The following is a 143172-nucleotide window of genomic DNA, read 5'->3' as shown; positions in this document are numbered from 1 at the left end:
AAGAATGAGAGGGCGGGCCACAGTCGATACAGATGTTGTGATTGTGTTTGTGTCAGTGGGAAATATGATTACTGTTCTCTCTCATTAGGGAGCTGATCACCCTGCCACACACACACACACACACACACACACACACTCACTCACTCACTCACTCACTCACTCACTCACTCACTCACTCACTCACTCACACACATAAATAAACAGTGGGAAAGCAAAGGCGCTAAATGGGTGAGCATGAGCGTGTCGAGACGCCTCGATTGTGAGCTGCGTGTGTGTTTCCAAGTCTGCATTTTGCACGTTTTTGACTTGTGAACGGGTTTGTCTGCATTTGTGCCGAAGTGTGTGTGCGTGTGTGTATGTGTGTGTGTGTACACGTCGACATGTGTGCGTCCTCTCCCCCGTTGTGGTAGCTGGTAAGTGATTCCACAGGCTGTTGGCGGAGCTCCAGCCCAGCTCAGAGAGGAGGAAAGACAGAGAGAGAGAGAGAGAGAGAGAATTGAAGGGAGAGGAGTAACAAGCAAACAGAAGGAGAGAGAGAGAGAGACAAGCAAAGAGAATGAGAGAGAGAGAGAGAAGTGAAGGGAGAGGAGTAACAAGCAAACAGAAGGAGAGGGAGAGAGAGAGACAAGCAAAGAGAAGGAGAGAGAGAGACAAGCAAAGAGAATGAGAGAGAGAGAGAGAGAGAGAAGCAAACAGAAAGAGAAGGAGAGAGAGAGAGAGAGAGAGGCAGTGGCTGTGTAATTAGAAGCAGGTTTTCTCAGCCCTCTACTTCTGTTTAATTAAAAACTGAAAGAGGGAAGGAAGAAACAAGGAAGGAGAGAGAGCCCACAAGAGCGAAAGAGAGTTTTTGCATAGTTATTTTCTTTTTGCCAGAGGCAGGTGTGAGACTGGCGCTGGGAAAGAGGCCCAACAGCCCAAGGCGTCTCCCACTAGGGGGTTTGGGAAGAATAAGTTAAAGAGATGAACCGCACCAACAGTTTGATTCATTCAGAAAGTGAATTAAAAGTGAATTTGTTGGCTTTCTCCCAACATCCAATGATACACAGGGTGAATTTGGTCATAACAACGAGGCCGATGACTGATAACGGAGGTGATGATGTTCGCGGGCTTCTTCTTTTTTTCCCATCCTGCAGCTGTGTATCTGAGCAATGATGACACAGCGATATCGGCAGCACTCGAGGTGCTGATGAAGAGTTCTCTCTGTCTTTACTAACCCGGGGCTATGGATCCATATTGCTGAGCGCGCTCTTTCACTTTCCACCACCAGCTCCTTTGTGTCTTTACTCCACCTCAATCTTATCGCCAACTTTGTTGCTGTTATTAGTCTTTTGCTTGTTGTGAATCATTTTACCTTTTCTTAATTTCTATTTGCCCTTTGCGTTCGTGCTCTGTGCCTTTCCTTTATCTTTCTCCCTCGTGTCGGCCACATATAGAAGCTTTCACTATCGGGGTTGTTTTTTGCCACGTAGTTTTCTCACTTTCACTCAATCTTCACCTCATGATGAAGATTGTTCATTATGGTGTTGATTTCCCGGCCACATGTTGACAAGGAAAATCCCCATTGCAGATGTTTCAAACCCACGCTTTTTTGAATTCATGTAAATCTGTAATTGTTAACTGGTTTTTCCGTCACTTGGGGGCAGCGCGACAAGCTGTAAACACAGCGTTGACATATTATTATTATGTTAGTAAATGGTAGCCGATACACATTCAGTAGATACTTAGCAACGTTAGCATTCATTTAGAGTCATGTGTCTGGCCTCCTGACAAATGTAAGTCTGTTTTTGTCTCCACCAACTCCCGAGGGGAATATTTTACCTTTTAGTTGTTAAATGCTTTGTTTTGTTCACCAGCTTGCCGACAACTTTGTCTGTCTGCTGAATGCTGCTGGACAGGAAGTGTTTTGCGGTGAGGAGGAAATAAAAAAAACATGAGATGAAAAGATGCAAACACACTCTGTAACACAAGTGCAGCTCAGCTTTGGGTGATCATTCTTACAGATAAACACAGATTTAAAGCATATTTTTTAAGATATATGCCTCTGAATTATAATATGCCTTTACCCCCAATACATTGAAGCAAATGGAATTAAATGTGTGGTGCTCACACTGGATTAATCAAAGATGGCACAGTCAACAGTTGTCACGAGAACTACTTTCCACCAAAGAAAGAAGTCCCGATGAAAACTGTTCACACACTGTTTCTAGAAAGCAGAAATCTCAGAAGCAGATATGTTAAAACAAAACGATCTTCTCTTCTCAAGAACCCCAAAACAACATCACAAAGGAGGAGTCAGGTGATAGATCAACAACACTTGTTCTTAACCTCCTTGACACCACGACAAAGACGTAATAATGTAGTTATTTAAACGCTTTCCCTAAAGCTAACCAAAACCTTGCCCATATTGTCACATAAAACGTATTCGTTTTGCAACAGAGATCTGAAGCTGCGTTGCGAGGCCCACGTTCTGCCGATAGCGGCGTGGGATCAGATAACGGCTTCGACGTGTCGTTCTAGAGGGCACACGCACACGAGGTGTTTCGTTATTTAATTTGGAGGACTTGTTGCCTAAACGCTGGGCAGATACAATCAAAATCATCTGCATGGCTAGCGATACCACTACGAGTGAGAAAATACTTCTTTTTTTGTTGTAATTAGCGTGCATCAAACCCTTATTTATTTGTTACTTTATGGTAAGGGTGTATATCGATGTGTGGGCTTTCTGTAGATAATGCAAACACTGCGAGCTGCACAGCATGTCTTGAGCTGCTGGAGATGGAGAACTATATCTTAAGAAATATCATAAAAATACAGGTTACCTCTGCTCATCTTCTCTGTCTTCGCTTCTTCTGTTTCTCTCACTTTATATCAAAAATATTTCATTGTCAAAGAATGTTTTTCTTTGTTCCATACAGTGAGTTTTCTTTGTAAAATGTCTCCATGACATGCTCTGCCTCCTCTTTCTTTCTCTTTGCAGTGTCTCTTTCATCTTTTGAGTCTTGGTCTATCCTGAGAAGTGAATGAATGAGAAAGATGGACTATAGCTTTCGGATCCGGTCGGAAAAAAAATAAAGACAGGAGGAAAATATTGATGGGGGAGAGAAAGAGAGGGCAATAGAGGAAGAGAGAAGGGGAGGGGAGTTGGGGAGTGAAGAGCTGCTGCCAAAGCCAGTCAGGTGGAGGAGAGTGAGGAGTAGTGAGATAAGGAGACAGCCAGAGAGCGGGAGCTAGCAGGCACCCGAAAGAAAGACACTGATACCCTCTCTCTCTCTCTCTCTCTCGCTCTCTCCCTCCACCCCACCACCACCTCCTCCCTTCCTCCCTCTACTCCCAGCCTCCTCTCCTCCTTTGTGCAGTGTCTCAGCGGAGCTGCTTTTGAGTGGCAGGACGTCACAGATCAGCTAGCAGCTAAAGCAGAGGGCTCTCTCTGTGTGTGTGTGTGTGTGTGTGTGTGTGTGTGTGTGTGTGTGTGTGTAGTGTGTGCGTGTGTCAGCCAAGACAGGGGGCTGCCAGCCCAGAGCGAACAGATCAGGGGAGAGTCTAAGTGGGTTTATCAGTGCCGCCGAGAGCCAACACACACACACACACACACACACGTGCATGCACGCGCAGAATAAACATGAACGCACAACTGTCGCACACAACAGAAAGTAAAGAAACAAAGAAGTCGTGAGTAAGACACACATACAGTCAGATTTCGGCATATGCTCATGTGCGCGCGCACGCACACACACAAATATACATACACGTACAAAGAGAGAAAGGGGTATTAGACCCAACCAAAGCAAACCTGTGAGCGTGAAAGCGCCTTACTGCCTGCCTGCTAGCAAGAGATGTGACTGGATTCTTAAGCAGCCAGCTAGAGAGTGAGGGCTGCTGAGTACACACACTCACACACACACACACACACACACACACCGCTCATATCTCAAGGTTCAGACGAAAGCTCGTGCCTCATTCCTCTTGTAGCTCAGTGCCTCGGATGCCCCAGCATGCTCGCTGCGGTAACGATTAGATGCGTTTGCTTGCTTCTGTCTGTGATTTCCCCGGCTAGCATATCTTTGTTTTGATCACATTCATTGACTTTTACGATTATTTTAAGGAGGTAACATTTTTATTGGAGCGGTTTAGACAGAGGCGACAGAGGATGAAGACGGGGGGGGGGAGGGGGGACGGGACGGGACGGGACGCTACAGTACATGCAAGGACATTCTGACTGATGCAGTTTGTTCATATTTACGACGTCCAGGAGAACTAAACAGCACTTCATAGCTGCCATAATCAATATTTAAAATGGATAAAATGACTATTTGTACATAAAAAAGGGTCCCTATAGAGTTGAACCCCCAGAGAATTATCAACCGACTCTACGGAGCATTTTAGCATCTTCCAACTCATTATTTTTGGTTTTAGGCCCCTACGACCTACCCATTCACTCTCACCACCATCACCAGTGTCATTTACAGATGCGTGACACGTGTGAAATTACTTACCACACACACACGTTTCTGAGGGACACTCTGCACATGATGACGAACACACATTATCTCTCAATATCCGATGAGTGAGCGACACAGAAAATCTTGCTTTTGGGTCCTAATTTGCTTTGCGTTTTATTTATTTGCATAGTATTTTTCTCACGTGACATATATGTTGTTAAACCAGCGACGACGTTGTTCTTTGCGTTTTAATCCTTTGCATATTTTTTCTTAAGCTGCGGTGCATTGAGTCCTCCATTGTGAAAACTCAACCCGTAGCACGTAAAGCCAATAACGACCCATTATATTTGTTTCCAAGTTGGTTTCCATACATGTTAAGTGTGCACGATTAATATGTTAATTATAACACGCGTGTGTGTGTGTGCATGTTTTCTCGCTTGTGCGTGAACCTTCTCCCTCCTGGTGCACTGTGTGATATCTCTTTGTGTAGCAATGGAACAGGCAGGCCTAATTACGTCTTAAGTGTGTAATTAGGAGCGAATGTAATTGCTGGTTTGCACACACAACACACTCCTGGTTGGAAAACACAAATCATGTCTGACACAATGCCTAACATGCCTATTCGCTGCAGCAGTGACAGGTGGTATATGCACTCGCATACAGGTTCCGCGTGCACACACTCACACACGCAAATATATATGCAGTCTGTATTTGCTGTTAGATACGACCGCAAGATCATTTTGTTGCTATTTTGTGGAGGACATCTTTTCATTTATTTGAAAGCTGACAGAAAATGACACGCGACCAAAAAAAAACGTGTGTGTCTTAACCTCGAGTCCACCGGGATTAAATATGTATTTCAATTATTTTGTACTATTGTCAGGACATGGCGATACATCCTCATCACATCTTAAGGTTACTTCTTTTGGTGCAAACTAAAAAATATTAAATTCAGAATTTTTACCTGTGAGATGATCAAATCAAACTATGCACAGCAGTTTGTAATATGCATTTTACAACACTGGAAAGTTATGAGAAACATGCTATCATGCATCCATCACTTTGTAACTTTCTTTATGTTACAAAGTAATCGACCGGAAATGTGGCTTGCGTGTTTGTTGTTTGTTACTGGCTTTCTATATGACACCTGAGTGTTTTTAGTCAATAATGTGAAAAACCCATAATGCAACTCTGTAGTATGTTCCATTCCTCCTACAATAGTTAGTCACATAGGTTATCTTGTTTACAGAGCTCCCTACAGTCCCACAACATAACATTATACAACTATATTAACGGGCTGAGTGGTTCTCCTCATGCTGAGTGAACTGATCTTCAAACATTCCAGAAGATTATTGTTCCTTTCTGGAATGTCAGAGTTCCATTCCGGAATTTCAAAGTTCTGTCCAGGAAAATCAAAGTTCCTTTCCGGAATTTCAGGGTTCTTCTCCGGAATGTCCGGGTTCCATTCTGTTGTTGTTGTTGAGGGATTTCTGTACATCAACCAATCAATTACTGACTTGTGCATTAATTTTAGAGCAAATATACCATGTTTGTGGGCCTATCATTGACATGCCCGTACTGATACTGTACTTTCGTTGCCACACACACCGACTCACACACACACACACACACATGGAGGAGAGAGAGATTGACAGGGCTGGTCTCCAGCCTCTCTCAGAAGTGCTGTTTGTTTAGCGGAAATGACACGTGCGGCACAGGAGGAAATGATCTGCTTGGCCCCATGTAAAATCCTCCCTGGCACCAAGACCACTGCACTCAGCTCTTCTTTTTTTTCTTCTTCTCCTTACAACACGCCCTCACACACACACACACACACGTACACACACACACGCACACACACGCACACACCCCCTTCCGACCCTTTCTTCCCTTCATCTCCTCAGCCCTCCATCCATCGCTCGTCTGTCACGGCGGGAGTGCAGCCAATCCATCACGGGTCGGAGCTAGGCGAGCCGTAAGGGCATGTATGTGGTGTGTTTGTGTGTGTGTGTGTGTGTGTGTGTGTGTTTGTGAATAAGTGAGTTTTGTTTTTGTATCAAAATCCCACTGTAGCCCACACCGAACACCCTCTGTGCGTGATTCCACATTTATGTTTGTATGCAAGCTTTCACAGTGTTTTCAGACACACGTACACACACCTTTCCATCGCTCCTTCACCTTTAATAAACAGTGTGACCGGTGTGTCTCTGTGTGTGTTTGTGCTTGACACCAAGGAAGTGGATTGGCTCTGCTTTCCCTTTGCTCTGCTGATAGATCGTTGGACCATGGCAGGCTGCAAAGAGCTACACCATGCTGGGATGGAGACTTATGATGGAATATCAAATTATGTAGCAGAGGAGTGTCTGCGTGGGGGATCGCACACACACACACACACACACACACACACACACACACACACACACACGCACGACAATACACCTAATCGAACTGTTGCTGTATTCCTCTATAAGTCTCCCACTGAGTCATTATGATCTGCTGGCGGCAACAAGCCAGCATTACTGATGGCCTGTTGTTTTATTTACATAATACATCTTCTTTAGGCCGCTGATGTGGTCTCTGTAAAACCACTTTGGATTTATGAGGCCATTTTCACGCTTGTTACCACAGGAAATATGAGTGTCGATCAGCATGTGTTAGAGAGGCAAAGAGTGAGAGTCCCAGCTACGCACAGCACTGACAGCTTCACACACACACAAACACACGTGTGAAGATAGCCGCTCACACACACACAAGTGGCCGCGCTTTGTTTTCTTGTGACAGTGAATTGTAGCTGTGACTTGTAGCCTCATAAAACATACCAGAGCTGAAGCTTTGCACGGCCCTGTGGTGTGTGTGTCTGAATGTGTGTGTGTGGATATATGTTGCAGGTTAACCACAGAGTAGGTCTCCGAAGCCATCCAGGGGCGCAAGGGGATCAAGCTAAGCCCAGCAGGGAGCTCTTGGCTGGGCATCAATATGCACCACCACAGCCTCTCTGCACTGGATTTCATCAGTCGAGTGTGTGTGTGTGTGTGTGTGTGTGTGTGTGGGATGGTAAGTACCTCAGCTGTGTGTCTATAATGATCTTGTGTAAAAGCATTGATGTGTGTGTGTGTGTGTGTGTTGTGCTTATGAATCTGCACGTGTGTTTGTACAGAGGCGGCACATTTCCTTGGAGCACTTTGTGGTCGTAACCACAATCAAGGTTGAAATTATCAGAGGTTCTTCGTCAAGAGTCGCGATAGTAAGCAGTTAAGTCAGCGGTTCCCAACATAAGGGTTGGGACCCTGCCAAGGGGTCGCAAGATAAATCTGAAGGGTCACAGGATCGTTCATGGGACCGCAAAGAAGGACATGATGTCATCGCAGAAGCTTAGCACCCACCCAGATAAACACCCGTAGCTCTGTTAGCACTGTTAGCTTAATTGCACAATTAGCACTGTTGCCATTGTTAGCTGCGAGCTGCGGGGCTCAGCCGTCGCCATGTTGAGAGCCATGTGGAGGCAATCAGAATGCTCTGAATTCCGTGTTGAGCACCTTTAAACTTCCCCCGTCTGAGAAGTTTTTAAAAAAAGAAGAAAATCCCACTTTGGAACAGTTCCCAGCTCAAAGACACACGCAATGTTGAACAAGGAGTCAATGCTGAGTCACAGTATCTATCGACGGATCCTAACAATCATGTCGAACATTCACACGTTACACACTTCAAATATAAATGACGCAATCAGTGTTTGACCATAGGTGAGCAAATTTAACATCAAGGAAACAAGCAAAATAAATGAATATTGATCACAAATTACATCTTTGGGTGTGCTGTTGAATTGATGGATGATAAAGGACCAAATTCACAAACAGCGTAATCTTAGAGACTTCAATCCACGTTGCGTCAGAACATAAAACAATATCACCCCGTGGTCTTGAGCATTGGAGAACATCATGTTCTTCATCAGCAGGTGGTGTTATTGAATTGTTTTTTTAAATTGTCATTGGCATTTAAACACAGTTAGTGCTGAGAATGAATAGATATCAACAGATGGTGCAAATCCCATCTGTTGATGAAGATGTGTGATGATTGAAAGCTCCGGGATAGCTATTGTTTAGGCAACTGATGTTTCAAAACTTTTTAATTTGCGTTTATATTTAATGTGAAATTAGGTATACGCGGTTCATAAATGTTAATGATAATAATCACTATTAAATGTTTTAATTAAATTCAGACAACATGTGTTTTTCATTTAGCATTATCGCAGGAACCCGAGCCAATTTCATTTCGTAAAATATCTGATTTTTTATGAATCGAAATGTTTTTTTCCGGCTATTTATTAGGCGTGGGATTTATTTGCAAAACTCAAATTTTGACGTGAAGATGACTGAAAAGACAATCAAATCCCGGGCATACCGTTCACTAGGGAAACAAACACACGTAATCAAAAGCAATTTCATTATCGATGGCTCGTGTTTCAATAAAAATCAATGGTGCTTGCCTCGTGTCAGGGTGGGTCAAGTCTCCAATTCAATTTCCTCCTGAGGTAGAGCTGCTCAGACAGGGGGTAGAGGGAGGAGGGCGTGTGTGTGTGTGTGTGTGTGTGTGTGTGTGTGAGTGAGTGAGAGAGTGAGAGAGAGAGTGTGTGTCTGAGATCACATACAAACACGTGGAAGACGAACATGGACTGGTCGTAACAGCCTCAATAAAACTCCTCCAGTCGGCAGAGAGCGACAGTGATGGCCGTGTTTAACATAAAAATGATGCACGGATACATTTTCTTATAGTCCAGAAAAAGAGCATTTTTTTAAAGCAATTCTTCTGAGATGTGTTGTAGCTTATAGGTTATTTGGGGTTTTACCAACTAACATCATTGCAGAGTCATGTTCCAGCATATTACATTCATGTTTTTGATAAGCCTTATTAGTATTTAGCCTTAAGTATTTGCTTATTTGATAAGTTTAATTGAAAATCTGACTCCAATCTGAAGCCAGAAATAGTCACGATTTTGCCAACTTTGTCAGCAGATTAAATTTTTCAGCCGATGAGAATGTAAACCTTTTACAGGTTGGAATATAAACAGATACAAACAAGTATGAGTTATCTCATATACATGTTCCATGGTTTGGATTTTAAAAAGTTAAAAAAGATTTTTCCCTGTTTTCTTCCCTTTTTTCCCACTACGGGCTACTGTTTGTGTTGTCTGTCATTTACACGGTGAACATATTTATTTTTTAAAGTAAAGCCAATGCAGAAGTGCATTAAACTTGTATTCCTTCTAACGGCCATCAGGATGTGACTCCTCTGGTTTGCAAAGATAAGTCTGATTTTATAGAGAAAATTATCCTACTTCTCACTTGATTGATCAATAAACATGGTAAACATGAGTTAATGATTTCCATTGCTAGTTTCTAGTCTTTTTCCTATACAGCAGGATTTTCATTTAGTAAATTATGGTCCCAATTACGGCCCTACCCCGTATGCTTTTAGGGTGTGGATACCTTTTGGAGTTGTGTTAATAGTTCATGGAAGTTATATCTATCATTTTGATCGCTTAAAAATGTCTTATTCAGCGTTCGGTTGTACTTATAGCTCCACCCTCTCGTTTCACTTCTGGTTGCAAAAAGCCAAGATGGCAGCGGCCAAAATGCCGAACTCAAGGCTTCAAACCCGTAGTACACAACTCTGTGTACGTATATGTAATATAATATGTGACGTCACGGTGACTACGTCCACTTCAGTCAAGGGTTTGACCAATCAATGTGCACTTACCCGGCTCCTCTTGTGCTGGGAGAGGACCTTCTCTGAATAAGGAGCTAAAAAAAATCCCTCAAAGAACGTTCTAAGAACTATGGACGTTCCAGTTCTGGTGTGCACACAATACAAAGGAGGGTTTTTAGAACGGTGTTCTTAGAACTACGAAAAGGTTCCTGAGGTCTGAAATGACCTCATCATATGAGCGACCACAAATAACTATTTCTTCTTCTTCTTCTTCTTCTTCTTCTTCTTCTTCTTAGCCTGAATTCAATAATCACACATTTCTTTTCAACATGAAACCCTTGATTCAAGTTAGGAAAAAAATGTAACAACCTTTAAACCGTCAAAAGAGAGTCACCTCAAGGAATGCACTACCATGCATATTGCGTGCGAGTATGAAACAGAAAGCATTACATTAAACATTACTCATCCTACAAAGTACCACATTAGGATCAAACAACCACCATTTTTCAACCTTGCATCCCCATCCTCTTTGATATTTTTCCTCCAAGCTTGATATATATATATATATATATATATATATATATATATATATATATATATATATGTATATACAGAAGTCCCTGTAAGAATAAAAGAACAGCTTTGCCTTTCTTCAGGAATTCAATAACTTCTCCAGCGTCCTTCTCTGCTGTACAATTGGCACCGCCATGTATTCCTCTGCTCGTCAATGCCGGAGCGGATTTATGAAGGACGGCGCATTTGGAAGTCAAAGTTCAATTTATTTAGAAAAAGTGCTGGCGCTGTGCCACTCGTCATTGGAAAATAAAGGTCTTACCTCCGCGCGCAATGTCAGACTGGAATATTTGGTGTGAATGGAGGCGCACGCTCTCTGTTCCCTTTCACACTATTCATTAAACACAACATCTGGGAATTGGCAACGTTTTTTTTACATTTTATTATTGTTGTCCCCCGGGCCCACGCACACAAACGCACACACCCTTAACATTCTTATACATTTGGGATGTGGTGTACTATTCTCATGTATACACACACACACACATACAAAATACATCACGGGATGAAATAAAGCCCTTCAAAATGACAGCAGAACACCTCCCACACCGATCTCTCTCTCTCTCTCACACGCACACACACACACACACACACACACACACACACACACACACACACACACACACACACACACACACACACACACACAGATGCACTTTACACCCGCTACGTGCCGATTGGACTTTCAAACAGAACCGCGAGTGACGGGATGTATGAGCCCGAGAGATGAGAGGAGCCCCCCGCAGTGCTGAGGATTGGGTCCGCAGTCCTTCGTGCTCTTCGCGATGAAAACATTACAACAACAAAAAAAGAGACAAACGGGGGGGGGGGAGCAAACGTCATAAAGAAGTACAGTCGGTGGCCTCAGCGGTGGCGAGAGCTTCCTGACGTTGTAAATCAGAATCTCTCTGGTCATGGGAGTTTTGGGGTTTATGACCGTGCAGGTGCTTTAAAGAATATAGGAAAGCGAGGGGGGGGGGGGGGAGAAAGGAGTATGGATCGCTGACCCCCAACCACCCCCATTCCATTCAGAGTGTGTTGCTATTTCCCCGACTGATCTATATGCCATCTGTCTGCGGATCTTAATGTTGGCACCCCGTCCACGTGGAACGCCCCGACGCACGGCTCGGCTCGCGGTGTGAAATGAAGGGAAAATGAAAATGAAATGAGCGGAGCTTCTCCCCTGATCCTGGTCTCAGCTCTGTCCTCTGCTCAATCTTGTCGCCCCCCCCCCCCCTTCCTTCCCTCCTTCCCCTCTGTATCATCCTCCTCCTCCTCCTCCTCCATCCTCTCATCCCTCCCACCTCCCTCGCCCTCCCCATCCTCCTCCTCCTCCTCTTCCTCCCCTCCCTCCCTCCCGCCACCCCTGGGTAATCAGTGTGCTCTCTCATTCCGTGGCACACGGAGACACATTGATCTGGCAGTGCGCGCTGACACACACGCACACACACACACACACACACACACACACACACACACACACACACACACATTGATCTGGCCCGCAGGTCAAGTTCAATAGGAACAGCCAAGCGGACCTTTTTTTTTTTTTTACAGACTGGCTCTGCGGTATACTGCAAGGAGCTCTCTCTCTCTCTTTCTCTTTCTCTCTCAATCTCACACACATACACACGGTGCAACACACTCTCTCTCTCTCGTTCTTTTCTTTTTACATGCACAGACCGTGGAACCTGAATTTGACAATAAACAAAATACCCAAAACAAATGAGCTTCCATGTAGCAGCGTGCTTAAATGACATTCTCAAACATCCATCACCTCTAATTATTACATCTTCAGTACCGAACAAGAATTTACATTTCCACATGGTCATACGTCCAATTCAAGGTTAAAGGTTAGAATTGGTTTTGATTAATATCATTGCGAATAAGTCTGGATAAGATTTTGGTCATGGCTTAATTTAACATCAAAGTAATAACAAAACAAAAAAAGGGAAACAGGTCCGTCTGCTTCTCTTTTTGTACATATCAGACACCAGACATGTCATACAGGTTTTGTTTTTTGACTTTTCCTGTGAAATCATGGCTGATAAGAACACACAAACGCTGTAAATATATTATAAAACCAAAGAGATGTACAGGAAAAATATCAGAGAAAGACTCACAACACGCTGGAGACACATAAGCCAACATCTCAGTAAGCAAGAGCATGCTGGGATTGTTTGGGGAGGGGGAATCCCACTTCACTAAAAATCTCTCTTTTCCTCTCTCTCTCTCTCTCTCTGTCCATTTTTTTTTACTCTTTTATGATTCTGGAGTAATTTATCCCTCAGAGAGAGAGAGAGGAAGACAGACCGGCGGACACACATAGAGGGAGCGACAGCAGGGGGGAGAGAGAGAGAGAGAGAGAGAGAGAGAGAGACACACATTTATAGCACTACACTTTGATTTAACGAAAGTCAATTTAATTTTGTTTGCTTTATGCAGAAGAAAAAAAAAAAGCGTAGTCGGCCTCGACTTCTGTTGATTTCCACTGGAGGCAGAAACATCGCTAATGGGAGCGAGAGCCGCACTCACCACAGCTACGGGGCGACGACACTAACCGAATTAGCCTCATGCATATATTTAATACAGTCCTGCTACACAAATTAGCCGAATAGTATGTAGCCTAGCACCTCTCCAGTGAGGCTCGGAGATCTGAGCTGCAAATTAATTGGCCGTGTTGCTTCCAAGAGTTGCTCCTCTTGTTTTTCCTCCACCCTGAATTATGCCTTCCAATTGACGAAACAAATTTGATATGCAATGTTTGCTTTCATTCCATATAACGTGATTCCCTGAAAACTGTCTCTGCAAAGTAAAGGCGGAGAGGGGTTAAAAGCTTCTTGATAATAGAGACGGGTACGTCGTTTGCGCTTTGTGTTTTAGAGATTGAAAACAAGTAAGAGAAGAAGACAGGGATTAGTTTGATTACCACTCTGAGAACAAGCATTATTGCTCCCGGAGGCCCTCCCCCCCCCCCCACACCCATCTTGGTTCGATTCCTTGACATACATCTTGGCTGGGTTTCAGGAAGAGATCTTTAAATGTAGTTGTGGTTAAAGTAAAGCCTCACGCTATTACAATTGTGTAGGACTCGCTGTGCCTTGCATTTTGACCTTGAGTACGACCTTGGACGATGTTAAAGGCAAATTGGTAGCGCCGTCATTAATTTCAGAGGGCCGATATTAGGTTCACAAATAAGGTCACCAGGGTCGATTGTAGATTACTGAGAGTGATGACAAAGAATAAAAGTAAATATATATTTATCTTTTTAATATTTAAGGTTGAAAGCTGCCATTTTATTTCTATGAATCCAGGAGAACATGTCTTACTTTCTCCAAACTACAGCTTTTACATTTGGGCCTGCTGGGGGTGCTGAAGGGGGTACGAGGACAATATAATAGCCCCCCCCCCCCCCCCACACACACACACACACACACACACACACACACACACACACACACCAGCTTGTAGACAGTGTAATGGAGGGTCAGCTGGAGTCTATACATATATATAACTTAATATATCGTAATATCACTACTATATCTGAATTTAGAGGAATAAAATACATTCCACCTTTTAGCGATTGCAGTTTTTGTTACTTATAATTGATGTATAAACACAACAAGTGTGTAGTGAAATTAACACACATTCCTATTGACAAAAATATAAATACACAGCTTTCCAGATACCAGTGGAGGGAAGAAGTAATCAGATATTTTACCTAAATACAATTAGGGAAATACCCGTTACATTTCCTGTTGCCAAAGACGTTATGCAATGAAGTAAAAGTGCAAGTCACTTACATATTCTCACTTTGACGCAACAACAAATGGACCCAGCGTCACATGATTGAGTCCATTCAAGGTGCACCTCCCTCTTCCTCTTTTTTTCTATCCTCCTCCTCTCCTTCATCTTACCCTCTCCCGCATGTTGCTCATCTCCAAAACAGGAGCGCTCACCTGAGCCTCCCTCCCCCCCCCCCCCCCCCCCCCCCCCCCCCCCCCCCCCCCCCTCCCCTCCCCCTCCTCTGATTTGTAATTGACCAATTTAGTAACTAGTGTTTGCACCTGTGAGTCAGAGTGGCCAATTGATTGTTCCTACTTCGGCATTTTTTGAAGGATAATGCCGTTCAAAAGAGACATTTATGAAGTTATGAAGATTGTGTCAAATGCTGCAAATTGTGTGCGGGCATTTAAAAAAAATGTGTGATTTTTGAATTGACATCTGAGTGAAAAGCGGAAAAAATGCGCCTGTATTTTTGGAGAACTGGTATTTGTCACTGTGTTTCTGGTTCAGGTGTTAGGATGTAAACAGTACAAACAGAACATGTACGGTAATTAAACACTCGTAAAACCACCAATACTCACCTTTTATAAATTCTGAAAATCGCTTTTGACACCGATAATAGACACGTTAGCCTTCTTGTTAGATAAGACAAGTGATGCTACTCTCGTCTGTGCAGTTAGCTTAGCATAAAGACGGCTAGCCTGGCGCCGTCCAAAGGCCCAGTTGCACCTCTGAAGTTCAAGTTAAATCTTTATTGAACCATCACAATGACACGTTGTGGTTCCATACAGGGGCTATAGTGTCCCCCTGTTCCTCGTCTTTGTGCTAAGCTAGGCTAACCGACTGCTGGCTGTAGCTTCATATTCAGCGTACAGTGGGTTATTGATATTGTCATTCTAACTCTAGGCAAGAAAGGGAATGAGCGTAATATCCAAAATGTTGTCGTTACCACAGTTTTACCGTTTTGTGGTCAGAAATCTATTTCTAATGATTAGTGGATTCAGATAATTTGAGAAAGAGACCTGAGCCCCCGCATCAGTAGAATTAGTTGATCTGAATATAGGTTAGACATGCAACAGTTTCTCCTCTCCTCCCGTCTGTCCACAGCGACATTGACGGGTATCGGTAATTCATAAGTAGACCTGGGCTCGCGGATCAATCGGAGCAGCGATGTCCGTCCTCCATTAGGGTGCGAGACAGTCACGTCAGCTCCCTGTCTATAAGTCATTTTCTCCTCCTGTTATTGCTGTGTGTGCGTGTGTGCGTGCGTGTGTGTATAACCGGGCGATGTTTGTTTTCTCTCTTTCACACACAAGCTGCGGCTCCTCGAGAGAAAAAAAACACATTCACGAGAGCTTCGCTCACTCTGCTCGTCCCAAATCGACGAGTTCAAAACGTACTGCCTCAACCTCCCGACTGGACAGAGTGTATATCCACATGAGATACAACTGGATACGCCGCTGCTGAAAGCCCACGCAGCACTCGTTCATATCGACTACGCTCGCACGGCAACCCATTGTGTGTCCATTTGCATGGATAGCTTGAGATTTATCTGTACTGTAGGCCATAGTGCCGACTTGTGTATGGACATGTATGGAGATTTACTCCTGTTTTAACCCCGGGGTTAGCCATCAGTATTGATCGGAACAGACTTAGCCTGATTTTAATCCCTGCTTGGTCCAAGACTATCGATCAGGGCGCTGAGCTTTCAAGTGGGTTTAACGACCTATGCCTCCCCTCCTCCCGTCCCTCGCTCCCCATGTTTCTGATGCCCTTTTTTTTTTTTCCCCTCTCCTTGCGTATAGAAAAGGGAGAGGTTTGTTATTGCAACCCACAAAAAAAAAAGAAGCGACGCGAAGTGTTAAGCCTGTACCCAGGGCCACGAGCACACTCATTCCTCCTCCAACACACCCCTCCCACACCGAGCCATTACAGTAGGCACATCAAGCTGCCTGTAAAATATGACTGCACTCATGCTTTCCCTATCTGGAGTTTGTGCTGGACATTATAAAGCAGGAGGCGAGATGAATCTGTGCACCGCGACAGCAATGTCACGGTAAAAATACCTGCTGGTGAATTATGACCACTCACCTAGAGGTAGGAGCCTCCCTTTATGTCTTTATGGGTTCTCTGAAGACAGTTATATGGGACAACATGGGAAGTCTTATAGGAGTCCTGGTACCTTGGGACTTGGGGAGTGTTGTGAATTTATAGTTCTCCTTAATGGTCCCCACTCCGATTGGTCCAGGACAGTAACACTAGAAATGGAGAACCTATAAGCTTTAAAAGTGTGTGTGTGTGTGTGTGTGTGTGTGTGTGTGTGTGTGCGTGTGTGTGTGTGTGTGCGTGTGTGTGTGTGTGTGTATGTGTGTGTATATGTGTGTGTGTGTGTGTGTGTGTGTGTGTGTGTGCGTGCGTGCGTGCGTGCGTGCGTGCGTGCGTGCAGTGCATTTCTGCTTGTGGAAACATTTGTCATTGTGTTTGTGGTGTGGGTTTTTGTGTGTGAGTGTGTGTGTGAGAGAGAGTGTGTGTGTGAGTGTGTGTGAGAGAGAGAGAATGTGAGGGATGGTTACCGTGCTTGGCGTTTCTCCTCCATTTGTCCTCCCAGAGGCAGATCAGGCGAAGGGGAAATAAATTGGAGAAAGAGAATAAATCAATGCTAAACTGAGCACCAGTGAGACCTCCTAACCCTGAAACTGTCACACGCACACACACACACACACACACACACACACACAGACACACAATTTGAAACGTGTCCAGGAAAAATGGGCGTGTAAGTCACATAACCATACAAACGTTAACACCCACAAGCTAAGAGGAGGAGATTCTGCACTGGTGTGTGTGTTGCACTTACACTGTTTACAGTGCGCTCACTTCAACTACCACGACCACTTCAACAGCTCCAGCAGGGATTCTAAATGCGACCAGCCTCTACACACAAAGTGACACTAATTTGTATCATTTAATTGACATTTCGGCTGCTTTCACTCCATCCGACGACTGACTTCTGCTTGTAGGTAAAATGTAACTTTCTGCCTCCACACATCAACTCACACTTCGTCTAATTTGTACTCTTCAAAATAACATTTCCACAGATTTTACACTTTACAAACTGACACGGCTATTATATTTCACTTTCTATTCAATGTTGCCATATTAGCATCACAGGGACAATATTGCAATATTCACAGAGCACTTTAGTCTGTGGAGATTCAACTTTAAATGACAATTTAAAAATAACTGCCTTGCACACTGGAGAGCTTAAGATTGGGAGCTACTTTCTGCCTCTAAGCATCCACTGACACTTCAAGTAATTTGTACTTTTCAACTAACAACTCAGACACTCAAAGTGACATTTTACCTTTCATTACTTGCATACCAACTCACACTTCACGTCCCACTTGAACTCTATCTCCGGCACTCCAACTTCTGTGTCAACTGCATTTGTTACTTTTTTTAAAATTACATTTCAAACGCTTTTCATTGTTCACACTTAAACTGAGAGTTAAACCGCTTTCTCCGCTAAATTAAAAAATCCCGCTATTTCACTTTCGAATGCCACTTCAAAACCCCTTTCAGTGCTTCAACGTCAGCTGACACTCGGACCACTTCGAGTGCTGCGACTCGAATTGCAACTCTCCCATTCGACGTCCAAGATGCAAGCGATTTACATTTTAAGTCATTTTAACCTGTTTGACCTGCGTCAGCGAGCACACAATACAATATGAGCTTTTTAGGATGGCCTCACACAACTCTCTCTCTCTCTCTCTCTCTCTCTCTCTCTATCTATCTCTCACACAGCAACAAACACGCCGCAGTGCGCATAACATCAGAAGAAATCAATGTGAGGAAACAAGTTGGATTATATTTTCTGACGGCAAAACCTAAAGACGGAGCACCCGAAACAGGACATCCTGACGCCGCTCTGCACCGAGCTGAGGCTCCAGTTCAGGCTACAGATGGGGCCCGAGCACCGGCGGTTGTGGGGCAGAGGGAGTGTATAGATTGGGATTATGGAGGGGGGGGGGGGGGGGGGGGGGGGGGGGGGGGGGGGAAGGCCTCTTCAGTGAGTTTTTCTATTCAACCTAAGTCCTCTAAGACCTCCTCGTCTCTTCTGAGAGTATGCAAGATGAGATCTGATCTAATGCCGAGTGCCACATGTGAGTGTGTTTGTGAGAGAGACACAACACTTTGATGAGAGCCTGCTGGGGATGTGAGTGTGTAAAAGTAATGAACGCGTCCTGTGCGTGTGCGTGTGCGTGCGCGCGTGTGTGTGTGTGTGTTATGGGGTTATGAAGGAGTTCAGAGTTTATATATTTCGGTGTGTGTGTGCCTTGTCACCATGCACTCTCCCTCATCCCTAAAGGGCTGTTTGGGGTATTCTGTGCAGGTTTTGCTCAGGGGGGAGGTGAGTTATTGGGGTCCTGCATTCAGATGTAATTATCCCAGACAATGGTCTAGTTAAAGCTGGAATCCTTCAAGCCCCCTCTCCCTTTGATTGTTTGGGCCAGCTGTGGAGGAATGGCCATTATCTCCCTGTGTCCAGCAGCATAAAGAAGCCCCCCTGCCCCAGTTACTCCTGTGTTAGTGTTCCCACAGGGGGAGGGACGTGGGCCAGTATGGCACACTGGTCTGGAGAATGTGAAAGCAACAAGAATACTGGTTTGCTTGCAAATATTTATTCACGTAAACGGCTTCAGCTCACGCTTGAACCGCTCTTTTAAAAAAAACTAATGCTCGACAGCGAGTCGCTCTATTTGAATAAGAGCTAAAAAAAGTAACTTTTCACATTTGGATTTGACTTGAATCCAGTTTCAGTGCTGCGAAAATCAAGATGTACAAAGCCACAGATGCTGTAGGTGTATACAATGCGTGTGTGTGTGTGTGTTTGTTTGTTTTTGTTCCGTCTGCGTGTGTGTTTCAATCATAAATATCTCATAGAGAGTTCTGCATGCGCACGGGGGCACTTAGGCCCATTAGACTTGCAAAGAAATTGAATCTTTACAGCACTGGGGCCATATAATTACTGTTAATTTAACGCTCAGATTCTTCATCATTAACTCTCACTCTTGAATACAGAACGAGGGACACGGAAACGCAGACGGTGTGTGTGTGTGTGTGTGTGTGTGTGTGGAACCTCTGCGTGTGTTGACAGGTTACCCGGCCCTTTGACTGAATTAACAGGGACCTCTTCGTCTTGTAAGAACAGGATTCGCATCGTTTATGCGTTATTAAGCCCTGTAATTGGGCAGCCAGTAGTTTGCATATTAGTCTATTAGGGTAATATGTTTTGCCTCTCCCAACACACGACTTGCCAGAGCCCCTGGCGACACATTTGGTAATTCTCAGAATTACACCCGGATCATAATCCAGTGTTCTTTCGATCCCCATAATTCAATGTGCGTCAGTTTATGTCTGTGCATCCTCAGCTTGATTACATTCAGAGTATTTATCAATTAACCTTTCTCTTCCAATTAGCAATCTTACCGTCGTATGGTCGTTAATTAACGGTATGAAGTGAATGATGGGCTTTGTGTGGATTGGATCTAGCTAGGATTTAAAATCCCCCCCACCCCCCACTTAAATACGCATATTATGATTGGTGTCTCAGATGATGCATGGCACCTCCGCTTGAATTTGAAACTTGCATTTTTTTTGTTATCCTTTGAGGTTCCTTTAACCTCTTAAAAGCTGTTATGTTTAACAGCCGTTGTCCCACTTTGAGCCAATGAAATCACATCTCCTAAATACCAGTAGTTGCCAAAGTAGGTCCAGGGACCCCCAAGGGGTCTAAAAGGTTTTTTTTTTGGGGGGAGGGGGGGGGGGGGGGGGGGCTCAGCAGAAGGAGGATTAGTTTGATTTCAGTATCGTTCATTTAAAGAAAGGACCAGCAGATTGTGCAAAAAATAATGCTTTGATGAATTTTCACTAACCAGCTCTATACTGTTATTTTCTTAGCAACAGTGCCAAGAGACATACATGTATCATCAGAATCAACACCTTTATGTAATGATACTGAGTAAGTACTAAGTGAAACTTGCATTACCGTGTGTTTGAAATAAGGTTGATTACACAGCGTGAACTGTTTGAGAGAGGAAAATTAATATATATGCTAATAGTGAAGCTAATAGTTGCTACTTTATATGTTGGGGAGTTTAATCAAAGTACTAATGCATCACATGGTATAAGGCCACCATTTGTTTTGTATGTATCCACTTAGTCTGCAAAGTAATTAGAAAATACACGTAGCGGAATTAAAAGTGCAATATGTTAAATGTAATGGAGCAGTAGAAGTAGAAATAAAGTAAATAAAGGTATGGTGTTTGGTTCAAGTGCTTACTTTCCACCACTGAGGCAGACATTTTGAAGTTCTTATCAAATTGGGAGCCCTACTCTATAGTTTTCTATGAGAGGGAGGATATATGTTCTCACTCGAAATATTGGAAATCAAAGCCTGTAAATGTTTTGGTAAATGTTTTGGGGCTAAACCGAGCCTCGCGTGCCACTGTGTGTGCATCCGTCTCAAAGTTTACCCAACAAGCAGGTGGAAGGGGGCACGATGGGCGCAGCGCAGGCTAAGGGATCCATTCTTTCAGCCTCCCCTCTTTAGCCCCGAGCTGCCCTCTCCGCTCGCCCCCATTATTTGTCCCGGCGGCCGAGCGCGCGGCCCCAATGAGCCCTTTGGAACGGAACGAAAAGAAGGAGCGAATTGCAGCTGTGACGTGGGCGTTGTTGTTCCATTCAACGCGTTCGCCATGGCAACGGGGCAGAGGCCCTGGAAGCACGCAGCCCCTCTCTCTGGACAGCGTCCTAAGGGTAGAGAGGCAGCTGTAAGTTTCTCCTCGTGATCCGCATGCTTACAAAAATATCCCAAATGCGCTGCTTCATAAGCATGAACATTGATTTAAATCAATATTTGGTTGTTTTGAATATGTGCAGGCTGAAAGGTCTTTTTTTCTTGAGCGCATAAATGTCTTATATACAGCAATTAATGTGCAAATGATGTATAGCGTATCCAACTTTTACGCACATCGTTTGACGCACGAAACTACTAAACGTGACCCACTGACCCAGATCAATGTTGATTAAGAACTTTTTTTTCCCTCTCTTTTTCATGTGAGCTTTTTCAGTCTTTTCAGCCCGATGTCTCCCTCCACTTTGTGCTCATGCATGCTGCAGGACTGCTAGTATTGTTGGGCCGAGTGATTGGGGTTTTTGTACAATCTCCCGTGACCAATGAGCGGGGTGCTGTCAGGGGTAACCACATCTGTCAACCGTTCTTGGCCAATAAAGAGCGGAGCGAGGCGGACCACAGGTGCGCGCCTCTGCGTCCCCTTGGCACAGCGCCCGGGAGATGCTGGAGAGAGACGCCTATCTGCCCCGTGGCGCAAAAGAGTTACTGTCAAAGGCAGCCTCCTTTTAACTCCAGCTATCACTCTGGCTCCGATAGTTATGGCGACCGCAACATCCAACCACTACAGCGTCCTCACCACCCCCAGCAGCGCGCCGCCGCCGCACTCGGAGTCCGGGAGCATGCAGCAGGCGGCAGCGTACAGGGACGCGCACACCTTGCTCCAGAACGACTACGGCACGTTACCGGGCGGTGGGCATCCGCTCAGCCACGCGCATCAGTGGATAACGGCGCTGTCTCACGGTGACAGCGGGGCGCCCTGGCCATCGAGTCCCCTCGGAGAGCAGGACGTGAAGCCCGTGCTGCACGACAGTGACCGAGAGGAGCTGCAGAACTCCAGCAGTCTACAGCAGCAGCAACAGCGACACCCTCATCTAGCGCACCAGCAGGCACATCACGACGCCAGAGCATGGCGAACCAGCACAGCCACCACGCACATCCCCGGCATGGCGACATCTGAGGGCCAGAGCCTGGTGTATTCCCAGTCCGGCTTCGGACTGATGCCAGGGGGAGAGCAAGGGGGGATGCACCTCCACCCCCTGCGGGACGAGGACCACCACAGCCACAGCCCGCACCTCAGTGAACAGGGAGGCGGCCCTGGGGCCCACCAGCAGTCTCTCTCACACCATCACCAGCACGGGGGCCATCAGGACCACTCGGATGAGGACACACCGACATCCGACGAGTTGGAGCAGTTCGCCAAACAGTTCAAGCAGCGACGTATCAAGCTGGGCTTCACGCAGGCGGACGTGGGACTGGCTCTTGGGACGCTATATGGAAACGTCTTTTCTCAGACCACCATTTGCAGGTTCGAGGCGCTTCAACTCAGCTTCAAAAACATGTGTAAACTCAAGCCCTTGTTGAACAAGTGGCTGGAGGAGGCGGACTCCACCTCGGGGAGCCCGACTAGCCTGGATAAAATCGCCGCGCAGGGAAGGAAAAGAAAAAAGAGGACCTCCATCGAGGTGGGTGTCAAAGGGGCTCTGGAGAGCCATTTTCTCAAATGTCCAAAACCGGGAGCAGCGGAGATCACCTCCATAGCGGAAAGCCTGCAGCTGGAGAAGGAGGTGGTGAGGGTTTGGTTTTGTAACAGGCGGCAGAAGGAGAAGAGAATGACACCCGCTGGGGGACAGATACCAGGAGAGGACATGTACGGGGACACCCCTCCTCACCACGGAGGACAGACTCCTGTGCAGTGACACCCCCCCCCCCAGCCCGCTATGAGCAAACAGACCCCTGAAGGAGGAATACATGCCTCCTTATTTGTTTGATTCTCTGTGCTGGCCCGCACGGATCTGAACCTCAGCCAGTTTAAATGTTGGACCCACGGACACACACACACACACAGTGGGGGATATACAGTGGCACTCACGCGCTGAAAATAAATACGCATAGCAGAGAGAGCTGTACGGAGAGGTTTCATGCCGCGGAACTGCCAAGCATTTTTTTTTTTTTTTTTTTGGGATACGGCTGGTGTGTGCTAACCAAAAAAAAAAGAAAGAAAAAATACACAACAAAATAATAACAGCGACATTGATACGAAATGCTTTTTTTCTTCTCCATGCCTCATACCGAGGTGCCAATGTGTCGTTACGTAATGTGTCATTAAAGAAAGGCAGAGTGAGACGTGGACACGAGGTGTCCGGAAGTGGGGGTGTGGGGAGGATGGGGGGGGGGGGGGTGCTATAGAAACAAGCTTCGAGCTCGATAATAAGTCGCAGTCGGGTGTGGGGTAAATAAACGCCATTTTTTCCATCATAACAAAAGCAACAGGGGTTCTTCGCGGCGTGTGTGCAAGAGAGGGCTGTACAATGTTCACAATGTAAGCTAATACCAGCCAGCTGCTTTCATTATTACTATTATTGTTATTATTTTTGTTATTATTAATCTAATTTGAATGTGCTGTATTGATTGAAGTGGCAGCTACACCAATAATAATAATAATACAAGTGGTAATAATGATAATAACAATAATAATAACAATGTTACCAGACTGAGTATTGGTTCACTTTAATGCTTTTCTTTTTCCGTGCAGACATTTCTGTGCGCCTGTTTACACTGTGTTTGAGCTGTTTGTTATTTCTGTACTTTTTTCCAAAATGCTGTGAAGAGAAAAGACCGAGACTGTCCGGCTGGAACACTCAAAGCAATCCAGCCCACGTTGCCTTCCTTTTACTAAGAAGAAAGAAACCAGAATATATCCTGGTGCCAGCTCTGGCCGCAGTGGCTATACTACTACTACTACTACTGAATGACTCATCCACCGTGAAGACTATTTGTGGGATGTATCTTTTTTTTTTTTTTTTTTTGTATGGCTTTATTTGTTTTGTTTTTTTGTATGTGTGTTTGTTTGTTTGTTTGCTTTGTTTTTTTCTTATTCTCTGTCATTCTGTGCCAAAGCACAAACAAAGACACGTGTTCTTGTGCCACTTAAATCCATGTGATTAATAACCTGATCTGATATGTGGGAGGTTATTGAGGAAAATCCACGAGTTTTTTGGGGGGAGAGGGGGATGAATTCTCTGACTGAAATCGAACAAAAGAAATATATATATACAACATTGAGAAACAAAAAAATCCAACTGAAGGATGTAACAGGGAGAAAATGTCATATTTTGATAATATGACGTGTGGACAATTTCCACGAGACGTTTTGCATTTCAAAAAACTGTCTGAATGTATTAGACCCAGTTTACAATGTCAGAGACGCTTTTTTGAATAACTCATCGCCAATCATTAAAAATGAAGCATAGCAATATTTTACGCATTGTTTTGTAGTGCATTTTCCTCCTTAAAGGGTGTAATTTATATAATGTCCAATAAATGTATGGAATCCAAAAACCCTATGATAATTATGTCTACATCACAAGTAGGCTATAATCCTTCAGCTGAATTTGAGTTTCTGAGGTGAAGAAGAAGAAAAAAAAACAATCCTTAACCAAAACAAAATAGCATCGACCTGAAATCTGTGATCAAACGAAGAGGAAAAGGAAATCAACGATTGCACAATTTCTATATGCTTTTTTTGTCATTAAATCGTATTTGTTTTCTACAACTCTGCAGTCTCTGCACGTTATTATGCCTCAGGGAAATTCGCAACTCTGGCGACAAGCCCTTTTATTTGAATTTTCTTCTCTTTTTTTTTTTTATAATTATGGATTTTTATCAATCCGTCTCGGTTGCTTAACATCGTCCTTCAGCTGTTTCGCGTGTGTTTACATGCTGATCTGTTGTGAGGAGAGGTGTCCGTGAAGATGCCCAGACACACGGTCAATGAAACTGAAACACACCGTATAGCGTCGATTCATATTTTCATCAGGATGTGGAAACTAATTGAGGATTAATAGAGACGTAATGTATAATGTTAAAACATTTGAAGCTTTCTCTATTTGTACACATGCCTGCCTTGTAAAAAAAAAAAAAAAAAAAAAAAAGCCTACACAACAAGATAGTGTATGGGCCTAACATATGTGATGCATTCATTATACAATAATGTTGATGTGAAATAATTTGATAAATCGCATAACACATAACACACGGGATATATTGAGTGGAAATTAAAATAGTTTAAAAAAGGAGAGAGAGCTGGGAAACCTGTGACTGCATGTGTCCATTTAAAAGAGGAACGACGAACCCTAGTTTTCAGACATGTTTCTGTATTTTGCTGCAGTATGATTTCTGGTTCATTTTCCCCTCTTAGCAACGAGGTGTCCTCCTCCTCAGCAGGTCTCCTTCCTCATGTTTGCTTTCTCCCCCCACGGTTCATGTGTTCTGCATGTTTTGGGCTGATTGGTGGCCAACTCAGAAACGGTCTGCTGCTGCCCCCTAGCGGCCGGTCGTGGGTCAAGGCATGCTGGGGTTGGATGGAAGGTGGTTGCTTCATAATCAATGCACGTTGGTATATTTTTGATGTGACAATGCTCAAAAGGTATAGTTGTCTGTGGCTACACACTGAGTCTACCTTTTGCATTGTATTCTGAGATTCTGAGACAGGATTCATGCTCTACATTTAAACGTACACACTCATAAGGTTGATTCCAATATTCTTCCATCACAATGCTTTATTACTAATATAATTCTTGGCAGTGCGTGGAGGAAGTTTCCTGGATATCGTTACGTAATCTGGTTCTAATTAAAGGGAAAATAGAAACAAAGTTCAGAGAAACTATTTGTTGTGTTGAATTTACAAGCAATTGATGGAATTTTAGAGGATTTAAAAACTAGAAGAGTAAAGAATAAACAAATTATTAGATTAGATTATTTCTTTTATGGGGTTTGGGGGACTCAATAAATCCCAGCTATATGTAGCTGCTTGTGATTTATGACTCCTATAATATATAAGTAAAGACAATCTTATTCTTACAGCCCAACATCACAAATAACACATTTGGTTCAGGGGCTCTACGATCTGTACAAAATAATAATAATAATAATAATAATAATAATAATAATAATAATAATAATAATAGTGATAATATTAAACTAATCTAAGAATAATGTGATTGACATCTAACAACACCAGAGTTGAGAGTTCATGTTTTTTTAATTTGATTTCCAGGGGGTATATATATATATATATATATATATATATATATATATATATATATATATATATATATATATATATCATATATATATATATTATATATGATATATTTATATATTTAGAAACATTAATATGTGTGTGTTGTGTGAGTGTATTTGTGTGTGTTTATCCCTGTGCATGTGTTAGACCAGGTCTAAACCCAGCTCTCTGGAGGACCCTGTTGCCTGGATTCTGTCCTATCAGCAAGCGACCATCTGCCCTCCTCCCGGCCCTCACGCTCCTCGTAGAGGCATCCTTTGCATTATTCATATTTTGTACACACACACACCCTCAGACACAGACACACACACTCTTCCTGCACACACTGTCCCACCTCACACATCAAGCACACAACCACGTGTTAGACAGCCAGCCAGCCACACGCACACACACACAGACACACGCACACACGCACACACGCACACACACACACACACACACACACACACACACACACAGCTGCTACCTCTGACACTAGTGTACGCCATCTCTGACTCACCAGAGAGGTTTACACTCTGGTGTCATTGTCGGTTCTGAATCGTCTCCTCTGTCTTGTGATGGAGGACGTCTCCCTGGGACTCGGCACAATGGCCACATGTGAGCCAGAATCATGAGATATCATTCGACCGTTGGAGCCCTTTCCTCACCCGAACCACGTTCAGTCTCTGCAGTGGCGCTCCCACGACTTTCTCTCTCTCTCTCTCTGTTTCTCCAGAGCACAAGCACAAAGAAAAGGGCAGAAAGCTAATTCTTTAGCATTGTTGGGTGAGCTTTATATTGTAATATGGAAGCAGGTACAGAGGGATTATGAGCCAGATATATGTATGCCAGAGCATACCCACCTCTAAGTGTTGATGTAGAGCAGAGCTCTTTTCTGGGGAGCCATTTTCCATTTCAAAATTACAAACTTCTCTGTAAACAATATTTGACTTTGTGATTTTGGTGGCTTTTTGTTCCCTCAGTCCTATTCTCTCCCCCCCCCCCCCCCCCCCCCCAGCCACCCCCCACCCCCGAGTCCTTTGTTCCCTAAAAATCAGTGCACAGTTCCAGATGCCATACTGTGTAGAAACGTCATTCTTTTTCCCCGTAAGGAAGAAAATGACTTTTCATGCACATTTCATCAATAAACACAAGAACTGAAGCAAAACAAGAGGAAAATACCACAACTATATTTAATGAAATATTAAGGGTACTCCATTGTCGTACAGCTTTCTTTTTTTTATCTCTAGGTAGGACACATTTATAAGTATCTTTTTCTTTTAATGAGTACAGAGCGGTTTCTTTTAGATCATGTTCGCATTTTAATTTGACTTTTCTTCCCCCCCCCCCCCCCCCCCCCCCCCCCCCGGCTCTCTTATTTACAGTTCGATGAGAATCCACGCGTGTTTCAGCACAGACAATATGGCTTCTAGTCTACAAGCAGACATCTCGGTAGAGAGACACACGTACACGGCCGGCTGAACCCCTGACCCCTGACCCCTGACCTGTAACTGAGGAACATTGAGACAATGAAGTCGCCGACAGACACTGATCTGGGAGGACCGTTTCCCCTGTGATGGGTGAGCTTACACGAGGACCGCTGACCTCACCACACCGATACGAGCTGTTTGGTATTTCACCTCAATTTATATATATATATTTTATTTTGTTATGGTTTCAACAGGACATGAACTTTAGACAGTAGAATTGGCGGCAGATGACGGACTGTAATATTTTTAACACAATGACATCGATATTATGATATGAATATAACATTTACCACATGACATCTCGAAACATGGACAATTACATGCAAGTACGGCGATGACATGGCAGCGGGGAAATATGCAGTTCGTTCAGTGGAAGTCAGAGAACCTATACAGTATTGCACTAATACACAGATCAATACACGTGATTGACTCGCGGAAGAAAATAAATGTGTAAACAGTGCAAAAAATAAATAACAATATTATTGATTCTTAAATTCAAGCACATCCACCATCGAGATCAATAAATATAAACAATATGAAATAAATAAATATATAAATTAGAATGAATGTGACGTATAAAAACACAAGTCATGTGCTGGCACCGATATAAAGTAAACAGCTTAAGGAGTCAGTTTCCATAATCTGACGAATGCGGAGAGAAGGCCAGAACATGCATACGAGGAGTTTTAAGACACAGAATGACATTTTTTTATTAAATTATTGTAATTAAATTCATCTGCAGCACACACACATAAAGGCTTTACCGTCTCCCTACAAGAGGCTTTGAATGTACACCTAATGTATTGATGTTTTTTACATTAATTGGTTAAACAGAGAATCCAGAATGAAGTGGGAGAGGAAAATGGTGATTTTTGCCGTCATCAAAACATCTTTATATTCCTCGTCTTACTTAAACAAATGACAAAAGTCATAATACGTATTTCACCATACGCTGCTACATTATAACGCTACCGTTTCTTTCATTATTAATTTAATTGTGTGTAGCATCTTCACAAGGAGAGTCTGACTGATGCTGGAGTAAAAAAAGTAATAAAAAAAGATCAATGTATATATTTTTTAAAAACACGAAGATTAACATTTTCGAAAAATAATTCCTTAATTAAGTTATAAAATAATTGTAAGATGTCTATTGAGCGTGGGGCATTTTTCAGTTGGATTAAATGTATCAGTGCCCTCTAGTGGACAAATGATGTAAAGAAGACTGTGTTTCTAAAACTACCTCAGACATATTTTTGACATTTCCCTGCTGCGCTCTCTTGTAACAGATTATGCCAAAACAAATTATGTAAATCCTCATTAAGACCCGAGTCTTTAGAGCGGCAACATTTTTGCAGTGACTGCAATTGATTCGCTTGCAAAGAGCAACCACCTAACTGAACAATATTGAGAATATGTGTGTGTGTGTGTGTGTGTGTGTGTGTGCAGGTTCGTGCCATCATTCACACACAGAGGGTGACTCATCCATGCGATATGCATAGTGCACACACCCTTTGCTTGCATCCATATTATAGCCTCAACACACAATATGTTGGTATGTGCATTTGCTGAGTGACAAACACACAGAACACCTGCATCGAACCGCGACACACACACACACACACACACACTCCAAACACCGCGACACACGCACACACACACACACACACACACACACCCCAAACACCACGCAGCCTCGCGTAGCATCAACCTGCTCCTGCTCCGTCCTGGAGGCACGTAATCCATTTTTTAGAGGAATCCATTTTTTTTGGGAATCTTTACAAAACAAAAACAAAAAATGCTGCAAGGGACCTGAACTGGCTCCATCTTTTTACGGCTGATTTGTTTGCACCGACGTTGTAAAACTTGTCATTTCTAAGCCAACAAAAAAATGTAGATGACATCATCCATGTGAAGTGTAAAGGGCGATTTTTTTCATTGGCACTTTCATTCAGACTGTATTTTCTATTTCGTCTATTTCTACATGATTGCTTGACTCGCTCTCAATGCTTGAATGCATGCGACATGTCTGTTCGACCTGAAGCTGCTGTCCACTAACGACGACGTCGTCACTTTATGCTTCAAACAGAGGAAAAGAAAAGAAAACGGACATAAAAAAAGATAGTTTCAAAGTGCTATCCACTATTTCCCATGAACTTTTACTGCACTATTTAAATTTGGGCAGCAGGCATTACTGTAATATCCCAGTTGTGTGGACAGATACATACAGTACAGGAGGTCATAGGGCTCCTCATACTGATCCTAGACCAGCAGAGTGGGTATTCATTAATTAAGACTACTACAAGACGATTGGAGTCAGTGTGTCAAACACAAATGAGAACCACCGACAGTATTTACAATATATGACAGAGGGGAGGATTCTATATGTGCAGGCTATCTATACTATTTATACTTATACATATATATATATATATATATATATATATATATATATATATATATATATATATATATATATATATATATATTTATTTATTAAATCTAATCCATTTATATATTTACACTTCATTCACATGAATCCCTGTACAGGACCCTACGTGTCGATGTCATGTCAATACAAGGCGTTGAGGGTTCAGTTGGCCGGGTGGTGCGAGTGGACGAAAAAAGGGGGGCTCACGCACACATTTAGTTGCCATGGTTCCGGCAACGCGTCAACGGGTCGAAGTTGTGACCGCGGATGACGTCGAACCACGTGGAGGAGTTCCTCGGCGGCGGCGGCGGCGGCGGCGTCATTCACTCCTGGTCTTAGAGTCTCGCTCTCCGTTCTCTTTTCCCTCCCCTGCAACCTTTCTGCTCCCTCGTTCTTTGATCTCGTCACCTTTGGTTCCCCTTTGACCCGATCTCTCCTCCGCTCCAGGTCGGACCTCGACTTCTCCACCGACGCAGGAGACACCAACGAGCCAGTTTAGTTCTGTTCACAGAGGTAGGGGGGCGTGTGGAGAGGTGGGATGCCGCTCCCCTCCTGGCGGCGTGTGCGTATGTGCGGTGAGTGGCCTGCTACACCCGGATGTGTGGTCAACACTTGAGCGGGTCCATCTCAGAGCACTCCGTGTCCATGTCGGAGTCGTACAGCGAGTGACCGGTCGGGTCGCTGACGGGCGACAGAGGGTCCTTTGGCGTATGAGTGTGGGAAGTGTGTGTGTGCGTGTCCTCCTGGAAAGTGTCTGAGCAGGAGTAGAGGCCCAAATCGGGGAGCTTAGAGTCGCCGCCCTCTGTGGAGTCGCTGTAGCAGAAGTCCTCCAGGTCCACGAACCACTCGGGCCAGAACCGCCGGCGGATGCGCTCGCAGTACATGGCGAGGTTGATGAGCTCACCTGGAGGAGGACAGACATCGGAGTGAGCTGCTCTGAGATGAGTGAAACTCTACAAACATTAGAGCTAAAATGTTATTAGAGTGTGGTGAATAAATATAATCTTGCTTACTTGGTGCTAAGGATATGTTTTCATTGTGGGGTTTTTTCTGTGTATGTTCTTTAAAGGGTCAATTTGTGTAGATTATCATTTATCATTATTTCTTGGACTCTGTATTTTGGCCACTTCATTTTGGTAATATAAAATATATACATAATGTCTGTTCCTTTAATAATTTGAGTAGTGTATTTACTTTTCTGTTCTCAAATATAGATTTCAAATAAAAGATTTATCACTTGCAGTTAACATTACTTTGTCCAGCAATATTTATTATTCAAGCTGTGAAACATTTATTCGCAGAACACTGTTGTTGCGATGTATCTTTTTTTTTTTGTAAATCCACAATGAAGAAAGCCTAACGTTGCCTCATACGACTTAAAAAGCAGTGGATTTTTTTTTTTTTTTAAATAAACTTCTATTCACATATTTTTTTGGATTCCTATTCTGGTGAACTGACCTTTGATGAGCTGCTCCGGCCGTGTTCCCGGCAGCGTCCACATGGCAGGAGCCAGGTGACTGAACACGGCGGCGTCTACTGTTGAGAGCTTCGAGCCCAGAAGGTACTTCTTATCACCTTTTCAGGAAAGTCAAATAACAACACACATACAATCAATATGAAGAGACGTTTGAAGAAATAGTTCGGCCTCTTGGGAAAATGTGCATATACAGCTGGTGTTTTTTATAAAACCAGCAGCTGGTTAGCTTAGCCTAGCATAAATACTGTAAACAGGGAAACAGCTGGCCTGGCTCTGTCCATCAGTGGTGTAAAGTACATTTACTAAGTACTGTACTTAAGTAAAAATGTTGAAGTATAGGCGTACTTGTACTTTACTTGAGCGTTTTCATGTGATGCTACTTTCTACTTCACTACCTCCCAAAGGAAATTGTGAACTTTTTACTTTCCTACATTTATTTGATGGCTTTAGTTTCTAGTTTCTTAAAAAACAAAACACACAGCTCTACTTCCATGCTCCAAGATCTGTTTCTCTTATATCTCAAACCATAAACTGCTAGAGGTTGTGTTGATTCTAGTCAGCAATGCTAACGTCTTACCACAGGGGGTCAGTATTGTGCTGCTATTTGTATAAACATGACTTCCTGGTTATAGTTATTTTCCAATAAAGCTGTTTGTAAACAATGTGAACACACAACCTGTGACATAGCCTCATACTTCTAAAGCTAACGTCTCTAAATCTCTTTGCATTCAGACTCATAAATGCTTTTATTAAAAATACTAATTGTGCTGCATATACTTAAGACTTTCACAAGGTCAAATTTCAAATGACTGGGATGTTTTGGTTGACTGCAAATCTTTAATAAATCCCACAAATACATTGCAATAGATTCTAATGGTCCAAATGACGAGCATCAGTATTTAGAAGAAATAAAACACATATTCTCACCTAGCAGAGTGGCCAGGGTGCGCATGTCCTTCTCCATCAGGCCGTAAACCTCCTCTGGAGAGAAACGTCCGATCCCGTGTCCGTACATCTCCCTCTTGACGATTCCACCGGTCAGGTGACTCAGGATCCACTTGAGCAGGTCGCTCAGCGGCCCGCTCACAGACAGCATCTTCTGGGTCTCCTCCAGGTTGTCCACCCACTGACAGTAAGCTATGGTCCTGCAACAAAGACACACACACACATATACACACATCTCACGATGAGTATTCGAGAATTAGTAGAATCAAACTTAAAATAAATGAAAGTATCATGTGATCCCTGGGGGGGAAAATAGGCTGCAAGTTAGTTTAATTTTAAATAATTAGTGAAAAGCTCCCTTACAATGAAACTGCACTGTTCTAAGACAACAATAACAATGCTGTTTGAACTTTCCGGGGGTTCCTCACCAGTACAAATGCTCCTCCACCATTGTGGTGATGGCACGCGACATGGCCTTCTCCTGTGGCGTCAGGCTCATGTTGAGGCTCGCGCCCAGCCTCTCCTCCAGGAAGTCGATGATGAACTCTGTACCGCACACCTGCTCCTGGTTGTATTCGATCCACGGCATCTTTCCCTGTGGCGAGAGCTTCCCATCAAAGTAGTTCTGCGAGAAAAAAAAAGAAGATATTCAGGAAAAGAAGATACAGAATTGAGAAAGTAGTTGGTGAGATTAAGTGAATTAAATTTGAATCAGATCGAGACAAATAGGATTAAAAAAAAACCTCACACTCGATAGTAAACATGCATCCATAGGAGAATAAAAGAAAACAGATGCAGATGCAGACTCATATAACCACAGCTGTACCTGGTAGGGCAGGTCAACCATACGGAGGTAGGTCTCCATCTTAAGGCAGAAAGGGGACAAGGAGGGGACGCCAGTTTTGGGCCTGGAGAACTGGTGGAGTATGATGGCATCTTTGGAGTCCAGCTCTTCCTCTTTTCTGTGTGGAGGAGAGAATGGCAAAGCTGCAGATAACAGACGGCTTGAAGGTGTGTGTGTGTGTGTGTGTGTGTGTGTGTGTGTGTGTGTGTGTGTGTGTGTGTGTGTGTGTGCACTAGAGTTGGGCTATCATATTTTTAATTAATCAAATGATCTTCAGCCAAGGTCCTTTAACCTGCCTGAGTGATTGTCATTTATACCAGCCGAGGAAAAACTGCAATGTCAAAATAATGAATCACACCCTTATGAAGCATTCATGGATACAGTTGGAGGCTATTTCACGGACAAGGGCAGGACCTGCTCACGTGCACAGTGCAGAGTTAAAGGGAGCTGTCCACCGCGTGAGGTGCTGAAACGTGAAAACAAGCCTTTTTGAGTAAAAGAGCTGTCTATTTCCGCGTGGTGCTGAAATGCCCGACCACTCTCTGATATGATGAACCCGATGAGGGTTCCGTACAATGATGCCTCGAGAGCCAGAGCTGCAATATTGAACTTCAGACGGGATATTTTTTTTAAAAACCACGAACAGCTGATCTCTATCCAAATTAATATTTAACTACACCACGAACAGCCTGCACTTCCGTATAAAAATCGCCCCCCCCATTAAGTGCTGAAGGCCTACAGACACCAGATTGTCACACGCTGTCAGTTGAGCTCAAATCACTTCACTTAGACCTTATTTAAATATTATAGGCTTCATTTTTTTATACTGACTGGTGGTCATATTGCTGCAGGCTCTGTAACCCGAGGTATGCTCAAAACTAATTCCTGACCGTGAATAATAAATAATAATAATAATAATAATAATAATGAACACAGATACATCCATATCTGTCCTTATACAATTTCCGTTTGTAAATATGTTTGGGCTTTAAACTGTTTACATTTAAGGTTGTTTTTCTTCTTCACATAACTGCAGAGCTTTTGACTGAAACCAAACACCATGGACGTGTGTGTGTGTGTGTGTGTGGGGAGGGGGGGGGGGGGGGGGGGGGGGGGGGGGTGTCGATCACAATAAAGCAAACACACGATGTGAACTTGAGGCTTCGTGTCACCTCGTCCTTGAGATGCCGACAGATGAAAGTGACCCGATGTCAAAGTCTATAATGTCAATTAATATGAGAATAGAGCGGTTTAGAAAAAAAGGACCAAAAGACGAAGACGAACCTCATTTTTGAGCCATTATCATTTTATTTATTTTAATTTGCTTTGAGTGGCCGAGCCCCGTTTAACAGGCTAAGCTATGTGTGACCCCTTGCTGCATGGTCACCTCTGTCATTAATCCACATAAAATAAAGCCAATAAATATATAAATGTCCTAATGTGTGTTAGTGAGGAGGGAGCCGGAGGGGGGGGGGGGGGGGGTTCTGTTACATCACAATCCACCCACTCACGATTCATTATATTCTCCACTGACTCTCTCCCCCGCCCAGCCTGATGAGATTAAGTAACATCACCCACCGAAGAAATATATATAAATAAAAGGAGAGAGCTGTGGAGTGAAAACATGAACGGAACGAGACGAGCAGTGGGTTTCGGGTGGATCGCGGCCCGAGAGGCCCGAGTGTTGCGCGGTGACGAGCTCCGCAGCGTCTACAGTGACACCTCCGACGGCCTCTCAGTGTTGTTGGTACCTGATGGCCAGCAGCTCGTGCAGCAGATAAGCAGCGGCGGCGAGCAGAGCCCCTCCGGTCAAATACAGCGTCTTCCGCCACCACGAGTCCGAGCCCAACGCCGACATTATCCCGCCGTGGTCCTGCAGCGGGCAGGCGACGATGTACCCGGAAAACGAGAGCTGCTCATCGGAGCCCAGCAGGCCGGAGGAGAAGCTCTGGTTCTGGCTAAGATCGACCACACACGACCGCGTCCAGGCAAAGCCGACGCGCCAGTACATGCTCTCTGTCTCGGGCCACTTTCCGCCTCACTCTGGCAGCTCGGGGCTTCATCGGCGGGGGCTTCATGGGTGCGGGGTGCTGCGCGTGCGGGTCGACAGGGCGAGCAACGGCCGACTGGACACGAGCGTCCCGCCCGGAGCTTGTCCCCGCTGCGGGGTCGACATCCTCCGCAGCCCGCTCGGAGCTCCACTGGCTGCAGCCTCTCAACCTATCGAGTCCGACGAATGCACAGCGACGCTTCCGGTTATCTTTCAGAATAAAGGTCGACAAGCCTAATGTAAAGTGACAGTCAGAATGTACATCAACATGTAAATACAGCTTCTTTCCTGCATGTCCGTAACAGTTTGTATTAAAAAATATATATACACATACATACATACATACATATATACATATATATTATATATGCCCTTTTCTGAGACTCGGACTCGGGGCTCAGACACCACAGGAGCCACACAAGTTATTGGTTTACTTTTTTTTGATAAACACCAAAACCTACAGTTAGATTGGTACTGAAAAGTAACCGTGATCTTAATACAAACTAATACATAGTTTAGGCCTATAGAGCCGCTACTAGTAATATGACCACAGTAGCTATGTAACAACAAAACAAGCAATAGAATACATAAGAGTTAAAAGTAGCGTATCAAACTAAAATATGTACACTATTTGAACAATGAACTCCCAAAATACACAATCATGTCCTCATAACCCCGATGTCTGAAAAAGTGAATGTTATCCTTTATCCCTTGGTTGTGACAACTGCGGCAAATATCGTTTTGCATGAAATTGATCCACCCATTCTGCATTAATCTTACTGCACCATGCCCCATTCACAAAAGCTGTACTGTATCTGTAACATGTCACCCTGCTTTCAATAAATAAGGCTATATAATAGTATACACATATAGTATAATAATACTGCTGGTTTTCCTCAGCTGAAGTAAATAAATAAAATCCTATGGTTTTATTTTGAAGGGGAAATGCTGCAGTTTGCCGTATCGTTTCTCTCTGCTGGCTTCACGCACCAAAAGTGACGTCACGGGTACTGGCTGTACCCAATGGTACCATCTCTGGAGGCAACTACAGGTAAATACATCCTCTGATACCATTTAGTGAAGTAACACACACTTGGAGCACAAACAGGGGAAATTATTAATGCATTGCATTTACTATGCCTATACTTTAACTCCAACCTCTCCGGAACATATAATTTTCTAAAATATCATAACTGATATGTACTATGTTAGGTAGTCTTTGGTGTTGCCACTAGGGGGTCCTACCACAGACATCGAGGTTAGGCAATGGGACTGAATACAACTTTCGAAACCTGCTGGAATATTCCCCTAAAACCTGCTTGAATAAAACAGCCGTGAAACACGTCGTTATGCACATCATACATTTTTATTACCATAAATCATCCTCCAAAAATGATGAACAGAGATTTTCAAGTAAAAAAAAAAAAAAAAACACATTTTGGAAAATGTGGTTGTTTTTTTTAACCAGAACTAGTAGGATTATTCAGGCGTGGTGAATCCCTTTAAATATTTCACGCCCATTAAAGTTGTGTGACAGATGGAGGCGGCTGAAGGGGAGGAACACGTCAACAAGGCTGCACACAACTCGTCTCCGTGGCTTCTCCGTCTTACTCGTCTCCGTGAGTGAAAGTGAAGGGCATTTAACACCATGTTTTTGTACATTTGTGGTTTGTTGTTGTTGTTGTTTCTCCAATTGGGACAAGAAGACATTGAGGAAGCCATCGAGGTGAAAAAAGATGCACCCGATGCGACGACATTCAACCCCTAAAAGGCATTTTCCAGCTGGCCTGAATGGGACGTTGTGCTTTTACGAAGGGTGTTCTCTGTAACCAGCAGCTTTTCATTTTGGGAGGCTTTCAAGCACCTTGTTTGGAGTACAGCCACACACGCTCCCACTGTATCACATCACACACACATAAGAGACATCTACAGGTATACGCACAGACATATCGCCACAATAAAAGCAATTGAATAGATGGCAAGACGGTAGATTTTAAATGAGAACGCACAACAAAAAGTTTGCAACAAATCTAGAACGATTGTAATTTACGTTTTGGCACCAAAAAAAGAAATGTACTTTCTTGACAGATGAAAAAACAAAAATATTATAATATAGCTTTAGACAATTCATTCTACCACTAAAGCATAACAGATGAAAAAAAAAACTAAAATTGCAATAAAATTAAGAATTTGCTTTGCCGTGGACAAACAGAATCATGATGGTCCTTGTATTTGACGCACAAAGCTAAACCAGCTCATGATTTCCATTTACGGTTTCATTAATTAAGCCAAAACATGAAAAGATAAAATTAATAGAGTTATAAGGCTATTTACAAAAAGGGAAGAGGGGGGAGGGGATGGACGAGGCGTAGTTGTCATGATTCAAAACAGTAAATCATTGTATTCAAAGAATTCATTTCTACCATAACGAGGAGCCTTCTCCCGGCGTTATTGATCAACCAGCCTGACAGAGCCGGGCTGTCCAATCACATCACAGTTGCACAGGGTGATATCCAATCAGATCGGCACAGGATGCAATCATTTTACGGAGAAGACTACTATGTACCTGAGGAATGAAAACTGGCCACTCTCTCTCTCTCTCTCTCTCTCTCTCTCTCTCTCTCTCTCTCTCTCTCTCTCTCTCTCTCTCTCTCACACACACACACAGTACTTGTGATCAAGTTAACTCGAAACCCCACGGAGCGTCACATGAAAAAAATTCGCTCCTCTGGGCTGTTCAAGATTGTCAGGATCATCACAATGACATTAAAGCAGGTTTCTTCTGTACCATCACATCTGGTCTATAATTTTCCGCCACATTCACAGCCGCCCCCCCCAAATGTTCCTCAGTTTTTAAGTTAATTTCAAGTCCAGAGCGAAGTACGGAGCCTCGTCGAGATATTTCAGTGGCTACTCGCTCGATCCAATGAACCCATAATGATCGGAGATTGGAAGAGTGAAGACGTGGCTCTCAGAGTTTTGAGGGGCATCTCGGTTGGTTGAAATGGGATTTTTTTTCTCCTTCTTTTTCAGCTAACATCACAAAAGTCGGGCTGAGTGACATTTGAAAAAAAAAAAAAAACACCCTTCTCTACGTCAGCATTGTGGATTCCGAAGGAAATCTCGACGCCACGCTAGGACTGGCTGTAGGAGTTGCTTTGGTTCCCATTGGAGCTCTGGTCACTCTCACTGTCGACAGACGGAAGGAACAGTTACACACAGCTCATTGAGATGTAGTCGGCCTTCAAGGAAATGCAATGTGGTTGTATGATACTATGACATGAGGAAATGCAGCTCTGCGCTCACTCATCTCAGCAGAGGTTCTGCCAAATGGTCAGATGTTTGTAAAAATTTAATGACTTGCTAAATGTTGTTTTTGTCGTGTAATTTTTTTATGATTCTTGGATCGGGCCTTAACTTACAAAATAGTTGAGCCTCTGCTGTGCGTGATGTCAGGGTTGCACACTGAGCAGAGTCACGTTTACCTGTTCGGAGGAGGTTTGGGTTTGGGCATCTTGTTTAACACGGCAGCGATCTCCTTCCTGTCATCAAAGTTTTTCCACTGGTCGTAGAGCTTCAGAATGACACGGATGATCTCCAGGATCTTGACAGAAAAACGAAAAACTTAAGTGAACTCATGTGGATCCACAGCGGCTCAGTACAAAATAGTCCCAAAGTAAAATTGGTTTGCTCACAGTATTTATTGGACAATTATGTTAATAAAACAGTCACTGTTGTGCCTACTAAGTCCTTTCAAATTAACAATTAATGCCAATTAAAATGGATTTAATTTCATTCAACATTGACTAAATCTGTCAGTCAGATGTTCTTCAATTTCAATCATTATACAACTTTTATGATGTTAAAATACTTATACATGTGGATGGAGTACATCACACAGTATATTGTCAGTCTGCCTAAATCCCCATTGAATATAGAATTGATCTATATTTGTTTGCTTTAGGCATCTGCAATCACGTGCGTTTGTAATCCTTACGACATACACATCGACCACGAAGCACACACAGCAGGAAACCAGACCGTTGTCACACAAACAGTGAAGCGAAATGTGAGAAGCCCGTTACAAAAAAACAGAGATGATCACTTCCTACTTTTCTAAAACACATGGCCGAAAAAGATGAGGTTGCACAATGTAACTTTTTCTCTTAAACAGACTGATGTTTTTGATTCTGGGCGTTAATGTATCTTTACCAGAAGTATGTGACACTGTGAGAAAAGTTGATTTATGTGTGAAAAGATGCATGTGGATGTGTCTCAACCTTAAGAAATTCAGATTATAGAACACCAAAACATGTGAAAAGGGATTTTTTTGAGACTGGGATATTCTTACTTTGTCCATGTCGACAGAAAGCTCTGCAAACCACTGCCTGGCATCTTTCTGTTGTACCACACAGGCAACATGTAGGCAGGCTGCGAGAGGAAAGACTTTGATCACGTTACATGTAATAATCTTATTTTAAGTCGGTAACTACATTACATAGCTGTAATGAGAATTGCACGGGGACACATCTTACCCAAGGCAATCATGAAGGGAGGGTAGAGCAGACATAGATCCGTCCTGTACGTGTCGTTCACTATTCGCCTGGTTTAGATAGATAACAGCACAGACACTGGGTAAGCCTACTAACGGCTAAATCTGGTATTAAAAGGACGTCCAAAGAGACGGATAACACTACAAGGACGGTATCGTACCAGGCCAGGGGCAGCAGCATGTCTTCCTGTCCCATATCCTGCACATACTGCAACAGAGGTCTGTAGGGGTGGTACACTATCAGGCAGCAGTCCTGGAAAAAGAAAAAGATAACAATCAGTAATCCAAACAACCATTTAAAAATCAAGCAGAATGCAGCATGCGGTACAGTAGAGATGACACAAAGCTCTCTCCACTCACCATCAACTCCAAAAGGTAGAACTCACATTCTAATATCTGCAAAAGACACAAGTTGAAAATTGTATTTAACATATCAGACCGGTTAAAGTGAACATGCATTTACAATAGAAAAATTTAAAAAAACACATCTGTGTTTACATCTTGAAAAAGGGTCTAAGAAAACCTACAAACAAACCAGGGGTGTTTCAGGACATCTGCCACAGGTAAAGATCAGTTTCTTTAAATTAACTTCATTCAGTATCAGTGTTCAGATGTCGGAGATCCAAATGTGAACCTTATTTATTGCAATAAAGCGGTGAAAGGCGGATGCTATCTGTGAATTCATTCTATTCTATTCATGTGTATAAATACATCCTTGACAGGCTGAAAATAATGCTTCAAGTACAATATATCTTGAGGTAGTATATTAGGTTGTGTTCATAGGAAGCGGCGGACACCGACGTGCCAACACTGTGTTACAGTGCAAGGAACTCTCGGTGTGCTGTAATGTCGATGCATGAATCACGATGAAGTTGAAAGTTGCCCTCAACCTCAAGCCCTCCTTTCAAGTCTGATCCTTGCTCAAACTTTGTGAGTGTCATGCACATCCCTTAAACACACATACACACATTTGGACACCAATTAGTCGCATGTCTTCGTCGCTGTGTTATTAGACTGCCTGGTTAAGACTTTACTTGACCTTCTTACATTGCTGCATTCACTGTTTGACAACTGTCATATCTAATGTTGTCTTTGTTGCATCTAAATGCCAAAACCGGATTCTTACACAAACACGTTACTTACATGATTCATTCTGTAAGGGAACTCCTTTGGAAAGGCGTAGGAAAATCTTGTTTTCACTGTTTGAGAAAATAAACATGATTATACCACAGTCGCCACTGCAGAAGAAACACGAATGTGAGCGATTTGTACAATTTTCAAATTTCAAGCAACATTTGACAAATAATGGCGACTTACACACAGATGTTGCCGCAGAGATTAGCCTGGTATTGGACACAACTCCAAATTCCTGAGTGGGCATAAAAGTTTGAGTACAACACCGATACACAGAGGACACAGACAACAGGAGCTACTACTTTAATAGTGCAACATTCTTGTCGACAGAATTGTACATACCTCAACTTTAGAAGCCAAAAAAACACAGGTAGGAGCCATGAGCACTGGATCTATACTTTTCAGGGAATACCTGCAAACAAAAAGGAGATCAAGAATTATCCGCTTTGGGAAAGTAGGATTTAGGCACAAACAATGCCGTGGAGGTTAGGTGACAATGACAATCATACGACAGCTCAGAGCTAAAATAAACATTATACATTTCAAGGCTAAGGGAAAGGTGAGCAAAGTCAAAACCTAACTAGGGAGGTGGGTGATATGGTTTCAAAGGACACAATAGACCTAATAATGATGCAATAATGATGCCGATAAGAATGTCACTTAAATTTGCCAAATGCCGTGCAGCTGTAACGGCAGAACGACATTTACGCTGAACAACCAAAAATCACTAAACACAGTCCTAAATGAAATTATAATATCATATGATATGATACCTGGCGTAGAAGCGTTTGAAGTAAACGGTTGCCGTAGCAATGACCTGCTGCCGCAGCTTCAGGTGTTCCCCTAAAGCCTGGATCACTGAAAGAGACAGAATTACACATTTAAAAAAAAGAAGAAAAAAAAAAGGTAAATACAATAGTCATAAATAGAAAGTAGACTAATTAAATGCAATACATTTCTGTTGGACTGTTAGTAACATACATAAGATGCGGTGTTATTTCATGTAATCTAAAAAAGGAGCCAACAGGTGTTGTAAATTGTAAAAACAAAAAAGTAAGAAATACCATTGGCAAAGAAAATCTGCAGCTTCCAGTACTCCTCTTCCGAGAGGAACTTGAGATCCTTCTGTCGCTCTTTCATGAGGTCCTGCTTGTCCAGAACCCACTGCAGACTTTACCACAGTGAATAAAAAGCGTTACCTCCACATTATGACGATTATGTCGGTTATTCAACTCGTCATCGACCCCCCCCAGCTAGCGGGTAGCGAAGCAGATTCAACTGAAACCACCACTGTCAGACGCGAAGCATAGACATTACAACAAGTTAATATAAATAAAGAACAGCGTTTGTCTTTTAATATGTTCGCCTTCAGTCTTTATTAAAATAGTTCTATATATATATATATATATATATATCTTATATCGTCGCAACGGTTGGCCTACGATAACCCCGCAGAGCTAGCGCGAGGCCTCACAACACAGACGGCGGTTTGCGAAACAGAGACGCAACACGTCACTTTCTAAATAGAAACTTACTAATGAGAACTTTGCCAGAAGTTTCCTGCCATTTCGTAGCTGTTGAGGTAGAGAAGGACACTTTTTTTTTAACGATGCGACTTTCCTACAAAGAAGAGGACCGCACAGGCAATGTTGTTGTGCTCCGCAGACACGGGAGTGACGTCGAGAAATGTGCCGGAGACGCACAGAGAACTCTACGGAATGGTTCCGAGATTTTAAGTTCCGCCTTTAAAACATTTTTTTTCTTTTTCTACAAGTATATATATATTTATATATATATATATATAAATGATCTATCATTGAATCTGCATCATTTTAATTAGAAAAAGATTTTAACGTTACGCATGTCCAGGAAATGTGGGCACACACATTTCTATGTATGTTAGTTAACAGATCATGTATATTAAAATAAAGTTAATTGACGCAGCCTTAATAAATGTTTTTAGGGACATTTATTCATGGGCTGGGAAAGTTCAACATTCCTCTGTAGTGTTTAGGGAAGGGCAAGGTAACGTTGGACCATAAAGCCTCCCACCACCACCAGACTAAAAGGTGTGAGTGACCCGTTTCCAGTCCCCAGAGAGGATGTCTTCATACCGCCGGCATTTCGAGGGAATCAAATTGATCAACTGCCACTCTGGTCCCGCCTACAGTGCGAGTGTGGGAGCGCTGTGCTTTGGCATGACCATGGGGCTCGGGCCAAAACTGGACCTGGATGCGGCTGAAGCAGAGAACCGGGCCTTCATGTCGACCCGCACCACTGAGAGGCAGGAGATGGTGAGAGGACCAACTGCAAACAGACACACATTTGCTCATTTGCTCATGTAATACTAGTTAAATGTTGCAGAAATCCTCATTTGAATTTCTTGACATCTGAACTTTGTAATGTGACTTCTTGCCATGTGAGACCGTCGGGCCTCAGGCAGCTGCACGAGTCTCAGCTGAAGGAGCTCAAAAAGGACGCAGAGAAAATGAGAATCCAGAAGGTGAGGGAGGTCATATCTCCTGACTGCACCATATTTAGATTGTGGTTTGATGTGATTATTGTAGAAGCCAGTTCGGGTAACATTGGAGCTCCTTTTCTTTATTGAACTAAACCTTTCAAACCGGATGTGTTTCAATGTCCCGGGATGTGGATAAATCAACTTCAACCCAGATTGCGCTGGAGAAACAGCTGGAAAACCTGGAGATTGAGCTGGCCGTCCTTCAGAGAGTTCACTAGGAGGTAAAGTATGCTCGTATCTCTATCCACGGCATACTAAGTGCGCATGAGTCAATGGCTGGTGGCTGGCATGCCTTTCATATTAGCATTAATGGTTTAATGGTCTGGTAATTATTGCAATGACATGCAGGTTAAATTTAGAAGAGACCTCATTGATGGATAGTGTAAGTAAAGCCGCAAACGTGACACTTACCTGCATGGTGTGAAGGACTCGTAGGAAGCTAGAGGGGGAAGCTGTGACTGATGTGTGGTGCAGAGTGGTGGAGTGAACCTTTCTTAATCATGTAAAGAAATGGGTGTATATTACTTACGCAGATCAAATACTGTTCAAATGTCTTTCTAAAATCTTATCAAAGGCCAGTTTTAGTGCTGCATCTATCACTATTCCTCTAACTCTGGTTGTTTGTGTTCCACTGAAAGGAAATTAAGCTGCTGGTGCAAAATATCTATTCAGCAACCACCAAGTTGGACGTGACCTTTGACCTCCCGGACCTTTTCTCTGCTCTCAAACACATTCAGTCTCAGTATGACAGCATTGCTGCAAAAAAAACCTGCAGGTAGGGTGCAAAAATAAATCATGTTCACATAAACAACTCGGTTCAACAGTCAATATATAACTCATATATACGTATATATATATATATATACGTATATATATATATATATATATATATATATATATATAACAGTGTGTGTGTCTGTGTGTGTGAAGCTTCTCACCAAGGAACGGGAATTGGAATTCAATGTGTATTTATATATATTTTATACTTGTGTACAACCCTTTGCACAAAAAATAAATCACAATTATTACATTTAATTTGGAATTGGAGGTCTAAAATAATGATAATAATAACATTTGTATTTTGTTCGTAATCAGGATACCATACCGATATGGTAAAATGTCTTATTCTAACTTATTTCTCCATCCCCTTTTCTTTTTCCCCAGAACAGTTAAAGATTAGGACACTTATGAGAGCGACACCATCACCATTTCTGGAGCAGCGGACAACACATATGAAGAATAGATTGCTCATCTGCCCCGGTTCATACACACCGAACTATATGCTGTGCAACACCGTTCTGTGTCCTAGAAAATCCCAAAATTCAACATGGAATTGGAGAGAAGACACAACTTGCACTCAAGCAGTAAAATGCCTTTTTCAAGGATTGATTTGATCCTCCGTGGATACTTTACATTCAGAAAGCTTTAAATCAAACGAGACACTTACACAGACACATTCTTTTTAAAATGTTTTTATTATTATTTATTTAAACCAAAGTAGCAAAGGCTACTATCCTCATGTAAACGTGTGGTCAAAAAAAAGATTCAATTTAGTAGGAAGTTACATAATAACCAAAAGTGAACCATTAAGACTTTCTTAATTTGTTCGTGAAGACAATTTGTTTTAATTGCATATATATAAAGTAAAGTAGCTTATTTACAGTACATAGAAACCCATGATTTACAGCCTGTTTGAAACACAACAGCATGTATTGAGACGGATTACTTGTAGTAGCATAAAATCCGTTCATTGTCTCCCACAGTGTGTCTCAAATCTTCACATTTACAGATAAATACAAAGAAATACAGTGAAGTGCAATTAATGGTACTAAATTATTTGACACCCCACCAAAAAGAAGCAATTTTTATTACAACTTAAGAAAACAATGTTGTTTACTGGGATTGCATTAAGAAAAATGCACAGATTGATTAGTCAGTGTTGCATGATTGTGTTTAGTGTGCGTTAGTGTTTCTAGTGCAATGGTTTGGGTTCCCCCCCCACTCCGCCGGCGAGACGATAAACCGCGAGGCTGACTTCATGTGCAAGGGCGTCAGCGCTCTCCTAAAAACAAAAGACACAACACCTGTATGGATCACAGAGCAAAAAGTACAGGAAATATGTCCAAAAGAAAACAAAAAACAAAACAAAGTCTCACCTGTGTGTCGGCCTCGGCGTAAACTCGCACCACGTCCTCGGTGCCGGAGGGCCTCACAAAGGAGCGAGCCTGACTGTACTTCTTCACTAAAGTGTCGATGGCCTCCTGAAGTCCCGTTGGGCTCACTGCCCGTCTCTCCGCGTCAGTGGTGTCTATCGCCCTGCGGTCTGACACCTGCATAAAATAAAATAAATCTACGACTCCCTCATGCACAGCATATCCATGCTTAAGTGGCACCGAGAACAGATTATGTACAAAACATCAAAAGAGGTTAACTTAAAGTAACAACTCTGCTCCCCTGCAGTCTTTGAAAGTGTTCTTGAGCGAGACACTGACACCCAACCAGGTCTAGGGTTACTGCAGTCACGGGTATATCACATTAAAGTACTTTTTTATTGATAGTAAAAGGCTGTGAGGGTAAAAAATACCCACCAGAAGCAGCTCTTCGAGATGAGAGGATGGAGAGAGAGATAACGGAGGTCTACTTTTTAATCTAGATACAATATTTTAAAACGACACATTTTCCCCTCAAATTGAAGGACTTTCAGGGCATGTTTTGTAGCAGTGCCCGCAGTTCAAAGCGGACAAAGAAATTCCCCCACAGGATTTTCTTTCAGAAATTGCGTACACTACAACACATGAATGAACGAGTACCTTGACTTTGAGCTGCCTGTTTGGCAGGTCCTTGTAGATGGCGTCCCACTGCTGGATTGTCATTCCCCGGATGGCGAGTATGGCTTCGATCAGCAGCATGTCAGAAATGGCATCACCGACAGTCTTTTAGAAGATAAAAACACAGGAGTAGCACATCAGAACTGCGAGTGGCTTTAATAATACTGCTTTAACAAGGTTCAGTGAAATGTGTTTGTGTGCGTGTCCACCTGGTTGATGACGTTGATGGTGTCCTGCAGCAGGAGAGCTGCTCTCTTCCTCTCGTCGTCGGCGATGGAGTCCTCGGCCAGCTGCCGGATCTTCTCTTCCGCAGCCTTACTGAACAACACCTGACAAACGCATCACACCATGTTGAGATTTATATGACCAAATCTTTAAAGTCCCCAGAGATACTGCAATATTGGACACATGGATAATGTATTTTATCATATGATGTATGCGTTTCTGATCTACTCACAGTTCCGTGACCGTTGGCCTCGAAGTACACACCGATGTCGAACTCCTGGGCTGCGTGATGAAGGTGCTTCACTCCAGTTTTAGCACACCTCACGATCACCTACAGTAAGTCACAAGAAAATGTCTGAACTTAATTTGATATATAAAGAAAAACATTTTTTAAAAGATCTCACTTGTGTTTTTTTTTTTCACCTTCATCGTGTCTTCCAAATAGTTTGTTGAGCTTCCATTAGCATACGCAGTTTGCACCACTGCTATCTCCAAGTCTATCCCAGCCTGTATGGAAAGAATAAAACTATTTACTAAAAGTTTTGTGTACATGTTTGATCTATTTTTTTTGACGGGTTTGTATTTGTGGGTATACCTGGGTGAGCAGCTCTTTAAGAAAAGTGCTGATGAGAGTAGCGACTTTATCTCCGTCCAGCAGGTGAAACTGTCCTTCAGAGTCCGTGTAGTAGTAAACTATTCGATCAGCGTCGCCGTCGAAGGAACAGCAACGCTCCCCAGAGTTAATCTTCATGCCTTTACAGAGAGAGAGAGAGAGAGAGAAGAAGAAGAAGAAGAAGAAGAAGAAAGAGAGAGAGAGAGAGAGAGAGAGAGAGGGGGGAAGAAAAAGAAGAAGAAGAAGGAGAGAGAGAGAGATTATCACATACGATTATTTGGTACTTCTAACAAAAGTTGCATTTACAGGGACACAAAATATGACACAGATGTCATATTAAAGAATATAAATACGAGTGTAAGACCAGAATTTATAGATATTATTTTGTGATAAACAGTCTCCATCTTGTGGTCAAATATTGCGTCTTTAATTTTACATGAAATATCTACTATTTTGTTGTCGCTCTGGTTATGATACTGTAAGTGGATTAAAAGTATTTTCCTCTTGAGACAAATCATTTTAATCTATTTTTTGGGAGATTTTCCTGATCCGATGTGAGGTCCTGGGACAGGGGTGTCGTATGTGTACAGATTGTAAAGCCTTCTGAGGCAAATTTGTAATTTGTGATATTGGGCTATACAAAATAAACTGAATTGAATCACAATCCATATTTGCTTCTTCTGACAACTCTAGAAAGCACCGTCGCACCTGTTGGAGGGTTTTGCTGCACTTTGACAAAGTCAGCCCCACACTGGTGGTTGAGCTTTCCTGCACTGCCGTCGTTGAACAGCGATATGTGGAGCTCCTTCTTCAGGTAACTCTCCATCTCACGCACCTTTAGGGCGCCGATACCATTAGCGCCGTCCACAGAGAGGTGCTTCTGGTCGTCCGTACAATTGGACGCCTATCAAAAGAGAAAAAGATGGAGGAGGTAAGCAGAAACGGCGGATTCCTGCATGGATGGATGTATTGCAGACACCACACAACACACATCCACATGTTCAGGGTTTGAATGATGTCACCAGAACAGACGACTAGCCCTGTTTTCTTACATTCTTTGTGAGCTGAATGAAAGCTTGGCAGAGTTTCTTATAGTATCCTTCCACTGTGGCTTCTCCATATTTACCCTGAGTGTTCTGACAGCATACCATGTAGTGGAGCTGCGGGGTGGTCACCAAACCATAGTCTGATGGAATCGGATGAGAGAGTCAGAGGGCAGATAAAAAGCCAGATGAAAAAACATATATAGAAATGAATGAGTTTAATATGAGTATAAACAAGTTTAATTAACCCCACCTTTGTTGCGACCACCGAGTGCAGATACCCCATCCAGTACTGCCTTTGAAAGGCTCGCACTGCTGCTTCTATAGTTAGATGACACAAGTTTTAGTCTTTGGAAGAGTTAAATAATTAGCCGTCTGTCAACACTAAGAGGCATAAAAAGTCATAAAAGCGTGTGTTAGTTTAGCTCTCTGCACTGTTACCTGGGTTGGCCTCAGTTTATCTATAAAATCCAAACAAGAGATTAATGAAGATCATATACCTGGTGTCTTTGCCAACAAACACGTCAGCCTCCTGACTCATGTTTATGGCCTCCTCCTCTATAATGTCCTTCAGAGCAGCGAGCAAGTCTTCCTGCTCAGCGTTGGCCAACTGGGTGGCGTAGCCCTCCCATGTCGGTGTCACCATCTCCCCCATGGGGTCAACCAGCTTCACCCCGTTGTCCTCCTACACAAGTACAGATATATTGTTTATGCTGGTGAGATCACATTAAATTATCCAAGGGAAAGAGAGAGGCTGAACCTGACAATTTTGAATACAGATTACAACATTAGGGGGTCAAATAAAAGAGTAATGCTCGGAGTATATAACCAATAATCTAAAAATATCCACACGGAATACAAATCATAGATCTATGGCAAGACCCAAAGGGGCGTTGATATTTCTGCATTGGCTTTCTCACCTCAGGGTTGTGTGATGCGGTGACCATGACTCCGATGGTGGCTTTGGTCTTCTTGGAGCGTAAGGTGGCCAACAGTCCCATCCTGAACATGATGTGGTCCAGCAGCTTCGCATTGGTCCTAAAACCAGCAGTACCGTACTGCAAAACCAACCCTGGAGGTTTCGGGTGCAGACCGGACTGCTTTGATACGTCCTGAAACTGGGCCATCTGTAAAACACATCATGAAGACGTGATAGGGTCCAACACAACAATGCAACAATATAATTAAAGCAATCAAATGCATGCTCAATTTACAGGACAGAGGTATGTACTTGAAGTATCAAAAGTACAAGTACTTGTTATGGAGCATAATTATAATGTAATGATAATGCACACAGAAGCATTTTGACTGTATAACTGGTTGGGCCGGATGAACTTTTTTCCATATAGATAATGTACTGAGAAATCATTTCATTGTATTTTATTAACAGAAACATAACGAAGAAGACTTTAAAACGCCGACTGAAATCAACGCCGAGACTAAGCTTTTACACTTTTTACGTCAAAGGACAAGAGGAGGGCAAAGTGTGCAGTCCATTACAGAAGTAGTCTGTCGATAAATAGACAAACTCACTTAACTGAACCATATCAATTGAACGAGAGAGCAACTTTACATTAAAACCTAAAACCGGAAGTGCTGCTTCCAGCGCTGAACGTGAGCGACACACACGACGTTATGAATGAAAGCCCTTTAAGTTGTTTTTTTATTCACTTACCGTGTAGTTGTTTGGGTGTTCAAGGCAGTTTCAGTGTAGTCAATAAAAAACGCTTCCTGTTTGTCCCGGCTGACGACGTGGCTGCAGTTCCGCCGTACGTCACGTCACGTGACGCGTGACGTACGGCGTGCCTTTTCTCCACGCACGAATTTCTCTCGGTTACTCTCGATGCCAGGAGACGCCACCAATCCAAGCCAAATCTCTACATCACAATTCATTTAGATTGTTTGTGTATTTTTTTTTTTAAAAAGCCGTTTTGCTTTTTAGTGCATTTCCGGTTCGACACATTTTAACCAAAAAGGATTTCCAATGCAATTATTAATACTCTTATTTTAGGCTCATATAGCGCAATTACGGATGATTTCTATTAGCTCTTATTTTAACAGTATCGTGGGCCAAATTAAACCCCGGATGCATATGCTGCCATAGAATATGTGTGCAATTGAATGGTCAGAAACTGTTTTAACCCTCAGGCATCTGTCACTTTGCACGCTGTGAGGTCAAACCATGGTGAACACCCTACATGCAACATAAGTCATGCTCGCGTATTAACCATTTGACGCATGAGATTTTCTGATATTCGTGACTCCCCTTTAAGAGACGTGGTATGCGACGTGTGTCATCCAACCCTGGCCAAGAACCCGCTGGTGGAGGAGAGTAGATGGACGTCTAGCTAGGCCAAATAAATCAACAAACAAAAGGGGGGGGGGGGGGAGAAGGAAATTCCCCCTTCTTGTCTTTTCCTCTTGTTGGCGACACCACCGGGGAGCGGTGCGCATTTCTGTCGATTGAGTGGACCAACAGCTGCATTTTCTGGGCCGAAAACGGAAAGATTAATTTTGAACGGAGAGAAAAACGCTGCAATCCGTAAAAAAAAAACAAGGAGGAAATAACACTTCTTCTCTTATTTTGAAAGCCTTTTTTTTTTTCTCCTAACGCACTGACGCGGGGAGGTGAAGACAGCCAAACCTGAAGCCCCCCTCCAAACGGGATATTTGACCGACCTATGGAGTGTTGATTTACATCCCGTCATTTCCCCGAGAATATTTTTTTTTGTGGGACACTCGCTTTGCACCCATTGGCCTAAATATCCATTTCTTAAATAATTGCTGCGGGCCGAGCACCACATCTTTCATTGTCGGTATAGTTACATAACCGAGTGGCATTAGCTGTCCAAGGTGCTGAACTGAACGGTCGGAACGGGACGAGCGGAGGGTGAATTCACCAACCTTGCGTAAGTCTCCTCACGCCACCGCGCACATCGTCAACGTGACCGCGCGATTTGATGCGAAAAAAATAAATAAAATAATGTTTCCGTAGTGGGTTGAGCTACATTTCGTGTGCTTTTCTTCGCCCACACAGAAAGGTCACAGGCCTGTCTATTCATCGGGGGAAGAGGAACGCCCGGGATTCGCTCACGGAACCACCGGGAAGGAAGGAAAGCAGCCGGGTTGCATTCATACATTTCTCTCTTTTTTTTTTATTTTTTATTTTTTTTTTATTCTTCATCGTCCCGCGTGGTGACATACATTCCTGAGGTGGGTCGATTCGACGGGAGAGAGAGAGAAAATGTCGGGGCAAACGCTCACGGATCGCATCGCCGCTGCGCAATACCAGCTAACGGGATCAGATATGGCCCGGGCTGTCTGCAAAGCCACCACTCACGAAGTGATGGCGCCCAAGAAAAAGCACCTGGAGTGTAAGTGGAGTCCTTCTTCTTCTTCCTTTTTTTCCCTCCTTTCTGCACTGGGCTGGCCTTATGGGGCCTAAAGCCATAACACACCACAACCACCAAGACCACATGCCACCACATGGCGTATAATTATGGCCAGTCGTTTCTTAATGGTCTTAGCTTAAATGGGTGTGGTGCCACGAGGAATTGATGCGGCCATGGGGACCTATCGTGTCAGCCTTAAGTAAAGGTGATGGAAACCCACTGAGAGGGAAGGGTAGAGTAGGAGAGGGAGGGAGAAAAGGTCATATTTTAAGGCAGAATGACAAGTCATCCCCAGAAAACCCCAAACCCCTTCCCTTAACTTCACATTTCAGCTTTACTGTACCGGCACCTGCAGGTTCTGGATAGTGAAGGACGTGTAAGTGTTACACACATACTACATTCAAATGTAAATGTCTGAAAATGCAAAGAAGACCTTTGGGTTTCATGTAGTCTATCTAGTAAGTTTAAGCCATGAAGTCACATCTGAATAACATTATCAAACCTTACAGCTTTATTGACACATCCCCAGATGACAGCAGGGGCCACCTTATGACAATTTGTGATTAACCACATGTTAAATTGTGAGTCAGACCGAAGCAGTGGCGTTGCCCTGCATTGGGATGCCGGGTGGTCCGAACGGTTCTCCGTGTCTTTTCTTTCTGTGCCTGTCTGTGTGTCTGTGTGGTCGCCGGGCAGGTTTGGTCCTGTGTCTTGGGGCAGGACCTTCTATCTTGTGATCCGCTCCCCTGCTGAATAATTTAATAATCAGCCAATGACTGCCTTGCATTATTTACACAGTCAAAGGTGACAATGCTAATGCTAGCAATGCACCAGAGACCATTGCTCTCTCTCTCTCTCTCTCTCTAACTTTTAACGGTTCAGACTTGGACTGTTGAGCAAACGGCCACAAGCCGTGACCTCTTTGTCCAAACCGCAAGAGGTCGCCTCTACTTACCACAAACACGCCACGTTGAAATATTCGTATGCACGTTATTTTATGAGACGACACAAACAAATAGAATACACAGTAGACACATACACAGGTTTTTAGTTTATGAGATTATACGCTGTATCTAATTCTACAATTCAACAAGCTTCTTGTATGTAGGCCACTCAAACTCAACGTTGAGGATACACACAAACACACACAAACACACACACATACACACAAAAAGCCATTAGGTCGAGCTTATAGGTGGATTTATTCATTTGTTGCGGCGTGATACGAACACAGTTAGTGACCCTTGGGGTGAGCGTGTGTATGTTGTCAGAGGCGGTGGTGGTGGTGGTGCAGTGGAGTTGCCATGGCAACAGATTGAGAGTGTCATGGGATGGCACTGTTGGCGGGCCTGTCATCAAATGGCGGGCCTGTCATCTAGAGTGGAGAGAGACAATCATAATGACTGTACATTTCTTTAACTAGAACCATTTGTTCTTGTATTTGTAACGGTGTCTCAGTGCGGGTAAACATTTATAAAAGATTGCAGCAGGACAAACAGACATTACTGTCTTCTGATCGTCCATGGCTCAATGTGAACAGCCTGACGTGGTTGATGTGAACGAGAGTGTGTCACAGGTGCCTTTTGACACATGATTCAACCACAAAATAAAAGTGGCAAAAGTAATATGTAGGACTTTCTTTTGGATGGAAAGCAGACATTTGTTTTGGCTTTGATGCCTGCATTTGATTTCTTGCCATACCGGGCCCACAGTGCGGAGAATGAAACTGCGGCGTGAAAGGTGTTATTTGTTGCTTTTGAATTTCATATTCACGTTTACATACTCGTGTACTGTGTGTAGACGCAGACTCCGGCTATCTACTGTGTCAAACAGTGCACCGTTAAAAGAACACTAGAGGGTGTGTGTTACACATTTCTAGAGAACATGTGGTCCACGCAAGGTCAACACTAAAGGCAATATGTTTAAATTAATCTGAGGTCAGTGATAGGTTATGTGTGCTGTGTATATAATGTGTGTACGCATGATACACTTTTATTGGAGACGCAGCTGGAATCTCTCTGGAGTCAAATTAAATTAATTCCAGGCTTGAAAAGGAAGAGTTCATCTTTTTGGAAATGTACTCTCATTTGCTTTCTTGCTAAGAGATGAGGAGACCCCACCCCTCTGCTATCCGTCTGGTAAATATGAATTTACAGCCAGCAGCTGGTTAGCTTAGCATAAAAACTAGGAAATAGCTAGCTCGGCTCCGTCTGAAGGTAACGAAATCCCCAGAACCAACATCTCTAAAGCTCACCAATCTTTCATTTAGTCCACAATAACGACAAGCTGCTGTTTCTACAAGGCGGTTATGACCCAGACGATTTAAGAAGCTTCCTGATGTCTTCATGTCATCAATGTGGGTCTTATTACTAATGTTCACCGTTGTGGTCACCGTTGAGTGAGTTCTGTAAAATGTATTCTGGAATATTCCACTGCCGTGGTTTGATGTGCAACTATAAAAAAACACAGACTAGATGAAGACACACACACACACACACACACTCGCACAGCGTGAGGCCTCGGTTCATTCTCAGAGCTCTCCTTTGGGCCGTGGATTATCACCTAGAGTCTTTATTTAGCTCAGTCAATCCTCATTAGACACACGCACACACACTTGTCAATATGTGTTTGTTTCATGTTATGATACTATATATATATAAGATGCGCCCGTTAAAAACAGTAAACGGATAACATACAAGCATAGTTATTATTGGGTATTATGAGCAGACAGTGTTAGAAGGGTAGTGGATAGCGCTGTGTCCATCATGCTAGTATGAATATTAACTTGTAGCTGTGCCAGGGACATGATAATGTTACATAATCATATTTCAGGCATTGTGGGCCATGTCTCTATGTGTGTGTGTGTGTGTGTGTGTCATTTGAAAAGGCTGCAGGGAGATGTAATCTTCAGCTATTTCACAGAGAAGTTAAACCAAATGAGGGGGGAAAAAAGGAGGAAAAACTAGAGGATGAGGGAGTAGAGGATGAAATAAAAGCACTAATGTGAGGATCTTCAAGCTGATATCGTCGCCTACATTTTGTGCAAGGAAGATAATTGAATAAACCTGCATCATCACACTGACTGACGGCACTGGTGACAATAAGCTGAGACGTGTTAGATGGTGAGCACTGTGTGAAACAGGTGGTGTCAATACAGGTGTGTGTGTGTGTGCAGTACGGGGGATGGGCAGTGAGACAGCAACCGTAGAAAGACCAGGACCTGTCATTAGTAATAATCTGTTTACGACCCCCTCAGCCACCACAACCCCCAACCCCTCTGTCCAACCCGCCAGCCCGTTATGACCTTGAACGGCCTCACTGCTCCAACTCTTCATTTATTACACATTCTTGTGTACAGTAGTGCTCCTCAACAGACTCCCTGCTGTTCTCTACTCTTGCTCTTTCTCTTCTTTTCCATGACACTCCCCTTTGGCTGTATTTTTGGTCTACAGTTTGGTATCTACCCACTCAAGCCAAGGCCAATATCTAAATCAATATCACGGCCTTCACCACCTTCCATTATCAGAGGGGCCTGCCAATACTTTCTGCATTCCTCTCGGGCACTCGGCATGGACACACTCAGACCTGCCCTTGTTGCTCCGCTGTCAGTGTCAAAAACAAATGCATAGCGTTATTTTAATCCTTTTTTTCGATCACGACTGTGCCCTCAACAAACGCAATATGTGCCCCCGTATTTATTTGTGTCAGGCGTGTCATACATGTTTCAGGGCCTCTAGTCGTGCTGCAATACACCCCATGAGTAAAATATCATCTATCCTTTGTTTCCAAAGTGTTACCTCCTCTGCCTGACAAATCCTCTCTCACTTTCTTTATATTTGCATGGCCATCTGTCTGCCTGTCTCTCTCTGTCTATCTATCTATCTATCTATCTAAGAAGAAACTCTCACACCAGACACATAATTAATACAATGTTAGATCTTATGATTATCTATAAAAGTCAGTTGTCTGCTCAAATGCAGATTATTTTGTGTGTGTGTGTGTGTGTTTTATGTGTCAAAATGAAAATAATCAAAAAGATGTTGTTGCTTCTCTGGTTCCAGCTTCTCAAATTGTGAGGATTTGCTGCTCCTCTTTGTCTTATATGATATTAATTTAATATCTTTTGGTTTAGGACTGGATTTTTCTTACATTTTAGACCAATTAGTGAATAACAATAACCGGCAGATTAACCTAAAATAATATAGGTTGAATAAAGATGACACAAAATATTTGTTAAAGCAACGATAAGGAACTGTCGTTTAGTGTTGATTTAGCAGCTAACGTCAGCTACATTCAACTAACATTAGCAAGAGCGTTAGCTAGCTCGGTTTAAGGCACCAACATAAATTATTTATCGATGTACAACAACGTCTCACAGTAGATTTCTAAATAAAATAGACATACAATTTTAGGAGATGGAGGGCCAGTCCAGGTTCATTTTGAATCCCATAATTCTTTGAATCTGTTGAATGAGGGTTGACTCTTGTTTTATTACTGTACCTTTAAGCTTTTTTTTGGTTCTCCAGTCAGTTCTTTTCTTTTTGTCTTTTCTGATCCTGTCCCAGTATCAACCATAACCACAAAATATAGGGTAAAAACACAAGTTCCCTAAAGAAAAATCTACATAAATCCTCACTATGAAACTATGCATGTGAAAATATAATAATGGGTCCTTCTGGTCTGCTTCCTCTCAATTACTTTGTCTAATTTCGCAGAGAATCTGACTCGGCAACAGGCATTACGATTTATATTTAGATATAACCAATCATCTCGCTTACGTCATAAAGAGGCATCTGTGTTAGATTAAGACTGTTTCATAACCACTTCAAAAACTCCTTGTAGTAACTTTTTAGACCTCATATGAAGTATGTTATACATTTAAAAAATATTTGTCTAGAATACACTTGTTCTTGAACTAATGTTCTCAACAGGAAAGAAATGAGAGCGGTTATTCACTGTCTGAAGTACGTTTCTTCATCCTCGAGGAAGAATACTTATATACCTTGTACTGACGCAAAGGACTGGACTCTGTTGGGCCGCTCTCTGTTTGTCTGAGTGTCTGAACTGGCAACCAGAGGAGCTGACAAAGCATTATTCTGTCTTTTTGCGTTGTCAGGATGCATGTGCTTGCGTATGCGTGTGGGCTGGTGCACTAACATCCATTTGTATGTACGTCAGGTCTTTCTCCTGGCTAAATATTCTCATGTGAACACTGAGCCTGCCCACTTAATCAAAGTTGAATCAGAGCTGTTCAATTTGTCTAAGACTAAACTCACCTTGTTTGAAATGTCCAAATTCTAGAAAAACTATACTTCACGTCACCAGACTTTCCAATGTTCACACAATGTCATTGATGATAATGTTTCTTTGCGGGTTGTGTTGCAGACCTGGTGTCAGCCACCAACACCACCAACGTGAACATCCCTCAGATGGCTGACACGCTGTTTGAGCGAGCCACCAATGCCAGCTGGGTGGTCGTCTTCAAGGCCCTCGTCGCCAGTCATCACATGTGTGTCCACGGCAACGAGGTGAGACCCAGGAAGTCCGATGACATCCGGTGCAATTCAGTTCTTGAATCCAGAGATAAATACAAATGACTGTATTATTGGAGTTTTTCGTTTTTTTTGGAATACATGATGCAAATGACTGAATGGATTTGCCAATTAATCTCCCAGTTCAAATGCATAATAAATGTCCTGATAATTAACTTGTGATGTTGCTCCGGAGAGCTGGAATTGCTGTTGTGAGTGCTTTGAGGGTTGTGTGCGGTGCTGAGACGAGCTACAATTCCTCAAAGTATTGAAAAGAGTCCTGTGAATAGAATGAAATGCCATAAAAAATGTGAAGAAACCTTCCAAATACAAGTTGATGTCGTGTTTAGCTTTAACTGAATTTCTTTCCACTATTGTCATTGATAATGTTTAATCTGTATTGTGTGTTCTTTCTGTTCCTCAGAGGTTCATTCAGTACTTGGCTTCCAGGACCTCCCTGTTCAACCTCAGCAACTTTATCGACAAAACCGGCTCTCACGGTAAGAACGATCTTGCAGTATCTGGCAATTAAAAAAAACAGGAAGAGATAAACACAATAAAAGCTGTCTGCAGAATGTATAGGGAGGCACTAGACAAGATCATAAACTCAAACTCATTCACACATGCATACAAACAGATGCTGGGATTTCTGTATTGAATGTCTAATGTTTCATGTTTGTTTAGGCTCTCGTATTCATACATTTTATGATCATATTTCATTTAGTGAGCACATGTACTGGATTTTTGTGCGTTTCTTTTCTTAAAAAAAAATATACTGGATGATACATTTGATTGACATGTGCTAAATAACATAATAAAGGGCTTGTTTTATCTCAAACAATTACGATTGTATTTGAAATGTTGTCATGTGGGATAAAAGAAGAACTTTGTATCAAGACATCTGTGTGCGGGTATTTTCTCAGCTTTTTGTGCAGGTGACCGTTACTTGCAAAGTATTTATCGATGCAACTGTGTCACAGATTTGCACTTTGTAATGGTTTTGGGTGAATTTCATGAAATTTCATCAAATGTGTAGTATTAGTTTTCAGCTTTTAAGGCTTGTTGTTGTTTATGGTTTTCTCTTGAAACAAAGGAACAGATTAGCTCAAATGGATTTAAGATTTTATCTTAAGGAAAGCTTAAGAGAAAGTGAGCAATTCAATTTTTTAATTATTTCTAGCAGACAAGCAAAATGAATGACCCATGTCTGTTTTCTGGCATACATTCCCTGTTTAGGCTATGATATGTCGACATTCATCAGACGGTATGGACGATACCTGAACGAGAAAGCCTTTGCCTACCGCCAGATGGCTTTTGATTTCACCAGAGTCAAGAAAGGGTAAATCAAACATGGTGTTCGGAGATGTTGTGCTTATAGACCTCTGCTTACTCACTCGTCTACTTATGATCTGTCTTATTATTTCAGTGCCGAGGGTGTGATGAGGACCATGACCACTGAGAAGCTGTTGAAAGGCATGCCTGTTCTGCAAACTCAGATTGACACACTCCTGGAGTTTGATGTGAGTCAGACCGGATATCTGAATTTATTCTACAGTATCACCGTGCAGCAACACCAGACAGACGTTTTTCCCGGCTCTTCCAATTCTCACACGCCCTCTCCCATTTCTTCAGATTCATCCCAAGGAGCTTAACAATGGGATCATCAATGCTGCATTCCTGCTTCTCTTCAAGGACCTGGTCAAACTGTTTGCGTCCTACAATGACGGAGTCATCAACCTATTAGGTCGGTAGTCCAGGAGTATCTTTCACTTGGCATCTCCAAGTTCAAAACGTGCCACGCAGGGAAATCTGAACCTGCAAAAACTCTTCTTTCGCAGAGAAATACTTCAAGATGAAGAAGAGTGACTGCAAGGAGGCCTTGGAGATCTACAAGAGGTTCCTGACCAGGGTGACGAAGATCGGGGAATTCATGAAGCTGGCCGAGGTAAGATGCCACCAAACGGCCCTTTAAACCGCCTTCGTAATGATGCACACGTGTGGTAATGCACATTTTAAACTCTACTTCCTTCCACAGACAATCGGAGTCGAGAAAAACGACATTCCCGACATCAACTACGTAAGTTAAAACAGATTAAAACATTTTTTTTTCTTCCTGGAAACATTGCGACCAAGAATGTAATGCACATGAATACCACTCACCCCACCCCACACACACAAAAACACCCACGACTCACCCGCCATAAATCTCCCCACCCCAGTGTCTCCACCCGGGGGTAGTAGTGGATCTAACAGACTCAGATGACGAAGACTGTCCTTTTACGCCTCTCGAGGACCCGGTAACCACAGAAACCCTGGGTGTCCTGGCAGTGTGCCTGTTTACAGGATGAAGTGTCGGCATGTTGATGTTAATTGAATCTCAGACACAAATCACGAGTGTGTGTGTGTGTGTGTGTGTCTGTGTGTGTGTTTACACATGCATATTTGGGTATTGCTGTGAGATTTGTCATTTTTGTACCACTTTCTTTTTCTTTTCTTTTTTTTTACTTGGACTTGCACAGCCTGTCACCACATTGTGGGAGACAAGTGGAAAAGGTCACGTATTGATTACTCCACTCACGATTATTGAATTTTTTTGTTAGGCTCCCAGCAGTATCCTGGAGAGTCTGGAAACACACATGAACAGTTTGGAAGATGTGAAGGGTGGAAAGAAGGGGTAAGTCATTTTCAGTTTGAGTTCTTTGTATCACACTGTGTTGAGATCACAAAACTCTTTGTAATTCCATTAAAACAAATGTAGATATCCAAGATAAATGTTGGTAGAAAGAGGCCAAAACAAGTGCTACAATTCTACATTTTCCTTTAACTCTTCCTCTCTTTTATTCCCCTTTATGTTCATTTGGAATCAACAGTGAAGGGTGAGCATGTAATGTCTGTTTTGTTTTGAGTTCACTAACTTCTTAGAAAACTGTACAGATTGTTCTTGAGATTCTCATACCCTTAAATAATATTCACCCTCACGAACTAACGACTCCTTCTCCTCTCTCACCTTTTTCAGGTCTCCAACAAAGGTGAGGTGGCACATTCAAAACCGTCCATATCTTTATTGAGTTATTCCAGTCTGATGCACCACTGAAAATGGGGCTTCTCTGTCCATCTTCCAGGGGTCTCCGACGAACAATGTGTCTCCGACATCGACTCCGGCCAAATCTTCAAACGCTGTGCCAGCGCTGCAGCCTCCTCCTGGGGAGAGTGCTGCTGCCGCCGCCGCTGCTGCTGAGCCAGTTGAAGAGTGAGTGCCTGTAAACTATGTGACCGCCTTTTTATGATTCTGAACGTTTGGCAAGTATCACAAATTATTGGGACTGGGAGTAGTTGACAAACTTGACAAAGTCTTATTTTTAGTCCTACTAGCATTGTGGCTGGAGGGATGTTAATGTCAGTTGGTTGGTGCACCACTTTGCTCCAGACAGAGGTCGACACATTTCATTTAGAGGGAAATATCTTTACAACTGTTGGATTGATTGCCATGAAATGAGCTTCGGTAATTAATGGAAATTCCCATTGGCCTCGGCTGAAGCTTCTGTTTAGCTTCTCGTCAGGAATTGGTAACAATCGTCGAGTGCGGCCTCACTGAATGGCTTCGGACAAAAAGCAAATGTAAAACAATTACCTTCTGCAAAGGGCGATAAACTACATGTTCTCATTCTCATTCTCCAGTTCCTTGTTGGACCTGGATCCGCTGTCCTCCTCGGGTCCCTCAGGACCATCAGCTGCCCCCACATCTTGGGGAGGTATGAATGCAAATCCACATTATAGCATTATATAACAGTAAATCAAGCCAATAAGTAATCTATTGTCTTTAAGTAAACTGTCAACATCTGTTTTTGCTCGGGTATGAACTAACATGTATTTTCCCTGTTCTCTTTTTTCCTTTGCTTCCATAGATCTTCTTGGATCAGGTGAGTGTCACTCGACTGTCCACTTCCCCTCCAGTCTCTAGTCTAGACTGGTGTAGTCTTAAATCCTCCTCCAGGACACCTCAACGTCATTGACTTTCGTTCTGAACAAACTGACATTGAAGTGGCCTGGAAAACAATGTTAATGTTTTAATCCAAATTAAACCTGTAGATAGACTATTATGTACAAATGTCACATGGTTACCTCCCTGTTTGTCTCCTCAAGCTGTTCTCTTTAGTCTGAGTAGTCTCTTTGTTTCTCTCTGCCTTCTCTCTCCCATCCCTCCACATACTTCATTGTCTGTTTTTGGTTTACAACGGGGGCTATTTTGGTTGGTTGTTTTTTTTAATTTGTTGGTTATGACCGGATGGTGTTGAATAATTTAACTTTAATTTGGTTAAAACTTGGATATTGCTTTGCTTGGTCAACTCCAACATTTCTTAATTGGCTATAATTTTAATTGGACCTTTGTTTTGGATTGACTCAACTGGTTATTTTGGTTGCTCTTTTTGGGGTTTATTTTGGTACCTTTCTTTGGGGATTTCGAACACCCCGTTGGTACTCGCAGAAATGGGCGATTCCTTGCTATCTGAACCCACCCTCACGGCAGAGCCAGCCCCCTCCTCTGCAGCAGCAACGCCCACTCCTGCAGCGGCAGAACCTGGAGTCTCTCTAGCTCCTCCCACTAGCACGGCAGCCGCCACCTCCCCTGGCGCCGCCAATATGGATCTGTTGGGAGGTCAGTGGGCTTCCAGAAAATTCTCTACGAAAGAATCACTCTGGGAAGCTCAACCCTAAAAACTATCACACCAAGACTGCATGCTCAAACACACACAGTATGTAGACAGAACCTCGCTGATTTATCACTGATATTGTCTGTTTTCTGCTAACGAAGTTGCATCATTAAAAACACTCCCAATGATGCGTTGATGCACACCTACATCATGTTCAGCTATTAACTGCCTAGTTTGCCTACAAAAGTATTTAATGTCAAATAAATGCATTATTCTGAAATAAATAAGCATATGAATACATTGTGTAAAATGTATAAATTAACAGAATTAGTTTTATTTGATCATCGAACTTTTTATTTAAAAATTCCCCATTTTTTAAAGTCTGTTTTTTACTTCATAAAATCATTTCCCCAAAAATAAGTTTACTCCACGTCACAATTAATTTAATAATGTGACTTTTTTTGTGTGACAGTCAACCCGCCCACTCACCTCTAGGCCAATCACATGCCTCCAGCATCTACAACTGCTACCAGATTTAGCCGGTTAGCTCCCGTTAGCTAGAGCAACAGCAATGTCATTCGGAATCAACAAATTGCAGTCTGCTGCTGTAAATAAAATTACTTCAGGCTGGTCTCATCCAACATTCGTAGCAATGTCTACGACAATGATCTTTTACCAAACCTAACTAAGTATTTGTGTTATTTGATTTATTTTGAAGCAGAAATTGACATGTCCTTAGAAGCAAAACACAGTCTGGTTAACCAGTGCAGGGCTCCTCCCATTACCAATTAAGCTAACTGGCTAACTTAGCCAAAATTGGTAGTAGTAGTTCAAAATTCAAGATTCCAGAAGCTCTTCAGAGAGTAAGTACAATTGTAATTGGCTAAAAAGGTGAGAGGGCTGTGATAACGCCGCTGTCATGATAGCTGAGATTATGAAATAGAATTCAGTGATAAATCAAAGTGCCAAAGGTACAAATTACTTTTTGAAAACAATTTATTTCCTTAAAAATAAGTTGTGTTTCAATAATTCATTTAATATCATAAATTCCTGGTCCATTTATTAGTTTGACACAATGTATTCTTCTGATTATTTTAATTTTATAATGATTTATTTTTCTAATAATGACCATTTTGGGGCTGCATACGAATAGATCATGCAGGATGACAATATACATAAACACACACTCTCATTTTCTATTTTGCACAGACACACACACACACACATGCACAAATACATTTCTGCATTATGGCTTCGGCTTGCACGTAAACATACTGCCACTTTCATTCTCCACATGCGTCTCGTTTGATAGGCTGACATGCTTTTCTTTGTTCTCAGCGAAAAGCAATTCTATCAAACCCTGTCACGTGGCTACAGCTACAGATGGTAGCTGTAACACTTGTAGATTTCAGGCTTAGTAGATTAACCCTTGCTGTAGTGCCTCCTGTCTGTATTCCCATTTGTCCATTCACCTGTCAGTCATTAATGTCCTATATCAATGTGGCAAGCTACCATGTTTTACAGCTGAAAACGTGCACAACAAGTGGTGATAATGCTCAAAGCGTACCTTTGATTTCCTCTTGCTCTCTTTTCCTCCTCGCGTTTCTTGACTCCTGCTTTTCTCTTTTCATCTTCACTTCTTCACCTGTCTCCGTGTCTCTCGGGGGCGTCTGTGTCCTCTGCTGGTGGTTTGTTGTGAACCCCAGACGCCTTCACAACACCTGTTCCTGCCACCGAGGCCTCCGCAGCAGCAGCCGCTGAAGGCGGGGCCGCCGCCACGTCCTCCCTCGCTGCCAACGCCGGAGCTGGTGGGTGACAGAAAGTGTGTCTGTGTGTCCGTCCGTCTGTCTGTGTGTGTGAGTGAGTCAGTGGTGGAAAGTAACTCTGAAAAAAAAAGAACATGTTAAAGAATCGTAAACCACATACGTACGTGTACCCAACATAGTCCATTAATATTACTTCACTCTTTCACAATATGCTATTACAGATCAAAATCAGAGGATACTTACCAGAATGTATTCAAAATGGCCACCATGAATTTGCATCCTGTAATGGATAGTCACGTGGTTTCGGGACAAACCATTTTTTTTGTGGCAGGGGGATATTCTGTTCATAACGCAGTTGACAAAATTGTTGTGGACATACACAGATATATTTATTGGATTTTAATGTGAAATTAAATTTAGTATTAACAATTTAAGATTTAGATAATGCTAACTTTAATGTTTTTTTAATCATTATTTTGAGGCCAAGACCCACTCATTTGAAAAGTGTACATTTCTTTACCATAATCGCTTAAATAAGTTATTTTTGAGGGAAATAGTTGAGAGAAAATATGATTCTCCTCCCCTCGTGCTCGAATGTTATGCTGAAGTTTTACACAGACTTATAACCCATTATACAGGATTTCATGGATGCTAGCCAACGCAATTGCATCCAACTTAACTACTTAAAATAGGTATCATAATATAATATTTATATATTGTTGTATTGCTACTTAAAGGAGCAGTCAATTGAATACCCATCTACTCACATCCTCTCTTTCCAAGTGTGTCGGATAACCTACGGTGGCCTCCAGGTAAAGAAAACACGCATCAGGCCTCCTCTAAAGATAGTGTTGGGTTTGTTCATTCTGAGCTACTGTAACATGGTGGTGAAAAATGGCAGATTCAAAAACAAGAAAAAAGATTATTAGCTTCAGGTGACGCACTAATGCAAAAAATAATTATGAATGGCTTATAATATTCAGTTTAAGGCAATAAATCACAATCATACACACTTGTCTTTTTAATAAATGGTCAGATTGCTCTTCCCACCACTGGTTTCTGTGACTGAACGTACAGATGTTTTTCGTAACTAACAGACCCGTTTGCGTCGGCGTGTACGTGTGAACTTCTGGTCGGGGTTTCCATCTCAAGGCTTTGTGTCGGGACAGTAGGGCGTCCATTACTGCTGGGGTCTGGACAGCACTGTTGTTGTTACCATGGCGATCGAGGACAATGCTCTTTCTTGTCTCTTTATCTTTTTTTGGCATCTGATTTGTGAATTTCCTGTTCTGGAGAAGGTTGCCCGTGGCAGTCCTTTTGGTTTTAGTTCTAGTTGAGTTGCGGTTCGTTCCTCTGGTTAAATACACTGTGAAGGTGTTTTACATTCATTTGTTTCTCATTCTTTCCATCACAGATGCTATTTGTTCCTACTGTGTTGGAGCTCTGCACATTCTCTCCTTTAATCCCTCTCAGATTATTTTTCTCCTTAGCTTTCATGTTTAGAGCAGTATTCATCATCATCATCCTCATCATCACATTAAAACGTGTCTTTTCTGTGCTGTCTTAAAGTCCCTGACTAACATCCTCCCTTCCTATTCACGTGTTACATTTCTTCCTCACCCCCTCCACCCCACCCCCACCTCCGCTTCTTCCCCCAAAAGACCCCTTTGCTCCCCCGGACGGCAGCACCAACGCAGCGTCTCCAGGTCTAGACCTTTTCGGCATGATGACAGTGGAGAATAACAATCTGGGTAGTTCGCTGGATGCCTGTTTTAGCTCTGTGGTGCCCCGGCCTCCCCCCTCCCCTTCCCCATCGCCGCTCTTCATCCCCTCCGCATCCAGCGCCATCAGCACCACCGCAACCATTTCAGCTCCCAGCGCCGCCAACCCTGCGACCGACCTTTTCAGCGGTAAATGTTAGAGATGTGTGTGTGGTGCAGTATTAAATCTTAAGAGCCGTGTGCTCTTATTCATATTGATTAGCATCCTCTTGATTTCCCCCCTATCTTCTTCTCACTTTTTTTCTTCTTCATTGAGTGTCATCTGACTAATGTGCACATATTGAAAGCCTATATATTTTTTTATCCAGTTGGCTGCTGTGTGTGAGTCAGAGCACCCTCACCCATTTTAAAGTGTTTGAGCGTTTAAATATTCCTGTCTCCGGGTGCGCATGTGTTCCTAGATCTCTTTGATTCCATGCCAGACACGACCTCCACCAAAGCAGACCCCCCCGCTCCCAGTGTTGACTTGTTTACAGCAGGTACCCTATTGCACCTACTCTGCCGTGTCTCATGCGCTCTCCCTTCTCATATCCTGTCCTGCCGTGTCTGTTTCTCAGCTTTGTCCTTGGCTTTGATTGGGAAAGGAAATGAGATGGCTCTCTTAACGGGTGGAAGCTGTGGGAAATGTTTCACTCTTACCTACTTTCCCCATTCCAGCATGTACTGCGTGCACTCTCTGCAATTGATAATTGTGCATTATGATCAATCACAGCCAATAGTTTTGTGTGTGTTTTGTGTAAGAGTGTGTTTGGGACGCTAAACACCGTCTCCACCTCCCCAGCGGATGTGTTCAGCTCCCCTGCCCCCATCCTCTCCTCCGCACCCACACCCAAAATTGACACGGGAGCCATCATGAACCTGTTTGGTGGTGGGTAACTCACATGACTGCCTGCCCCCCCCCCCCCCACCCCCCCCCCCCTTCATGAATGCATCGTCAGAGAAGAGGAGTAGTATCTGGGAAAAAGATGAAACAACTAATGTGCATATATTAGGCTTCATAAATGGTCAGAAAGACTGGGTATTTATGCTGTTGCATATTATACATTTGTGTTGAAACTCATGTAAATGTAGTAAGAGTGGGAATTCTTCTTTATGGCTCAATCGTGAAAGCAATACAAGAGACGAAGCTTGATCGTGTTGAAATAGTCAAATTATTTATACTTTATTTTACTTTCCTCTTTTTTCCCGGCCTGTTTGAAAATGCACATGTCAAATGTGAGACATGTTCACATGAGTGTGTGTCTCCTGGTTTATTTATATATACATGTAATTGTTGGATTCTAACTCTGAGCACTTTGTTTGGCATTACCAGCACGAAGCCGAAGGCTGACTATTACCCCTTCTTTGCCCTTATGCTGCGACGGGAATGGCTCATCAACCTACTTTGACCTGGCATGGTATGGTATGGTACATTTTGATTTGACTTGCCAGAGTCCACAGGAGGAGATGCCACAGCCGCCGCTGCTCCGGCTGCGCCCGGTGCTGAGCTCATGTCAGGTAAAAAAAAAAAAATGAATATGATATGTCATTCTGCATGAACGGTGAAGGGAATACAATCATGTTACATACATTTAACAGAAATGGCATTTTTTTGTGTGAAATGTCTGCAACATATTTTCACATGTTGGTATTCCCTCACACACTGTACTGTAGCCATGGATGGATTACTTACCAGGCTTACAGAGCACAGGCCAAAGGGCGACGGGCCCCTGATCCAGAGCCCCTGTGTGACGTGGCTGTTGTTTATTGTCAGATTGTGTTGTTTTGCTTCTCATCCTGATCATAGTCTGTTAACCAAATGCAGTATACAACACATTATACTGAAGCTTCAGTCATATTTAATTAAAATTCAGTCACATCAGTAAATGTATTTAAATCAATGATCCTGTATCTCCGCCTTTTTTTTGATATTTACTTACATTTTGTGCTGAGGTTCTTCATTTCCAATGGGAACTGAAATTCTGAAGCTCAGCTGAAACTTTTCAATAAACAGCAGAACGAGAGGGGGGTGCTCAGGATCCCATTGCCTGATAATCCATCCATGATTGTAGCTATTGTAAATTCACTTGTAATTGCACGATGCCTTGGTGTTGCCCTTACATTATCGCGTACTTTACAGCAACTTTATTGACATCTTCCTTTCACTTGTTTGCCTGGAAACATGGCTGTTTTGTGGAAGTCAGTCAGCCACTGTTTCTATTAACTCTGGTAATGGTTAATGAAATGGTTTGCTGTTAGCTAATCTACATTTTTGTTGTTATTATTATTCGCTGATTATTACACTGAATACCTAATCGTTATTCAGATAAAAGCTTGGGCGTGATTATTATTTAGTTGACTGCTTGTCATTGGTTCACTATCAATGCAAAGTCACTCTTGAGTTCTCGAGATTCAAACTATGTCCATTCATGGTTGTGTTTAACGTCATCATTGCGTCATCTCATTTGCATATAGTGCTACCCCGGTCATTAGTCTGGTGGGAATTCCTCCAATCTTTCGCCACTTCTCACGGCTGTACAAACGGGGTAACCGTGGTAACTGTTACCGTGGCAACATGAACCCTCACCTGGTTTCATTTCCTGTCCAGCGCAATCGATCTTCATAATGTATAATAACTGACGGTCTGCAATACTACTGCTTTCAAGCTTAACTCCTTTTTCCCCTCTCTTTCTATCATTCACGCAATAAACTGGTTTCACTGTCACCCGCTCCTTTAAAACATCATTCCTCTCTCTTTCTCTCTCTCTCTCTCTCTGGCATCTGTGCATTTTACTTTCCCCTCTCTCTCTCTCTCTCTTTCTTTTTTCCTCACTCTCCCTCTCCATCTGGCTCTTGGGCTGGCTCATTGCTTGCTTCCTGCCATTTGATTGGGTGAGTTGCCTTGCTCTTTAACACGCTAATTTCCCACAGTGCACTGCTGCATTGCAGTAGTGGGGTGCCAGGCAAGCTCAGCTGCACTGTCCCTTCCACCACGAGATGCTTGACGGTTACAGAGAGTGTGTGAACTATTATTTAGTGCTTCTTTAGCAATCAAGCCAGCTTCATTGTAGCTGCAGTGCTTTTGCCCTCATCCTAATTTCATTCCTGCAATCACATACAGTAAAAGCCTCAAAGTACTTCAAATTTACCAACAAGCACTGAGAATGAATTCTCGACATTGTGCATGTTGTTTTGATGGTCAATGTGCTACTATTTGTCGCATATATGGTCACAATTTGCTTTAAATACGTACACATTTTTGTATTTCCTGTGCCCACATTACAAATTGCATTCGCAGCCAGCACCCGACCTGACAGATGTCTCCTTTAGCCGATTACACGCAGGCTGCAAGAGATGACAAATTATTAATCATCATCTTAATACACTGACATTGTCTGGTTGTACTATTTGCTGTTGATGTAATTACATTTCTGACTTGATGGCATTAACCTGCTCTCCGGCTCACATTCCAATGGCCCCTCTCTCCTTACTGTTGTCATGGAGACATCTATCGGTTGTCATGGTAACCCCCGGGCTGCTGGTGTGAGGATCCCTCGCGTTGAAAAGATGCTAATATCTCCCTACCTCTCCCTCCTTGCCCCCTCCCTTCCTTCTTCCCTTTCCTCCCCTCTGTAGTATTTGATGGACTAGGGGATGTAATGAAGCCCACTTTGACCCCTCAGGCGGGGGATGTTGACACCTCCATGGCCAACATGGCAAGTAGTAAGTAGTCATTTAGATGCTAATTTAAATACTGCGCTTATTATTAGTGAGCATTAGATGAGAAGATTTATGCCACCCTCATGTATCCGCTGGATACGAATGCTTTATGCTGGGCATAAAGACTGGAAACAGTGGGGAAACAGTTGGCCGGGTTCTTGTCAGCCATAACAAAATCTTCCAAGCAGCACATATTAAAACACAATAGGCTATATTGTTTGTTTAATACAATAACAAAAGTGTAAAAATGACAGTTCACGACCGTTTTTATGTCATGGCATCGATCTTCTCATCAAAAAAGTATCTCTTAACTATTGCATATTTTGTAACCCCAATATTCATCTTATGTGGTCATTGTAATGTCCTTAAATGAAAACAGTGAGTTTGCAGTACCGCTCTCTCTCTCTCTCTCTCTCTCTCAGATCTCTCAATGGGAAACCCAGCGGCACCTCAGGTAGCTCCCCCCTGTTGGGGCGCTCCCATGGTAAATGTTGTCTGTGTCTTACAGCATGGAGTGGAGCCGCATGGCAGCGACAGACAGGGCATAGCAGCAATCACAAACACTGCCTTCATCTGGCTCTCCAGGTTCCAGGTCCTTTCACAGACCGAGGAAACGGAGAAGGTTACGGGGCAGTCAAGAAAAAAGGAAACACGACTTACAGCAAACCTATAGCAAACTATAAGTTACTGGTGGATTTCACCTCGAGTAGAACACATGCACTGGTTGTAAATGTTTAGAAAACGGTCCAAACCAAAAGACCAAATTAGCAGATTTCAGTCTGGCTCAAGATCATTTTTATTGTTCTGGAATAACTACTGGAGAGTGATGAAGTGGCTAATTGTACTGCCCGAATTAGGAAACGGCTTCTTCTTCTTCTCTTAAGTTTGCTTCTTCTGGACATTTCAGTTGTTTGAAATGTCATCAATTCATCTGAAGGCCGCCAGCAACACGCTTCATGCTCTCTGAATCATTGTGCATGTGTAAATCAAGGACTATTATTAACGATTAGGTTAAGTTAAGGGGCTCCTGATGTTGTTTTTGTTGTGTCACTTTTTCTTTTTAAAGTTGGCATTTTTGTCCGTCTCTATCATCCGTCTCAACTATCATTGTCCTGTATTGTTAGAATTATTTTCCGTATAGTGTAATTATTTTTTTATGTATATATTGTTTTGCAGTGTGTGTGTGTGTGTGTGTCTTATATGTAGTGTAGTAACACCCCAACACCTCCTCTCCCTCCCCTCCACACCTTTAGACCGTACCCATGGGTGTTCCTCCTTTTATGGGGACTCACCCCAGCTTCAGCATGGTAAGACCACCAGTCCAGTAATGGTCTAGTAATGCCCCCGAACCAGTCTGGACATTATTGGACATTTATAGACAATTCCCATTTTCGGTGGCCCTCACACCCAACGGATTGCCACCATTGTGTGTCTTACCGTCTCTTTCTCCTTCCATCTGTCTCTCTGTGTAAGGCCGGGGCACCAGGAGCTCCCATGATGCCGATGGTGAGGCCAAGCTTCCCTTCCACCGGAGCGACCCCTGGAGCACCGGTAACACACTCACTCTGAAATGGGGTTATACTCACCGGTGACAATTTCCATAAATATAGATGACAGCTGCTCCGACGAAAGGAGTTTAAAGTGCTAAATTGTGTCTGCAGATGTCTCCCGGGGCGGCCCAGAGCCCCAGAAAGCCACCGCCACCGAGAAACGCCCTGGACGACCTCAACATTAAGGACTTCATGTAGACAGATCGACCTGGAAAGCCCCAAGGTATGTAGAAAAAGATATTAGAAAGCTGCAACTTAAAAGACTTGAGATGTATTTGTTTTGCTTGTCATAAAAAAATGTTATGGAGCAGAATTCTCCATTGCACATCAACCACACGTCAGACATGTTTAGTCCTGCAGTCTTGGCTAATAATGTGACCACAAGACGATTATCGGGAGGTTTCTCCTTGATTTCTTGTGAAATATTGGATACGTTCACCTCTTTAGGTCTTACAAATGAAACAATCTCAGAAGGTAAGGACAAAAGCTTTAACAAGAAAACCCAAGTAGACGTCATTTTGTTTTTAAGGAGAAATTATGACGGTCAGTTTACTCGTCGAGTACTTAATTCCTGTGGCTCTACCGAGAGCTTTGTCAGGTCTGAGAGGATAACGTCCGGTGACATCATAGTGCTGTCGTCGGGTTAATCTCAATTCGGCTTTGCAGACTAGAAACGTATATAAAAGGAAGCCGGTTGGAACAAACTGGAGGTGTGGATACACATGAACGTACCGGGCTGGGAGGTTCCAATGAAAAGACACTATTGGTTGAATTACAGGAAATATAGGATGCTAGAATATCGCTGCCTCTGCTGCTTCAGCTCCTCCATCTCTTTGCAAGTCCCCCAACTTAATGGACAACAATGTTCTCGCTCCCAACTCATGAAACAACAGACGCTTGGTCAGTGGCGCTAAGCTTCAAACTACGACACTCTAGGTACCCCTCTAGTGTCCACTTGTTACAAAATGAACTTCCTTCTTCACAGGAAGTTAGCTTTAGGCGACTAAAACCACACGTTTAGGAAAAGTGACTACGCGTCGACTCTTAACTTTATGTCTCTGCGTGTCTGAATCTCCTTCTCTTTCTTCTCAGGGCAGACGTCATTGGACTTCACCTCTTTCTGTGGAGAGCACTTGTTTTAACCGGGTCTCCTTTTCTCTGCCTCCTCTGTAGGTTTGTCATTGTGTCTCGAGCTCTGTGGATGTGGATGGCTGCACTTCCCCCACTGCCTTCCCCTCAGTCATGCCCCAGCCTCTTCAGCCAACCAGCCATTGCATCTATACGATCTTTGCCCTCTGACCTCGTACCAGCCGCGACCCCCCCCACCCCTCCCCCTCCCTCCTTGCCCCCCTTATCTAATGTTGTAGCACAACTGTGAATGTGAACCCTAGATACCGAAAAACAAAACTCTGTTTATGTGTGCGTGGGTGTGTGTGTGTAATTCAGTGTTAACCTTTACTTAATATACTATGAAAAAAATTAACAAAAAAAATAAATAAATGTGTATTTAGATTCATTCTGGTTTTTCGCATATCAGCTGACTTGGAATGGTGGATAAATGTTGGTTTCTTTGCGCATCTCCCAGACGAGGACTGTGTTGTTAAATGTGGACTGTGTTCGGTGTGTGTAACTTCACTGGCCAAGCCCCACTCCTCTACCCCTGTTGTCCAAACTAATACTGAGCTATGTTTATGTCATTAAAAACTTGGTTGTACCTATATCTGCTCGGCCGTTCATCCTCCCACTTGTCTACTTTCAAGTTTTTGGAGATCAGTTCCGAAACTGTACCTGAAAACAACTTGCACTGCAAATCTGGATTTTTATCATCGAACACATGACATTGTGTTCAGTTTGACTCTTTTGTTCATTTTTTCTTTCTTTCTTTTTTTTTTTCTTCATTTGTTTTTGGGGATCGTACGAAACATGCAAAAAAAAAACATTTGTGAACTTTGTTCAAATTGACTTATGCATTTTAGACCATTTTAAATGATAGATTATACATATTTTTCTTTAATCTTTATTTTGAGAAGAAAAACAATGTATCGTATATTTTTAGTTATGTTAAATTATATGGTTGAAAATAAGGCAAGTAGACAAAAAAATAATAATAATTCCCGCCTTCTTTGTACATACCTCAATCTGTAATCAGAGGCAGTATTGAATTGAAACGTTGCCCCTGTTGTGCCCTCAGCTGGTGTGGAGTGATACTGCATCGTAGCATGCAACACAGGTCAATCTAGGATGCATTCTAATACTCTCAGAGAACTCCTTTCCTGGTCTCGGTCTCCACACAAGATGACTAAATGTTAAGGTGGAAAACAAAGTGACAAGGAGGCAGTTGTGTATGTGATTGGGATGCGGCCTCGGTCCTCTTTGAGTGACAGCAGCAGCGGTCGGTACATGTGCTGCCACCGGAAGTCTTGAGGACTCTCACTGTAAAGCACTCGAGTATACGCTGGATGTTTTGTGTGTTGTTTATTTCCAAAAGTGACTGTATCTTAATCCATTGTGGCATTAACGAAGTGTTGAAAGAAAAATAAAGATGACTACGACACAAAAAAAACAAAAAGAATGTGGATAAATAATGTTTGCTAAGTATTCAATTTGAAGGCTGTGTTGGTTTTGTTTTCTTTTTTTGGAGGTTGTTTACGGACGGCGTCGGTCTTTCTCCCTCAACCCCACCTGCATGTGAGTCCAAATGAGATGCAATAAAAGACAAATACAGTGATCCAAACTACCCTGTTCTGATTTCGTCGACTTGTTGTTTGAAAATTCTACATTTTTATTGGTTATCAGTATGAATTATTAACGTGTTTGTGGCATAAACACTGCCGTGCAATAACAGACACAATTACTATACGTTTAAACACCAGAAAATACATGTATATGTTGTGGAGAGTAGACTTACTATTTATTTAACATGACGTGAAATGAGGACCAGTAGGTTTGACTTATTTACTTTACTATAAAATGATAATTGTGCAACACAGGAGAAACAAAACGGGGTTATTCCTTTTCCTTCACATAATTACAGTTTCAGAACAGTTAACAACACATTTCTCTCACAAATTGAAGAATGTTGTCATGCTCTTCTCTTAATAAACTGATAAATTGCTGAATAGGCCACAGATCCAGAATCAGGGACATGTGCCGGATTCCTGTATTATATATTTGCCCGACACACTGTCCACGGAGGTGTTCAGCTGGTCTCAGATAAGCATTTCTTGGCCGGTATGTAAAAAGCTGCTAAGAATGAAAATGTAGTCTTAAATGTCTCAATAATTACATCAATAATGACGTAAAGGCTATAGTACTTTTACTAATAAGTGCAATAAAATAAACAGCAATGTAACATTGTATCGGACCTCCACAGATGAGTATCACGAAAAATTGTTACTATATCCTGATTGAACTCATTTAAGGTTTCTAAAATATCCCAAACAGCACAATGTAATATTGTCATTATAGCTGCCTGGGAAATATCTTCAATAAGCGTTCTTCTTGCATATAGTAATACACACAGGCACAGTCTCTTTACACACAGGCACAGTCTCTTTGAAACTGACAACATATGATTTTTCTATATCCACCGCTTTGCACTCAAACCTCTTTACAGAGATTTGGATCTCCATGGATCCAGTGACAGATCTGTGCATATTTGGGTGGCGTAATCCTCACCGCGACATTAAACACCCTCTGCTCCCCTCCCTTCCCCTCCACCCGCCGATGGCCAGAAAACACCCCGATCACCCTCCGCTGCCACTTCCCCTTCCTGCCTTCCTCTCCCACTTCCTGTCTCAGCCGGACGTAAACGCCTGCACCTGTGGCGCCCGGCTGAGCGTCGCAGTGCTGGTACATCAAATCGTCCGACTGGTTTGCCACGGAACAAAACCGGTAAACCACCTTCTCATTTCCGCGCCCGTCCAGCAGGCTCTTGTCAGCGTCGTAGCCTGAGAAGTGGATCCGTGCCAGCGGGGCGGGGGAGGGCGCCACTCCCAACTCCATGAACTTCTGTTTAAGGGGTCGTTTCAGCTCCAGAAGAGCGTAATCGTAGTCAGGGGACACCGAGCTTGTGGAGGTCTTGGTTTGGATCCATCCTTGAGGGATTCTGGTCTGTTTAACTCGAGTCCAGCGTAAGACGGACTGCTCCTTGGGTTCAGAAGCACTACGTCGTGTACGTCTGAGACCTTTTAGCTTCCCAGATCGTCCTCGTCTCTGTCGGTCACCTGTACTCCTGCCATCAGCCGCATCCTCCTCACCCTCTTTTCTTCCCCTGCGCCTCCTGCCCTTGCCTCCCCGTGTCCCACTCACTAGATCTCCATCAAGACTGTTCTGATCCTCACCTTCCTCCATTATCTGATCCTCAACTTCTTTCCTCCCACTCCTCCGTCGCCCTCCTACCCTCATCCCACTTCTTCTCCTTTTAGTCTTGAGCTGCAACACCCCTACTCTAAGCTTTCTGGCACTCTCTAGGTAGTCCCTCCCATCATGGATGCAGTGTGCCGCTGTCAGCACGTGTTTCTGGGATATTAGGACTCCGGAGCAGCCCGTGGAGAGGCGGACAGCGGTAGAGAAAGGATAGTTGGTGATGAAATGAGAATCGGAGATCACAAAGCGTCCATCTGTTCCATAAACCTGTCGTTTCCTGCGGGTGCGAGCTGGTGAGTGGGCTGGTGTTCCTGCAGACGTCTTGTTAAAGCCCTGCAAACTGATATCTGTATGAGTGCGAGTGCCATTCTCATGCATTGTCTCATATCCCAGAATCCTCTCTTGTTCATTCTGGTCCATAGGTGGTAGGCTGCTTTGACACTCTATCCCACAGAGAGTGTCTTTCCGAACACTCTTGTCGTCGTCCTCCTCTCGCCCGCTGAACAAGGGCGTCTTTAGAGGCTGTGTGTGTGTGTCCAGCAGCAGCGGGAGGCTCTGCCTGGTCCACCAGTGCACCTCGTTGCTCTCATCTTTACCAAAAACCTCCGAAACTGTCAGGGCTGCCGCACAGAGCAGCAGACACAGATAGTGATTGAACCCCATCCCACTGAAAAGAAAGAGAAATCAAGATAGATATTGCAAATACCAAAAGGGTAAGAGAGATATACCGTGCATCAAAACCTCGTTAACATCTCTTAATCATGTATCAGGTGAAGAGAAAAAGTCTTTGCATGTTTCCACATCTAATACTGGTAGCGTTGATGTTGGTTTTAAAGCCAGAAGAGGGCGCACAAGCTCAATTTCTAAACAATGCACCACTGAACAGAGAAGCGTGACTGTGATATTTTACTTTAAATTAACATGAAGTGTCTGCAATTGAATTAATTAAATATGTAGCTCAACATAATGGTAATGCTATCATTATTACAACATGCAACATCAATTCAGCGAGAGAAAAAAGCCTCTCTGACAATAATTGACTATTTTCTGATGTAAATAAAGTCAAGAGGTTATTATATTAGCTTATTCAAAGAGTTATACAGCAGATAAAATAAGCAAGCCTGTCAGAAATCCAAAAATAATAAAGAAACAGTCCTAGTAGAAAAAAAAGAAGATACAGAGAAAACATGGCTTTTGTAAACAATATTCAGAGGAAAGTTTTATCTTTAGTTTGAGAACATGTGTCAAGCAATACAAATGTCTCTTCCTACCTCCAAACATTAAAAAAACAAGCCCAAAACTTCCAGTAAATGTTCTCTGTCTCATCAATACAAAAACCTCTCCTCACAAACGGCTCCAAGCTGACTGGCTTCCATCATTTAATGGGCTAAAAAAAAAAAAACTTTGTGCAAGATCCTCAGAAATCTACATCCCACTCTGATGCAGAAAAAAAAGCAACGAGCAGAGACAGACAGAGAAAGAGGGAGTCCACCAGGAGGGGCAAGCAGGAGTGAAGGTTTTGATCGTGTTACATTACACATCACATTGTGTGTCAAAAGTGCAGTCATGTGGAGAGAATTTGGAGTAAGTTTTATGTTGAAAATACACAGAACAGGGATGGTTTCAAGAGAAGGAAATTCATTTAGATGTTAAGTTATTTACTGACAAAATGTTGCCTCTGAGAGTGTGTTTTTGGGATCATAAATCTAAATGTCAGGTGACATTTGAAGTCTGAGTTGCCGATAGAAAGGGTTCAGAGCTGCCCTCAACTGTGTTATGACTAACGGGGCTGGTTAAGAGTAGGGATTGAAAAGTCAGCAGGAAGTCGTTTTGTGAAAGTGTGAGTCACCACAACCGTGAGAGGTATACTTGAGCACTCTGCCGTAACTATGGCACCAACAATATTACGCAGCTTGCTGCGGCCTATTGCAAGATTAGCTGTTGACAGACACACGCACACACACACACACACACAACCAATCGCATGATTCTCCTGGTGTAGATAGTAAGTCCTGTTGATGAAACCCCAAAAACTTCAAGTGCCACATTTAGAAACAATAACGGATTGAGAGAAAAAGGGAAAGGTGTGTAGAGTTCCAGTTCCCACTGTCCTGATGTCAATGGTGAAATCTGCAGGATGTTGGCGGTGCAGGACAGCTGGTCATCCAGTGTCACAAGTTCTGAACCGGGGGGACACCAAAGAGTTCTCAACGGTGATGGCGCGGCCATGGTTTGAGTGACTTTGGATACATTATCGTGAATCAGAAAAATTGTAATTCGTTCCTCTTTGAACATATCAAAGGAGAACATCTTGTTCCCCTAAATGACTGTGCAGTTTCCGACATCACTCGCTCAGTGCACAGTATAACAGACGGCAGCAAGTTTGCAGCATGGACCAACTCAACTCCTCTGTGGTCACGTCTAATATCTCCTCTCCTGGATATCCACCTCTTACCTCCTGGTTCTCCGATCTGATCGCTTCGGTGGTGCTGTCCTTTTGTTTCCTTCTGGGAGTTCCTGGAAACATCGCCGTGATCACCCTCAGACCAAACTGGGAGCACCTGTCCGATCTGAGTCAGATTTTGATGCTGAATTTGGCCGTTTCAGACTTGCTCTGCCTGCTCACTCTGCCGCTGTGGATTTACACTTTACTGTACAGCTGGACCTTCGGCCTTGTGACCTGTAAGCTGCTGGCGTACCTTGTCTACTGCAGCCTTTATGGCAGCCTGCTGACTGTGACGGTGCTGAGTGTCCAGCGCTACCTACAGGTGGTGCAACTGCAGAAATGGTTCGATCGGAAAGGTAAAAAAAGGATGCTGGTTCTGCTTTGGCTGATTGCGATGATCCTGTCCATCCCTTCTTTAGTGGTTCGACAGCTGACCCCGGACCAGCACTGGACCACCTGCCAACCTCGCTTCTCTTCCCCGGCCCAGCGGATGGCCGTGCTGCTGTCAGAGTCTTTGCCAGGATTTGTTTCAATAACTGTCGTGATATTTTCATACATCAGCCTCCAGAGAAAAGTGAACCAGGCAGCTTTCTTCAACAACCCAAAGACGACCCGGCTGGTCACGAGTATCATCGTGACCTTTTTTGTCCTATGGATGCCATATCATATCACAAATATGCTTGGTGTGGCAGCTATTTCACTCCACAATGACATCCTGTTGAAGTTTTGCATGGACAGCTGGAGCATTGTTGGAGCATTGGTGTTTGTAAATAGCTTCTTGAATCCGCTCCTTTATGCATTTTCTTCTAGAAACATGTTCACTGTGTGCCAAAAAAGGAACATGGCTACTGTTGTTAATGCAGAAGCTCGCATGTCACAAGTCTAAACTTAGCAGAATCGTTGAAAAACCACAAAATACATTGGAAATAATGAAAGTAGACAAATGATTGTTGTTCTTGTAAGCTCTCATGCTGATATCGAGTTTGTGCTTCTCACATTTGTCACAGAGAGATGTTTGTGGATAGCAGGATTAATCAAAGTAAATTGACCTGAATGTTTCTATATTACATTACATTACATTACATTACATGTCATTTAGCTGACGCTTTTATCCAAAGCGACTTACAATAACTGCATTAAACCATGAGTCCAAACTCAGAACAACAAGAATCAAGCAAGTACAATTTCTTCAATAAAGTTAAACTACAAAGTACTATACTATACTACTATAGAAAACAAACGACCCAAGTTGAGATTCAAAGTTGATCCTCGGCTTTGCAAACATTACATTACATTACATGTCATTTAGCTGACGCTTTTATCCAAAAAGTAGTCCTCAGGTTCTTACTAGTGTTTTAACTTTTTTATCAAATTCTTATTGATTTTCTAGATATGCATTAAAAGTGACAGTGAAGAACATCACACAAATGGATATGTAGAGTGCATGTGCACACACATATACACATATATAAAGATACATGAACACATAACCATACAAAAATAAATGAATAAGGGTATATATGTACATATATACATATAAATACATATACATACACACATATACACACATACATACATACATGCATACATACATACACACCCTCATACATATACATACACATATAGTGTTAATTACTCCCCTCTCATGAATGGCAATGCCCACCCCCCTCAAACATCTCCAAATATTATACAAAGGAAAGTATTATATTATGATACAATTAAATAAATTGTTGGATTTTGCTAAAAACCGTAGACCAGGATAAGATAGTTGTTTCGTTCGCACTATATATTCTGGCTATTGAAAGTTCCCATTTCCCAGGACTTGTTGTGGTGAAAGCTCTCTGTGCAGGAAACAGAATATGTAAAAATGCATCAGATAATGATGCTATTTGCAAATCCACGAAGCCATGATGGAACTTGTTATATCCGGGAAAGATTTTAGTTCATTAGAAAGTTTGCAGCATGGACCAACTCAACTCCTCTGTGGTCACGTCTAATATCTCCTCTCCTGGACGTCCACCTCTTGCCTCCTGGGACCCCACCGATCTGATCGCTTCGGTGGTGCTGTCCTTTTGTTTCCTTCTGGGAGTTCCTGGAAACATCGCTGTGATCACCCTCAGACCAAACTGGGAGCACCTGTCCGATCTGAGTCAGATTTTGATGCTGAATTTGGCCGTTTCAGACTTGCTCTGCCTGCTCACTCTGCCGCTGTGGATTTACACTTTACTGTACAGCTGGACCTTCGGCCTTGTGACCTGTAAGCTGCTGGCGTACCTTGTCTACTGCAGCCTTTATGGCAGCCTGCTGACTGTGACGGTGCTGAGTGTCCAGCGCTACCTACAGGTGGTGCAACTGCAGAAATGGTTCGATCGGAAAGGTAAAAAAAAGATGCTGGTTCTGCTCTGGCTGATTGCGATGATCCTGTCCATCCCTTCTTTAGTGGTTCGACAGCTGACCCCGGACCAGCACTGGACCACCTGCCAACCTCGCTTCTCTTCCCCGGCCCAGCGGATGGTCGTGCTGCTGTCAGAGTCTTTGCCAGGATTTGTTTCAATAACTGTCGTGATATTTTCATACATCAGCCTCCACAGAAAAGTGAACCAGGCAGCTTTCTTCAACAACCCAAAGACGACCCGGCTGGTCACGAGTATCATCGTGACCTTTTTTGTCCTATGGATGCCATATCATATCACAAATATGCTTGGTGTGGCAGCTATTTCACTCCACAATGACATCCTGTTGAAGTTTTGCATGGACAGCTGGAGCATTGTTGGAGCATTGGTGTTTGTAAATAGCTTCTTGAATCCGCTCCTTTATGCATTTTCTTCTAGAAACATGTTCACTGTGTGCCAAAAAAGGAACTTGACTACTGTTGTTAATGCAGAAGCTCGCATGTCACAAGTCTAATCTTAGCAGAATAGTTGAAAAACCACAAAATACCAGTCAAGAGTGCTGAACATTGAGGGCGACAATGAAACTAGAGAAATTATTTTTGTTTTTTGTCGAGTGTCAAAAGCTCTCGTGCTGATATCCAGTTTTAGGGTGTGGTTCTCACATTTGTCACAGAGAGCTGCAGATGATTTGTTGTCGGCTTTCTATAACAAACATTGAGGTACAACACATGCCCATCTCGACATAATTAAAACAGTCTGGGAGCAGGATTTAAACCTCTCACTAACGGACGACGGATGGGACTCTGTCGTGAAAGTGATACATTGCTCGTCGCTGTCCGTTACAGTTCCAGGTTGTGCCCGGGGCCCGTGTGTCCAAAGACAAACTATACCGTGTATATATATCCACATGTGAATCCCTGCTTTGACAAATGTAAAGGAGTTGAGGCTTTCATTATCCACACGTTCTGGTTGTGTCCCAACTGGAAAAAGTGGTGGTGGTACGTTTTCTATACCGTACCCCTCATCCTCAATTTTGACCTAGAACCTTTTTGGCACCACTGGAGAGGAAGAAACATGCATCTGACTCCAATCAAACACCGCACACGGTCCTCTGCCTCTCTTTTAGGCCAAGTGTGCAGCATTACTAAGATGGAGAGATGCTGCCCCACACTCGGGGACCTTAAAAAGATTTCCCACTCAAATGATGAATTCCAAAAGGTGTGGGGACGTTCCTGAAATACTTTCAGCACCTTTAGACAAACTAAAGACTTATTTCCTCACTCTTTTTGTCTCTTGTCTTTCTGTAGATCACCAATGATACAACCTGTATATGTGATCAATTTCCCCCCATAATATATTTATTTGTCGACCGACTTTTACTTTCTCTCTTTTCTAAATATACATCCCGACTTCCAACCTTTTTCCTGTCACTCCTGGGACGAAGTATCCTTTCAATCTATGTAACTCCAGCCTGAGGATGGGGCTGGTGGAGGTGAGGGACGAGTGGGGCTTAATTGTGCGTTACGCGTCTGTGTTTTATATTTGCTCTGTTGATTTGACATATCTGTTGTGCACTGTGCAAATATCTTGGGTGTATATTGTGATGACTCTTTCAAAAATCAATAAAGATATTCTTGAAAAACAAAAAACGTGCATCGTTTTATTGAAATATTCTTTAATAGCTGACATCGATTTAAACAATATTTCCCAAAATGGATACGTAGCATGTAGACAGAGCACATATGCTGTTTTTAAATCCATTAGTGTTTGAGATTATTGTGTGGGAAATGCTTTTACTTTTTTTTTAGTAAATCGAAATGTGCAAAGTAGTCCTCAGGTTCTTACTTCCCAGGACTTGTTGTGGTGAAAGCTGCCGTGCAGGACACAGAATATGTAAAAATGCATCAGATGATGATGCTATGTGCAAAACCACGCAGCCTTGATGGAACGTGTTACATCCGGGGAAGATTTTGGCTCATGAGCATCAATCACTTCCTTTGTGATTTGTTCCTCGTTGAACACAGTTTCCATCATCACTCGCTGGGTGCACAGTATTTAGCTTTTCTGCCAGCAAGTTTGCAGCATGGACCAACTCAACTCCTCTGTGGTCACGTCTAATATCTCCTCTCCTGGACGTCCACCTCTTGCCTCCTGGGACCCCACCGATCTGATCGCTTCGGTGGTGCTGTCCTTTTGTTTCCTTCTGGGAGTTCCTGGAAACATCGCCGTGATCACCCTCAGACCAAACTGGGAGCACCTGTCCGATCTGAGTCAGATTTTGATGCTGAATTTGGCCGTTTCAGACTTGCTCTGCCTGCTCACTCTGCCGCTGTGGATTTACACTTTACTGTACAGCTGGACCTTCGGCCTTGTGACCTGTAAGCTGCTGGCGTACCTTGTCTACTGCAGCCTTTATGGCAGCCTGCTGACTGTGACGGTGCTGAGTGTCCAGCGCTACCTACAGGTGGTGCAACTGCAGAAATGGTTCGATCGGAAAGGTAAAAAAAGGATGCTGGTTCTGCTTTGGCTGATTGCGATGATCCTGTCCATCCCTTCTTTAGTGGTTCGACAGCTGACCCCGGACCAGCACTGGACCACCTGCCAACCTCGCTTCTCTTCCCCGGCCCAGCGGATGGCCGTGCTGTCAGAGTCTTTGCCAGGATTTGTTTCAATAACTGTCGTGATATTTTCATACATCAGCCTCCAGAGAAAAGTGAACCAGGCAGCTTTCTTCAACAACCCAAAGACGACCCGGCTGGTCACGAGTATCATCGTGACCTTTTTTGTCCTATGGATGCCATATCATATCACAAATATGCTTGGTGTGGCAGCTATTTCACTCCACAATGACAGCCTGTTGATGTCTTGCATGAACAGCTTGAACATTTGTAAAGCATTGGTATTTGTAATTAGCTTCCTGAATCCGCTCCTTTATGCATTTGCTTCTAGAAACATGTTCACTGTGTGCCAAAAAAGGGAACGTATATAATGTTGTTAATGCGGTAGCTTCCCCTTCCAGGAAGTCTTATCATATTATCGACAAAAAAACACCAAACACCAGTGATGTCAGTGTGTTGTTGTTGTTGATGATATGAGAAACATGAGGAATCTGTTTTTTTTCTTTAAAAAAAATGTGTTTTTAGAGGGTGTGGTTCTCACATTGTTTATAGAGAACTGCAGATGATTTGGTTTAATAAGGAATTTTGATGTGAACCAACATCCCCCCCATACGTCTACTGTGTGCTGATTAGAACTGGTCCTCAGTCTGAGCTGTTAAAATAGATGGTTTGTTAAAAATAAAGGTCAAATAAAGTAAATACATATTACTTCTGCTAATGTTGGTCATAATCGGCAGAAATGTTTCTTCTGCTTCACCATACATGTCTTTTTCTTCTTTTTTGTGTGCGTTTATGTTTCTTTTTTTTCACTGATAGTGGCATTATCTCTCTGAGCATCTTAGTTTTAAGAGAGATTTCCAGTCAGATGCTAAATATTTGTGTTGGAGCACATCCAACAAGAGGAATGACCATTTGTCTCCACTGTTTAGCAACAGACATCCATAGAGACAGATTAGAGGAAGGATAGGGAGCGAGGGGGAGTACGCTAAAACAAGCAGATGGATACACTAATTTATTCATTCATTTATTCTCCTTCCTTTTGTCGTGGAACATTGGAAACTAAACACATTTTATGGCAGACGATTACTTCTTTTTAATCTTCTTTATCTTTTTTGTACAACATACATTTTGTCTCTAACAAACTGTGTTGATACATTATAACATGTCATAACATGTCACCAACATACGTATTCCAATATATTAGTGTTTTAAAAGAAAGCTATAATGAATATCTTATCTTGCTTTATGAAAAATGTGCTTTCGTGCTTCCACGGCCAAAAGTTGTATTATCGCTGATAATACTGCCGCACTGTAAAAATTCTCCAAGTAAAAGTTCTGCTTGTAAAATGTGATGTAAATGTTATGTACGGTAAATATGAAGGTACAACCAGCAGCTAGTAATAAGTGAGCTTTACTAGTGCTGGGAGAGAGCCAGGCGAGCTATTTCCTCCTGTCGTCATGCTAAGCTAAACTAAGTTAAGCTAAGCTAAACTAAGCTAAGCTAAGCGGCTTATCGTACAGGCAAGAAAGCAATATAATGAGTGGTGTTAGTATTATCCGCACTTAAATGAATTCATATTTGTATAAGCTCATCGTGTTTATGTATGTAAATCACCGCTGTCAAATAGTTTTAGTGTGGTAAAAAAAAAAAGGTACAATATAATCTTCTTCACTGGAATGCAGTTATGAAGGGGCATGCAATGGAAATACTCAAGTAAAGTACAAATACGTCAAATTTGTTCTCACGGTCAGTATCGAGTACACGCCACCGTGTTTATTATCAACTCTTCGTGTGACATGTGTGCTCATATCGTGTTGGTCGTCATTGACATGTCTTCTTATACGAACAGTCGTACAGTAGCAGTATACTTCCAGAGAATATCCCTGTTATTGTTAACTACTTCACTTAATTTACTTACAGCCTCTGTGACTTTGCTCAGTTCAAATAATGTACAATAAAGCTCTTTTTTTTCTACTGATGTGTCCTCATGATAGTTGGCTCCATCCATCACTACATCTTTTTGGTTCCTTGTTTTTGTTTGTGCTTTCCCTCACGCTCTCTACAGCCGTCACCTTTTGTGCTTTCTTTTCATTAATTTCCGGCGGGATTGGAACTGACACTTTGATATGTTTGGTGAACCAGGAGCTCCAGGGGGGGGGTCTTCCCATCTGTGTGTGTGTGTGTGTGTGTGTGTGCGTGTGTGTGTGTGTGTGTGTGTGTAATGAGAAGAGGGGCTTGAACTCTGCCGGTCGTGCCCTCGGAGGCTGAAAAAACGTCCCCATTTACCGTACTCTCCTCAGGCTGTGTGGACAGTCTAGACTCCACTGTCAATAAAATAAAAATAATTATAAAACAGTCCAAACAAAGGGTCAGGACAGGCTGCGGGAGAGACTTAGTGAATGTGCTGTTTGTGACTTAGTATTTCCACCAGCTGCTCCTTTGGGCCCAGGCAGGGTTTTCTTTTTTCTTTCTCCAGCCGGTTCTCAACAAAGAAAGCATCCCTTCCCAATGCGAGGACGACTTCCCCAGTGTCTGTACTGCTGCCAAGAGGCTGGCTTACAATGTTCACGATCTGTAACACACACTTTTGATCTTAAGAAGCGGGTTATCGTGACTTTCGGCAGACCGAGGAAGAAATCATCAGATCAGAGACAGAATCAGTTTTAAGTGTAAGTGCATGTGTATATGGTGTGATCATTGGTTTGGTGAGCATGAAAAACTAAAGTAATAAGTTCCCTGTCAATGCACTACATAGAGCATGGTGAAGAGATGCAGTTTAGTCATGTAGTCCTCAAAAATAAATGATGGTGTAATCATGGATATGCTTATAAATCACATCCAGTACATTAAATTGCTGTTCAAATTAAAATGAGATTAGTCACTCAGATTGCACCGCGATAAATTCCAACTCCCGGCTAAATCCATCTAATCAGAGAGTGTTTACAATGGAACAAGGCTTAGTCCTGGTTTTGCTCAACACTCTAATTAACAGTTCTACATTTAGAAAAACTCCCACATTCACTTTCTTGCTGAGAGCTTAATGAGAAGATCGATACCAGCCTCATGTTTGTACGGTAGATGTGAAGCTTCAGCCAGGACACGGTTAGCTTAGCACAATGAATGGAACGTTCAACTGTTCTTCCTAAACTGGACTTATCTGTGCGTTTCATTTAATGGCCCGCTACCAATAGAACATTCAGTCGGTTCAATAAAATAGAACTTTATTATCCTAGATAATTAAATAACTTAAGATGTGGGAAGCAAGCAATGGGAAAAAAGCTGACATCACAAAGTTGGGTCAAATCTGTGGAGGACTCGGGATAACAGTCACATTATTGCTCCGGGATGGTGGATGACTCATTGTTGCCTTCTCATTCCTCTTTTCTCACGCAGCTAAGATTTGCTGTCTTTTTCCAATCTGCTCGTCCTCCCGTTACTAATCTGACCTTGACCTCTTGTCTTGCCCTTTCTTCCACGCTATCTACTTTCTTTCTATGAAGTTCTATTAAACAATGTCTTTTTTCTTTCTCTCCAGGTTTCCTGCACAGGGAAGCCAGTTGCTAGAGAGAGAGAGTGCTGACAAAGCTGGGAGGAGAAGAGGGAGCTGGTTTCTCTTGGCTCTCTTGCAAAAGAGCTTTACTGGTTCCTGTCCAAGTATTGGAGAAAGTCTAATTAGAATATTCAGGCTGAGTTTGAGTGCTGTGGTATTTTTTTCCAACGTGGCCTTTGGATGCTCTGATAGGTCCAGCTGCAAAATATAAATTGACAATTAACAACAAATCGGCCAATTTACAATGCCCATGCTCCGACCACGGACATCTTCAAACTCCAACTACACGCCTGCATCTCACAGGCTTTTGAAGCTATTGCGTTGATAAAATATATACATAAACAGACATAAAGGCTTCGGTGGAGGTTTCCACTACAGCAAGTGTCTCCAGGACCACATTTTGATGACATGGACACAACACACACAGAACAACAACAAGGTACAAACAATACCAGCCATAGAATGTCGCAGATGGTAACAAAGCAATGTAAATATAGTGATTTATCGTAAACGTCCACTGTTTAGCTCCTTTTTTCCTTTTTCTTTCAACAGTTTGTTTGGGGCGAATGTCTTGAGACGACTGTGTGGGTGTGTGAGAGTGTACTGCTTACGTTTTTGGGTGAGTTGTTTTATACAGACAGAGACTGCCAAGTGATTTGCTTAAGAGTCATGAAGACAGTTTATAAGTGCATGCACTGAAAGCTACAATCATGCATTAAGTGCCCACCAGAATACACCACAACGTTGGTTGACACACAGTGACAACATTGCTGCGAATCATCATTCACAACAAATTCTGTTGCGGCTTCTGAAAAAAAGCCGAGAGCGATCGATGGAGGATGTGTGGCTTCTCGTTTGTTTACTTTCCAGGGTATGCAGGATATGTCTCAAGAACAACATGTTTCTAAAAAGTCACGAGGAGCAACTAAAGCTGCTAGATGAATGTAGCGCTGTAAAAAGCACAATATTTGCCTCTGAGATGCAGAAAGTTGCATATAACAGAAATACTACAAGGTACAAGTGCCTTGAATGTATACTGAAAGACTAGATTAAATAAAAAATGGCTTTTGACCCTTTAGATCACATCTCCAGTCATATTGTGCACTTATTTAACGATACAATGCAAAGAAAATCGTTCTGCCTGTAAAACTAAATACGATGTGCGCTTTGGAAGCTTGTACCAACCAATAATACCTCGACATCCATTTATTAGTCCATCTGTAACTTTTAGGGATAAGAGAGAAAAAACAATCAAAAGATTATATTTGAATCCCTGTTGTAAATGCACACTGCTGAAATATTCAGCATCACTGAGGAATACGTGGCAGTACAGAAGCTAAAGGATGTAACTTCCATTTCACAGGGACATGAAGTGCAGAGTAAATACACCTGAGTTACATTCCACCGCTGGACATGATGCACACGTATTTGTTGAAGCACTCATGAGTCACGGCAGACTCATGCTGGCCAATGCATGTGAATGCAAAAGCTCTCGAGCGCAAAGTCACCACACTGCAAGCAAATAACATGCAAACAGACAGATCAAGCCATTTCTCAGGAATGTTCACGTGCGCTGCTTTCAATTCCTATTCTGAAACCATAAACTTCAGCACTTCATCAATAAAGGGAACGAGATGTCACTCTGCGACATCAAATAAAATCTTTGTTGAGCAATCAAATCGTGGGCTCCATCCTGAAATAATCCAGACGACGGAACGGAGCACTGCAGCTTTCCAGAAACGCTCGTTTTCATTTAAATCTGACGTTTCTTTCTAAAACATAATTTTCGGACATTCGGCTCGAGTTTCTCAGTAACGTACAACAGGGAATTTCCCTCAGCTGCCAGTAGATGCCTCCATGGACATGTTTTCAGAGAAACATAAAACAAATCCCCCGCAGCTCTGAAATGAATGGAGAACATAGATGTTATGGACAATTTGAGCTCACTGTGTTTTTCCGTCTCTCTGCAGCCTCAGAGGAGGATTCATATTGCAGGTCAAGGGAGCGGCTGTCCATTAGAAATAGGTGTGTATTTCCTTGTCCAGTGTAGTTCTCAGCTAACAGAACAATGTTCTCAGCTAACATTACAATGTTCTTAGCTAACAGAACAACGTTCTCAGCTAACAGAACAACGTTCTCAGCTAACAGAACAATGTTTTTCTCAGCTAACAGAACAATGTTCTCAGCTAACAGAACAATGTTCTTAGCTAACAGAACAACGTTCTCAGCTAACAGAACAATGTTTTTCTCAGCTAACATAACAATGTTCTCAGCTAACAGAACAATGTTTTTCTCAGCTAACAGAACAATGTTCTCAGCTAACATAACAATGTTCTCAGCTAACAGAACAATGTTTTTCTCAGCTAACAGAACAATGTTCTCAGCTAACATAACAATGTTCTCAGCTAACAGAACAATGTTTTTCTCAGCTAACAGAACACAACGTTGTGCTGTGGACTAAACCGAGGAGGGTAGATAGTGCAGATCTAGACACTGTGAATCCTTTCCACTACTTAACAAAAGGTTTTGGGATGTTATGTGTGTTCAAGTTTGGACATGAGTAATGTGACTAACAGAGCATTGATAAATAAGTACGTCCCTAATCTAATTACGCATTCAATTTTTACCAATATTCAGAGTGAGTAGGAGGTTTAATTATTCAGTTTGGAAAGTATGACAACTGCTAATTCCTAGGAAATTGTCCTTTTTTTATAGGTTACTTTTAGACACTGATAATTTGCATTTTTTTACAACAACATAGTGTTTCCCAAACCTGCCAAATGATACTGATACTGAAACGTTGACATCGTCTCATCCATCCGACATGGCCAACATGTTAACAAACATGATATGGCTCAACCTTAGTACTCAACTCAAATCCAATATTCACTCTACTTTTAGCTGTTTTTGGTCTCCCCGTATACCTCCTGAGGGACATATCTGTCTCTTTAGCTTCTAAACGTTCAACAGCTACCAAATCATTTTGTCTGACTATGTTGCTGCAGGCCGTTGGCGTAGCGACAGCAGTTGATGGAAACTATGATGATGAGAGTGCTCAAAAACCTTATCAACAGGATCATGTTTCCATTTACAAGGCTCTCTGTAAAAATTCAATAAACATTGCTTATTATTGCGCTGCAATTACAGGCGGCCTTTTTTTTTTTTAAACTGGCCTTATTTTGATTTTGATAAGCAGAATGAGACGCATCTAAACTCATCAACCTTTACGTTATCAAGTCTTCACACACATGAAGATGGCTTCAAGTTAAATCAACAATCATGCGATAACACTTAATTCTGAGAACATCTGTGAAGCCTCCACGTCCCTTTGTGCTCTAATAAGAAAAGTTTGGGTAAACGAGCTGACGTGTGCGCTGACTTCTCATCGCGCTCATCACTCAAACAGGAGGAGGTTGTGTTGCTCCAAACAGATGTGTGCATCTGTGGAGGCGTGTGTTTGTCAGGCCTGGACGTCCATACTGCTGTTGGTATGTCTGTTGGCGTGTGTGTGCGTCTCTATCCGTCTGTGTGTTCCAGCAGGAGAGTGTGTGTGGTCCAAAGTTTCTGTTTATAGACTCTCTGCCATGATAGGGGGTCAATGTTCTGGGCTGTTGTTTTGTTTACTCTCTTTTATCACTCAGCGTTTAAGCATCAAAAATCTGACCACCATGTGTTCCGCAGTACAACAGACATGTAATCCTCAGATAAACCTAGAAACCTCACTCAGAACAAGCAGGTTTAGGCCTGGTGTCAGCAAGAAAATGTCCAACAATGAGAGATGATTGTTCTGGCCTACACAGAGCTCTGAAATCCAACACCTTCGGGATGAACTGGAATGCCGTGTGCTAGCCAGGGCTTATCGCCCAGCATCAGCGTCCGACCTCACTAATGCTCTCGTGGCTAAATTAGAGCAAATCCCTGCATCCCGGTTACTTTTCAAGAAAGAGGCAGTCTATTCCTTTTCATAGGTTTTTTGGGAGGATTTGTTCAATAATCGCATCCTCATTGCCCCAGTAATGTCTCCACGCGTTTGCCAAAGGGCGAAGAAGTTGAGTAAACCCTCGTCACTGTAATAAATGAAGACTGGAGTCACGCGCCATTTACTTACTCCTGCCCTGTTAAAAAAGAGAAATTAATTGGATCCGCATTCGTCGATAGCTACAATTCCTCAGCTGGGGAGTTTTGGTGTAATTACATCATCTGACATCTTGGAAAGTAGAATCAGTGCATTATATTCATAGCATATGCAGGAGATTTAGAATTCTGAGGAAAAACAATTGTCTGTCAGGCGCTTTTCTCAGAAACTAACGTGGAACCGTTTACTTTTTGTTACGCCTTGATTTGAAGACTGGGGACAATACTTTCCTTGGACGTATACTTTGTAGGAGACAGACTTTTGCTAAAGTGCATTTTATCTCAGGGTGTGCTGCCATATAACACGTGTCGTTAGCTTGATTATGAGGATTTTGTACCTCGTAAAAGTGACACTACTATCTTGCACCGGTGTAATTTAAGGGCACTTTCGCTGCCCGGTAATCTCGCTGCAGACGCGACGCCCTCTTACCGGTGAAGCGTTCAGATTAGGAAGTGATTTAGCAGAAGATGCACACGACTATTCGACAGGTCATGTTACTTCTGTTTTAACTCCATATAAAAGAAAGACGAGAAGTCGATGGCAGACAACTTCTGGGAAGACTTTGTAGCTCAGATTTCATTTAAATGTTTAAACCACTGCCACATGTCTCTGTTATGCCCGTCTAATGGTTACTATGACTTGTGTTTACCAGCACACTGATTGGCAGATATAGTGTGCGTGGTCAAATTTATTTGCAAAACATAAATAAAGCTATCGTAATGCAACTTCCGTGGCTTGAAATATGAGCTGCTCCAACAGACTTAGTCACTCTCTTTTCTACTTCTGTCTTTGTGTTGTTGTTGTTTACCCGCAGTGTGCTACATCGTGCTACATGCTACATCGTGCTGCGGGCTGCATCGTGCTATATGCTAGCAGCCCTGAACACACATACTACACAGCTGATGTCAGTTGGGTTTAAGGAAGCTTCGCCGGAGGAATTTAAGATATTGTGTAACAGACACATCCAAAGCAAATAGGAAAACTATTTTGAATGGCCCTTATCCCATCAAGCCTGAACCTGACATTGACCTCTGTGACCTCACCCTCTACACTCCACAAGCCCTGTGGATGCTCAGCTGCTCAGGGGACAAAATATGGTACTACTTTTTAATGTTGGATTATGGCAGTGGGTTCTCAAACTGTGAGGCGCGCGCAGTGGTACTACAGGTGGGGCGCGGAGGGAAATCCCGAAAACATAAAGTCATTAATAATTACATTGCGAAATGCCTGTACTTGTGTAAATACGACAGAATCTTGGCCGTCGCGCATGCATTTCTAAAACTGTTTTAACTTGTGTAAAACCAGTTGTGTCTTGATTTGAACAACTTTTATTTTGTATTTATATATTGTGTGTTGATGTGCTTCATTGCCCTCCGGAGGCAAATAAAATGATTGATTGAAATGTATAAACATATGCACTGATATGAAGGAAAAATAAAAGCTGCAGTATCAATCTTGGCTGAAAAGCGGAAGAATTAAATAAGAAATAAGAAAAGCAGAGAGAACAAGACAGCATGTCCTCTACACCGCTGATACAGACACTTGAATCGAAGACTTTTGAGGAAGAATAATAATGACGTGAAAGAGCGCTGTTGATCTTATCTGGCATCTTTTGCACGTTTCCATGATTGGCTTTCACAAAACACACCATCAGCCAGCTGGCAGGAAATCTAGAGTGACGTGAACTCCCATCGCCTTTTCTTTTTGCAGCTTGACAATGGCGTGCCGATGTCATTACTCATCGATACTTAATGTAAGGGTAAAAACAACAGGATGGATCGCTGCATATAAATCAGCTGTTGGACTAAGCGTGAAGGTATTATTCCAACTCGACATAATGGAGGCCACACAGCAACGTCATCTGCAAAATATTTATTGTGAAAGATATTCCCAATTCGTACACACCACACACAGACACACTTCTCTCTGACAGCAATCGACCTTTAAGTGTCGGCAATCTTTCTTTTATGAGGCAACAGCAAATAATTCAGTCCAACAAATGCTTTTTGTGAAACAGAGTTCAAAGGATCACTGAAAGCTGTTGCTGGTCCTCGGCCACGTCGCATTACTGTACAGATTTAAATGTCAGACATTTATTTAAAATTCACGATTACAATCGTTCAGTCACACACCAACTGAAGCGCACGCACACACGCACACACGCACACACGCACACACGCACACACACACACTTTCATGAACAATTTTGAGCCTCTCGTGTAGCTTGTGTTAGCATGGCATTCAAGTCACAGAGCAATGCAAAATATACACCAGCTAATTTTTGAAACAAACAAAACATATTGAAAAAAAGATGGTAAATAGACTCATAGTAGTTTTCTTGTTTTTCGTTTGAACGTTATCGCAACACAAGTAAAGAACAAACATAATATGACACATATACGTGTGTTAAGTTGTGTTAACCGGCATCACATCCCAGGTGCTGTGATAGTTCCTTAAACTACGAGTAGCTTTATTTTATGGATTCAATAAAATCCTTTCCGGTTGTATGAAGGACAAGAGCAACGAGAGGAACCGCAGGCAGGAACTAAAAGTTGGCTCAGGAGGAAGAGATGGCGGTGGAGACAGCCCAAAAACAATGTCCGGAGCAGACGTGGACCGGTGTGAGGAGAGAACGAGTTCTCTAAATAGACGCGGGATGTGACATCAGGCTTGGATGGAGCCAGCCGGCTGGAGGCCGTGAGAGGCCTTGACTTGGTCATCTGTTGAGTTAGCAATTCTATTTTAAGGCTTCTCATCACTTATCCACCTCTGTTCCTGATGTTTTGTTTACGCTTTCCAACCCCCTCCTTCTTCCCCAGCCTTCTCTCATCATCACTCCACGCAGTCTTCACTTTATTCTCTTTATTTCACCCTCTTGCGTCTTCATCCAAGACCTCAGTTATACACCAGAGACTGCCGGCCTCTTCCCTCGCATCGAGTGAGAAAAGAACACCTCAGCATACATCAACCTCCGCGAAGGTCACACTCTGAAAGAACAGAAGATGAGAGGAGTGGAGCTCCGCCCTTAAACCTTTCATGCCAAGAGCCAAATAACTGACGGTAGAGCAAAACCACCGTCACATCCGCTGTGGCTTCACTACTAAAAACCCTTTCTGTTCATCTGGGGCCAAACACATCTCCATAAAACACGTCCTTAACTTGATCTGAGTTGTAAACTGCCATAAGTTGATGGTATGAGCTGTCTGTCAGCAGGAGGGTGTGTGTTTGCACATGTGTGTGTGCTGTGCGTTCATTTTCTGTGCCGTTCCAACATATCCAATGACCGAGGCCACTCGTGGTGGTGTAGCAAACAGGTTGCAGATGCAAAAGCAAAAGCACAGTGAAAATGTCATCCTCCACCCTGTCTACATGTGCACATGAGCAACATGCAGACTGTAAGATGATGCCAATGATCAGTAACCATGACAATGGTGTCAGAAATGTGCACACACACCACTCTGATGATCCCTCAACGGGCATTTGTTTCTACGTTTTGCACGGGGGTCAAAACAAAGCTGAGTCCGAGCATCCGTCGTTTGAGTCATCCGTCCCGAAGACGAGGAACAGGCAAAGTTGGGAGCGGTCGCCGTGGCAACATAATAATGCTGACACAGGTAGACGATGAAAAAACTGCAGAAAGGTACAAAAATGATTAATGTTGGCGAGACAGCGGTGAAATCAGTCGTGCATCCTGAATGACTCGCACGGATTAGATCCCACAGCAGATATAACTACAACATCTGTAACGTCAGCATTATTCTGCATGTGTGTCACTCCACACCACACAGGAGACACGTGTGGACGGAGACGGAGACGTGGTCAATGAGCCATAAATAACGTTGGATGTTTTGTCGTGGGTTGCATGTTTTTCATTAGTGCACTTTACTCATTTGCCGCATTAAAGGATAAAATGACCTCACTTGGCGCTTGGACACTGTTTACCCACCACAGCTGTACAAACATGCATGCACAAATTCTGCAGTGTGGGAACGAGAGAACGAGAGAGAGAGGAAGGATAGGACGACTGTGTAGTGTGTAAGCGGTAGGAAAAGAGCGCCACCTAGTGAAATATCAGTCAGCTTTTCTCCAGTTAATGCGGCGCAACACGGGCTGTTTCCTGGGATCCAGCAGATGGCGCTGTAGCACCTTCGGGCTGCGTGACCTTTGTTGAGACTACTCCCCCTGAAACTGGAAGAAAAGTGTTAATAGTAGAAGTGTCTACAATTACAATGTTGCTTGTCATTGTATGTATTAAGGCTGCTCAGTGAGAGCCATATGAAGTGATGAATCAGATTAATTTATCTGAAATACATTGTTCTAAGAATTTGCAACATAAACACGTAAAATTGAAATAATATATTTTTACACAGAATGTCCATGAGAAACAGTGGACATATATTATAATAATAATTTATACTTGCAGTGCCTGACAGTGCCTTAAATATATATATAATATACCCTTTGTTCAACTAAAGTCAGATTCTTTATTCTTTATTAGGCTTGAAATGCCTGAAATTAATAAATAATGCATAAGGGATACAAGAAAATATCAGAGAAGATGGGCAGAAATGTCTGATGCTTTCCTATCATGGTACTAATCTCAGGACCCCTCAGATTCACAGCTGAGAGTCAATTCACGGTGCATGTCTGCACACGCGTGTGTCTGCATGCGTCTGTTTAAACGAGACAGACGAGTCGCCGTGGTCTCGACATCTCCGACCACAGTACCATACAGGAAGCACAGATAGAGCTAGTCACTTCCTATTTATTTAGGCACAGCAGCTTGCTGGCCTCCGTCGTCAGGGAAAGCAGAGGTCAGGAAAGCAGAACAGTCTTTTCACATAATGTTGGAACATATATTTAGGGGGAGGGTTTGAATCTCTTGGGCTGCATTAAAATACTGAGTTGAGTTTTGCAGGTTGCCGTACACGTATTATCTGCTACTATGTGCGTCGTCAAGTGTGGTCAGACAATTATCTAATTGGCGATGAACTCCGAAACCTCTTGTGCAAGTTGAATATAAAGATGGAAATGATGGTTTCCCGTAACTGAGCCTATCCTCTAATGTTTTATAAACGTAATGTGTACACCAGCCATTTAATCTCGACTTTACTCTTCTGTCTCCTTTTCAACCGGATATTCTCACAGTTCATATGTGTCATTAACATACTTCCATAAGGAGCACCTTCTCGGAGCGCTGCAGGGTGGCTTACAGCGCAGGGCACGTCAGCGAATCTCATTAGTGGCTGTGGAAGAGTTTAGTGGGGGCTTACACTACTACTCAGCAAAGGTCTCTTACTGAGGTCAGGGTTAAAACTGATTGGAAATACTGTTGAGGTTCGTCTTTGCATGCGTACGATGTCATTAGCTACAATGTGCTTTACATGCAGACTTCTATATGTGTGTCAAAGGGCAATGGACTGAACATGTGAACCGAAAGGTCTGCTACTGTCTGCACGACGAATCGTTACTTTTGCTAAAGTATAAGTGAGCAGCTTTAACAGTTATTGTGGGACAATCAGGCTGCCATCGACTATTTCAGCCAACCCACAAACTTAATTAAAAATGCCGTTGTTGCTATAGTTACCCTCTCTTTTGGGCCTCGTGCGAAAACATTTTGGGTTCTTAGGTTAAATTATAGATTAAGCAAACGCTCCCAACTTCAGATCACTGTGTAAATGACCATCTTAAACATGATGACTGCTATAAACGAGCGTGCGTTCATGATAATTGGACATTTGCATAATTAATAACCAGATAATACCGGGCCGAGCATCCTGCCCTATATGTCCAGAAGTGTTTATTCATGAAGATGGCACAACGGAATAAAGAGAAAAACTTTCAAAAGTAATATATTAAATGTGTATTATTTAGACAGAAGGATGTAAACGACAAAATGTTCCACTAACTCTTTGCTGGAGTCGTGGCCTCAGCCAGCTGCAAATTTAGTGAAGAACTGAACAGCGTCGTGGTTGTCCTACTTCTTTAAAAAAAAGTCTATAGGATTACATCATAAAAATATATTATTTTAAACAGCGTCAGCTGCAGAATTAAGGGTCCGGCTAAAGTCACGGAATGGGAAATATCTGCCTGGGGTTCGTACCATCACTGAAAATACAGAAGGAATGGTAAGTTATGAAAATGATCGATCGTGGTGGTACCTTAGAGTAAATTCAAAATAAGAGAAAATTGTGGAATGTGGCACGTTCTCCTAAATCACTCTTGCATGAGGCCTTTTGTTAGCCAGACGATAGGTGGAAGTGGTAAGAATACCTTTTTTTTCTTTCCCCAGAGCTGCTACACTCTCCCGTTGAATTAAAATCTCAACGTTAACAGCAAACGCTGACGTATACAACAATGCACTAAAACGCCACATTCCACATCCCTCTGGTGTCTTGTGGACTGTCAAAAAACACGACTCTTCAGTCAACGGAGATTATTTTCTCTACTAATGGAAATCCAGAAGCATAAATGAAAATAGTAGACGGTGTTGAGTGACTGAGGGGATGGACGAAAGAGAGTCGTTCGGGTAACAGGCTCCCTGTAATCTCTTAATGAACTTCTACGTGTGGGAATGGAGGAAGGGGTAATGAGCTAAAAGCAGGAAGAGTGGGTTAGGACAGAGTCAGCCAGAGGGAGGGGCTTTAGACGTGATCAGAATGCAGGCCGCCAGAGATCAAAGGATGTGATCACTCTGTGTTTTTGATTGAAGCTCTTGCTTTAATTTACCATCATGTTTCTCAGTAAAAAGGGGGATATATATGCCCATATATATATATATATATATATATATATATATTTATATATATATATATATATATACATATGCTCATTCACACACATTTGTTTTCCACTCAGCGTGTGGCGATCGTTTCGTCATGGTTCCGGGTGGTCTGTGTGAAATCCCCTCTCAAAATTCCCTCTCCAATCCTCTGATGTCGTCAGACGTTGTCCACCATGCAAGCCAGTGTCATCCACTTGACAAGTCAGAGGTCAGGTAAGTAGCAGCTTCATGGTAAGCATCTCCAGCAGTAAGCCGGACATTGAGCCTGCAGGTGAATGGGGAAAGTGCAGAGTCCGACTGACCTGCTGTCTTGTGTCAAACTACAGAACTACATTCTCTGGAAATTGTCTTTAAACTGCAATTTAAATCCGTTTTCAGGTTTTCATTTTTCTTTTTTTTTTACTGATGTCTAGTTGGGAGAAGCTGCTGCTCTGCTCAAAGTTTACCAAGTGAGCAATACCAAGAAGTCAAAACAGCTCCCACACCACGGCCATATTGTTAAATGATATAGAACATGCATCATATTACGTGTGATATTCGTCTCTTTACGGCTCAGATGCTTGACAGGCGAGGTGCTACCACATAACGAGTATATATATAGAGTATATGCAGAAACTACTGTATGTGAAGTATGTAGTACAGTATGCTTTTTTCAATACCTTATGATCAGAGCATGCACCGAGCATGCAGTAACAATACCTTAAAGTGGCATATGCATTGCATTATCTCCAGAGGTGTACATGCGCATGCATGAGTGTGTCTCTGTTAATGTGTGGCCCTGCACATACAGGTTAATCTGCGGTAAGCTGGTTTATGGATCTCGTCTGCAGTGACGCATATATCCGCGCCAAGCTCTGCACTGATAGATTCTTCATGACAACTAACCAGCAGACTATATGGCCTATACCCTACATGCTGACAGACGGCTTACATCCCATACATCTGAGATGCAGAGACATGCTTCAAATACAGACATTTTATGTTGTTCATTGTATATATGTGACATTAAATATACATACAGGTAATGCATTTGCACACGTTTGTAAATGAACCACTGATTGGTGCACACAAAAAAGCATGCATGGGCCAAATGATGGAGATGGAAAGACCCGAAAGGGACGGATGTGCATTCCCGTCCTCACATCAGAATCCTGGGGAACTGTAACATGAGGGTGAATGCATTTACATGTGTGATACTGTTAAATTACAAAATACAAACTGCTCAGCATCCCGTGCGAGACCATGATTGTGCCAGGTAAAAGTGCATCACACTCTTCATCAAATATTGTTCAAATGAGCTGCACAGACTTCTGAGCGATTTCCTCATCACTGCAATGATGATCAACCTAAACAATAAGCAACAACAATGCAACCAGTACCCCTATTGATAATGGAAAGTGTTGGACACGTGCGATGTGTCTTTTGGAGAGGAGAAGGAGTGCCGAGAAATCGATTCAAAGCAAGTTTTGGTGAGGGGGCAGCCTCCAATCGGTCTCCTTCTCTTCTCTCGGAACGCCTATTCTCCAGACACGCCCCTGTCTCCGGCCACTGCAGCCACACAAAGTAACTATGGGAAGCAACGGCAGCTATTAGTGGATGTGAACTGTCAATCAAACCGACCCGCCCCAACGTCTCTCAGACGGGAAGCGTTCTGGTCACAACTTCTCCAGCAGCTGTGAAGTGGGACCTCTGTGGCATCACGCAGTACCGACGAGCATCACACCGCCAACATGTAAAGGAAAAGCTGCCTTACACCACTTTCTAAAAGTAGGTGTCCACTGGGAAACTACAGCGGTGTTAAAACGAGTGCGTAAAGTTGACGTTCCGCAGCAGGGACGCGCAATAATCTGTGCGTAAAAGTGAGTCAAAGTGGGCAGAAGAAAAACTTCTGTATGTGGACGAAACGTTTTTTTGTCTCGGCGGCGATGGGTGCGCCGGTGAGCCTTCGGTGCACAACGAAGAAGCTGACACGGTGAGAGACAGACGCGTCCACCTTAACAGTCGATGTCTCCAGAGTTTGGCGACAGCGCCGCAGCGGAGCGAAGCGCACAGCGGGTCAGCAGATGCTGCGCAGTGACTAAGCCTTACGGCTGGGAAGCTAATGAATTGAATTTGTCTGGACTACAGACTTTATGTAAGAAGTAGGACAAGCACAACGCCGCCCAACTAGTTCTTCCCGTCATGCACCTTGTTGTAATGACAGACATCTGCTCCGAAAGTTCAATTCTTCACACAGTTGCAGCTGGCTGATGCCACGACTCCAGCAGGAGTTAGTGGAAAGTCGTGTGGTTTACACCCTTCTTGTCTGCCTCTTCTCGACATGGATGAGAGTGTTGGTTGTGCGGCGGCCGACAGCTGCTCGGACGGGGAGAGCATCAACCTCAGCGTGCTCAACTGGGAGCAAGTGCAGCGGCTGGACACCATCCTCACCGGCTCCATCCCCATCCACGGCCGGTGGAGCTTCCCCACTCTGGAGATGAAGCCGCGAGACATCGTCAAGGTGGTCCGCAGCCGCATGGAGGAAAAGCGGATACATGTCCGGGAGGTGCGACTGAACGGCTCCGCGGCCAGCTACGTGCTGCACGAGGACAGCGGGCTGGGATGGAAGGATCTGGACTTAATATTCTGCGCCGAGCTGAAAGGAGAGATGGAGTTTCAGATTGTGAAAGATATCGTTCTGGACTGTCTTCTAGACTTTTTGCCAGAGGGAGTGAATAAGGAAAAGATCACACCTGTGACCTTAAAGGTAAAAGTTTTATGTGAATCATATTGTGTGTCAAACTTTCAAAACTAACAGGGAAGAAAGTTTTTTAGATTTCATGCACTTGAAGTGTACATAAGTCTTATACGAACACGATGTGTTTTATTTGTCTTTATTATGCATCAAACAGAGCAGGTTCAAACTATCAATTCATGCAATCAAAATGTTTTAGTGCAAGGAAAATCAATTTGTGAATTAAAATCTATTATGCAAATCTAAAATGTTTGCTTGCTGTTGAGCAGAATCTCGTGGGCAGGACCGAATGTAAGACTCTATTGGCCTGTCTCCATCGCAGTGACAGTATAGCAATAATGACCCGCTCGCTTTACATTGTCCCGCTTATTACACGACTACTTACTAACAAAATCTGTGATTTCATGCAAATATACTTGTGTCAATAGAGACGTGTCTTACGTGTTGTTGTTTGCTGGTTGGTCTGAAACCTCGTATGAGATCTGCCCTGAATATCTCCAACCAGCAGAGAGATGTAGGCCTTCAAATAGTAAAAAGGTTGCTTTCCAATTCAAAGAGGATTCTGTCTAATCCAATTGGTGTCGGATCCACATTAATAAATCGGCTCTCAGTTATCTGGATACCGAGGACTTCCTGGCTACTAATGGCCCACCAACAGATGTGATCATCAAAACATGACGACTAACAGGCGTAATCCAATATTTGTATCTGGTGCGAATAGCAATAATGTCCAGTTGTTGGAGCCTTCTCAGACTGGTTTAGACTATTTTAGATCTAGTAGATCTCCGTGTAAGAGCCACAGTGCAAACATTCTTAAAATGTACCATGTGCATGTGTGTTTTTTTAGAATAATTTTTTTTTAAACGGTGTTTGATGCACTGGTTGCAATAATACTATATTACAGCTGTGAAAGGATGGAAAGAGATGAGTTACTTAACAGACACAAAGAAGGCACAAAAGAATATCTGACACTCATCACTGTAGCCGACTGTTTGCTCTGATTATGTTGTTGTTTTATGTTAGAGGAAACGCATAGCCACATGTTTTGATGATGGTTTATGGCCTGTTTGTTCTCTGAATCATGTGATATAAAAGGTCAATATATATCCACATGAACCTAATAACTCCAACAATGTCTTCAATTGCTTGATTCAGTTTTCAGTCACTAACCTAAAATGTGCACAGACAGGAAATGCATTAAAAGTCTATGTTGTCGCCTAATCTTTCCCTTGTGTATGTTCTAGGAGGCGTACGTGCAAAAGATGGTGAAAGTGTGCAACGCCTCAGACCGCTGGAGTCTCATCTCCCTCTCCAACAACCGTGGCAAGAACGTGGAGCTCAAGTTCGTGGACTCCCTCCGACGCCAGTTTGAGTTCAGCGTGGACTCGTTCCAGATCCGCCTGGACTCGCTGCTGCTCTTCTACGAGTGCTCGGAGCACCCCATGGCTGCCACTTTCCACCCCACGATTCTCGGGGAGAGCGTCTACGGCGACTTCCACACCGCCCTCGATCACCTGCGCAAGCGCCTCATCTGCACCAGGAGCCCCGAGGAGATCCGAGGCGGGGGTCTGCTGAAGTACTGCCACCTGCTGGTGCGGGGTTTCCGCGCGGCCTCCGACCCCGAGATGAAACTGCTGCAGCGCTACATGTGCTCGCGCTTCTTCATAGACTTCCCCGATGTGAGCGAGCAGAGGCGGAAGCTGGAGTCCTACCTGCAGAACCACTTCGTAGACCTGGAGGACAGGAAGTACGACTACCTGGCCACGCTGTACGAGGTGGTGCAGGAGAGCACGGTGTGCCTGATGGGCCACGAGAGGCGTCAGACGCTCAGCCTCATCTCCTCGCTGGCGTTGCGGGTCCTGGCCGAGCAGAACGCCATCCCCAACGCCGCCAACGTCACCTGCTTCTACCAGCCGGCTCCTTACGTCTTGGACGGCAACTTCAGCAATTATTACGTAGCGCAGGTTCAGCCCATCTACCCGTGTCATCCCTTCCTCCCCCAGCGTTACATTCCTCCTCAGCACCAGCATCCCATGTACGGCACCTGGTTACCCTGTAACTAAACTCTGTTTGCGTTCATGCACTGTTGTGTAGCTGGCGGATTCCCTTGACAAGGGATGAACGGTGATGGTTTGATCTCTTTCTTGAGGATGGGAAATGGAGGGAAATGAGAGAAGGAAGTACATGAGGCAAAATTAGACAGATAAAAGAAGAGAGTACGCAAGGGACATGAGGGCAAGGCACCTGGATCATGGCAGGGGGCCAGAGAAAAGGCTTTCCCCCGGGTCAGGGTGCCACAGCGGGAGGAGCTGAGCACACAGGGAGAGATGGCAGCGAGGATGACGCCTCACTTTTAGGGTTCTCTCATGGAAGGTCCATTTAGTGGACCATCGTGATGAACACCGGCCTCCGATGATATGTTTCTTGTCTGTTGTGAGTTACGGCTCAGAGGAACTCACATTTGAAATGATTACCAGACACGGGAAACCAAAACTAACTCACATACAGCCACAGAGAGCCGCAGAGAGGACGTTGTCTGTGTGCACTGCGTTTGCGTGGGACTCCTTTTCACAGACAATGCAAAATGAGGAATTGGATACTGTTTACAAATCCAAAGATCTACTTTGATATCTGAATTCTGAGACAACAACAAAACAATGCATGCTTTATTTCTGTACAGGAATAATTTTCTTTAAGTGCCTAGATAAAGCCTAAAGGGAAGAGGTATTTTTGTGATTCTTTATCTTGTTGGGTCGTCTAATTGTTCTACTGTACATTCATTATCACCTTGAACATCAGAGAGTGGACCCAGTAGGGGCAGGTTTTGGATTTTTTTTGGACCTTGTTTAGCTAAAGACTCTGCAGTATCGCTCGACGAACACACATCCTGATTACCAAAGAGGAAGTAGCAAGATAATCTCATCATCGGTAGAGAGAGAGGGTGCGGTGGGTGGGTGGAGGTTGAGTCAAAAATGCTTATGAGAGTAAAATAGATGGTGATTTTGAGAGAAATGTGCAGAGAAGGAATTGGGGGTTGGCAGCAAGAGAGCAAATGAGAGAGAATAAACTGCTCATATCTGCAGTTCTATTATATTGCCAAATAAGGCGGTGAAGGGTTATTCATCACATACAATGTTATCATCTGTAAAGAAGTGTATTTGGATATGAGAAAGTTTTGCACCTAATACATTTCAAAATGGCTCTTCATCACGTGTAGTCAAAATGTTCTCGTGAAACTGATTAATGCAAAGTCATGAACAGATCTGGGATATGAAACTCACTTAAAAGGTGCCCTGTGAAGTTTTCATGTGAAAAAAAACAAAAGTTATGTTTACATTTAGTCTCACCGAAACGCATTGGGGGGCGGGTTTTTTCCCCAATACTTTTAATACCACAAAGGTGTTAAGTGCATTTTCTTCCTCTTGCAAAGATGATTTTTGGAATATTTTAAACGTAGCAGGCTTCTTCTTCACTGCCTGTTATGGCAGGATGAGAAAACCATGAAATATTGTAAAAATGAAGGGAGGATATAAATCACCCTGCTCGCATGGTTGCACATATTCATGTATGTCACGGGTCAAAAAATGACTAATTTTAAAATTATTGCTCCATTGCGCAACTAGTGGTCAAAAACTTTACAGGGCAACTTTAAGTTTTCAAACAAATATTAAAAGCACCAATGTGTTTGAAACACATAAACATATAAAATGATAATCTTTCAATGCAGTTGAGTTTTTTGTACGCAGTTTAAACATATTTTTGACATGCTGTATGCACTGTAAACATGTGTATCCATTTAATGTGTGAGAGAGAAAGAGAAAAGTCTGCAAACATCTGCAGGACAAAACAAAGTGAGTGTGTGTCGGTGGGTTGGATGTCGGAGTAGAAGCATAATACTGGCAGAGTCAGAGGCTCAGCAGAGGAAAATATTTTCAGAAAATGTTCTGCATGTAGTCAAAAAAATGTACGAATTTTGGAATGTGTGGACATTTGGACTGCATGAGCAGATCACGGCTATTTAAATGGATAAGCACCGAACAATGAGGAAATAATGCAAACAAATGTAGAGGACAGATTACGACCATCACTTTATATTTGAAGGGCAATAAGAAAAATGTTTTCTTTCTATGATGATCATGGGGGGGAAAAAAACAGGTGTACAACATTCAGCCTATTCTCCTTTAAAACGTGTCAGATCTCCTATTTTTCTATCAATCTCTATTTTTGTACAGTTTGCGTTTGGCTGATGCAGCAGGCAGATTCAAAGCTGTGTAGTATTTTGTGGTGTGAGTGCGCAAATTTTGTGATTTACTTTGGCTGCTGGAGAGCAGTGCGGGTGGACATGCTATGCTGAGATGCGGATTTAGCTTGTGTTCATTGTATGCATACTCTGAGCTGTTTCATGTGGGTTTTATGTTGCTCTAAAGAGATTGTTTCACTGTTCGACTTGTTTTTAAACTGCTGTCCTGTGCGGACATGAAAATAATGATCTGATAATTGTGTCCAAGTTGACGAACTTTGACTATTAAAAAGCAACAAAAAAAGACACTGTAACAATCTGCATGACATTTTCTTTTGGACATTTTATACCTTATTGAATGTCAGTTCAGCCGATGTAAATTGCTCTGGCATTCAGGGTTTTGTGCCCGGGCTTTGACACACAGGGGAAAAGTCTTCATCGGGGTCAACGCCCCGATATGCTCGCACAATCCCAGCAGGAAACGACTGCTGCTGCCAGCGATTGTCAGCTGAACTTGACGGGTTTCCCCTCCGAGAGACGTCACGACGAGCATCAGCGGCTGTCATTTCGTTGTTTGCCAGACCTCATTAGCTGAGAGTATTTGCAACAGCAGGTAGATGGCTTGTACATGCACAGACCTTACTACCAGCTGAGCCTTGGGCCCCAGTGACACAACCGATTGAATAAATTAGCTCCATGTCTGCATTACTCTAATACCTCGGCCTCCAGATGTCACTTTCCCTGCTGCCATTGAGAAAAATACATTCCTTTGTCTCTCTTTCAAGTTTTTTTGTTTTTTTCTTCTGTCAGTCTCTATGTTATCCTGCCTTTTTGTTTATTATTTATTTTCTCTTACTTTAATTCTCTGGCTAACACCACGCTGCTTTTCATAGCCTGAGGTTTCTTTAGTGACACTCTTGATGCCAGCGTCATCCTCTGTTTTGTGTCCTCGCTCATATCAATTCAATTCAGTTTAGTTTGTATAGCCCACACATTACAAATTTGCCTCAGAGGGCTTTACAATCTGGACACATACGACATCCCTGTCCCAGGACCTCACATCGGATCAGGAAAAACTCCACAAAAAACAGAAAAAAAACTTTAACGGGTGAAAAAAGGGAAGAAACCTTCAGGAGAGCAACAGAGGAGGATCCCTCTCCCCGGATGGACAGAAGCAATAGATGTCATGTGTACAGAATGAACAGCAATACAGAGTTACAACACAGTTACAATGAATATGACAGAAATTATGAATAATGAGTAGTAGGCATGGACCACGATGCAGACCTCCACAATCCATGAGACAGAAGGAGGTAGAGGGGAGGGGCATCAGTAGGGCCATGGCAGGAGGCACGGTCGAAGGAGGCAAGGCAATGAGGCAGGCGGCCAGGACCAAGGGGCAGGAAGCAGGGGCAAGGAGTCAGGGGGCAGGGCCAAGCCTCCAGGACCGGCTCCAGACACAGCCAGGTCTAATGCACCCCTTGAGGCGAGAAGGCACAAAAACTCCGGGGAAGAAGTAGAGTTATTAATGTGCAATGAAGAGATGTGAATTTGTCCATAAGGAGAGAGAGAAGAGGAGAGAGGAGCTCAGTGTATCCTAAAATGTCCATCACCAGCCTATAAGCCTATAGCAGCATATCTAGGGGCTGTAACTATAACCTCTACAACCTTTATTAAAGAGGAAAGTTTTAAGTCTACTCTTAAATGAGGTCACTGTGTCTGCCCCCCCGGACTGAAAGTGGAAGCTGGTTCCATAAAAGAGGCGCTTGATAACTGAAGACTCTGGCTCACATCCTACTTTTTAAGACTGGGGCACTATGGTTCCCCTCATCTCTGCCTGCCTGGGCCTCTTGATGAACTTAAGCAGAGAGAGATGAGCTATGGAGAGGAGAACAGAGCCAATGTTATCCCCTGTTAAGAGGGAGAGAGTGGACACTAAATATAGGCCCCCCTCTCAGCCACTGTAAGGACATTAGCCCATCTGCAGAAAGCTGATTAGCCTCCCTCCATAAGCATGTGCTCAGTGCTCTGGTGTTGTTACTGCGGAGAGATTTACAGGCTATTGTAGTGTAACACATACCTCCCTCATCTCCCGCCGTCTTTTGGATCACTCTAGCTGGTACAGACAAAAATAAATGAAAAATCAATCCACTTCCTTATTAAGGGCTTAATTGGACTTATTGAGGCGTTTAGTGTGTTGCGCAACAAGGAAAAGAGCTAACCTAATAACACAGGTAGCTTAGGAAGTGGGTCACTACGGTGCTTTTATATAGTGTCTTGACAGGTGAGCCAAGGAAGATTACAGTTTTCAGAGAGGGTTAGCGCTCACGTCCAGCTCATTAAAAATTTCCTCGGTTCTGACCCGAAAAGTGCACCATTGCAAAAATAATCGAGTGGCGAGGAAAAAACGTAAATGTAAGATTACGCACACATTCGCTTTCTTGTGGCGAGTTAGACGAGAAGACTGATGCTCTAAGTATGATGTTAAAGGCAAAAGCCGGTTAGCTTAGCAAAAAACTGGAAAACAGCGAGCATAGATTACTCCAGATGTAACACAATCCACCTCCCAGCACCTCTAAAGCGCACTAATTAACACATTACATCACGTTTGAACAGTATATCTCACCGTTTGTGGAGCTTTCGATTCACTCGTATGGGTATCTGGTTAGTTTTGGTTAGCCTGGACAAAGCCAGTCCAGCTGTTTTCCCTTATTTCGGGTCTTTATGCTAAGCTAACCTCCTGCTGACTCAAGGTTCATATTAACCGGACAAACTTCAAGGTGGATCGATCTTCTTTCTCAAAATGTCAAAAAATCGTTCTAAGAAGTTGTAACTCACAGTCCTCAGGCCTTTAATAACTCAGTATTTTGGGACAGTAGTCTACATGCAAGGCAGAAAACAGTAGGAAACCCACATCTGTTCAAAAACTCAAAGCTATATGGACCGCCTTCAAAGAGCCATCAAAGAAATATGATGACAAAGGATTCTTTGGGGATTTATCTGTTCAAATAAGTGCTGACAGATTTATTTACTGCAGATTTCATTATTTCTTACAGTCCAGGAGGATCTCATATCCATCACCACGAGGCATTTCAAGCAGATTCAGAATGGAGCGACAGGTGGACAGACGCCAGGATAGAAAAGCACATCGATCTGTTCAGGCCGACTATTAGGACCGATGAGAGTTGTAATTAAAGTGAAAATGTATGTCCTCAGTGGATATGGAGGTGTATAATAAATGATAATCGCATTTGTAAGGACCACCATGAAGAAACCTATCTAACATAAAGCAGATGGGGTCTGAGATCCAAAAGAGATGTGGTTTCAAAAAAAGTGGACCACAATGGAAGCTCAGTCAAATATTAATTTACTTTTCATTCCGTTTTTTGCAATAATATTTATGTATCAGGTACTTTTAAAAAAGGATTTCAATGGTCATCTAGTGTTTTAATGAACAACAACTAGTTGTTCTCTCTGGGTTATGTGTGGGCACTTTTTCAGGCAAAAGTTAGATGAAGTCACACCACTGTTGTTTAATTGCTTTGAGCCTCACAACAACAGGAAATGAATAGCGCCAAAAAGTTCAGTTAGCACCTTGTAAAACAACGGGATTACGGGTGCATTTTTCATTGGCAGACAATTACATTTAGACAACTTCAGTTAATTCTTATTTAGAAGTAGCGGGTAGCACAAGTGCAGCGCAGACACATTGTTATATTGTGGATGCACAATCCAAATAACACATTATCGCACAATACATAATACATAGTAAATAATAACTTGTTTTTGGACCACTGAGTGTCAAAAGGAATTGTTAGCATCTGAAGAAGTGTATCTATGCAAACACACACACACACACACACACACACACTCAAATCCATTGGATACGAACCAGTTGGACCAAGAGTCCATCCAGTCAATCCAGCCGGGGTCAGAGGCCACCGAGTAAATCAAACAAAAACAAAAGCCAGACTGTGAGAAACAACAATGTGTGTCTGTCTGCGTGTGAGAGAGCGCAATGGAGATAGCGCGAGATGGAAAAACACAGAGATGTGTGTGGGCATGTGCGTTGTGTGTTTGTGTTCCAGGAAGGCTTGTTGAGTTTTCAGCGTGAGACATGTGTGGGTGAAGTTGCTTTTAGAGATCATGAAAAGCAGCCATAAGCAAAACTTGATCCTCTCGATTATCAGGCAACACAATTATAATAATACATTCTTGTAGAACAAGCCAATGATCAGAGAGAGTTTTCGGTGACACTAGATGCCAAACAACTGGCCAGCTGGAGCAATAAATCAGATTCATCCCTAATCTTAAGTGTTTATGCCTGGTAGTGTAAATAGTTTGGCCAGCTGGACCGGGCCGGTGCTGGAATACAGATTGTCTTGTTGAGGAACAGAAACCAGCTGGTAACAGAGAGGGATTTGAGACGGTTTGGTAATTTGAGACACAGCAATGAGTGGTTTTCTCAATAAGAACAGGAATCATCAGGTAATAAATACATGAATAGATCTTTAACGTTTCTCACGTGTCTGCATGTTTGCGTGCACGTGGCAGCGAAAAACAATTCACTTTAGTTCTGTTGAATGTAGTAAAGTTCAATTTGGCACCACCTTTAAATAAGCCACCCTTTTAACAAGATTAAGAGTCGGCAGTCTTAAACAACAGAAATGTAATACTTTTTTTATTTTCTTTCCCCATCACCTACTTTGTAATTGACGACCTGTTAATTCCCTGTTTACCTCTGTTGTGTGCATGGGAGTGAGGGAGGAGACACATAAGCACAAAATCTAGAAAACAGACACTTAAATAAATAAAAAGTCTACAGCCATTCTACCAGCTGTGTGAGGCCTTAGTTAGGTAGGCTACCACAGGGCTTTGAGCTTAATGCTAACACACTACATGTTGCTAGCATGGCTGAAAGGGTTTGTAATACATAATTAAACCTTAACTAATGCGTTATCCGCTAACGGACAATAACGAGAAGCGGTTTGGGGTTGTCAAGTTGTGAAAAATCCCTTTCGCTGCCATTAATAATATATTTTATAATAATGCAGCTATGAATGTTCTCCATTTATGAGTGTCTTTCTCACTCTGTTAAGCTGTACGAACCATTAGTACATTATTTATTAACCATTAATAAAGCCATTTGTTAAAAATAATACACAAATGGGTAAAAAGATAATATGAAGCAGTTACAACGGTTAATAAATGGTTTGTGATTCAATAATTCATCAAACCCGTCAAGAGCTATCTTAAAAGAGCTAGCTTAAAAGAGCTAGCTTAAAAGAGCTAGCTTAAAAGTGCTAGCTAAAAAGTCAAAGCATTTGTCATGCTTTTGGAGCATCAATGTCAGCAACCAAGTTGCTCTTGTTAGTTAGCTTCTCACTAATATGAATCACATTAATAAAACATTATTCAAAGATGAATTAAGCCTTTAATTAGAAAGTGGTACTCTTTTTAAATGAAGACGTTCCTTGACTGCTGCGTTATGTAACACTTATCTTTTTTACAACTAGCCATGAGAAGCTCGTCTCCTCTCCCCTGCAAAATAACATCTGGTATATTGCTCTCTAACACACACACACACACACACAAAACACATCAATCCACACAATCCCACTAAAGTAGCACTTAGCTAGTACAGTCAAAGTAAGACGCCAAGAAAAGTACAAAGATGGAACAAACCATTAAATTGTCACATTCTTATATATATTCCTAAAACTGATCAGGAATAGAATCGCCGCAATCATCATCATCATCATTACCGTAAATGTGAGGATAAAATCAAATACTTTTGCTGTTATGAGCGGTGCAGTCAGAGCTTATCACACCATTTATGTTGTCTCAGCCATGAAAAGTCGTGTCTTGTTCCATAACAATCTCACTTGAGAAAATAATGCTTTCTTTGGAGCTTTTCCCAAGAGTGTGACTGCAGTACGACGTGGTCTTTTTTTTAAAGTTATGAAAAATAAATGTGGTCGCACGATGACATTTTGCTGATCCTTACATATTTCTCAAGGGTTTTGGTTAATGTTGGATTCAAGGTAGAATCACAATTATGATTGAGGGTAAAAGTTGGTGATGAGGTACATTAACCTAGTCAGTAAAAACCTTATAATGATTCAAAGATGTGCATTTTTTTTGTGCACATGCACACACATCTGCCTGTTTCTGTTTACCACACATGGGGAGGTGCTGACATGCTGTGATGGATTTCTATTCCCCCCCATATGGTGAGGCAGCAGAAATGTAGAGCAAGCCAGAGAAAACATCAGTTTGTTTCCTAACTTAAGTCACCTCTGTGTGTGTGTGTGTGTGTGTGTGTGTGTGTGTGTGAAAAAAACGTTACTGTGAACACACACACGTTGGTGATTTTAAAAGGCTAACCACTTCCTTAAGTTCTGAGTTCATAGGCATTTTATCACATCATGCTGCACCTTATCTATGAGCAATTACAGCCCAAAACACTGACTTGCACTTTCCTCCGATGAAATAACGGTAATTTATTCTCAGCACGGTCTAAACGGTTCATTTGGAGCTAAGTTTAATTCACCAAGGTGCTAATTTGTGTGACTTTTTGTTTGTTTATTTCTCTCATAGTGGTTTAATGTGTGGGTGTTAGTGTGTGTATGTGCGTGCATGTTCGTGCATGTGTGTGTGTGGGGTGCAGAAATCCCAGTTGTGTGCTCACATCCTGGTAGAAGTGTGATTGCTTTCCTCTCCGTCCCGACCTCCTGCTAACACGCCTGTTCTTACTGGGCTGTAATGATAGTTATTATCACATTTTAATAGCAAACACACCTGCTGTCCTGCTGCTCGTACCAAAAATAACACCTGTATGTGGTTAAGTATAGCTTTGTCGCTATATAAGGGTGAAGACGGTTATATCTGGCCTCAAGAAATGGCTGTGTATATGTGGGCATGTTTAGTTTTTCTGCTTTATAGCATCATATATCATCAAATATATCTGTGTGACATTAATAATGTATGAGTCATCACCATAAAGGCTCTTTGACAATTAAACATTTTTCCCTCTTCATGGTGGAAAAAGCTGGGGGTGAAACGTTTTAGTGTGATGAAGGACTCGTGTAATTAATCTTAGAAAGCCGTCTTAGTCACAACAGCTTGTCTCCGCACAGCAACCCGGGCAAATGTTTTCCAGGAGTTATGCATTATTAGTGCTGCCGGTCAGAAAAACAAGAGCAGACGGTGTTAAGTCTACAGACTCAGCCAGTTTCAGTTTCACAGCAATGTTCCCCGGCTGGAGAAAACCAAAACAAACTGGCTCAAAGCTCCACAGTTTGACACAGCTGATGGTTCTTCATCAAATTCAGCTGCTGCAGCAAATTGACATTTGCAAATGACATTAATAATGCAGGCAGAAAAGAAAAATGCCAACTGCCTTAAATAGGGTAAATTCCCTTTCATATACAAGTTAATCCAAGAAGTGCATTTTGTAAATCTTTAAAAAAAGCAATCTTTCGGCCTCTTCAATAAAACCATTGATGCCATTATGCTAACCTCTCCAGACATGTGTGTGTGTAATGTAAAAATACTTTTTTTTGATGGATGGATGCCATGTGGAAATGGACCCCTTATCAGATAAGTCCCTGCAGCCTTCTACTTATCTTAGACTTGAAGTTCAAATCTGTAGGTTTTAAGTACGTTTCCGTGTGGAAGTCTGACAATTATTCCAATTAGGCATCGCAAATCTTGTAAAAGTACCCAGTGTGATACTGCTGGGCTTATGGTTAACCCACAAAACCACTCAATCACAATCACTTTTTGTAATCTGCCACCACTATTGTTAGGCTCTGCTTTGGCAGCTAAAACGACTTGGTAAAAGTAATAAAAAAACACACGTAGAACAAACCTCTCGAGCAACGCAACAGGACGTCCACTGATTCGCCGCCTCACCCATGCTGCCATCCCGCCACACGTACACAGCACTGATGTGCAGAAGAGTGTTCCCTGTTGTCTGTCACTCGATGTTGTTACTGTTTCCTGTATCTCTTGTCCGGCTTGTACAGTGCTGTGGAGAGGAATTTCCCCTCGGGGACAATAAAATCTAAAGTTTAAATCAGGGAAAAGATCATGGTCACGGTTAAAAGAAACAAGTTTCGACCGTTGGAAAGAGACGGATTTACTGTCCAAACCGCAGTCACTGGCATCGAAGTCGGACACTTTGTCCCAAACCTAAGAGGTTACGCAGCTCCATAACAAAGTCAAGCTATACATGTGCCTCTGCCTCTGGCACATGACAGTCGTTACCCTTTTTTTGGTGCTGGCAACCAAGAGAAATGCAAAGGTTTTATTGATTAAAAACGCTTACGAATACCAGCTTTAAATCCATTTTTCACGTGGCCCTTAGTCAATAACTGATGCACTAAAGTGATGCACACTGTGAGCACAAGTAGGGAACGTCAGTGTGAGCCTCCTGAACTTTGAACTCTGTCAGTCACGAAGGCAAACGGGGCTTGGCTCGTCTTTAGCCGTCTCACTCTCGCTCCGTGCGTAAAGTGTTTGCGAGAGAGAGAGAGAGTTTATTCGAGTTACTCATGCATACTTCATGAGCAGCCAACAGTCAGCTCAAAGTATCATACTCGAATCCAACTCTATCAATCAGGTGTACTTGCTAATCTCGTGGCCCATCAATAAGACAGTCGAATGACAAGATAGTTATTAACTAATGATGAAAGAGAATAGAATTAGTTATAGTTTTCCTTCAGAGAACCGAGGAGGCTGTATGCGTCTCATTTCCTGGAGCGACCTCCAGCATACATGGAAAGCGTACAGGAGCGCGGCGTGTGACTGGGAGCGGTGTGTGCACATCGCTTACCTCCGCATGTTCACGTTCTCTGGCACGTTAGCACAGCAAACAAAGTGATTATATCAAGTAGGTGGTGATGTTCATATTCATTAATGATACGCACGTTAAGTTTGAACGTCTTCTTGACTTCCAGCTGTGTGAATATGGTGCTCGCGCTATATTTTCACGGCACAAAAAGAAATTAGGATATGCTGCCTGATTCATATTCGGTATATTAAATCAGCCTCTTTTTTTCTTATTTTTTTTCCCCTTCATTCTTCAGCCAATATCATTCCGAAAGAATTACTGAGTTTAAATTTAGGAAGTTTCTCAAGACTATTAATTTTATACAGAAGGTTGGAGTGCCAACATCAACATCCCACCCTCTCAGACAAACCAGTGACTCCAATCCAACCATTACCAATCTGCACAAAAGTTACTTCCTTTCCAATCATCTGGTCCCAATTTGGAAAACAGATGTAGGTGGTTGTTTGCAGATCATGTGCAAAAGCAAAATCTTTAAAAACAGAACGACTAATTGCATGGCAATGTGTATTTTTCAATGGCAGTCGAGTAAACCAGAGTTATGAAGTTATGGCGATGCCCATTCGAGCGTGGCCTTCGAACCAAGTTCACCAACTTTGCTTTTCCATGAGGAAATATGGAAACTGTTTCTGACTGTTCCCCACTTTTCTCTAATGTTCTCATTCTTTTGGCTTTTCTGTTTTTCTCTTGCTTTTACTCCTCTCTGTATTCCATTGATCACTTTATGGGCGGTTATGGATAATCAATCATAGTTTGGAGATTGGTGGAAAAGTAATTGTTTGCTTTGTTTTTGTTTGTTTTTTTCCCACACAGAGAAATAGTTGTATTTGTTGTTGTGCTCATCAAGTGAACCCTTCTGAAACCTTTTGGAAGGTAAAAACACAAACAATTGGCGTCAAGCTGAAATTGCTTTGCATATTTAATCAGAATTGTTGTCTGAGGTTTTTACTGAGAGTTTGTGGCACAAAGCAGGATATGAAAATCCTCTCTTAGAACTGTGGATTCAAACAACGACTCTGGAGGCTGACTCCTTTGTAATATTTTCATTAACTTGAAGTTTTGCACACACGTTCATGGTCCCGGAGGATGACTCGCCATAACATTTGCCAAATTTGTGTCTCCCTCTGAATGAACTGTACTAACTTTGGTGCCAACATCAATTTATAATTTGCATTTGTGCAAGACTTTGGTTTATCATCAAATGCCCGTTTTAATTTTTTTCAATGTGGGCTACAATCCTATACTTTTGGACTTTCTTTCTTTCTTTTTAGATTGTTTTTATTTGATAGTTGACAGGAGTAGTTGTAGAAAAGAGAGGTAATGGTATCATATATAACAAAGGTAACCTTATGGAATCAAACCAGTGATGTTGCAGATATATTGCTGGCAGGATGCTCCTGGAGTTTGTGTTTATATAATTGTTAAAATGTCTTTCTTGTTTTTGTAAGTTAAAGGTCTTAATTAATTAACTTGAATTGTATTGCAGATGTTTGTGTGTGTGTGTGTGTGTTTTGACTTAATTAAAGAAAACAAGGAAAACTGTCGTTCTCCAAAGTCCAAGATAATTTAGGACACATCCGTCAACTCTCCCTTCATAATTGTTCTTTTCATAACACAAATGGTCCTATATTCTCTCCTGGTCATGTCAGTGAAGGTGAAGTCCAGTAGCCAACTGCTTGTTGACAGATGTTCCAACGTGGGCTTCTCAAGCGACACCCGGCAAAGGATTTGAGGTTAAAGGTCAGCGGTGGGGGGAAAATAAAGGGCAGACAGAAAGCTGAGAAGAGACCGTGAAAGAGAGACCCAACACTTGACTCTTTCATGCCTGGAACCCTCTCATGTCCTGATTGATGATGTGAGCAGAATATTTATCATCTCACAGTTGGTAAATACAAGGTGATGGTCAGGAAGTTGAACTGGAGCACTATGGGAAAGTACTCCTGTTGTGCATAAACACACACTCGCACATACGCACACTTCGAAGTATTCTCTCATCTCACACTGTAGCTATGTTTACTCATGAGGCCCATCCGTCTTTCACATCCTCTGAAACCTGCTCAGTTCATCCGCCCCATGACCTCCCTCTTCAACATCTCCTTTACCCGCCTATCGAACACACACACATACACACACGTTTGTCTTACTGCTTGGAGGTCAAAGAAAAGACCCTTGCATTCACCATCAAATAGCCGATGAGGGGGAGGCCCCACGGAAGGTCTGGTAACGGTTTCCTCGAGGTCAGAGGGGCCGGCGTCACAACGGCCTTCCTGTCACCATGACAACAACCCAGACTGGAAACATACACTGCCGTTTTAGGAGTCAAATGTGAGAATTGACGCCATTCGACAGTTTGCGAAACCCCTCCCCCTGAACAGCCAATCATAGCTTAACAACCGTAAGCAAGTCAGGCATGTCAAGCTTTAAATCTTCTTCTCCACATGTTGGAGGCGTGTGCATGTGGTAGGAGTAGGGTTGTCAATATAGGAAGCCGGAAAGGGAACCCACGCTGACGCCGGACTCGAACCCGGGTCCCTTTGGTCCATTATGATACGTTCAAGCTCCACTCAGTAAAGATTTGTACTCTGAAAAAAACATTTTTTTCCAGTTGTTGGAAGGAGATGTTTTCACAGCATCAAAAAATATATATTAGAGATTAATTACGACTTGTTCATGTCTTATGCGAGAGCGGAAAGCTCAACAGCCCTGGCAACAGTTACTAAGGGGGCGGAGCTTAGTGAACCGTCAATTGTCAGTTGGTGTGATCAAATTAAATGTGCAGCTCCGGGATGCAATGACTTTATGTAGATGAGTGGTGGATGTGTGTGTGGATGTGTCATATACGTAGAGAGAAATTCACACTCAACATTAATGAAGCTTACTCAATCAACCCTGATTTCACCCCACTTTTCCTCATTCTCTGGGTCAAAAGCTGCAGTCTAAACACTTTCACATTAGTCACGCACACAAGAAAAAGAAACACTAATGCGATTAGAGCAGAGAAACAGCCAAATTCCTGACCTCCTCGGACCATATCCCAGTGTTTGTCTGCAGTCACTCGTGAGTTAGAGGCATCTGTTTTAAATTGATGCGGTCATAGACGAAAAAGATGTGGAAAAATTAGAACAGAGAGCAATCTTTAAACACTGGGACAAGAGTCCCGGACCCCTGCTGTGGTGGGTCACTATAAAATTCTGTGCTTGTGTGTGTGTGTGTGTGTGTGTGTGTGTGTGTGTGTGTGTGTGTGTGCACGCTCTATAAAAACCCCTCCAGTCTGCTTCTCTCAGCCATCTGAACGCAGCTGGTGGGCAGATATCTGGGGAGAGGAGAAGAGAACTGAAAGAGAGGGACGAAGGACGAGAAAGAGCGATAGAGCGGGTGAGAGCAGGGACAAAGGTCATTCGGGGTCAGACAGCCTTTACATAGAGAAACAACGTGGATATGTAAGCTAGAATTCAAGCACGGCCAAATGTGCACAGCTGTGTTCTCGTGTGCGATGATAGCTTCCTCGGTGTCAAGCTTATCGTCTCGCGCATTATCGCTGAAAGAATGACACATGTAGTCTCACTTCCTCTCAGCTTCTGGTGGATACTCAGGTCAGAATGGGTTTGCTCAGTTTTCCCTGGAAAGTGTATGAGTTCCAGTTTGTTTACTTTCATTACTTGATTTATATGAATGCCGGGTCGTCTTTAAGAGGCACGGCACATTAAACATTGGGTTATTTTTTTAGTTTTTTCTGGACCCTCTTTCACACAAGATCACAAAGGGATCACAAAGGGATCCTTCCGTTTATGTGCATGTTATTTTCAATTCAATTCAGTTTGTTTTATATAGCCCAATATCACAAATTACAAATTTGCCTCAGAGGACTTTACAATCTGTACACATACGACCTCCCTGTCTCAATTTCAATTGGAGGGTAGAGTGAGTGGGTGTGGCCTAATTCCTCAGATACAGGATATTACTTTAACAGACAAACAGTTTGTCAAAGGTGCGACCAAAAGTCATTATACCTCCACCACTCCAAGTGGTGTAAAGCTTTTTTTAAATGATGTCTTTTTTTAAACCACATCCCACGCAGATGAACAGATTACAGCCAGTGAAGAGCTGCTCATCAAAGATGTGGTGTTTACTGACGCCCAATACAAAGTATTTAAAAGATGGAAATAGAAGGAAAAAGCGCTCCTTACTCGGTTATCAGAAGAAAAAAGAAGAGCACAGAAAAGTTGAGTCGTGCCCTGAAAAAGACCATTTTAATGTTTGAGGCAGTAAAAGGAACAAATTAAATAATTGCTGAACCATTGTCCTCTCACTAAGACACACAATGTGAAATATGGATAACAACTCCGCTGCACATAATAAAATATATATGGTGCAATGAAAATGTGTGTTGACAGTACAGTTGTGCAGCGCAGCAGTTATTTACTTCTAGTTTACGGCTATTTGCTTTTATGGGACATTAAAAATCAAGTCCTGAAAACAGCAGGCTCCATAAAGTTTCAACTACAAACATTAGGATGAAAATGAATGCAAATGTAGGCTGATGTTTCTCCTTCAAAGCTGCTTCTTGAAATGTTTAAAGCCTTTTGGGAACTATTGACTTTCTGTGTTAAGTTTCTTTAACTTCACCCTGAATGGTCATGAAAGGCTTACAGTATGGAAACAGAGGACTATTTCCACCTGAACAAGGTCTCTACACTAAATATTCAACTTTTTGTAGCATCATCCACACAAAAAAATTAGCGGAAAATGATTTTATGTAAAAAAAAAAAAAGAAAACATTTAAATGTTCCTTCATTGATGTTCTTCTCTGTCTTAATTGTAAAATAAGTATTTGAAGCTCTGCAAGGCCTCACATCCACACACACGTAAAAGGTAGAAAGGTTGGAAATAAATAAAAGAAATAGATTATGTGCTCTGGTAAATAAAAGAAATTGTTTTTTTCAATTTAAGGGAAATATTTATAAAATAGATTGTGATAACCACTAATTTAAAAAAGTGCATAATTTCGTTGAAGAGTAAGTAAAGGGTAAGATAAATTAATTTGAGTTAAATTAATCAATTTAGATTAAGATTACAATATCTGGATATATGATTTCATCACCATTGACAGACGATAAATTATCATATTTAATTATTTCCCAGCCTTGTACTTAGTCAGTTCATTTAGATTGTGCTGTGTATGTTTACTCTTTATTTTTATTGGTTATTTAATATGTTTGTTCTTAATATTTGATTAATGTTTGTACAGTGGGCCATCCCCTTCCTGACATAGCAACCCCTCCCACGTGTCATAAATAATGTAGTGTAAAGCACCATAAACATATAGCAGCGATTCCTCTCCTCTCTTAAATTACAGCCTTTACTTTCCCCTCAGCACATAGTCGCAATTTGTGCTGTCACCTGTCGGTATGTAATTTACTACATTTATTACCAATTAAGTTAACGTTTATTTCTTGCAACTGCATGAAAACCCTGGATTTTCTGCCCCGTGAACACCTGCGAACTTCACTTATCACCGGCAGCTTGGAAAACAAGACCGGCGTCTGTATGTGATAACTTGAGGGTGAAAGACACAAACACTAAAAAAACTGCTTATTTGATTCTTTTTTTTTTTGCAGGTGGAGGCTCCAGCTTTTAAGTCCTGGAATCTGTCATTTAGTTACAAGCAAAACGAGCGTGTCCAAAGCCTCAAATTGTGAGTATTCTATACTATAATGTGCTATTCTGGCAAAGACATTTTCCCACAGGACAAACTTCAAAATCAGCATACACATAACAACAGATACAGACATTCCAGATCGTTTAATTTGTTCAATATGTTTCATCTGGTTTTCCTTAAGAGACGAATGATTAACGAGGCTCAACTTGTGTCCCGGACCTGTATCATGTGACCGGTATCATATATTAGTCTGTGTACGCCGAAGCGGCTCTGCACAAACAAAAGTGCTTATCAAAGTTACTGACGTGGAAGGCCGCTGATTATGATTGTTCGAAGGTGCATTCCTTTACTTGCCATATGTCACAATAAATTGACGATGACTGCAAAAAAAAAAAAATGCATGTTTGACAATAAAAAAACCAAGTGAATTCATAGATTAAGTTCGTAGATTCAAAAGTCACAATCTAGACTCTTTCCGGCAAGGTTGTATGACGGAGGAGCTGCACATACCACCACCACTGGTCTGGCACATTATCAGGAAAGAATGAAAAAGAAATTTCAGTGACGGCAGACGTCTGCGATGCATTCAATCCGCTCTCATTTGAGCACAATGTCATCCAGACATGACTGTGAGTGTGTCCGAGTGTGAGCATGCTGAAGATGTCACTTGAGGCTAATGACGTGAGGCTACCTTAGCCACTAGCATAGCACACCCAAATCTTCAAACCGGGGTGCGTTGTTATGAATCCCATTGCTCTTCTTGGCAAAAAACGGCCCAGTGTGGCATTCAAGCGCTAGGATTGGCCAGGCGTCCATGTTTGCACGAAGGGACTATATTATCTTGGACGAGGTTTGCATTATTGATCAAATGAATGGTGGCTTCATGAAAGCACAGTCGGTCGATATTGATTCGTTGCACCACAAAGTTTTGCAAGGGCCGCCATCAAGATTAACTCAGTTGGGTAATGACACTAATTATCTCGACGCTGACCCGTGGAAACACTGTGGGGGGTTCAAATCAACACTGTTGCGTTGCCTTGGCGAGCGTGGACCCCTGGCCAATCATAACGCTTGAATGCTACGCCGTTATCGTTGAATTGTGGGTAATGTAGGTACGAATCTGTGAAATAAATAAAGGCGTCATCTCTGGCTTCACTTCGGCAAATCCTTTTTTCCCAAAACAGTTCATCAAGCGTCCGACAATGTTATAGGAGTGCAATAAATCGGTGAAGCACTTTTTTTTAAGGTCTCATGTATCCAACTGCTGCAACGGCTGTGGATTGTTGTAAACATTGAAATGTCTTATCGGACATTTAGACATTCTTTCAGTCAAGAAAGACGGCTTCTTTCATGGAGTCAGGAGCCAAAGGGGGAAAAGAAATCGTGGGAATGAAGGAAACTTGACAATGACTCAGCTAAACGCCACTTATCAAGTCCCATGTGGCTGTGAGGGCGAAATCTGAGCGAACACGGAAACACTGGTGGCTGTTGACCACATCAGAACCCCGGATAATTCATCCCCGAGGGAGCTCAAAGGGGTGTCGGATGGTGTGCATGTGTGATGGTCTGTGGGCATGTGGGCTCTGGGTCCTCCTCCGTGAAATAAATCTCTGGGTCCTTGGTGTTTTAAGAGAAGACCTTCAAGTAATTGTGTGTCGCCGGTGTAGTCGTCTGATTCTTGGCATTTGTGAAATTTCGTGAATGTGAAGGGAGGAAATAGCCCACGACTTTGCCAACTATCTCCCTTATTCTTTCTAACATGTTCTGACTGTATCGGGGAAAAAAATCTATCCCAACATTTTTTTGGGGGGGGGAAATTTCCCTTTGGTGAGAAAACATTGCCTTGGGATTAAAATGAGAACATCCATTCGATAAAGCTGTCACGTCTTCAAATCGTCTATCTGGGCATGTGTTTCTCTTTTGGGAACTCCTCATGCAAGAATGTTTGTTTCAACAACAACAACACCCACTCCAACGGTGCAGCTGTGTCTTGCAGAGGTCTCACACCTAATCAGGAGAAGTATTGGCTGATGTTGTGACACCCTGATTAAGTGTTTGGAACAAGTTGCCAATTCAGACAGGCAATAGTTTACTGTTACAAAACCTAAGGAGCATATGCTTAAACATTGACTGATATTATCTCAATCTGCCTTTAATATGAAATATGTTGGTTTTTAATGCATTCCAATCATTAGCTCATTGGATGGAGGACACTGGTTAGAGAATAAACCAATTAAATTCAGTTTTATCCATTCAAAGACAAATGTCCGCTTCAATCCAAAGCTACACCATAGTTACATCACAGGCCACAGACAACAAAGACTCTCTTTAAAACAGCAACGGCAGAAATACAACTAGTTTCGCATTGATCCATTAAAACTGAAAAGTATGGCTTGATAACAGAGCACTCTCTTGAAACATAAAAAAACGGTGTGTGCTCGTCTTGTACACGTGGCATCCGGCCAGCTGAAAACATATCCTTATCAATGATTACAAATGTTTCACGTCAGTGCAGGCTGACGTTTGCTATGCAGCCTTAGATATGGGGAAATAGCTCCAATGCCAGATCCTAGAGGGGGAAGATCTGGGATTTCTTTTTCTGTTCTACACTTCCAAAGTAATCTCTCTCCGGGGAAAATGACTGGAGTTTTCAACATAATTGTCTCGTGCCGGCTTTTCAAACTTGGATGTTTGTTTGTTTTTTGTTTGTTTTTTGCCGTTTTCAAGCCAAAGCAGTACTTTTGCTGACTTCCAGCTTAGCTGTGATCCTTTATTATCTCCGCAAGGAGTACCATGGGATTGGAGTGAGTGTGCACCTCTGTGTCTGTCCACGGCTAAGCTTGCATTATGCTGCAGCAAACTGCACTATATTTTGGGGGCTAGCTATGCTAGCTAACGATAACTGATTGGCTCTACGACCCCCCTAGTTTGCGGTTTGTTTGGCTCACAGCTAACGCAACTGCCCGTACACAGACTGCTGTACCTTTCCATGACTCGGCTGCGGTTTCGCGGGCAGGGTCAATTAAATAATGGGCGGGTGCCCTTTTTTTTTTGTATGCCACGAACTGCCACCAGAGTGCACGTGCATGTGCGAGAGCAAGCTGGCAAGATGACACATTACCGTCACAGATCTCACGCTTACGACCCAAGAAGTGCAGTTTTGATTGTGTACTACTCTGAGTAAACATTACACTCATATAAAAGGTGTCAACAAGCAGCCTATGAACAGCATTCTCTCATATAAGTGTCTCTGCAGTGGTCCATGTGGGAGAGGCTAGTGTGTATTGTACTATTTATATAGTTGCTGTGATCCATCCAGCATGACATGACCTTTATTCTATTTCACACAGGCGGCCACCTCCTGGTCCGAAAAGTGAAGCCAAGGTGGAGGTGCCTCAGGCTTTCATGCTCTCTACTGGCCATCACTGGTGGATCCTAGATATACAGCAGCACACAGAGCCAACGAATACCTGCACGCCTGGTCTATTATGTGCACACATGCTCTGCTTTAAAGCCCACACAACCCTGACTGCTGATCAAGACCCGCTCAAACAATAAAAAAGAGTTTAAGATTGGTGCAACCATTTCACAGAGCAGCTGCCTAGTAGGTACGAAGGGGTAGTGGCTGCGTATATGTCCTAAATTAAAGTCCCTCCCTCTGTTCTATGTATATTTTCCAAAAGACTGTCCATTGCAAAGAGTGAGCTGACAAATTCTGTGCAGCGGAGCAGTAAACATCTGCGTTCTCTCTGAATGAATAACTCACCCTCAGTGGGGTCTATCAAATGGGAATTCCTTATCAAAAATATTGTTTTGTTTGGCTGGCACAGGCCACCCCTGCCTCTGTGAGTGATGCCATCGTTGACCTCAGCCAAGGCGGGGGCGCAGGCAGTGGGTCATCCCGTTGGCAGCGCATCCAGTTCAGATTAACAGTAACAGAACGTGACAAGTGCTGAGAGGCTTTGAGCTCTGTGGGGCAGAGGATTAACTACCGACTGCTATACCTGCAGTTCCTTCCTACAACTAATGCTGTCCCACTTACCTTACCACATACGAATGGAAGCGAGTTGAGAGTCGTGCGCTCACACTGAAGAAATGCTCACACACAGAAGTGAATTTCAAGCTCCAGACAAGAGGGGATTCAGCTCCAGGAACATGGCTGAAAGAGGAAGGAAAACAAAATAAGGAATGTTTGGAAAAACAATTTTCTTTGTTTTGCAAATCTGCTTTATAAACTAGGGTCATGGAGTTTGAAAGATGAGGGTATTCAACAGGCACAGACGGTCTAATGACAGATGCCTTTGAGTTGCATTATGGGGGTTAAAGGTCCCCCAACTTTGTGAATGTGACGTGCAAAACTGCCACAGTATCCTTTAAGTTTCACTGGTCATTCATTGACATCCATCAGTGCACATCGTGTACATTGTGAAAATGGTACAGTACATAAAAGTAAGTATGAGTATTAATGTATGAGGATTAGTATAACACAGGAACCAGTTTAAGTTCTATTTAATTAATTAAAAAAGTCAAAGTCAGCTTTATTTGTCATTTCTTCGATGTGCAAACATACAAAGATCTGAAATTGTGTTTCTCCCCTTGTCCAACATAAAGTGATAAAAGTGATAATAATAATAATAATAATGATAATAAAGTGCAAAACAGATAACAACAAAGAACATGTAGACAACATATAAGTTAAGATACTATAAAAACTATGAGACTTTACATGTGTATTTTAGCAGCAATCGGACATGGTGTTTTAGCAGCATAATTTAGACATATGTGTCTAAAAGGAGGATGAAGCTGTTTGACAGTCTGGTGGTGCGAGCCCGGAGGCTCCGGTATCTCCTCCCCGAGGGCAGGAGGCTGAAGAAACCGCGGTTTGTAGGGTTTTGTGGAGCCTAGTGTAACGATTACAAATTGGATCCGATTGAACTCCCCTTCGCTCACCCCTCCCTTTCCAAACTACGTGGGCCGTAAAAATACGGCTCATTATAAGCAAAAACTAAATATTTGTTTGTTTACGGTGATTGTACATTATTGAAAACATAGTTATGTATTTTATAATTCCCTTTCTTCCAATAAATCCCACTATGTCCTACACACTGCTCCTTTAAGCGGGACTAATAGCAGCGCCGCACAGCATCCATGTCATGTGCGTGACAATAGAAACAAGCCATAAAAGTTCAATAAAATCAAACAATAATGTATCAGAATGTATTCCATAATAAATAATTTAGGGAACCGATTTTTTGAATAATCTGTGAGACTTTTAAAGGTTTGTTATGTACTTTAGCTGACTTCTAGAAACCTAATAAAAACAGGTTTGACAATACTAAAAAAACAGGCCAGAAAGTAGAGCTCAAGCAAACTTAAATAGGCAGTGTAGCCTATCTGCACATTAACCATGTCCCGGTTATGGGCTTATTGGCAGAGCTGATCCTGAACCAGCTGTAAATATACTCAGTGACCACATTGTGCTGGATGGGCCTTGTGTTGACTCCTGCTTTCCAGGCCACAGTTGCAGACCATCATTGTTGGCGACACCTCAAACTTCTGGCAACACTAAAACTGATCTAATAACTGGTTTTGTGTGGCCGTATTTATTTATCTTTATTATGGATTTTGCATTACACCATCTACCAATGCGCTGTGACACATTGTGCTCCATGTCGGCAAAATGAATGGCTGCGCACGGCGTGCCAGCAAGGAAAGGTCCGGAGAATCAGATTTCCTGTAGTAACTACACGTCAGTGAGCAAAGCGCAAGCTTCCAGCGAGCTTTAGTCTCAGGAAAAAAAAAATATTGCCATATTCTTAGAGACATATAGAACAATAATGTTCACATCAAGAGTCACGCATCACTAGCAAGAGTGCATAAAGTGGGTAAAGGGGAGCTTGTGTGTTTCACATTATGTAAATATGAGCTGAATATGATCTAGGTTTTTCAATAACAAGTGGATTTGTGGTTACTGGGGTCCATTTGCTGCTGCGTCTGTAGCCAAGACAAAGAATGTCATTCCTACTGCAGCTTAGAGCAAAGACTCAGGTTTCATCAGAGGAGAAGAGGCCCTCCAAGAGACCTCCCCTTCTATTATGGTTTGCACTTATTAGTGATCGACAGGTCGACCCCAAAAAGTAAGAAAAATAGTGTATCACACCCGATAGTCCTCAATGATCACGTTTCTTACTACAAAAACATGAGCACACACACACGTGCCCTTTGATGACACGTTCACACGGTGTCCATATCTGTGTGTTTTGAAACGCTGAGACCTATTTATAGAAAACAGACGTCCTAATAATTTGCATCTATATCCTGACTTCTCGCTGAGTTGTAGGAAGAGGATTCTCGAAGCGGTTAGTTCAGCCTCCGCACTTAGTTTTGAGTTCAGCTCTCAGATTATCTACTGGACGTGATTATAACACTCACCCTTCTGAATGATACGGTTGCTCGGCCCTCCCTGCATGAGAGATGTAATAATTACTGGTATTTTTTTTAATTTAATTTTATTTCAGAAGAAGTCGTTATCAGAAAATCCCCATCTTTACATGTCATCTTTACTTCTCTGGAAGTGTAGTTTATATTTGTCGTGCTGCAACTGAGGCTTAACTGGAAAGGGCTGAATAAAGATACATCTTACTGGAATTATTTGCAAAGCCACCGACTATTAAAGCATCTGGGAAAAGACGATGGTTAAACGTTGAGAGACGGGAAGTGTACACTGTAAATAACTGAAAACTAAATAAATGGAAACTGACTGGAGGGGGGGGGCAAAGAGGAAGAAAGAAAGTAACAGTAGGCCTGAAACAGGAACACTGGTCCATCACCAGCTCTGTGCTGAGGTAATTCCACCCACTGTAGCAGGGGAGGGGATGCCTTATGCGAAGGCCAAATGAGGACAAGACACTGTGTGTGTGTGTGTGTGTGTGTGTGTGTGTGTGTGTGTGTGTGTGTGTGTGTGTGTGTGTGTGTGTGCGTACATGTAGAGTACATAGAAATGTGACCAGCTCAAAGCCAAGTTAACCTAAACAAATGGCACAAGCTGTGACCTAATGCCACATCTAGTGAGCCACGAGAGACAGAGAGAGATCCGCTACTGAATGAAAAGCCAGTTAAAGCTCAGCCTCATGCATGAGTCTTTCAAATTAAAACCATATTTAAAAGACTCTGATGCAAAGGACTAGATGCAATCAGAGAAACTGTAGTTAGGGCAGGAGCGCTAATGAAAGGAGCACGAATTCAGACGTTTATAGGAAATGTTTGCATATGAGAATGGTGTACTCCACTGGGTTTAACATAGGGACATGAGATCACATGCATACTAATACACACAGAGGAACCATTGATAAAAGTAAGTATATGCTGTGCACACTCTAAAGAGCCACATCTCCAACAGCCTGTAATGCTCCGTCTGCACTAGTTGTTAAAGTAGCAGGACTTTGTGAGTACATCGTGACTGAGCTATATCTCTGCGCTCTTGCATCATTTAAAAAACTGTTGTTTACAGCAGTGCACCGCTCCAGAGGTATGTGGAAAGTGGTTCATCCCATTCGGCTGTCAATGCGAGCAGCAGAAGATCATTTCCTTGACACATTTTGGTGGTTTGTGCACAGTGCCGTTCCAGCATAAATCGCCAGCTAATATGACTCTGATGGATGCTTTGGGGACCACTTAGAGACGGCTATGCCGGGTTGGAAAGTGTGAAAGTGTGTACCCTATTTGAAAAGACGGCACAGCCAGATGTGAAGTGAAATATGAAGGCCGTAAAGAGAAGTGTGAGATGAACTGACACTAACATTACAAGCCGTGAAAACACGACACGGGGTGAACTGGGACTGAAGTGAAGTGAAAGGACGAGCAGCAAACAGGACAAGAATGAGAAGAGAAAAGACATGAAGAAGACAGGGGAAGAAGAAATAAGGAAGGGTGAAAACAGGAAGTTCAGTCACCATGACACTTGAACTCTACTAAAAAGCCACTTTTACACTTTGACTCAAAGAGGATTCAGATACAGTCATGCAGGCATTTCATAAGGTCTCTCAACATTGCGTGTACTTTCCAAGATGAGAATCAATACAACGAAAAATGCTTCTCTGATGACAAAAGGTAAACCTTATGAAGCCCATATTAACCTTCACTAAGAGAATACGGTCTTTTAGTGCTTACATAACCGTTGAAGAATGTATGTTGTTCTTCCTGTTGTACATGGATGTGGTCAAAGTCATTTGAATATGAGTAAACACTTTGTTTGGTTCCTTCTTCTTGACTCTCATTCCTCTCACATGATATGTTCAATATGATCCTATTACTCTTCGATTGTCTTTTCAATGTTGTCTCCTTCTCGACTTTTATATTCATTGTCCTATTTGAAATGTTAATATTTCACTTGTACAACCATATCTTTACTGTAATAAGCGCGTCCATCTTAAATCGATTCTTTGACGTGTAGAAAGTATGCAAAGAAAACACCACAAATCCGAGCGGCCGCGGCTCAAAGGGACTCTTTCCAGATGTCGTTCCACTTTGCACAGAAACTGTTTGTGCGCCCATCCAGGGCCGTTCCAATATGAAGTGTATTGATTCACCCGGCGATCTGCAGCCAGTCCAACCTTCCAGATGATGTGGTCGGTGGAGCTACAGACCCGGAGTCACGACACTTCTCATTATAGGACGCCAACGTGCCTCCTTCACATGAATGTTGACCACGTTTTTAACACGCCAAACTGAAGGACCACACACAGATGTGTGTGAATCTGAAACACTTAAGTAAAGCTCTCTTTTTTTAAATTTTTTTAGAAGTAAAACACTTGATGCAAACTTAGTTTTATCTCACTCACAAACTTGCACACGCACATCGAGGAGGCTGCAGGTTCTCCTCATCGGGGATCTGTTTGGGGGTTTTCAGACCAGTACCACACGTGCAAACCTGCACCGCCTAAAAGGACGGGAAGGTGAAACCAGCCGTAGTTTAAGCTGCATACGTAGACATATCTTCTACAGTACTTACACCTAAAGACATTGAAAGACTGTAGACAACAGATATCAAGATGTTTGACTGCAAGTTACTTCAATAAAGCGGACCACATTCTTGCTCAATCCTGAGGCCAGAACTTTTCAATTGCATTCTTTGTCATGTGCATACATAATTTACTTTAGAATTTACTTATTGTTCACGTTGAGTGGAATAGAAAGACGTCTTCACACCCTGTATCCTCTGAAATATACAAATATGTTCCTAATTTATTTTTGACACATTGTACTTACGTAATTCCGTTCATGCACACACACGCTCACGCTCTATTTCTTTACTAAATGTAAAAAAATGTTATAGCCGCTTTAATATGGGCCACGTTAACACAGTCCAGCTGCATCTGTCAGCCTAGCTCATGGAAAATCAAAGTAAGAAATACATAAATGATAAAAAGAAAAAGGATAGAGACTCTCTGCATGAACCGGGTGGCCAGAAATATGGCACCGTCCACACCACGCTGTGCCAAAAGACCCCGGATGTGCATGAAGATCTATGGACTAAATGTCCTTTGTGACTTTGCAGTTTGGGGCAAATAACATAATGAACTCTGTCAGAGACTTATTACAATGTGGCTTATAGCTGGAGGTTCGGGTCGACTACAGAGTAAAAAGGGAAGGTTTTTTTTCGAGCTCACCAGGCTTCCTTCAAAGAAACCTCATCCCTCCTGAGGGAGAAGAGCCAACGATGGCTCGACAGCACCATCTAGTGGGATAACCCGGCCAGTGACGACAGGGGAGGACACGCTATCGCCATCTAGCTGCAGAGCCAATGGAGATGAATGGATTTATGGAAAAATATGTTTAGGTTATGGAAACATATGCTGAGTGTATCCATTCACAAGAAGCCCATTGGAGTAGTGTATTTACATGTTCGTTTGTTGGTTAATTAGCTGGTTCATTGTTGTCTTTAGTTGTATAGTAATGGTAATAGATACCGAGGATAAACGCGGCTGCGCGCGCACGCACGTGTCTCACGGGGAGTGAATTCCCGCATGCGCAATGCCATCTGGCTTCTCGGCGTCTAGGAGATTGCAAGAAGATGATGCGGCTGAGCGGCCGGCACGGACTGAATGCATAATTGGCCCCATCTATATACATATATTTCCACTTGCCTTGTCTAGTTTCTTGCCAAAAATTGTTGTTTAATGTCGACCTGTAACCGGAGCGGCGTAGAAACTGAGTAGCGGTGACGGGCAGAAGAGGAAGAAGAGGAAGAAAGAAGAAGAAGAGGAGCGAAGCAGTAACTGGAGAGGAGTTGGGCATCAAATTGCACCGGATGTCATTACACGCTCTTAAATATCGAGGACGTGAGTACCGGTTTGTTAAAAACAATTGTGCACGTCTGCTGCGTTGAAGTGGGGTGTTTTTTTTTATCGTTGTGATGCTTTTCCTGCATTTACATTTAAATAAAAATTCTCCCAATATTTAGTCGTATTTTTGGGGCTTAATTAAAAAGCCTTGCTGGGAAACCAGCCCAGCCCTTTGTCCTTCGGACAAGTGAATTATTTCTACGTGGGTTCAGGTGGGAGACACTTTTCATGACGTTTATTATAGTTTAGTTTGCAGATATTATTATGTTAGTCTCCATTCACTCTAAAAAGAAACATTATGATTACATTTGAAGTGTAAACTGGCTGCGGGAGAGCCTGTTTAAAAAACAAAAAAACAAATCAGACAGTTTTGTATACATGTGATATTGCTATTATCACAATAACTGTTATAATAACATGTGTGCAAGTGTTATCCACTCTTCTTTTCCTCGTGAACGAGGTGTGTATCCTCTCAGTGTGCCATAGCACATGGAGGCAGATAACCATCCAACAGGCTGGTGGGTCGTTGGGCATTTGGACTTAGGCCTACATGTAAGCTCGTTGATCAATTGAATTTAAGCCTCTTGAGCGGTCCGAGTGAAACCTGCTGACACATGCGCCGCTGTCTTTTTGTGTGCGCACAAACCCGGTTAACCCTCTCTGTGTGAGCTCCCTCCGCGGCCCACTGCAACTAAAGTAAACCCCGGGTTGGGTCTGTTGTTATATGAAGTCCGGCAACACAAAAAAAAAGAGAGAGAGAGAGAGAAAAAAAAAAGAAAGAAAGTCAGGCAGTTTATTTAGTGCATACCCCGTGTGCAATAATGCTCTTAATACTCAGCATTATCTTGTCAGTGCACACTCGTTGGTAGTCACTGTATACAGAGCTATTAATTATTGAAAGGGCATCTGATCTGACGCATGGGATTAATTATAGATTAATACGGAGACACCTGCTCTCAGGTGGATAATAAGTGTTTGTTATGCAATGCTGCTTAATTACAGTCAATTGGGTGCACATGTCTCCCTTGGTGTAGCATATACCGCTATTATATATTTTTTGTTTGGTTTATTCGTGTCATATCTGTCCTGTCGGTGAGTAAATTAAAAGGAGGTTAATAGAAGAATTGTTAAGTCTATATGAAAAAGTGTCAGAAACGGAGGGAAACAAATGACCCCGTATCATACATCCCGTTTCCTGCAGTTATCTCAAACTGGCCAGATTCTTCATAGGAATCAATGGAAAGTGCATTAACGGCTTGTGGAGGTTAATGCTGCCATGCTGTTTCTAATGAGGGCAGGAAAAGAGAGGCCTAACATGGTCCTTTGGGATGTTTGCAGCAATACTACAATGTGCAATGGGAAATGAAGAAAAAAAAACGCTATATGCATTCATTTATGGTTATATTCTGTTGCATACATGACAGCGTGACACAAATCCCTTTCACTTGCCACGTGAGCTGATAAGACACCCTGCAAACTTTGATACGAAGCTGAACATTATTCTCTTCGGGGACCGGTCTCGACGTCTTTGGCTGGATGAACATGTGCACAGATGCAGATGTTGCAGTATTTTACGAGTGCGTTCGTAGAGAGTGACACACACACACACACACACACACACACACACACACACACACACACACACCGTGGTTACGCAGCCTCCTAATTCTGCTCATTACGATGATAGGATACGTACGGCCTGTAATTTAATTTGGGTGACTCTCACTGACGCTGCCTCTCTTGCCTCTCTCCCTCTTCTTCTCTCTTTTTCTCAGTATAATCAGGACCAAAAGGAAGAGCCATGGAGGCTGTGACACATCTGGTGAACGATACTGTAGAATTTTACAAATGGGGCCTTACTATAGCAGGTAAGATCTTTACAATCACTTGTTTATAAAAGACACAAGAGCAGATGTGATATCGTCGTCGTGATAAGATATATAAGATTTTAGTCACCAGCGTACAGATCGGGGAACAGAAAACTGCCCAATTTGACCATGTTATGTTCCTGGTAATGATATGTACACTATGCGGTAAGTCAAAGTTGAACCAGGAAGCAGCCAGTAAAGAGGCGCGTTATCCTGTGCGTTGTGTAAATTGTTATCATTACCTTTTGTAAAAAGCTCTGGATTGTACTTGAACTTTTCTGCGTAGCTGTTCATCAGAATGCTACAATGTAATATCTGTTTTAGGAGGCATGTTGTGCGTTACATGCGTGTTAATTTGACCAACAGTGGTTCTGTTGTTTAACCGTCATACCTCACATTTTCCCCACCCCCTCGTTTCCTCCAGACAAGAGGGTGGAGAGCTGGCCGATGATGTCGTCTCCCATCCCCACTCTGGCCATCAGCTGCCTGTACCTGCTCTTCCTGTGGGCGGGGCCTAGATACATGCAGGACCGCCAGCCCTACATACTCAGGAAGACCCTCATAGTCTACAACTTCAGCATGGTGGTCCTCAACTTCTACATCGCCAAAGAGGTAAGGACACGCAGATTATCTTCATGCATCACTGCGTGATACGACGAAGTGAAACAAGACATACACAAGCTTTTCCTCCAGCTGCTGACTACTGACTGTCACTCACATTTTAACATTTTAACATTAAAGGCAGAGACATTATGCACACGAACATTTCCAGACATATAACTACTGAGTACTATGTTTATAGAGTCTATACGTCTAATTTTTACAAACAACTTTAGCTTAATACACTATAGAAACACTTGCTGAACTTCACTTGTTGCTCACACAGAATACATGAAAGGCAAGAAAAGACAAGACAATCACTCGCAGGTGAACCACTTTAAAGGTTGAACACAACGTTTTTACGTCCGTCCTCTCAACCAAGGACTAGAGCAAGATCTTTTCTTTAAAAAGCAGATAAGGTAGCGACGCTTTGTGTTTTAGGACACGTCCACTCTATTGAAAAGTAAGCTGCAGCGGGTCCTGCAGGATGCAGATTCTGAAGTGGTTTAATAGACACTCTTTTCAAAAGGAGAGTGTGTTCGCTGTTTTCTCCGTATCTTAGAAAGATAAAGTTTCCTCGCAGATATATTCTCAGAGTTTGTGCTTTCTTTCTTCCCACCAGCTCCTACTAGCCTCTAGATCAGCCGGGTACAGCTACCTCTGTCAGCCGGTCAGCTACTCCAACGATGTCAACGAAGTCAGGGTAAGCTCCCTCCGACACACACGTCACCTGACACATCGACACACACACACACCTGTGTACGCGACGACCAAGACAAGTGTTTCTACCTTTAGACAGCATCAGTATCATGGGGTTTAAGGAGAAAAGAGGGATTTTAAGTTGAAGTCTCCAAGGGATTTCGGTAAAAACAGGGTGTGGCCTCCACTCACATAGGCTGGAGTAATTGGTCTCACCACCACACCGCTCCTCCCCCCCTGTCTCCAACCTCAGGCTCTTTCATGGTGGCGTGGTGCCACACCGCCGTGGCTTACAGAGCCAAGCATGTGCATCGTGTTGCATATGTGTGTGTGTGGGTGTGTGTGTTTCAGGCTGCGACGATTCAAGAGTCAAATAGGAGAACACACACGAGTGGTTTGTGCCATCTTGCTGTGGGACTGTGGGACGGCTAATAGCGAATACAGTATATACATGTACTGTATATACTGTATGTATAAATATACTGTATAACATACAATTACTCTTAATATAGGATATCTTAGTGGTATCAAGTATGTTGTTATGTACACTATGATCCTTACTTTACCGTATGTTTTAAGCTAGATGATTATCTTTTCCTCAATTAAGTTTTGTATTTTCTATTTCTTTTTTTTTTTCATACCATGTTCACAAATATATTCATAAAAAGTGCTCTCTGCAGAAGTAATACTTCACTCAACTTTCCTACACGAGTGGAATAAGGTAACGGGCTGATTAACTTTGACCTTAAGTATGACTGTAATGAGTAGCACATCAATGTCTGCACGTTGTATCCGCAGTCTAAAGCCTTTCATCTTTATCGGTTTCACTGGCGTCTAAGACGAGCGGCAGTAATTCCCTCCGCCCCGTGTGTCATGTCTCCAGATAGCGTCTGCTCTCTGGTGGTACTACATCTCCAAAGGAGTGGAGTTCCTGGACACCGTCTTTTTCATCCTGAGGAAGAAGTTCACCCAGGTCAGCTTCCTCCACGTCTACCACCACTGCACCATGTTCATCCTGTGGTGGATCGGCATGAAGTGGGTCCCCGGTGGACAATGTGAGTGAAAAGGATCTTAATCGCCCCGGCTGTTGAACTCCTCAGATTGATAAAGATAAAGAGCTGGCATTCAGTTGCACGCCAGCCAGTTATAAATAACTAAAAAATTCAACCCTTTTCATCTTCCCACAGCATTTTTTGGTGCAACCATCAACTCCTCCATCCACGTGCTCATGTACGGTTACTACGGCCTGGCAGCTTTGGGACCTCAGATGCAGAAGTACCTCTGGTGGAAGAAATACCTCACCATTATTCAGATGGTGGGTATTGCATTATTGCTTTATGCATTTGCTTCTGTTTGGATGTTTTTGGTGAAATATCCTTGAAATAGCACCATTTTATTAGCACGAATTATACTGTTGTTGTTGTTAAGACATTACATTGCAGTTGGGTCCCAGATATATACTTATATTGTCTATTTCAATAAAAGTCCCCATCTAAAAAGTGTTTTTTTTTATGTGCAGTATTTTAAAAAACTGCACATCATGTTGTTTTATTGTGCTTAATCATTTGAATAACGTGCATATACGTTGTGCGCGTCCAACAGATCCAGTTCCACGTGACCATCGGCCACGCGGGCCACTCCCTCTACACAGGCTGCCCGTTCCCAGCCTGGATGCAGTGGGCTCTGATTGGCTACGCCGTCACCTTCATCATCCTCTTCGCCAACTTCTACTACCACGCTTACCGACGCAAACCCTCCTCCTCGCAGAAGGCCGGCAAGCCCGTGGCGAACGGCACCTCTGCGGTGGCTAACGGTCACAGCAAAGCGGAGGAGCTGGAGGACAACGGGAAGAGGCAAAAGAAAGGAAGAGCGAAGAGGGAGTGAAGAAGGAAAGAGGGGCTTCGCATCGGCGATTTAAAAAATAAATAAATTTAAAAAAAGACAGTTTGTTTTTAAAAAAAAAAAAAAAAGGGGGGGGGGGCCAGAGAAGGAGAGCGGGGTAGGGATGAACAGAAGCCAGACTGGCTTCACCATCCCTGCACAATAATGTAGAAAGATGTGATTTGTGACCAGATTGAACAGGTGAAAGGGTAGAAAGTGTGTGTTTGTGTCTGTAATGGGTTATGAGAGGAAGAGAGGGGTGTTGGTTGTCTCCATAACAAGTACGATGCTGATCGCGTAGGCTCCGTGCTCTTCTGTCCAACTTGCACCGTAATAGGACCAAAGTATTATAGGACCTACAATCTGCTCAGCATCCTAGAACTTAATCGACCAAAATTCACCTCCAACTTTTGTACTCTGGATTCCAGTATTGTTTTAACCAAAAAGCTGACTTAGTCTTTAATATGCTCATTTATTTTCTAGCGCTCGATACGAGTTTTAATGAATTTAACTATTACCAACAAAAAAAACAGATGCATTTTTTTTTTCTTGATTCGTGTGTGTGAGGGGTGGGGGTAAATTTAAGTTTACTCATAATTACAGTTGCGCAAAGTTAGCGAAGGAAAAAAGACAAATCCACAACTGCCATTTACTGTATTTAAGTACTTTTCATTCATCTACTTCCCCTACCAATCCAAAAATGTCCGGGACTTTACATCTCTCTGCTGTCTGATATGGATTTAACTGTGCTGCATTTACAGAATGACATGTTTTCTTTGTAATCATTGTGAATTAAAAACTCGGTTTTAAAACACTTTGTGGGAAGGGGGACTGTAGTTTTCTTTATTTATGCAAATGTATGGGTATCTTTGTTTAAATATATATTTTTTGTGGGTCCTAATGATTTATTTCCTTTCGCTCTGCAATGTAGCCCGAGGTGCAACAGTAAGAGGTTGAAACTCAGCTGCATATTGTCTCACTGCCATTTAGGACTGAAGGGAAACTTTTTTTTGTGGTTTTTTAAGAAATCAAACGGTTATTTCATTGTCTGAATAATAATGAAAGCAACACAGCTTCTGGCTGCTCATATAACTGAAATAAAGACAATGTCCGCACCCCATAGTTTATGTTTGTGTGTCTTTGTGTTGTAAATCAGCTCGTTTAATGCTGAAGCAATGCCGTACTCAACATATAGGATCACGTTGTCACGCATTAGGAAGCTAATCTAGAGACAAAGCCTTCTTTTTTCTTTTCCTCTACTTCCATCCTGGGAAGATGGAAGGAGCTCTTCTAGGTGTGTGTGTGTGTGTGTGTGTGTGTGTGTGTGTGTGTGTGTGTGTGTGTGTGTGTGTGTGAGAGAGAGAGTCAGAGGTATGCTGCGTCTTTGGCCTGTCCAGACAGATCTGCTCTAATCTTTGGGGGCAAATTGGCTTTAGCTCCAAAAGAGCTTATTTCCACGTCACTCCAAGAGATGCCCAGTAAAGCAGGTCACTGGAAGAGAAGCCTTCACTAATCTGAGGTTGCTCCTGTTACTCTCAAACTGATTAGTTTTGATAGGGTGTTGATTTATTCTGCAAATGACTATGTACCATACAGGCAGGGCAATTAAAAGATGCACATTTTGCCCCAAATATTAGCAAATACACACGTTTTCCTTTGCACAAGAAACAACCGAGTGATATCTGCTGTGAATTTAATACTATGGTTAATTTGAAAGACTTTACCCCTCATTCAAACCCTCTGCATCCATTTCTCCATTAGCCTGCGACAACCTCCATATATCCCATTGCTCCTTTACCACATTGTGGATCCACTAATGGAGTATATTAAATCCTTCTTCCTGTTGTCCAAATGCCTCAGATATGTTATTCCTGACATGTCACGACGTCTCAGGCCACAGTTTGTTTGTTAGTTTTTTCCCCTCATGCTTTGCCACTTTTTCCACATCCTCCACCTTCCAACCTACTGCACATACGTGCACTACATGGCAGCCTGACCTCTTGTCACAGTGCACCACTTTGTAACTTGTGTTGGCATCTCAGGGTGGAGGCGTACGTGTGTAAAAACGAATGGTAGACTGGATGAGATGAGTGAGATGAGGAGTATTTGTCCTCCATGGGGACACAGAGGGATCTAAGCCAGGCCATAAGAGGATTGCCAAGGCTTTTCTACTGAAGGCATTTAGCACAGGTCACTATAACCTGCATACATACAAGTGTATGCACACATACAATGCAGCTTGGGCACATATTTGTGTGCCAGATTAAGTAGTGCAGAAGTTAATGCATTCCTATGCAACTCTTTAAAGAAAACTCCTAAAGTGTACCACAAATTGCTGGTTCTCCGACTCTTTTTTTGCCTTTGATGATGAGTAGCAAGTAGTCATTTCATTGGATGACTGACGGTAGACGGACCCTTCCGGCCTTTTGAGAGGGCCGGTCTATTAGAGGGTGAAGGGTAAGTTTTCAGGGGTTAAATCTCTGCAAAACCTGACCCGTCACTCACTTATCTCATTAGCAATTATATGACTAAGGAGCTCATTCTAGCCTAACGGAGTGGAAACAGTCAGCGTTTTACTGGCTCTCAGTCTGTGTGTGGGACAGATCGCCTTCGGAGCTTGGACTGACTCGCTTTAACGCGAGGAGGGCCCCCTCTTCTGGGCCCGAATATAAATACAGGACATGCATTGGGTCAGAGGCAGACGAGATGAGGGAGACACCTTGTGCGATTCCTGGCAAGAGTGAGTGAGGCATATGCACAATTTTTTTTATCTCTTGAAATTTATATTGTAATCTTTCATTAAACTGAGGGGTTTACTAGAGACATTTTTTTTTTTAAAAAGAACGGTCACGACTCCCAAGATATTCCAACTTGTACTCCCACCCCTAGAAACACTGCTATGCAATTCCCATAATGCATCTCATCTTTCAAACTCTTTCTACACAAACATAGGATTTCTGTTAGAAAGGATAACTCTCAAGGCCAAGCTCAGATAATATCAGATTAGAAATCTTACATATTAGCAGTTAATATGTCATTTGTGGTAACTTGGGGGTCGGAGAAGAAGTCTATTCCTGACTTTAACTAAAAACACATGTTAACGGTTTGAATTGATTATATAGTGCAGCCTGCTTTGGCAATTGTGTAGCTACTTAATCATGGCTGTGCATGCCAATGAAACCAATTTAAATGTGAAAGAGGAAGAAACCGGGGGAGGGTCACTTCCTGGTGTTACGTACGTCGTCACGTCATACGTCCAGTGCCCCTACACTGCCTGGTGGTGCCCCGTGTCAGCGACTCTGCTTAATGCTGCGGTGAGAATCCACCCACTCTGTGCAGCTCTCTCTGTGTAAATGCATTAGTTTGGACTGGACTGGACAACATCCCATGTGTCACGGGCACACAGCAGCCTCGGCCTTCACCTCCCATGTGAAGTTTATGGTTGCAGTTGCAGAAAAGCGGCTTCTAGTGGCGTGCGTGCAGGAAGCACCCTCCTCTACAGTTGAAGAATGTTTAAATATAATTAAAACCGGGCGCAGCTTTGTCATTTAGTATGATTTTTAGTATGATTTTAAGTGTATGAGCAGCTTATTTCGTTGTCACGTGTGATAAACAAAATCAGAGAAATCAGAGTTTATTCCAGTGGAGCAGAAAAATGAAGCCGGCCGCCAGCGGCGCTGCAGATCCTCCATCACCGTCAACAGCGTCGGCAGACAATAGCGCAGGGAGGAGGAGGCAGCACCGGGCTCCCTCGCCGGCTACAGCCCAGGAAGGGGCAACCAAGCGAGCTCCAAGACACCCAGGCAGGTCCAGGTCTCCTCTTCCCGCAGGAAAAAGCCGACACGGGGACAGTTTGAGGTCCGCAGACGGAAGGGAGAGGGAGCCCGAGAGCCGCGGCGGCGCAGCTGTTCACCCGGATGGTGCTGAAGCTGATGTAGTCGGACCAAACAGGGCGGATGCTGTCGGGGAAGAGCCGACAGATTCATCAGCAGCGGCCCGTCGCTCCGCTTTGCGCCTGCCCTGCCTCAAAGGCGACTCCCCCCACTGTCTGTTGCCCGGCACAGCTTCGCCTCCGTCGGCAGAGAAAGGGAGGAAACCCGGCGAGGAAGGAGGCCGTCGGGAGAGGAGGCGGAGGAGGGGCTGCGGCGCGGGCCTCGGTTTGGGTTTGTGGAGGGGAGGATGCTTGCAGGCTGAACTCATCCAGTTCCACCTGCAGAAGAGACTGAGAAAAAGCGGGGCGAAGATGCAAACCATGGCGGACAACATGGGGACAGAGGAGGCCGCCCTGGGAGAGTCGGAGCCGGCTGCGGAGGCGGTAGAGGCGGGGTCCGTGACACAGCAGGAGGACCAGGCCTTTGAAGACGAGATGGAGAGACTGCTGGACGAAAACGAAGATCTTAAGGTTTGATACTGTTTAGTGTTGTGTCATCAGCAGGCAATGGTTTAAAAATGTACACGAATACACCTCTGCACCGGAATCCAGCTGCAAAACAGTCGTTTTTTTCTTCTTCTCCATATTAGAGTGACAGAAAATCCATATTTGTAGTTGAAGCCTGTGGGCCCACGAAACCATGTTGGCACATCACTCTAAATGGTGTGGTTGCAGAACTACAGTAAACATTGATTTGTCTGTTGAACATCCTCCATGTCTGCAGAATATAAAGATTTAAATGGAAAATACACCGGCTACAGATGACTAATTGGTTATTGATCATATCGATCTGCTCGGATCAATTATATCTATCTTATATGTTGAAATGGGGGACAAAGAGAGTCAACAACTGGCACAACAATGTGCAATGTTGGTAGAAGACACAGTGCTTAAAAATACAATGGAAGAAATTCACATCCCCTCTTGAAATACATTTGAATTCAGATCATTTAGTGTGTTTAAAAAAAAAAAATGTGCACATCTCTGAGGCTGACTATATTTGGCTCAAGACCAAAACTTGCACTGACTCTGTGGGGTCAAAAGTCGAACCAGACAGCAGAGATGACCTGCATCTTGACCGTCTCATAACTGTGACACACATTCTTTACTACGCCCCCCCCCCCTCCCAGTGTGAAATTGAGGAGATGAGGACCGAGATGGACGAGATGCGGGACACCTTCTACGAGGAAGACACGTGTCAGCTGCAGGAGATGAGGCGTGAGCTGGAGAGGGCCAATAAAAACTGCCGGATCCTGCAGTACCGTCTGAGGAAGGCCGAGAGGAAGAGGCTGCGCTACGCCCAGACGGGGGAGATCGATGAGGAGCTGCTCAGGAGTCTGGAGCAGGACCTGAAGGTGCGGAGGGGAGGGGGGGGAAGGTTACTTAACTCTCTGTGTCTGTCTGAGAGCCGTCCCGAGGATATGGGTGTAAGCTTATGATATAGTCCCTGCCACATGGTGAAAACATTGCATTTCGATAAAATAATCGCCGTGGTTGTAGCTCTGACTGCTGAGCCCAAAAGATAATAAAGTCCAGCGTTAGAGACAATTAAAAGTGAAGATAAATATCCTAAAATATTCTAAAATGATTCCCTCACCATAACGAACCGATGCAGGTGGCGAAGGATGTGTCCGTGAGGCTGCACCACGAGCTGGAAAAGGTGGAGGAGAAGCGCACGAAGACGGAGGAGGAGAATGAAAAGCTGAGGCAGAAACTCATCGAGGTCGAAGTGACCAAACAAGCCCTGCAGAATGAACTAGAAAAAACCAAAGAGGTGGGTAGACACTTAGCCAAATCCATCTACATCTTCACGACATTGGTGAGCGCTACGTGATTAAATGTGAAGTTACGCTGATGCTTTCTATCATATGGCCTGTCACCTTGTTGTTTATGAATAGTGCACTTTAATCTGAACGCTTTTGGAGGAGTCGTACTCGCACACATTAATGTGTCCGTTTTCTGTCCTCCAACAGTCTCAAAAGAGAAGAGGAAGCAAGGACATCCAGAAGACCGACAGGAAATTAGCACAGACTCCTACAGAGGTGAGAGCTTGTTGTTGTTGTTGATGTTTTACAAATGTACAAAAATAATGCAATTCTTTTTCATGTTGCCCAAAGTAATGGAGTAATCACCAGGAAGTATCTTTTTAAGGAACAGCTGCTGTACTGTTTGAATTATTTGTCCTTTTCCCTCGGCATATTTGTGAGAAGTCATCAATAGGACTTATTAAAACCCGTTGATCCTGCAGGTTTATGGTCTAAACATTTTGCTTTTCACCACGACAGGCCAAAGCAAGGGGCGCCAATCATATTAAATTATAATATATTTAGATAAAAGCTGAGAGTTTGCAGAGCTCCTGGAAATACTTTAGACTTAGAAGACGTCACACTTGGTCCAATGATAGATAACGTTTTGGCTTTGAGAGACTCTTTAATCTTAAATCCTCCCGTCGTTATGTCTTATTGAACTTTGTGAACTAAATTTGAACCGTTTCTACTGGAATGCACTGACGTGTTGTCTCCGTGCTCCAGGAGGACAACGAGGACCTCAAGTGCCAGCTAGCTTTCATCAAAGAGGAAGCGGTGCTCATGAGAAAGAAGACGGCCAAGATTGACAAAGAGAAGGACCGTCTGGAGCAAGAGCTGCAGAAGTACCGCTCCTTCTACGGTGAGCTGGACAGCACCCATCATAAAGGAGAGGCCGGGGGTCCGCCCACCACCCGGGAGTCTGAGCTGAAGCTCCGGCTCCGCCTGGTTGAGGAGGAGGCCAACATCCTGGGGAGAAAAATAGTGGAGTTGGAGGTAAGAGGCAATGGCAGGCAATGCTACATGAGTCTATTGAGGGAATAATACATCAGCGGGAGTCATGTGAGCTTCTCTCCCGCTACCCCACAGGTTGAGAACCGGGGCCTGAGGGCCGAGCTCGACGACCTCCGCGGGGACGCCGAGGGTGACGGGTGCGGCGCGTCGGGTGGCTCGGGGCGAGGCCTCGGAGACGATGTGACGGAGCTCCGACAGCAGCTGCAGCTGGTGGAGGATGAGGCGGAGCTGCTGAGGAGGAACCTGGCTGACGTTGAAGATCAAAACAAGAAAGTGACCACTGAGCTGAACAAGCTACGGTTCAAAGCCAGCACCCACGAGGGGAGCGGCAGGCACGGGGGCGGAGCGGGAGGTGGAGGGATCGACGGAGCGAAGGCGGAAGCCCTGCAGGAGGAGTTAAAGGCAGCGAGGCTACAGATTAATGACCTAAGTGGCAAGGTATCACAAGTTGATTGCTAATATTTTTGACCAGATGATGGCGCCGGATGAAAAGGTCACCAAACTGACTTCACCATACATGTTGCTGTGTATGTCCTAGTGAGAAGGAACACAAGTCTGATTACAAAGCGTCACAAACGTCTCTCTGTCTTCAGGTGATGCAGCTGCAGTACGAGAACCGCGTGCTCCTCTCCAACATGCAGCGCTACGACCTGGCCTCCCACCTCTCCCTGCGGCCCAGCCCGCGGGACAGCGACGCAGAGAGCGATGCCGGCGGCGCGGCGAGCGGTCGCCGGGAGAGCGACGAGGACTCCAATTCCTCCCGCCTCCTCCCACCCCACCGCAAACGCGAGGGCCCCGTGGGTGGCGAGAGCGACTCGGATGAGGTCAGAAACAATAACGGCGGCAGCCGCTGCCTGACGCCCACGCGGGGCCTCTACACCCCCACTGGGCCCGAGGGCGGCGGCGGCGGCGCCTCCTCCGCCTTGGCCCGCTTCCTGCCCGGCGGCCGGTGCAGCCTGCGCGAAAGGCAGCACATGACCGACATCCGCGCCGAGGCGGAGAGGCTCGTCCGGACCATCGACCGGCTCATCGCCGACACGGCCACCATCATCTCGGAGGCGAGGGTCTTCGTTTCGAACGGCGACCTGATGTTCGGGAGGGGAGGGGAGGAGGGCGGAGAGGAAGACGGGGGCAGGATTAGGGAACACGAGCTGCTGTATCGCATTAACGCCCAGATGAAGGCCTTCCGCAAAGAACTGCAGACCTTCATAGACAGACTGGAGGTGCCGAGGCTCGAGGACCGGGACGCGGAGGAGCCACTGTCGGTGAGACACACATTTGAAGTGTTTATCGGTCGTATGAAAAACAAATGTTTGCAAAGCGTTTAATGCTGATTCTGTTTCTTCCCTTTCCTCACTAAATCCAACCTCCCCAATTTGTCGCTCCACTCGTCCTCCACCCAGATGTTCCAGCCTATCATTTTGCTCATCCTCATACTCGTGTTATTCTCATCCCTCTCTTACGCCACCATCTTTAAACTAGTCTTTCTTTTTACTCTTTTCTTTGTTCTGTGATGTACGCCTCCCTCTATTCACATCATCCCTTGTTTTTTGTGTGTCTTTTTTGTCTCTGTTGTTATACTTTCCTCCCCGCTTCATTTGTTGCCACGATAACCACAAGCACAGGGGAAAAACAAGCGCAGCACTTCCCCAAAGGCGTCACTCGCATTCAAGAGAGTGCGGCTAGATTCAACACTGGAGTCCACATTACCCATAAACACATCACTGTCCACATCTGTCCCCCCAGAAGGTGAGTTATCTTATACAAATTGATTATTTCCCTATTAATGTGTCACAGATCTGATGCTTGTAGAGCTGAGTGGACAACAACATGTGTAAATGTATATTCTTATTTCATATTGGACCTTATTCATGAGGGGCAAGATTGTTGCTTGATAGCGATCAACAAAGAGGTGCATAATATGTCAACTGTGTGTTGACATGTTTGTTGTTTCAGGGTTTTCAATTCTAGCAGTTTATTCTTTACCTTTTTAGGAGAAGTCCTTTTATTTCTTTGACCACATTATATTAACAGGTATCAAACAGTTAATATAAATCACTGAATAAAACCTGATCAATTTAAGAATTCAACAATTACACAACATAGATAGACATTGTTATCACAGACATACCTGTGTAGATATACATGGCTACCTATCCGCATAATAAATTAATGGATAGGATTAAACTCAACACTAGTTAATAGTTAAGAAACTTGCCTCCCCCATCTACTATGACCACAAATTTCCC

The 143172-nt window shown here is 43.0% G+C and overlaps 11 protein-coding genes across 11 annotated transcripts; 7 read left to right on the top strand and 4 right to left on the bottom strand.

Moving 5' to 3' along the window:
* Nucleotides 1-21740: 21740 nt before the first annotated feature.
* pou3f2a (POU class 3 homeobox 2a) lies at nt 21741-23114 on the top strand. The gene has a single exon (XM_034527870.1). It carries the CDS (start codon nt 21741-21743, stop codon nt 23112-23114), a length of 1374 nt encoding a protein of 457 aa, XP_034383761.1.
* Nucleotides 23115-30514: 7400 nt separating this feature from the next.
* faxca (failed axon connections homolog, metaxin like GST domain containing a) lies at nt 30515-35818 on the bottom strand. The gene is made up of 6 exons (XM_034527856.1): nt 35415-35818; nt 33646-33781; nt 33248-33444; nt 32802-33019; nt 31856-31972; nt 30515-31301 (listed from the first exon to the last, which is right to left on the bottom strand). Exons 1-6 carry the CDS (start codon nt 35672-35674, stop codon nt 31003-31005), a joined length of 1227 nt encoding a protein of 408 aa, XP_034383747.1. The 5' UTR covers nt 35675-35818; the 3' UTR covers nt 30515-31002.
* A 1242-nt stretch (nt 35819-37060) lies between these two features.
* On the bottom strand, nt 37061-43081 carry ccnc (cyclin C). The gene is made up of 12 exons (XM_034527959.1): nt 42935-43081; nt 42464-42570; nt 42173-42257; nt 41742-41811; nt 41583-41634; nt 41409-41464; nt 40626-40661; nt 40427-40518; nt 40249-40316; nt 40065-40144; nt 39199-39317; nt 37061-38902 (listed from the first exon to the last, which is right to left on the bottom strand). The coding sequence occupies exons 1-12, from the start codon at nt 42964-42966 to the stop codon at nt 38848-38850; spliced, it is 852 nt and encodes a 283-aa protein (XP_034383850.1). The 5' UTR covers nt 42967-43081; the 3' UTR covers nt 37061-38847.
* A 2689-nt stretch (nt 43082-45770) lies between these two features.
* On the bottom strand, nt 45771-50409 carry pgm3 (phosphoglucomutase 3). The gene is made up of 13 exons (XM_034528192.1): nt 50305-50409; nt 49550-49756; nt 49130-49314; nt 48883-48950; nt 48639-48772; nt 48295-48490; nt 47569-47726; nt 47397-47480; nt 47206-47304; nt 46958-47077; nt 46731-46853; nt 46077-46250; nt 45771-45982 (listed from the first exon to the last, which is right to left on the bottom strand). Exons 2-13 carry the CDS (start codon nt 49754-49756, stop codon nt 45893-45895), a joined length of 1638 nt encoding a protein of 545 aa, XP_034384083.1. The 5' UTR covers nt 50305-50409; the 3' UTR covers nt 45771-45892.
* Nucleotides 50410-51873: 1464 nt separating this feature from the next.
* snap91b (synaptosome associated protein 91b) lies at nt 51874-72261 on the top strand. The gene is made up of 22 exons (XM_034527789.1): nt 51874-52003; nt 57407-57549; nt 57977-58052; nt 58789-58891; nt 58979-59072; nt 59185-59296; nt 59391-59497; nt 59588-59629; nt 60153-60226; nt 60423-60428; nt 60569-60581; nt 60675-60802; nt 61231-61304; nt 61458-61472; nt 62039-62209; nt 63911-64012; nt 67183-67248; nt 69367-69453; nt 69873-69934; nt 70924-71001; nt 71112-71223; nt 72174-72261. The coding sequence occupies exons 1-21, from the start codon at nt 51874-51876 to the stop codon at nt 71196-71198; spliced, it is 1770 nt and encodes a 589-aa protein (XP_034383680.1). The 3' UTR covers nt 71199-71223; nt 72174-72261.
* Nucleotides 72262-73866: 1605 nt separating this feature from the next.
* Nucleotides 73867-76931, bottom strand: LOC117727556 (serine protease 23-like). The gene is made up of 2 exons (XM_034527930.1): nt 76640-76931; nt 73867-76035 (listed from the first exon to the last, which is right to left on the bottom strand). The coding sequence occupies exon 2, from the start codon at nt 76029-76031 to the stop codon at nt 74601-74603; it is 1431 nt and encodes a 476-aa protein (XP_034383821.1). The 5' UTR covers nt 76032-76035; nt 76640-76931; the 3' UTR covers nt 73867-74600.
* A 414-nt stretch (nt 76932-77345) lies between these two features.
* LOC117727557 (C-C chemokine receptor type 1-like) lies at nt 77346-78355 on the top strand. The gene is made up of 2 exons (XM_034527931.1): nt 77346-78136; nt 78234-78355. Exons 1-2 carry the CDS (start codon nt 77759-77761, stop codon nt 78246-78248), a joined length of 393 nt encoding a protein of 130 aa, XP_034383822.1. The 5' UTR covers nt 77346-77758; the 3' UTR covers nt 78249-78355.
* Nucleotides 78356-79715: 1360 nt separating this feature from the next.
* On the top strand, nt 79716-82850 carry LOC117727558 (C-C chemokine receptor type 1-like). Its single transcript, XM_034527932.1, has 3 exons — nt 79716-79800; nt 82315-82671; nt 82769-82850. The coding sequence occupies exons 1-3, from the start codon at nt 79777-79779 to the stop codon at nt 82781-82783; spliced, it is 396 nt and encodes a 131-aa protein (XP_034383823.1). The 5' UTR covers nt 79716-79776; the 3' UTR covers nt 82784-82850.
* A 16117-nt stretch (nt 82851-98967) lies between these two features.
* Nucleotides 98968-104558, top strand: LOC117727658 (terminal nucleotidyltransferase 5A-like). The gene is made up of 2 exons (XM_034528073.1): nt 98968-100041; nt 101274-104558. Exons 1-2 carry the CDS (start codon nt 99616-99618, stop codon nt 102090-102092), a joined length of 1245 nt encoding a protein of 414 aa, XP_034383964.1. The 5' UTR covers nt 98968-99615; the 3' UTR covers nt 102093-104558.
* A 24225-nt stretch (nt 104559-128783) lies between these two features.
* On the top strand, nt 128784-135294 carry LOC117727264 (elongation of very long chain fatty acids protein 4-like). Its single transcript, XM_034527463.1, has 7 exons — nt 128784-129122; nt 130901-130993; nt 131418-131605; nt 132216-132296; nt 133176-133347; nt 133480-133607; nt 133895-135294. The coding sequence occupies exons 2-7, from the start codon at nt 130927-130929 to the stop codon at nt 134174-134176; spliced, it is 918 nt and encodes a 305-aa protein (XP_034383354.1). The 5' UTR covers nt 128784-129122; nt 130901-130926; the 3' UTR covers nt 134177-135294.
* Nucleotides 135295-137828: 2534 nt separating this feature from the next.
* Nucleotides 137829-142437, top strand: LOC117727537 (protein SOGA3-like). Its single transcript, XM_034527900.1, has 8 exons — nt 137829-138575; nt 139235-139459; nt 139720-139878; nt 140078-140146; nt 140636-140905; nt 140999-141361; nt 141517-142188; nt 142327-142437. Exons 1-8 carry the CDS (start codon nt 137829-137831, stop codon nt 142435-142437), a joined length of 2616 nt encoding a protein of 871 aa, XP_034383791.1.
* The last annotated feature ends 735 nt before the right edge of the window (nt 142438-143172 follow it).

The sequence above is a fragment of the Cyclopterus lumpus genome, chromosome 24 (assembly GCF_009769545.1).
Source record: "Cyclopterus lumpus isolate fCycLum1 chromosome 24, fCycLum1.pri, whole genome shotgun sequence".
Classification (NCBI taxonomy): domain Eukaryota; kingdom Metazoa; phylum Chordata; class Actinopteri; order Perciformes; family Cyclopteridae; genus Cyclopterus; species Cyclopterus lumpus.
Note: the sequence above shows the minus strand (reverse complement) of the source record. Positions and strands in the feature narration are given on the sequence as shown.

Bases quoted from the DNA above. Each gene is read 5' to 3' on its own strand.
- pou3f2a (XM_034527870.1), top strand. From the start codon at position 21,741: ATGAGCGGGGTGCTGTCAGGGGTAACCACATCTGTCAACCGTTCTTGG.
- faxca (XM_034527856.1), bottom strand. From the start codon at position 35,674: ATGTACTGGCGCGTCGGCTTTGCCTGGACGCGGTCGTGTGTGGTCGAT. The intron at 33,445-33,645 runs GTACAGCTGTGG...TTTTTCTCGCAG, and splicing joins TGGTTGACCTGCCCTACCAG to AACTACTTTGATGGGAAGCT. The intron at 33,020-33,247 runs GTGAGGAACCCC...TCTTTGTTGCAG, and splicing joins GTGGAGGAGCATTTGTACTG to GACCATAGCTTACTGTCAGT.
- ccnc (XM_034527959.1), bottom strand. From the start codon at position 42,966: ATGGCAGGAAACTTCTGGCAAAGTTCTCATTA. The intron at 42,258-42,463 runs GTATTTCTTACT...TGTCTCTTTCAG, and splicing joins GCAGATTTTCTTTGCCAATG to TGATCCAGGCTTTAGGGGAA. The intron at 41,465-41,582 runs GTAAGTCGCCAT...TTTCTCAAACAG, and splicing joins CTCTGCGGCAACATCTGTGT to TGAAAACAAGATTTTCCTAC.
- pgm3 (XM_034528192.1), bottom strand. From the start codon at position 49,756: ATGGCCCAGTTTCAGGACGTATCAAAGCAGTCCGGTCTGCACCCGAAA. The intron at 47,727-48,294 runs GTGCGACGGTGC...CTCTCTGTAAAG, and splicing joins GCAGCAAAACCCTCCAACAG to GCATGAAGATTAACTCTGGG. The intron at 47,305-47,396 runs GTGAAAAAAAAA...GACTTACTGTAG, and splicing joins ATTTGGAAGACACGATGAAG to GTGATCGTGAGGTGTGCTAA.
- snap91b (XM_034527789.1), top strand. From the start codon at position 51,874: ATGTCGGGGCAAACGCTCACGGATCGCATCGCCGCTGCGCAATACCAG. The intron at 59,297-59,390 runs GTCGGTAGTCCA...CTTCTTTCGCAG, and splicing joins CGGAGTCATCAACCTATTAG to AGAAATACTTCAAGATGAAG. The intron at 64,013-67,182 runs GTGGGTGACAGA...TTGACTTGCCAG, and splicing joins CGCTGCCAACGCCGGAGCTG to AGTCCACAGGAGGAGATGCC.
- LOC117727556 (XM_034527930.1), bottom strand. From the start codon at position 76,031: ATGGGGTTCAATCACTATCTGTGTCTGCTGCTCTGTGCGGCAGCCCTG.
- LOC117727557 (XM_034527931.1), top strand. From the start codon at position 77,759: ATGGACCAACTCAACTCCTCTGTGGTCACGTCTAATATCTCCTCTCCT.
- LOC117727558 (XM_034527932.1), top strand. From the start codon at position 79,777: ATGGACCAACTCAACTCCTCTGTG. The intron at 79,801-82,314 runs GTCACGTCTAAT...AACTCCTCTGTG, and splicing joins ACCAACTCAACTCCTCTGTG to GTCACGTCTAATATCTCCTC.
- LOC117727658 (XM_034528073.1), top strand. From the start codon at position 99,616: ATGGATGAGAGTGTTGGTTGTGCGGCGGCCGACAGCTGCTCGGACGGG. The intron at 100,042-101,273 runs GTAAAAGTTTTA...TGTATGTTCTAG, and splicing joins TCACACCTGTGACCTTAAAG to GAGGCGTACGTGCAAAAGAT.
- LOC117727264 (XM_034527463.1), top strand. From the start codon at position 130,927: ATGGAGGCTGTGACACATCTGGTGAACGATACTGTAGAATTTTACAAA. The intron at 131,606-132,215 runs GTAAGGACACGC...TCTTCCCACCAG, and splicing joins ACTTCTACATCGCCAAAGAG to CTCCTACTAGCCTCTAGATC. The intron at 132,297-133,175 runs GTAAGCTCCCTC...TCATGTCTCCAG, and splicing joins ACGATGTCAACGAAGTCAGG to ATAGCGTCTGCTCTCTGGTG.
- LOC117727537 (XM_034527900.1), top strand. From the start codon at position 137,829: ATGAAGCCGGCCGCCAGCGGCGCTGCAGATCCTCCATCACCGTCAACA. The intron at 139,879-140,077 runs GTGGGTAGACAC...GTCCTCCAACAG, and splicing joins AACTAGAAAAAACCAAAGAG to TCTCAAAAGAGAAGAGGAAG. The intron at 140,906-140,998 runs GTAAGAGGCAAT...GCTACCCCACAG, and splicing joins GAAAAATAGTGGAGTTGGAG to GTTGAGAACCGGGGCCTGAG.